The 121,896-nt window shown below is 46.2% G+C and overlaps 3 protein-coding genes across 3 annotated transcripts; 1 reads left to right on the top strand and 2 right to left on the bottom strand.

Moving 5' to 3' along the window:
* Window positions 1-410: 410 nt before the first annotated feature.
* On the bottom strand, window positions 411-26,164 carry UFD1 (ubiquitin recognition factor in ER associated degradation 1). Its single transcript, XM_059139429.1, has 12 exons — window positions 26,007-26,164; window positions 22,289-22,421; window positions 21,888-21,920; window positions 18,887-19,008; window positions 15,576-15,706; window positions 13,146-13,218; window positions 8,350-8,418; window positions 7,449-7,514; window positions 7,161-7,208; window positions 6,322-6,410; window positions 5,137-5,218; window positions 411-534 (listed from the first exon to the last, which is right to left on the bottom strand). Exons 1-12 carry the CDS (start codon window positions 26,007-26,009, stop codon window positions 460-462), a joined length of 924 nt encoding a protein of 307 aa, XP_058995412.1. The 5' UTR covers window positions 26,010-26,164; the 3' UTR covers window positions 411-459.
* Window positions 26,165-26,787: 623 nt separating this feature from the next.
* On the top strand, window positions 26,788-58,585 carry CDC45 (cell division cycle 45). The gene is made up of 19 exons (XM_059139428.1): window positions 26,788-26,938; window positions 27,062-27,121; window positions 27,897-27,989; window positions 29,146-29,283; window positions 30,254-30,400; window positions 36,958-37,013; window positions 38,389-38,437; window positions 39,762-39,823; window positions 41,687-41,737; window positions 43,122-43,241; window positions 44,611-44,742; window positions 44,994-45,092; window positions 45,690-45,851; window positions 50,103-50,241; window positions 50,325-50,408; window positions 51,754-51,872; window positions 54,358-54,434; window positions 56,800-56,866; window positions 58,458-58,585. The coding sequence occupies exons 1-18, from the start codon at window positions 26,888-26,890 to the stop codon at window positions 56,862-56,864; spliced, it is 1,704 nt and encodes a 567-aa protein (XP_058995411.1). The 5' UTR covers window positions 26,788-26,887; the 3' UTR covers window positions 56,865-56,866; window positions 58,458-58,585.
* Window positions 58,586-61,012: 2,427 nt separating this feature from the next.
* On the bottom strand, window positions 61,013-62,609 carry CLDN5 (claudin 5). Its single transcript, XM_059139954.1, has one exon. The coding sequence runs from the start codon at window positions 62,322-62,324 to the stop codon at window positions 61,668-61,670; it is 657 nt and encodes a 218-aa protein (XP_058995937.1). The 5' UTR covers window positions 62,325-62,609; the 3' UTR covers window positions 61,013-61,667.
* Window positions 62,610-121,896: the final 59,287 nt, after the last annotated feature.

Genomic DNA, 121,896 nt, shown 5'->3' with positions numbered 1-121,896 from the left:
CACTATTTATAGAGCCTGTATCTATTTAAGCCACTTTTTTTCTAGGCCAAAGGCAATGCTCTAAGCTATCGACCTGGAAAAACAAGGAATAAGTGAAAAAAAGAGAAACAACACCTCAAGTTAGAGCAGTTCAATCCCCTCCATTGACTTGCATCAGGAATTAGGGAACTCTGCTTTGGCTAAGGCAGTGGGAGCAACCCCTCAAGGGTTGAAAGCAAGAAGGGGCAAGGAGGAGGCTGCCTGCCAGACCTCAGAGTGAGATTTCTCCTTCCCCAAATCATCCACCGAGTCTGACTGTTCCACTTCCAGGTCACACGCAGTAATTCTTAGGTAACTCTAAACAAAACCTAAAGTGACAGAGCATCTTCTGCAACAGTCTCATCCCCATCAGAGCCAGTAACTAAAAGCCATTATGTTGCAATTGATTATTTTATTTTCCAGTCAGCCAAGAGTCCCAACTTATGGCTTTCTTCCCTTTTTACGCAACGACTGTCCTTCTCCAGAGAAAGCGACGAATCTGCCTCCAGCTTCATCCTGAGTGTGAAGATAAAATACTATTTTCAGAAACTCCTTGGAGGCTTAGAATAAACACTTGATTTTGTTGACTCATGTGCCAGCCACCCGTGTCCCTTACTTCCCTGTTATTCATAATACTTTGAATAATGGCTTTGAAATAGAAATCATAATCTACTCAATTAAGAAACGAAACCAGAGAATTATAACTATGCCTCGACCACATCCTTTATTCTCAGGTTGAATGTACATCCTTCTGCAGAAGCACCGCTATTTTCAAGATGTAAAAAATGCAAAACACACCCCCAAAAGAAAAATCATCGATAACTCCACCACTCAAAAATATTTCCGGCCACTTTACTATATATGCTTATGTAAATTATTCCCATACTTCCCCAGTCTCAAGTTGATGAATTTCTTTTCTAGTACACTCTAAAGGCTACAGAGAATTCCATCATCCAGGAGAGGAAGGCTTTCATCATTGGATATTACTTCCAGATTGGGGTATTTTAAATTGCTGTGGTGAGTGCTGCTGCCCCTCGGAACAATTTGTTACTTAAACTGTAACCCCCGGAGGATTTTACTAGTTGCCAAGCGCATTTAGATATGGCCTTAAGAAAAACATATACTGGCAACGGGTCTTTGAGGAGAAGGACGATATACCACCGTGAAGCTGGGCAGCTGGGGATGCCCCGCTCGCTCAGGGCGGAAGGCCACCCCTTCACAGAAGCCGGGTAGCCGGGAATGCCCGGCCCACCCAGGGCAGAACGCCGCCTACTTCAGGAAAGCTGAGCACCCGGGAATGCCCCGTCAGCTCAAGGTGGAACGAAAACCACCTGCTTCCTTTTTCCGTTATCGCTCCTTTCTCTTCCCAGAAGCGCCCGTTGTTAGATGAGTCCTTTGAATGTGCTTGTTTAACTATAAACTTTATCCTCCTCCTTGCTTGCCTGCAAGACTTGACAAACGTTTGACCTTCATCGATCCTTCTGTTGGCTATCGTTTTCTATCCAATAAAAGTGAGACAGTGGAGTTGCTCCTGGTAGCAGTCCTTTTCGACTGTTGTCCCCTGCTCCCAATCTCTTGCAGCTGACTTGTTTGTGCCTAATTCTTCTCCTGTTGCCGACTGGAAGCGGCAGTGAGCAGCTTCATGTGTTTGCACACAACTCTGATTTTTTTCTTGGAAGTGTTATTCTACCATAAAAGGCCTGCACAATTAAATTTTTTCTTTCCTTTTTTTTGGGGGGGGGTGTTGCACGTATTTTTAAGGCTCTCAATAATACAGTCACTAACAGGCCCTCAGAAACATTCTATTAAGCTATTTTCCCACCAACAGCAACAGGGCCTGGTTTTTTGCAACTGAGAATAGCAGGTACCTTTAAGGAGCTTATACTGTTAGTCAGTGAGAGGCATTCTCCATGGAAGGAGAGGATTTTGTACTCCCTGATACACAGCCCTGCACCTGCCCTGTCCCACCCCCACACAGGAGTGCATCGCTGGCAGGGCCTGCACACGGTTTTATGTGGTGGCGACCATGTACATCTGAGTCATAGCTGTGCCATTCATTCTTCCTTTCCTGCAGAGCCTTCTGTTTGTCCCGCTGTCCCTGTGTCTGATTTCTCTCTTCTGCATACATTTCCTCACAGCAGGCATCCTGCTGGTTATGTCTGTTTGGTAAACTGTTTTTTTTTTTTAAGATTTTATCTATTTATTTGACAGAGAGAGAGATCACAAATAGGCAGAGAGAGAAGCAGGCTCCCTGCTGAGCAGAGAGCCCAATGCGGGACTCGATCCCAGGCCCCTGGGATCATGACCTGAGCCGAAGGCAGAGGCTTAACCCACTGAGCCACCCAGGCGCCCCGGTTATGTCTGTTTGAAGGTGTATCTCTGTGGCCATCCTCTTGGTGCTGCAAACAGCTTCACGGCTCCCTGTTTCCTGGATCTAGGTCTTTCTTATTTCTACTTTATGCCCTCATTTTAGTAGGGTACATCCTCCAAACACTTCCTGAGAAAGGGTGCTTCAGGAATATCCTTTTGTGAGATCCTACATGGCTGAAGATTGCTTTTTCTCCTCTCACTTTACCTGACAGGTTGACTGGTGTTACCATGCTAGGGCTGCCGTAACAGAATACCACAGACTGGGCGGCTGAGACAAGAGACATTTAGTTTTTCATAGTTCTGGAGAATGGAAGCCTAAGATCAAGGTGCTGACAGGGCTGGTTTCTTCTGAGGCCTTGCTCTTTGGCTTGCAGATGGCTGCCTTCTTGTGATGTTCTTGCATGGTTTTTCCGTTGTACATCCAACTTTCTTTTTATAGGAAGAGTCAGACTGCGTTAGGGGCCACTCTACTGGCCTCATTTTAACTTAATTGCCTCTGTAAAGGCCTTATCTCCAAATACAGATCACATACTGAGGTGCTGGGGGTCAGAGCTTCAACAAAAGATTTGGGGGAACACAATCCAGCCTGTAAGAGCTGGGTACAGAATGTTTTGGAAAAGTTTCCTCTCAGAATTTTGGAGAAGCTACTCCATTATCTCCTAGCTTCCTGTATCCTGCACTAAAATGATGCTGTTCTTAATCAGTGGTATAACCTCTTTCCTCCTTCTGGAAGCTTTAGATCTTTGCCTTGATAGGGGGCTATTTTCATTCATGGGCTGGACACTCAGAAGGTCCTCCTGGCTGCAAACTAATGCCCTTGCATTGGGAAAAATTATTTTCCTAATGGTTCCTGACCCTTTGGTTTCTCTAATCTCTTTTCAGAACTCTTCAAAAAGTAAAAACTTTCCCGGGGCGCCTGGGTGGCTCATTGGGTTAAAACCTTTGCCTTCAGCTCAGGTCATGATCCCAGGGTCCTGGGATCGAGCCCCGCATCGGGCTCTCTGCCTACGTGTGATCTCTGTCAGTCTAATAAATAAATAAAAAATCTTTAAAATTAAAAAAAAAAATGTTGTGCTTAAAAAAAGAAAGTAAAAACTTTCTGACTGCAGTCTCCACACTGGGGAAGTTGGCTGGGACATTCCTCGGGGGTTGCCAGACTATCCAGAGAAAACTCCTCCAACTGCAATGAGCAACCCTGGTAGCCAGCATGGGAGGCAAGCAAGGGAAGGACACCGAGGGCAACAACAATTCAGAATGCAAACTGTCACTCATTCTTTTAATTCTGTCCTGCTATCCACTGTGTTGATGGCCCCTATCTAGGGACCTACCATAATGCCTCTTCCGGAAGATAAGCCTCCAGCCTTCTCCTGGGGTCAGGCAGGTACAGCCCCACGGTGGGGAGGAGTGCTGCGGTTCTAAGTTCTTTGTGACACACATTCCATCTTTAGCCCCCCATTTCCAGAGGTACCTTTCAGGCTCTACTATCTAAACCAATCGGCCTTTTGGCTTTCTCCACAGGCAGCTCAGGATGCAGCTTCCATGGCTTGTGGTCTGTTATCTCTTTGTCTTTTTGTTCTGGGGCTTTCAAGTTTTGTAGCAGTTGCCTCCTCTTCTCATCAATGTCTTTATTACCTTATTACCTTGTGCCACAGCTTTAGTGGGGGTTCAGGATGGGGTAGATCTAAGTGTGTGCCTTCAATCCCATCATCAGCCGTCCATTCCTTCTGGACTGGACTTCTGGATTAAACAGCTCCAGCTATGCCTGCCAGCCTTGGTCTCCCTTCCCCTCATCTCCCACAGTCAGATCACAAGTCAGCCTGCAGGAAGCCCCTGCTGAGGCCTCTAGGCCTGAGGTAGCAAGCCCCAGCCTGTGGCTGGCAAAGGCCTGGAAAGGCACTCAAGGAGGAATCAGAGGCTGAGGTCTCATTGAGGATCACACTTGCTCCCCTGAGCCTGGACGTTCCCCAATCACCCCCAGGTAGAGGGAAAGAGTTCAGTGGTCAAGAGGCTGGTGAAGGCCCAGCAGGCAGGAGCTAGCCAGTAACTGGTCCTGTTTAGCCGCCCATCCTGAATAGTCTCACAGAACATCTGCCCTCTAGCCTACCCTAGATGCCCAAGAGACTGAGCCTTTGAGAAGAGGAACCAGGAGAGTGGTGGATCTAAAGTGTTGGTGTTCTAGAAATACATAGCACAATGGCCATGGCTGCTGGGTGGTGTGGGGCATCTGCAGTAGGGTGTGTTGGGTTTTCTGAGCTGGTTTCCAACACTCAGAAGAAGTGCCCACAAGTTGGGAACATACCCTTTGCCAACACCTGCCCCAATCTGCAGCCTTCCCTTCTTGTAACAGGGAATTTCTGGGCCAGGGGAGGCCATGTCTGGAGGGTGGTGGCACAGAAGCAGCCATGTAGTGGTCAGGAGCTTGTCTCTGTGGCCTGGGTGCCCTCACCTCCACATACCATGGTGCTGGGGATTAAACAGTTAAGTACAAAGCACCAGCATGGGGCCTGGCACTTGGGTCAGAACTCTGTGAGCTGGTATGACACTGATCAGCACTACCAGGTGTCACCAGAGCTATGGCCTATGCACACCCCTAACACAGCCTTAACAGGACAATCAGGGTACCAGGGAGAGGGGAGCCCAAGGCACGGGGCGGGGGGGGGGGATATGACAGGCCTCATTCAGATTGGGAAGAACTCTCCAGTCATTGCTAACAAACCAAACTGCTCATTACCAGTGAAATAAACTTACCTCTTCAACCTTTTTGACCAGTGGACGTGAATTTCTGATGAAAGTGATCTTACCCAGTTTAAATTCATAATTGGGAATTCCTCTGTGAAGGAGAAGAAGAAAAAAAAATGGAAAAATGTTAGTTGTGGGAGAAAAGAATTAAAGTTCGTTCCTGACCATCGAGAGAAAATCAAGCAGAAAGAGGCAAGTGTCATCCCGGCGACTCACTCTGGGCTATAGCACTGTACCCCTTCTGGGCTTGGCCAGCCCTCTGGTGCTTCCCAGCCTCCTTTCTGAAGTAACCAGAAGGCAACTGGGGCAGAGGCCTGTGGACCTGATGCATGGCCTGCTGTGGAGGCTTGGTGGGCCTTTACCATCTCTGTTCTCTAGTCTCACAGACCCTGCAAGGGCTATATTCTCATTAAACTCTTTATGCTCTCTTAAGAGACTGGGTAAAAACCCACACTTCCAGGGGAGCCTCACTGGCTCAGTGAGTCAGGCATCTGCCTTCAGCTCAGGTCACGATCCCAAAGTCCTGGGATCAAGCCCCATGTTGTGCTTTCTGTTCAGCAGGGAGCCTGCTTCTCCCTCTCCACCTAGCTTGTGTTCTCTCTCTCTCAAAATAAACAAATAAATAATAAAAAAACAAAACAACACACAAAAAAACCACACACCCAGCATTCTCCTTCTGCTCTAATACACGAGGTAGACAGGTGACATATGTCATCCCCACCACCTCCATGACAACCGCCAGAGCAGGAAACCTGCTCTGAGAGTCCCTGAGCCAAATGACAAAAAACACATTAAGGCAGCTCCGGCCTCCTGTTCGAGGGAAGTTGACATAATGGGACTTGATCAATTATTGGAAGTCACAAAACAGGAAAATAGAGAGATGACTAAACAGGAACCAGAAAGACCTGAAACAGCAGGGCAAGCTGATCAGGAACCACTTGGAGGTGGGCGGAGGTTGGACCACAGTGGGAGAGGCTTGGTGGATGAGGCAGGGCACCAATCTCCTCCCCACTGAAACCCCTTGGGGAAACACAGGCTCAGGTGGTCCTCCGGCCCACTGAGGAGAGCAGGCAGGGGCCAGTCGTCCATACCACCAGCCTCCTTGGTCCAGGCTTTGTCTCCGGAGCTTGAATTAGGCAGCCCCAGCCCAGGAACGTGGCACAGAGTCTCCCTAGAGGATGACAAAAAACCCACCTTTTGATGTCTCCAGGCTTGACTGGGGAGGGGCTGGGTTCTACACCTTTCTTCTTCCCATCCAGTCTATTCCCGGAGCCAGAGAAGGCCTAGATGAGGGAGCAGGAGAGTGCGAAAGAGCTGATGAGCACACACACATCCTGTGGCCAGAGATTGCTGCCAGGATGTATGGGGGAGGTGCTGCCCAGAACCCTTAGGGACTGAAGCCCTCACTCCCCAGCTGCTGGAGTACGGTAGGCCAAGAACTTTCCAACAGCCGCTCAGGGGATTGCTGTGAGATGAAAGGAGCCTACTGCTCAAACACAGCCTCCCTACACAGGCAGCCAGTAGCTAAGGACAGGTTGAAGGTTCTGGCCCTAGCCTCTGCAGGACCACCGAGTTCGGTGCCCTAAGGGTGGGCTAAGGCCTCTGTTGCAACAGCTCAGCTCCGCTTTCCAGGCCTGACTCCTCTGCCGCCTCCCAATACCCTGGTGCCAGAGCCCTGGTTATCTCCACCTGCTTCCCAGGGAGGCTGGCTGGCCACAGTGCTGGGAGGTCAGCTGCAACTTCCCTTCAAAGAGTCATGTTCTCAGAGATAAAGCAGAATGTGGTCCCCTCTGGTGAATATAAGAGAAGGGTGTCCTATTTTAACTTTTTGGTAGGTTAGAAATCTTCAAAAAGAAGAAAAATTGGGGCCTGCCTTATAGAATTGTTTGGAGGATTCCAGGACAAAGTGGATGTGAAGGACCACGTCACCGAGAAAGCACCAGATATGTGCGTGCACAAAAACCACATCCCTGCAGAGGAACCCAGATGGCACGGCGGAAGCACAGAAAGTGAAACTGTGGCCTGGTACTCACACGGAAGCCCAGCTCTCCGGCATAGCCGCTGTGGTCAGCTTCGCCCTCCTGATGGGGACAGAAAGACGGGTGATGAGCCTCTCACTGCTACTGCTATCCCTGCACCCCCAACAGCTGGGACATGCTGTCCTCTGGGAGCAGGGCACATGGCCGTGTCAGCATCAGCAGAGGCCAATCACGACGTGTCTGTTGCCACAACATGCGCGGGATGCCCTCCCACAGAAGCCCCATCACTGAAGTGGGCAAACAGTGCCAGGGCTGCGGGGGGACGCCGGACAAACGACTTACAGTAGACTCCTCATGCTGGACTTGTCTTTCTGGCTCCTTATAGCCCAGTGGGGCATCGAAGTCCACCTGTGGTCCCAAAGGGAAGAGTACAATTTTGAGATATGGGGGCACTGAGGCTTTCTTAGCATTTGTGTTTTCACTTGAGACAACCATAGGTTCACATGTGGTAGCAATGCGACAGAAAGCTGCCCCTGTATACTTTGCCCAGATTTCCCCAATGGTAACATTTTATAAAATCACAGAGGATCGCTGCCTGAATGGCAATAGTGGCACTGTCCTGCCCTCCCATTCAGATTTCCCACTTAAGTTCTCACAGTTTTATCACAAGTATAGGTCAGTGTCTCCAATGCCACAGTTGAGACACTGGATCGTTCCGACCTCAAAGGGACCCCTCAAGTTGTCCCATTATAACCACACCTGCCTCTCTCTTGGCCTGCTCCTGATGCCTGGCAACCACCACTATGTCTTCCATTTCTAAAGTCCTGCTGATTTCAAGAACGTAGCTGACAAATGGAACCAGAGAGAATATAACCTCTTGAGATTGTCTTGTCCCCTCCTGCTCGGCAGCGTTCCCTGGAGACCCATTAGCCTACTGTGGGTACCACTAGCTGCTTCCTACACAGAAGCTGAATAAGCTTCCTTGGCTTTCCAAAATATCCACGCTATGGCATGTCTGCAGTGCCACCTTGGGGTGTGGCCACCTCAGAAGTAGCTACAGCTTTGCCACCTCTCTTGGCTGCAGGTAGGTCGCCAGGTGCGCAGCCTCCTCTCAGTGTTCTGGTATCACCTTCTTCTGCCTCTGTCACACACACAGTCCCAGGGGCTGCATGACACCCTGGTGGGGCACTGACTGCCCATATTCCCCTGGCCCAAGCATACTGCAGGCAGCAGAGGTACTCACGTTCATATCACACTCAATGATAGACACGGCCTTGTCAGGCTTCGTCTCCATCACCCGCAGCTCATAGATCTGTGGGCAAAACACAAAAATCAGGTGCGTGGTTTCGTGGGCTGTCCCCACTCATGTTACTGCGGCTCCCTGCCTAGCTCCTGTGGACATGCTGTTCACCTCCCTGACACCCTCCCCCAGCCGCCACCTCTTGCTGTGACGAGGGGGCTGGCTGCCTGCTTGGATGCCTTCCCATCACTCAAAAGAGGCTGTTCCCTATAAGTGGTTCAAATCAGGCAGGGTAGTTATGCATCAAATTGCAAAAGGCACAACCTTTATCCCAGAAAGTTCACGTCTAGGAATTTATTCTGAGTAAGTAATTAGCTAAACATCCCAAGAGAAAATTCTGAGACAGCTCTCTCCATTATGACTAATGAGAGTGCATGCTCAAAATACCTACCGATAAATCAGTTAAATGAGTGTTATTTGTTCATATATAAAGAAATTAAGTCACCAGTGGAATACTATGCAGCCAACAGGAAAAGAAGTTTAAAGACCAGTCACACTGCTGTGTGTCTGAGTCGATCTCAAGTATGTAACAAACATAAAAAAGCCCTGAAGGGCAAGAGTTGAAAGTGGCAGAATCTGCTTTTTCCTGCATTGTTTTTGTTTTTTTAGCTAGGGTATGCCTTGCTTTTCTAAAGAACAGTCTGGAGAGTCCCAGCATTAAAAAAAACCCTAAACATTAATGAAGTGAGAGGGCTTTGTGTCCCCAGCCTGTTTTCTAAAATTTCCTCACGAGGCCCCTGGGTGGTTCAGCCAGTTAAGCATCTGCCTTTGGCTCAGGTCATGATCCTAGGGTCCAGTGACTGAGTCCTGGTCCGGCTCCTTGCTCGGAGGGGGAGACTGCTTCTCCCTCTGCCCCTCCCTTACTGCTTGTGCGTGCTTGATCTCTCTCTGAATAAATAAAACCTTTTTAAAAAATAAAGTGTCCTCATTATTTATTGAAGATAAGCAGCAAGGCATACGTGCCACTGTGTGGATATAACCCGGTTTCTCCACTCAATACCTGGGCTAGGTCCACCGGTTTGGCCATCCCGTCTACACTACCACCAATACTGCCAAGATATCCGTCAACGCTGGGACCACAGGTTCTCATTTTGTTACAGTCGTGCTTTCAAACTGAAGGTCACAGCTGATTAGTGGGCCATAAAGCCAACTGTGTCATAACCAGAGCTGGGAAAGAAAAATCTTGCAAGGAGCACAACAGAAACACTAGACTACGTTGCACGCAGTAAAGAGAAATTCTTGTGACTTTTTTTAGTTTTTTGTGTGGTCATGCTGCCTCTAAAACAGTCATTTTATTATTTATTTATTTATTTTTAAAGATTTTATTTATTTATTTGACAGAGAGAGAGATCATATGTAGGCAGAGAGGCAGGCAGAGAGAGGAGGAAGCAGGCTCCCTGCCAAGCAGAGAGCCCAATGCGGGGGCTCGATCTAAGGACTCTCTAGGATCATAACCTGAGCTGAAGGCAGAGGCTTTAACCCACTGAACCACCCAGGCGCCCTAAAACAGTCACTTGAAAATGTTTTTAAACCTTCAACATGTACAGAGAGTTTCTAGGTATTTTTATTGATTGAATATTCTCTTGGAGTGCAAATAGAGAACACTTTCATTCATCTTTTCCAGTATTTGGGATGTCCTTGTTTCAGGTTCACATGTTAAATATTATTTCTGCTTTATGTGGGATGTTTACCAAATTTACTTCATATTTGCTAGTTTATTTGTTTGCCATTCCTTCTGGCACACTGGTCTTTCCTTCTAGGATACTGCTTACTCCTGAAGCTCATGCTTTTCAAGTTCCACAGGTAAATAAACTCTCTTGGATTTTATTAATCTGAAATTATTTTGATATTGCTTTCATTCTTTAAAGATGAAGATGACTGGTGACAGTTCCTTTCCGTCCTCCTTTGGAGATACAGTCGATCCTTGAACAATGGGTTTGAACTGCACTGGTCCACTTAACCCGGGGAGTTTTCACAGTCCAGTGCCTTAAACCTGTTTTCTCTCACTTGTGACACTTAGTAACATTTTCTTTTCTCTGCTTTACTCTACTACAACAGCCCAGTTTAAGACACACAACCCTACACTACGTGTGTTAATTTGCTGTTCCTGTTTATGGTAAGGCTCCCGGTCTACAGTAGGCTATTAGTAGTGAAGTTTTGGGGAGTGTGAAGTTATACACAGATTTTTCACTGTGCAGGGCTGGGTGGCCTAACCCCATATTCTGCAAGGGTCAACTGTTTTCTGTTATTTTAGGCTATAATAGCTACCATTCTTTTTAAGTACCTTCTCTCTGCCTACCTCTCCATATCCTATTCGGTGTCTGCAACTCACCCTATGGGATGGATATACACTATACTCCCTGTAAATGTGGGGTGAAGGCCAGCTCTAAAGCAATTTCCCTTACTGCCTCTTCACAACAGCGACACTCCTCCGTCCTCTCCTGCTGGCATTTTCACTGAGTACGTGTGACTTTCTCAGGATCCCCAGTACCCTAGTTTCCCCTGCGCTCATGGCTTTGACTCTCTGTGTAGAATTCTAAGGCCCTTCATGAATTCTCTATCAGCTGTTATTTAACTCTTTGACTGTTTTTTCAAATGTGCCTAGTTATTTTTGGTAGTCTTTTGCTGATTGCTAAATTTTATGATTCCATTTACAAAAATTTCTTTGAACATTTTATACGTAATTACTTGATGTTTGCATCTGAAAATGCCAATACTGGGTCGCCTGAGTGGCTCAGTTGGTTAAGCGTCTGCCTTTGGCTCAGGTCATGATCTCAGGGTCCTGGGATCGCGCCCCGTGTCTGGCTTCCCTGCTCAGTGGGTTCTCCCTTTCCCTCTGCCCTTTCTCCCCCTCCCAGTTCATGATCTCCCTCAGATAAATAAAATCTTCCCAAAAAACTACAAAACCCACAAAAGACAACAAAACCCGAAAACGCCGATACTGATTTCGCTAAGGGTCTGTCTGCTTTTCTTGTCTCTGCTTGGGAATCTGGTGGTTTTATTATGAACTCCTGTTTGCTTGCTCCATCTACAGTAATCCTGAGGGTTTAACTAGTATCTGGGTTCCTTCTCCTGGGATGAGGACAACATCCATCTCTGGATCTGTTTAAGCCCCTTAAAGGCCTTACTTTAATGTGAAAGCTTCCAGTTCTGATAGCTCACTGACACACTGGCATGGCCATCTGCACACAGGACAACACTGAGAGAGATTCTTAAAAACCTCCTATGTTCTAAGCAAGACCAAGAAGACAGTCACAATCTAGACTTTATCCTAAAGTAAATTGGGTTTTATCAGAAAGGCCCTTCCCTACTTCCAAAAGTAGAGGTCCAAACAAGCATTTCATTTCTATGCCACTCACCTTCCCTCTTTGTGCAAAAATTTCAGTATTCTCCTTTATCATCAATTCGGATTATAATTAGCATTACTACCTTCATACTAAGAATGTTTACATTAAAGCGGCCCATAATTAATTATGAAAGCTTCAAGTATTCAGTTAAGGTAGAGAGCACCTAAATTGTTCCCCACTAGCTAAAGGGAACAAGATTATTTTTTAGTTTACGAGAAAACATCAAAGTGTGATTCAAAACCCACAAAACTGAAAAATAAGGATTTTCAGCAACGGATGCCTCAAACAGAAGGAAACTGAGAACACTCTGGATCCCTACATTGACATGAAGGGAGCAAGCAGCTGACCACGGGCACCTGTTCTCAGTTGTGAGAGCCTGAGTCCATGACGGGACGGGAGAGTGTGTTAAGGGGCAGGGAGCTGGCCTTGGGCAAAGCCGAGCAGGGGCTGTGCTCTCTCTCCAGCACCAGGAGGTCTGCTCTGGCAGCAACTCCACGAGGGTCACCATCCACTGTCACAGCGGGTGAGGGTGTCCACATGGCTGTGCTCCATGCCTGTGGCAAGATGGGAAAGGGGCAGGCTTGCCAACTATGACAGCTCTCCTCCACCTGTTGCCACAGATAATGGGAAAGTGGATAGCGTCTTGAATTTTGTGTCACTTATACAGGATACAAATGAGAAACGGGAGGACGAGAGACAGCATTTTACTTTATGGCGACATTGTCTAGATCTAGAGAGCTAGGAAGCACTGAATCACAGACGAACATATATGGTATTCAGACCCAAAAGATTCATGTGCCAGGGGAGCTTCCAAGGGAAAACCAGAGCTGAAGAAAACAAGAGGAAGAGGACATGTGGTCCCATGAGAAGGAGAGGTGACCTCAGGCGACACTGTCCGTAGACAGAGCCAGGCTCTGCTTTTCCTGTGCCCCACAGGACTTGGGGCACGTTGTAGGGCCAGCTCCTCAAATCACAAGGATGAGGACCCAGGCTGCTTTGTTTCTGTGTCCCCAGACCAGCAAAGGGATTAGCTCAGATTATGGGTGCAGTGAAGAGCTTCTTAACAGAGACACAATCAACACTGTTGGCATCATGGGATGCAGACATATAACTAATAACGTGAAGCTCAGGCACCTGAAAACGCAATACATCAATTCTCAATCAAATCAATCAAATAGAGCTGATGAATGAATTACTACAGGACTCTAAACATGAACTCATGGGGACTTAAACAAACAAAGAGCAGGCAACCATCATGATAAAAGCCAGGCATACTCTGCTTAAAAAGAACCCCCATTCAAACCCCAGAATGGACACTGTTGGTCCTCACCGGCTGTGACCTCTGCTGACCGGGACTCCAGGCCCTGCTGGCCCCATGGTGGAGACACTCACCTTCTCATTGTAGTTGATGGCAATCACGTCCCCCGTGGTCAGACAGGCAAAGTTTCTCAAGGCGTTCTCTAATCTGTAGACACACACTGTCAAGGTAACATGGCAACACCGGTACCTCAAATCTGAAACAAGTTCCGTGAGAGGTTTAGATAATCACTGTCATTAATTTCTACAACACCGACAGTGGGATATGACTCAGCAATAATTATGGAAGGGTAAGCTCCTAGCACGGATGAATCTCGCAAATGCCACTGAGGGAAAGAACCTGCCACAAAGCGTTCCCTCGAGAAAGGCAGCTCTCTGAGGGCCAGGAGGCAGTGGGAAGTTCCCAGGGCTGGAGGTCGGGTGAGGATGGGCGGGGAAGGGCACAGAGGCCCTCTTGGAAAGATGGAAACGTTCCAGATATACAAGTGTTCCCATTCATCAATCCATCAAACTGTGCATTTTATTCTATGTAAACTATACCTGAACAAGTTGATCTTAAAAGAAAAAAAGAGTGTATGATAAACAGGCCCCCTCAAAAATCAAAAATGTTCTCTGACACTTTTGTTGTTTCTATCTTTTGGGTGGTAACCCAACTTTAGGGGTATGTTTAAAGAGGAAAACTAAAAAAATAATAAAAATTAGGAAGGAAAAAGTAACCTATAAACTTTTTTCTAATAATAATTAATAAAAATGTCTTAGAAACTGAGTAGTCCAAATGCCCAGGCGAGGGAGTAATGCCTATTCACACAGAATATTTTTACCACGTCATCCTCATCAATTCGGAGGATTATTTTAAACAGAATGGTCACACATACACTGTGGCTCCAGAACCCAGCATTGGGACATGGGACAGCATGTGAGGCTTTCAGAGTCTCACAGAGGGTACAAGATTCAGCCTGACTAGAATCCCTATTCTTCCTCTCACCCTGTTTCTTACTCAGACAGCCTTCCAAGATGAGAACAGCTTTGTGTAAAGGGTATTCTGTGCATACTGTCTTTGTCCCCTTGCATAAAATGCCACGCTGTTGGGGTGCCCTGCCCTAACTCCCCTGGTAAGGCGAGAGGCACTGAGCTGTCACAGCCAGCCCTCTGGGCCTCTAGGGGCAGAGCTGTCCTCTGCCTCACAGCTCTGTGTGCCCTCGGCCTCTGGGCTGAGTCTGGCTTTTACTATGAGTGTCTTTATCCTGTCAGCCAGCCTAGGGAGCACCACACTTCCTCTCAGCTGACAATGCGGACACTTTTTCCCTACGGGCTAAAAAAGTTAACCATGAGGCTCTAGAAAGAGCCTCTGAAAACATGGCTCTAGAAAGAGCCTCTGAAAACCATGTGGTAAGTCTATATCAAAACACACATGAAAACCAGAGAAAAACCGTAAGGGGCTGCAGTCACGGAGGCAGACACTTCCGGGCCCTGCCAGGCAGGTGAGTACATCCAAGGTGGAACTCTGAGGGACCCGGGCAAGCAGATCTTGCCACAGGATGTCATCCTGCCTATAAGTCCGGAAGCATTCAACAGTGACTGCCAGTGAGCACAGCTCCCCAGACCCCCACCATGTCCAGGTCCCTGTCATAGGGGACTTGACAGGCTTGTCACAGACACGGTCAGCAGAAGACAACACAGTGCACCCACATCCAGGACATGGCCAGCAGCAGGCTCGCTCCTGGGTTTGGGGTGGTGATGGGGATGTGCAACCGGGGGGAGACGGTGGAAAGAGACTTTTTTTTAAAAACTGTCTACCTATCTGTATTGTTAAATTGTGTTTTTTTTTCCAAGCCTTTTAAAAACAGGCAACGGAGTGACCGCTCTGTAACATGATGTGAATAAGCCAAGGTGGGGCCTCTAAGCCAGAGGTCTAGACCATAGAGGACTCACAGCATGCTCCTTGCCCACACCTGTTACTCCTTTCATTAGCAACATACATATCTGGCTTACATTCAGAGACTATACCAAAAACCACTAAAACCTATAATCTTTTCTTTCTTCTTGCTGACAGAAAATGTACTCTGTCAATGCTCCCCACCGGGTTGGAGTGCAAAGTGCTAACCCTGGGTAAAAGGTAAGGCTGAGAAGTGCTCATGGCTGAGGTGGGGCACCGGGGGCCCACTGGGGTAGGGCCTGGAGGGAGAACAGCCAGTCTCCTTCTACCAGAGCACAGTGAGCTTTGTGCCAGGTACCCTAGTCCACCTGGAGGAAGGGCTCCATTTTGCCCTCAAAGAAGTGTCTGGAAGAGGCCTGCCTGTAGAGCTCCTGGCACAACTGTCCAGGGCAAGGCCAGGGTGGACATGCTAGCCAAATACCCTTCTTCTCAAACCACAACTTCAATCACAAATGAATTTGTGGTCCTCAAAGCCGGCACATGGTCATCAAAAAGCTCGCTGTTTATATATAGACTGCTGACACACCCCTCCTTTGTCCAGAAGAACCCTTCTTATCGCAAAAGGATACACTGCTTTGGGGTTGGTGATGTCCAGGAAGTCAGGGCTCTGAGGCTGGAATTTGGAGTACGTGGCCACTTGAAGGTTGACACTCTCCACCTGAACCAAGCCCCCTTCTTCCAACAGCAAATTCTGCATCATCTGAAGGAAGAAGAAATCTACATGAGGCTCTTGGAAATGGCCAGCATCAGCGCCATCTAACCACACATACAGCAGGCCCAAGTCCGACATTCAGACGGCCTCATTCTTGGGTTGCTGGAAGAGGAGTCTGAGATGAGGACTTGAGGACAGGTAATTTAACCGTAATCTGACATTAGGAAAGAGGACAAAGCAAGCCAGGACACAAGTCAAGGACATGAAAGGAAGGTCTTGGGGTGCTACCAGGAGGCTGCCGCTGGCAGTGTGGGTGTCTCTGCCAGCCTTTGAAAAAAGATGGTCCACTGGAAGGGTCACCTAGAAGGGACAGCTACCAGTGTTAGGTCTCTTACAAGCAAAGTGTTTCCCCATGGAAGCTCACCGCCCCTACTCCTTGAGCTATCCCAGACCCAGCTTACAAGGCCTTGGGGTAAACAGCTGCAATGGAGGCAGGACAGTGATGACATCCAGTGGGCTCACCTCACATGGAATGGCCCCCGAGCTAGGGCACAAGGTAGTGACGAGTCCTCAGAGGCATCTGCTACAGGGGGTCATATAAAACTGACAAGTCAACCCACACCTCTATGTAATTGTCCTGTGTGGTGGATTCTGGCTGAGAAACAAGGTGGAGAGAGAAGAACATAGGCCTGTGAGTACCTGGTGGGCAGGAAATCAAGACACCACAACCAGGCTGACACTTGGGGGGTCAATGAGGGTAGGCCAGAAATGAGAAACCCTGCATGTCTTGGAATGCTTTTTTTGCTTTTCTTATCTTAGAGGGTTTTTTTTCCCCCAAGATTTATTTGAGAGAGAGAGAGAGAGAGATCGCGTTTGCACATATGAGTTTGAGCAGGGGTAAGGGCAAGGGGAAAGGGAGAGAGAATCTCAAGCAGGCTGTGTGTGAGCACAGAGCCTGACGTGGGGCTCAATCCTACAACCCTGAGATCATGACCTGAGCTGAAACCAAGAGTTGACCTCTTAACCGACTAAGTCACCCAGGCACCCCTTAGAGTTTCTTACAGAGAACTTCAAACATATAAAAGCAGAAAATGGGGATGGTGTCTCGCTTGCTCAGTCAGTAGGGCATGAGACTCTCGATCCACGGGTTGTAAGTTCGAGCCCCAAAGTGGGTTGTAGATTAAAAATAAATAAATAAAAGAAAATGCAGAACTGCATGTGCCAGCATCTACACACCCACCCCTGGCTTCAACAGTGATCAGGTCAGTTGACCTTGGTTCCTCAGTCACTGCCCCACTTCCCAGCCCCATCCCACACTGGGCTGCCCTGGAGCTGGTCCTGGGCATCATACCCCTCAAGAACACTTAACCCAGACGGCACTGTCAAACAGCACTGCTGACCACAGAGGCTCCACAGAGGTAGTTAGAGGAGAAGACTCTAAAGGTCCAAGGACAAGATGTACATAAGAGGAAGGAAGGCCAGGGCCAAGGTGGGCAGAGGTCATGAGCAAAGCTGGAGAATGAGTAGGGCCCCGCAGATGAGCCTGCTGAGGTTTCCACAAACTCTCGTTGGAAGGGTGCTCACCAGGCTGGAGAGGCAACAGACCTGGTAACTGGGACATTTGGTGACCTTGGAGAGGGACGTTTTCCTGGGAAGTGCTATAAGGACTGGCAGTCAGTCTGTTGCAGCCCAAGCTCACAGGGAAATCTGCCACTGAAGACAGAGGTTAACCAATGGCTGGAGGAAGGACACAGCCATTGGCAGCTTAAGGAGGAAAGGCAGGAGCCTGGGTGCCCTGCTGGTGGTTGAATCAGCAGGCTCAGACAGGACTTTTGGGGGGGGGGGGGGAGTAGTTGATGGAAGACCCCGACAGCAGGGAGGAGGCTTGCTCCAGGGCTGGCCTGCTCCTTGTGTGCACAAGCCGCTGGAAGGCACTGGTCACCATGGGGCACAGGCAGTATGACAGGCACCTTGCAGTAGGCATCCATCCACACGCTCCCTGTGTCCTGGGCAAGATCTTGGTCTAGGCCAATAGATGAGGGCTCAGGTGCTAGAAGAAAGTCTGTTCCAGGCTGACTTGCCCTCAAGAAACCTGGGAGCTCCAGGTGGGATGGAGGCCACCAAGCAGCTAACAGAAGGCCCCTGTTCACATACCCACTGAAGGTGGAAAGATCCTCAGGCTAGCTCTGATCCCAGCAGTAGCTGGGAAACCCCAGGCCAACCACCCATGCTGGCCAAGAGCTGGAAGACCAGCCCAGATAGAAGCAGGTCCACATTATCTAAAGAAGCCTCCCAGGGGATACAAAATTCCTCAACAAAAGTGATCTGACCAGTTTTCTGATCCAAAACGGTCTGAGAACCTGGACAAGGGGCCACCCAAACGCTATATCTGTATGGTTTTCCCTGGGTTACTGTCTCCTCTTTTACCTCTTCATAAGAGTCACAAAGGGGCTCTGAGGATCGAGAATGACCTGGGGAAGTTGTCAGTGCCCAACACTTCAGCCACCTACAGCACTCTATCTGATGAGTAGGACAAGGCCTCATGCCCATGAGGAGCACCTGTAAACCCACAGAACAATAAGGCAAGGTTTTGAGTGGCAAGTGCTGGGAGAGCAAGTGAACAGGGAAGCAAGTTGAGTCTGGGCTTTGAGGCATGAGTAAGAGCTCCTTGGGGGACTGAGGCTAGGAAAACAACATAGGAGAGGTAAGGCAGCAAGTGAGATGTGAGCGTAGGGTTCCTGGTAGGGAGGGGGCTGGCCAGGCCTGGCACTCAGGAAGAACCCAGGCTCAAGAGAAAGTCTAAAGGCAAAAAAGAGAGGCTTTGTTTCTATGGCAAGGAACTGATGTGCTCTGGAAGGACTCAGTTACAGACAGCATGGAAGCACACGAGCGTGTACATACCCACACGTGACAGAACTGGGGAGAAATTAGTAGAAGTGGGAGCAGATGTATTAAAACGTAGAACTCGGTACTCAGACCACTTCAAAAACACTCCTGCTCTATTATTTTTACAAAAGCCTTACACAGGAAATGGCAGGTAAAGAGCATGGCTGAGGTTTCTGGGCTATCGGCAGATCAACTGTCAAAGAAAAGACCACCCCTCAGCACACAAAGCCTTGCTCTGCATCCCATCCTTGTAGTCCTGACACACACTGGGGGCTGCCCTCCTAAGGGGCCCCAATCCTGAGATAGGCCATAGATTCTCAGAGACCAGCAGGCCCCACTCACCCAGTGCGGGAGGTAGCAGATGCCCTCGTCGGCCACGAACTCCAGCACACCGCAGTGCGTCATGCGGTCGGAGTTCTTGTTGGTCAGTTTGAACAGCATGGGGTAGGTAATGTTGAGTCGGCCTGAAAAGGAGAGAGAGGCTGAGGCACAGCTTCTATGAGGGAGAAGTTCTACTCCCCAAAGGTGCTCCTCTGAAAATCAGCCTCCCTGAATGCCCCTCATGGCTCCACAGGGCCTAGTTGCCCAGAGCAGGCAGACCTACAAGGTGCTCAGGCCCCTGGGTGCCTGCCCACACTCCTCCCATGCACGTCACCTGGCCCAGAGCGCAGGAACGTTTGGTCACCTGGGGAAACAGTACTGGCTTACGCTTGAGGTTTTCAGAAATCCCAACTTTAAAAAGTAATATGGTAACTCGTGTGTTCGTAAATAATTTAATTGCCAATTAATTAATTGTTAATAATTGTCCAACATGTTGGACAAAAACCCCACCTGCAGAGGTTTCTACTTAGAAAGGTGGGTAGGAAAGAAACACGTGCACCAAGATGCTGCAGTGCAGTGGGAAGGGTGGCATGGGGGAGTCAGCACTCCTGCAGTCAGGTCTCCAGGTGAGTCCTGGGCAGACCAGCTGGGGAGGGAAGGCCAGAGAGGAAGCAGCCTGAACAAAGGCATGGAAGAAGGGGAGCCCATGCAGTTTGTGAATGGCTGGCCATCAGGTGAAACTCGGGTGAGTGTGGTCAGGAGGAGAGGGAGGCTGGGCCAGGCACTCGGCTGGGTGGGAGCATTCGTCAAAGTGTGCTCTCAGCAAGGTCATGACACAGTACGTGCCCTTGCTCTAGTGGTCCGGAGACCAGGCTGCACGGACAGCCAGAGGCAGGCAAACCCAAGAGGGCAGGAGGGGGAGGCAGTGTGAAGCAGGACACGCAAAAGAGTCAGGGATCTGGGGATGGGTCTGGCACAGACTGATGCAGTGACAAGTAACAAGTGTTTGCTACATTCCAGACTCTCGCTTACTCTTTCCAGACCAGAGAGGTATGAATGACCGTTACTCCTTTTATCTATGGGGAACTAACATGCCCAGTCAGCAAGAAGCCCAGGAGCAACAGTGCTGGAATTCAACCCAGGCTGCAGGCCCAGGTCTGAGGCTTAACCACCGAAGCTCACTTTAGCCTGTCAGCTTAAGCAGATGTGGCCACAAAAACTCCATTCAGTGGCAGGAGGTATGGCAGACTCCACCTGGGATCTCCCTGAAAATTATGGTGATGCAGATCAAGTAAGAAGCTTGGGCAGGAAGCCAGAGATGGGGGAGAAGAGCCTCCAGAAGTGGCAGCAGTGGGCATGGGTATTCTTGCCCCATCACCAAGGGTGACTTGGAGGCTGGAGTACAGTGGCCAAGGGCCCAGAGGCCAGGGCTTCTGTCCCCAGTGCACCTGTCAGCTGCGGAGTTGTGAAGCAGAACAGTGGTCAGTCAGGGTTGTGAAGCAGATCAGGCTCCAGCCAAGGAGCTAAGATTCTTGTGGTTGGAAGAAACCCCTGTGCTCCTCAGTCTGGTGGTTTTTACACCACATTTTCTGATTTAGAGAAGTGCGTTGGGGCTCCTGAGCCCTCTGCCCATCTCACCTCCTCCAAACTGAGCAGTGACCCTTTTATAAATGAAGACTCTCTGTAAGATTTCGTTTGTACAAAATTTCTTCCATGACTTAAGAGATCCAAACGCTGATCTAAGCCCCCTGTCCCAATCCGAGTCTCTTCTCAGACACCTGTACCAAGGGTCACACCTGGCACTCAGTGCCTGGCTCAGCTCAAATGGAAAAGCAGGCTCTCTGGGGGACCTTGTTTCCATTTCTGTGATGGGGCTATGAACCCCATGGGTCTGTTAACCCCTTGGCTGTGCAGAGGCCAGAATTACAGGCCTCCGCCGGGTGTGGCCACTGCCGCTGCCAGCACTGATTTAGCTCTGCCGGCTAAAGGTGACCTCCAGACTTGACTGGTGTCACATGGGCTTGGGCTATTTACACACCTCCCACTGGGCACCCTCTTGGGAGGAGGAACTCTTGCCATACAGAAGCTTTGACAGGTGGCTGCTGTGTGTCCCTGTTTAAAGATGAGAATACTGAAGTTCAGAGGCCAAGTCACTAGTCTATAGGCCAGGTGCAAAGCCCAAGCTGGAATGCACCAGACCCACACCCCTTCTCAATGGTGCTGCCCACCCCCCACCACTATACCAGACACTGAGTGTGGACCTGCCCTCTGGTGGCCTCCACCGTCTCCTGCCTCAGATAAGAGAAATTCACACCAAAAAACACCAGTGAATCTCAAAAGGAACTGACTGCGCCCATGGCTGGGGGGCTTGAGGTCTCCATGGGTTGTTCTCACAAGATGAAGGGTTGAGGAAAGAGGAAGTATAGCCGCTCTCACACCCATGGGACTTTCTCACTCCTGCTATGAGAGAAAGGACCGGATGAGAGTGGCAGCAGACAAGAGTTCAGTTTTTTATGTTTTCAATGCAGAGGAGCAGACAGGGCTAGGAATTCGGGCCTGGAGCTGGGGGAGAGATGAGAAGTCTGCTGCACAGCACCCTCCTGGGAGCCCACTGCCTCCTTTAGGAAAAAACCTAGTGAACCCAGCCAGTAGCATCAGGATGATGCCTCAGCAGGGTGGAAAAAAAAGCACTGGTGCTCCAACTTTCCTTTAGTCCTGATGGGATCCGAATAAGGTGTATATGTGGGTTGTGGGGGGAGTGGAGTATTTCACAAGAGTAGAACCCCCTTCACAGGGGAGGGACCTAGAACTGAGTACTTGCTGGCCCTTGGACAGCTGGCCACTGCCTTGCCAGGGCATCTGCAGGCCCAGCTCTCAGGTCCAGCGTGCGCCCTCCACGGACAATTCCCAACCAGAAATGATGAAGGTCGCCTATGTCCGGACATACCGAAGAGCATGTGCCAAGTTTCTGATGTACACACTTAAACAACCTCGATTCCCCAGCCATGGAGAAAATACTTACTGAGTTGATCGAGAGCTGAGGGCGGCATAATTACTGTGGAAAGAATATTTTAAAAACATTAAGAAAATAAAATTAAAAAGGCAGAACAAAAGCCAAAATTTAGTTTCTGTCATATCTTTAAAACATACGATATGATACTTGTGAGGTAGCCAGCATTTCATCATGGTCTTTCATGAAGAATTTTACTCGCTGTAATTCAGCTATTGGGGAACCCAATAGCTATTAGCCATAATTAGGACTCTCCCTCCCACCCTAGGCCCCCTTAGCAAGTCTAGGGCAAGTAAGAGTATCGCTGTAACTAGCTTCTGGTTACACATGCAAAACAAGGGCTACTGAAGACTATAAGCACTGCAGGTTGAGGGCAGGAAAGGTTACTATTCAAAATAAAAACGAGCACATACTCTTCCCTCCTTTCTCCACATCTGACCTGTCATTAGGCCCTGCAAGCATGGACACGGAGAAGCAGCGGTACTGTGTGGAGAAGCGGTTCTGAAAGACCCGGGGAATCGGGTGGTCAAACATGTTGAAGGAGAACTACAAGGAAGGAAAGAGACGTTGGAGTTAGAACAGAACAAAGGTACATTTCTTCATGTCGAAAGCCCAAACAAGTCAGGGCAGTTAATACGACCGAATGTTCTAGAAGAACAAGATGCACCAAAATCCTGATGGAGCACAGCAGTCTGCTGGAAGCACTTACTTCCCCGGAAGATGGGAATCTCAGATCTTTCTACACATTCAGCCCTGCCCAATCTCGTCCCTCCCGTCTCGATCCCACTGCTTTTAGAAGGTTCAATCTTATTAAAATATACAATTGGTCACGTCAGGCCTGTCATTAACCTTTCTTAGTCTCTCGCCCCTCACGCAAGGATCCAGGCCAGACCTCACATGTACCTCAGGGACTCGTTACTATGGTCCACAATCTCCTACACCTGCCACACCTGGTTCCTCCAACTGGAACACTTTCCCTCTTCAACAATTAAAAAAAAAAATCTATTTTTTAAAATTTGAGTGCCCACTATCTGCTAGGCTCTAATCTAATCACTAGCAGAACATCAGTCTAGGCTGTTTGCTCATTGACAAAACAGGTACAACATCCACCCTGTAGGAGCTGGCATTTAAGACAAAGGAAACAAGAGTAAATGCCTGCTGTGTCTGGTGCTGATCAATGCTCTGAGGGCAAGACGGGGTAAGGGACAGAGAGCTCCTGGGAATGCTATTTTTTTTTTTTTTAAGATTTTATTTATTTCTTTGAGAGAGTGAGGGAGAGAGCAGAGCACTAGCTGGAGGAAGGAAAGAGGGAGGGAGGAGCAGACTTCCCATGGAGCAGGGAGCCCAACATGGGACTCAGACCTGAAGGTGGATGCTTAACTGAATGAGCCACCCAGGTGCCTGGAAATGCTATTTTAAGTGGGTAGTCAGGAAGGGACTCTGCAGAGACTTGAATGCCAGGAGGGAGCCAGGCAAAAACAAACAAAAACAAAAACAAAAACAGGAAACAGCATTCCAGACAAGAGGAAGAACAGGCATGAGGTGTTTGCACTCCTTCCCCTGGCTTCCATGACCATCCTTTCCTTGCTCCAGGAACCTTCCCTGCTTTGCCCAGGGTTTGGACTGGTGCCCCTTCAAGGTGCTCTCATGTTGTAACACTGTGGTACACCGTCATGTTAATAAGTAAATTCAAGGCATAGCGCCACCAAAAAGGTACTATCCCAGGTCTTAACATGTAGATTAAGGTGAGGCTTAGAAAACGTGTTATACAGCAATCTGGAGTCTTCTCAAAGTATTGCCATTACCATGATGTCCCTCCTCCCAAACCCCACTAATGTAAAATTACACAACAGGGTACATATCCAAAACAACTGAAAGCAGGCTCTTGAAAAGATATTTATCTCATGTTCAAATATTCATAGCAACACTATTACTAATAGCTAAGAGGTGGAAACAATCCAAGTGCCCATCAACAGACGAAAGGCTAAGAAAATGTGGTCTAGGGGCACCTGGACCCTGCCTTTGGCTCAGGTTATGATCTCAGGGTCCTGGGATCGAGTCCTGCATCGAGATCTCTGCTCAGTGGGGAGCCTGCTTCCTCCTCTCTCTCTCTCTCTGCCTACTTGTGATCTCTCTCTGTCAAATAAATAAATTCTTAAAAAAAAAAAAAGTGGTCTACCCACACACAATGGAATATTATTCAGCCTTTAAAAGGGAGGAAAATCTTATCACATATTACAACATGGATGAAACTTGAGGACATTATGCTCAGTGAAAAAAACCAGTCACAAAAAGACAAATACTATTTGATTTCATTTATATGAGATCCCTAGAGTTGTCAAATTTATAGAGACAAAAAGTAAAATGTTGGTTGCCAGGGAACAGGTGAGGGGAAAATGTGGGAATTGTTGTTTAATGGGTACAGAGTTTCGGTTTTACAGGATTAAAAAATTCTGGACATCCAATATACACAACGTGAATATACTTAACATTACAGAATCTATGCTTAAAAATGGTTAAGATGGTAAACTTATGTGTTTTTTACAAGTTTTAAAAAACATCTCATAATGAACAACTATTTCCCTTTTTAAAAAAAATATTTTATTTATTTATTTGAGAGAGATCACAAGTAGTTAGAGAGGCAGGCAGAGAGAGAGGGGGGAAGCAGGCCCCCTGCTGAGCAGGGATTCCCGATGTGGGGCTCGATCCCAGGACCCTGAGATCATGACCTGAGCTGAAGGCAGAGGCTTTAACCCACTAAGCCACCCAGGCACCCCTGAACAACTATTTCTTGACTGGATTCCAATTACACATTAAATAGAGGGAAAGCCATCTACTGATAAGGTCTATTACTAGCAATTCCAAAATTTGCAAGATGAATCTGTGATCTTCCTGAAATACAAACACGGTATGTTCCTGCTTAGAATTTCAAATGGCTCTTCAATCCCTGGGAGCTTTAGCATAGTAGTTTTCAAGGGTTTATCTCTTCTTTTAAGCACAACTCTGTTCCACAGTCTTGGCCAGAAGGGTAACAAATGTGAAGGCAGACCAGACCAGTGGGGGATTCCCGTAGCCTTTCACTACACCACCCCATCTAAGCCATTTTTTCTCTTTGCTTTCATTCCTTCTTAAATTAGAAAAGCCCCACAAAGTATTTAACACCCCTAACAACTTGCCTTCAATCCACCCATGAACCTGACCTTCTGCCTCTCCCTGCTGCTCCCAACCCCAAGTCCTACTTTCCTTTATAATCCCAATACCTAGCATATGGCCTAGACCTCTCAGGTATTCAACGTGTTTAAGTGGATGAACTTGAGAATGGAAGCATGATTCAACAATGACATACTTCGGATAAAACCTAATAACCATTACTTCTTTTTGCTAAAATAAACAAGTGACATTGAGGCAATGCCGTACGATGGCAACAGGACTAATCTTGTGGCCAGACACACTTGGCTTCAAATTTCCACTCCCACTTCCCTGATCTAAACTACTTTTTTAAACCTTGGGTGTTTTCACGGTTAAAATGATGATAATCATCCTTACCTCCAAAGGCACTGTAGAGATTAAATGGGATGAGGAGTAATGAGGGACTGTGGGTGTTAAAAACTGTGTAAAAGAAAGAGCGCCAGCAAAAACTAGCTACTACTGTTATCTTTACTGAATCGCTTAAATAGCCAAAGACGTCATTACAACCGAGGCATGACCCAGAAGTACCGCGCTGGAGGAGAACTGGGGCAAGGGCTGAGTGTTCCCGCCCATGGAAATGGCCCCCAAGCATTCTCCCTGGGGGGGTCCCCCGACTCGGCTCCTCACCCCCAGCAACTTTTCCATTAATTTGGTGTTATGGAAACCTGTTACATGCCTAGCACTTGTGAGACCCATGGGTGGACCCAAACGTAGAAAATTCCTTTTCATCCTAAAAGAGTTTAAGCCCAACTGAGAGGAAATTCGAACTGTGCCCGGGACCAACGAAGATGAGCCAAGGCCGTTCGTGGTCAAGGGTCCGGCTCTTGCCCGGCCGGGGTGACTCGGCATCTCCGCGGCCGTCCTGTCAGCCCTGCCGGACTCTGCCTCGGCCCCTGGCTCCAGTCCAGCCCCAGCTCCCAGCCCCCGCCAGGCCGCGCTCACCATGATGGACAACCCTGCCTCGAAGATGCCGCTTCGCCCAGAGAACGTTATGATGAGAGCCCGCCGACCCTCTCTGCTCGCAGCAGCCGCTGCCGCCGCTTCCGCTCGGACGCCCTGGGAGGCTCACCGGAAGTGCCGGACCTGAGACCTGGGGGGAGATGAGGAGGACAGGGGTCGGCTGCAAATGAAAAGAAGCCGGGCAAAGGCGCTAGGGTCTAAAACTTCTCTGGAGTATATACTAAAATACAAATTCCTATTTTTTGTCGCTCTAAGGTAATTTTTATCATTATTTTAAATTACATTTTAATAGTACTCCCCTCTAGACGAATTTATTGAGGTCCGCTCTCCTTGTCGACTACACTACCCAGAATGCACGTAGACTTCCCGGCTTTTGCTGCAGCCATCTAGGATGCTGGCGGAAGTAAGCTACACATCAGCTTTCGAACTAAGCCGAGAGCTTTTTGAAGTAGTAAACTGACGACTCCGTTCGATGTATAAGTGAATTTATTTTATGGCGAGGTTTCTTTTTCCTGGAGTTCCCAGTGGGAGACAATAAGCTTCTCTTCCCAAACTAAAGATGTCCACCAAGGGTCAGATTTGTGGGTAAATGGGAGTCAGGATTGAAGTGGGCAACCGTGCTTGCGTCCTGCCTGTGGATGACGCTCCTTTAGGAGCCGGCCTGACTTTTCCAGCCTGAATGGCGGAGTGCTAGTGCCCGCCTCCAATATGACCCAATGAGAAAGAGGGAAAGGCAGGGAACTAAGTAGCGATTGGTTGGATCCTGGGCCAATCGGACGAGTCCTGATTTGGCGGGAGTCTTGACCACCCCGGCAACTCTCAGGAGTTTCTGCACTAACTCTTGGTGTCCGGCCGCCGTGGCCATGTTCGTGTCCGATTTCCGCAAGGAGTTCTACGAGGTGGTCCAGAGCCAGGTGACCCCTTTTCTTGAACTTCGTGGCCTTGTCGGGGGGAAGGGATGAGAGGGAGCGGTCGCGGGAGGGCACCAGGGGCCAGTGTTCGGGTCTCTGCGTTCAACTGCGCTCTTCTACCGACAGAGGGTCCTTCTCTTCGTGGCTTCGGACGTGGACGCTTTGTGCGCTTGCAAGATCCTCCAGGTAAGCCTTGCGTACTTTGGAAGGGAAGGGCCAGGGCGAAAGGTGAGGATGCAGGCGGGGCCCCAGGAGGAGTTTGGTGCCGGGTGGGCTGGAAGTCGGGGCTGGAGGTGAGGAGCAGAGTAGGGAACCTCTCTTCACCCCTGCCCCCATGATGAGAGCTCAGGCTACCAGAGGGGCTGCAGCAAAGGAAACCTAGGGAGGGGCACTCCTCGCTGGCAGGAGTATTGCGTGGGTTAGGGAAGGATTCTGCAAAAAGCAGGAATACTAGTTAGTATTTTGCAATAACGTGGGAAAAAAAAATGGTTGCATTGGAGAGACCCTTAGACCCCGCGTGTCTTCGCTAATGTGGGGTTTCAGACCGAGGACTCTGTGATAACTGAGGGCACCGTGGTTTCATACACAATACCAGAAATTCAGATTCCTTCGTCTATTAGGGAAGATCATTGGTTCTGTTTTGTATATGATCCAATGTTTACATGACCTTTGCTCAGGCCCTTGGGTGAGGCACTGCTTCTCAGAAGAGCTGGAAATAAGATCAACTTTCTCCCCCAATGTTTTCCTTTCCTAATTTTCAAAAATTAGGCAAAGTTGATAGAATGATACAGTGAACAGTCAGTCATATCCCCATAACCTAGTTTTCCCCATTAACATTTTACCATTCTTACTTTATCACATGTCATTCATTTCTCAATCCATCTTTTTTTTTTTTTAAGTGGTTTTCAAAGTTAATTGTAGATGTCCTAAATTTGATAGGTTTGAAATTAATATCTCTCAGGCCCTGTTCCAGTGCGATCACGTGCAGTATACCCTGGTTCCAGTTTCTGGGTGGCAAGAACTTGAAACTGGATTTCTTGAGCATAAAGAACAGGTATGGAAGAAGTATTTTGGAATAATTAGTCTTATTTTACTCAGTTGCAATTTCGTACTACATAGCATTCTTTCTATGTCCACAATAGATTGTATGTATATTTAACTATCAGCTATATTAGACAACACGGAAGGAAAAAATGAGCTATACAGGGTGACTTACCCTCAAGTTGTAGAGACAAAATTGACAACCAAAAAAAAAAAAAGATAGTGACGGCAGACACCCTCTGCCTTTGAATTTGTGTTGCAGACATTTTCATTGTAAGCTGCTTAGAGTTTAGCAGTTAGTTTTTGATATGGCCTAGTTAAAATTATGTTCCACTACACCACTAGTTTACATTCTCTCTCCAAGAAGAAGTATCCCAGCTTCCAAATGTTAATCCAGGAATATGTCTTCTCACTTTGCAATTTAAACAGTAGAGGCCAGGACTCCTGGTACCTCTGCATGGGGCTATACTGAAAGATGGAACATTTTAGATCCCACAGGGTAGAGCTGTGGTAGGGAAGAGGATCTTTGGGGTCTGTGGCCACATTTTGGACTGTCTAGCAGAGATAAATCCTTGCCTGGAGCTCCTGTCATCACGGAAGGAGCATACTGGTGCCAACTTGGTGTTTATAAGGAAGGGATTCTCTATAGTGATAGGACGTAATAAGACTTAATTTAATATTATGTGCCCATTGAGTATGGGCTGCCCAAGACTTGCTACAAATTTAGACCTGTGTGACGTTGTTAGTACAGAGAGGCAGCACAGTCCGGTAGGGTGACTGAGATCTGCAGAGGCTCTGTTATGCCTTTAATGTCTTGGTCTGTTGCTCATCAACTTCTTGGTCCTGTGCATCAAACCGGGTCATGCTGAGCCTCCACGTGCTGCTCTGCGAAGCAGAGACAGTCACAGGGCTAGCCATGGGGCCTGTTTCATGGTGTCATCATGGAAATGAAATAGCATGTGGAGTATGTTAAAGCACTAACACAGACCAGCGCTTGCCATTTTTAGTCCAGGACCAGCGCTTGCCATTTTTGGTCTAGGTCCAGGCCTTGACCAGTGCCAGGGGCTTGATGTGTCTCAGAAGAAGGACTTAGGGGCCTAGTAGGCTGAAGTGAAGAACCTCCTCAAGGCACTTACTTCACAACGTCCTCTCCTCTCTCCCCTTTCCAGTTCCATTATTTTATCCTCATAAACTGTGGCGCTAACATAGACCTGTTGGATATCCTCCAGCCTGACGAAGATGCCATATTTTTTGTGTGTGACACCCACAGACCAGTCAACGTTGTGAATGTGTACAATGATGCCCAGGTAACTCGACCTTTGGGGCACATGTCTTCCCTGAGTTCTCCTGTCCATCTTTCTGTACCTCTTATATTATGGACAACATCGCATCTGGTGATCTAAGCAAGGCACGTATCCACCTCTGCTATAGGAGTTGGAACAGCCTGAGGGGCAAGAACCTGGTTTTGCTTTTCTCTGGTGAGAAACATGGCGCCTAAGCCTTGGAGGCGCTCAGAATGTATTTTGGAATTCACTTCACCTTTGAAGTGTAGGGATCAGAAGTCTGCACTGAGCCTGCCCTCCGAGCTCAGGCCCAGCTGACCTCATTGAATAAAAGTATCTAGAGGCATTAGCCCTACAAGTGGGGCTAGCACTTTCTCTGTCCAGCCAAAGGGTGGTGTGAGGACCAGAAGACAATAACGTAAGAGGCCACTATTAGCCTAAAATGGCCATGCTGTGCTTCCTCTTTGAGCCCCAGCAACAAGCATGGAGCCTGGCACAGCGCGGCCACCTAACCATTCTCTGAGTTGACCCTCCCCAATCCCCAGCCTTGTTATCAAACGGTTGGCCCTGAAGTTCTCTCTCAAAGCAAAATCAGCTTGGCCCTGCTTCTAGAGGCAGCAGTTGTATGCACCGAAGTGTCACACATCTTCAGGTTTTCCATCAGAGTCCAAGTTGAAGGATATTCATTTTCTTTGCTTAGTGTGTGGCGTAAGAGGGAGCTTTTTTCTCAGACTTCACTGACTGGGGATAGTTTTAAATCTTTGGAATTTTCTCTTATTGTGTGGTACAACTCCAGTGCCTTGGGGAGCGGAAATGAAAACAGGAAAATGCTTGAGAAGTCGGAAATTCTTCTCTCAAACAGGGAACTCTTTGTACAGAAAACTGAACGAGTCAGCTCATTGGGAAATAAGATTCTCCAGGAGAAAAACATGTGATGGAGAATTTTCTGTCAATGAGAGAGGGGAGCCTTGATTGCTTTTTGTTTTAACCTTAGATCAAACTACTCATTAAACAAGATGATGACCTTGAAGTTCCTGCCTATGATGATATCTTTAGGGATGAAGAAGAGGATGAAGAACATTCAGGAAGTGAAAGTGACAATGGGTCAGAGCCTTCTGAGAAGCGCACACGGTTGGAAGAGGTGAGTTTGGAACTTCCCATAGTTTTGAGGAACTTGTTATTCCCATAGGTCAGAGGTGTAGACTGGAGCCTGTGGGGCCCAAAGTTATCTGGGACTCAGCAGGCATGGGTCTTGACCCTGAGCTCTGCCATCCCCTGTCTATGTGGCCTCAGGCAGGTTACTGAACTTCTCTGACCTTTGACATCCTTGTCCTTACAGTAGAATTTCATCAGATGAGATGAAACTTAGAATGGCTCAGCTCTTCACTTAGAGAACATACTTTTTAAAAAAGTGATACAGAGGGATGGCTTGGTGGCTCAGCCAGTTAAGCGCTCTACTCTTGGTTTTGGCTCAGGTCATGACCTCAGGGTCTTGAGGTCAAGACCCATGTCGGGCTCCACATGCAATGCAGAGTCTGCTCAAGATTCTCTCTCCCTCTCCTTCCACTCTGCTCCTCCCCTTGCTTTCTCTCTCAAATAAAAAATAAAATCTACCAAAAAAGTGATAAAGAAAAACAATAAATAGCATAAACATCAACTCCCTCATTTTCTCAAGACTTGCTCTCTGCAGTCACCATGAGGAACAGCATGGGTCTGTAGCTCTCAGCTAGGTTCAGTCCCCAGTGGTCACTCCAGGGTAAGCCTCTTGCATGCAAAGATAAGAGTAGTTTGAGCCTCGTGACTTTTGGGTCCGGGGTGCTTACCTGATCTGGGGCCTGGCCAACAGAAGTCGCCTACCCAATATGGTGGCTTCTGCTACCTGGGAAATTAAAGATGGCAGGTGATTATTCCTTTAACAGGAATGTTTTCCTTTAACAGCCATGTTTTATTTTATTTTTTTTAAAGATATTATTTACTTATTTATTTATTTTCTTAAAGATTTTATTTATTTATTTGACAGAGAGAGATCACAGTAGACAGAAAGGCAGGCAGGCAGAGAGAGAGAGAGGGAAGCAGGCTCCCTGCTGAGCAGAGAGCCCGATGCGGGACTTGATCCCAGGACCCTGAGATCATGACCTGAGCTGAAGGCAGAGGCTTAACCCACTGAACCACCCAGGTGCCCCAAAGATATTATTTATTTATTTGACAGAGAGAGAGAGAGAGAGATCACAAGTAGGCAGAGCAGCAGGCAGAGTGGGGGCGGGGGAGGGAGGCAGGCTCCCTGCTGAGCCTAGAGCCTGATGTGGGGCTCGATGCCAGGACCTTGAGATCATGACCTGAGCCGAAGGCAGAGGCTTTAACCCACTGAGCCACCCAGGTGCCTTGGGCCATGTTTTATTCTAGTTTTCAAGTGTTATGGAAGAAGCTGAGGCCTTTTGGCTCCCAATCCTTGGCGTGCATGCTGAAACTTGCGTCTGAAATGTTTTGGGCTCTTCCCTTCATCCTTGGCCTGACACTTCCTAATAAGGTGCTTGAGCAGAGCTCTTTTGAGCCATTTTGGGGACATTCAGGACATTCTGTCCATCTAGGGGGCATGTTCTGCAAAGGTAGGAATGTTTTCTCCTTGCCTTCCCCGCCTTTGAGCAGTCCCTTCTATAGAGTCTTAGGTGGTCTGATCAGGGACCTCAGGCACATTCTGATTCTCTTTCCTCTTGATCAACTCTTTTTCTGTTCCACTCTCTGGCCAACTTATGGTCTTCATCTTCTAAGCTTTGATTTCTAAGAGCTCTTCTTTTGTGATCTGATGCTCCTTTATTTATAGCATTCTTTTTTCTGTTAATGAGTTGCTTTCCATCGGGCCCCACTTATCAGTATCTGGTGGGATTGTTCCCTGGGAACATTCACGTTCTGCAGATTAGAATCTTGGAATTCTACATCCTGACTAACAAGTATATCAACACCTAATATGTGCCAGATATCGGTTAGGCTCTAGGGTCCCCGGGGAGAACAAATTCCTGTCTTCACAAAGCTTCCTTTGCAGTGGGGGAGACATATGGAATGTATAAATGAACATAGTTCAAGGATGGTTTCCAGGGGAGAGCTGTGTTGCTTGAGGAAAACTAAAACAAGATAAGGGGCTGGACAGGAAATGGGCAGCTTTCATGAAGGTGGACATGGACACTGGACCTGAATGAGGAAGGAAGGAGCCAGGGAAATCCCTAGGATCTTCCAGCATTCAGTGTAGCATGTCCACAGATACAAGGGCTCTGTGGGGGGGATAGGCAAGCAGAACTGACCAGTGGCTTTGGCGTTAAAGAGAATGTCGATGGTTCCTAATGTCAGAACCCATCAGAACTTCCATTAACTTTCTTAGTGCATCTATTTGGAATCTGAGTTTGTGAATGCTTTCTATGATACTCATAATTATATACATAATTTTCCACTGGCTTTTTTATTTCTTTTAGAAGTTTTATAATTTTAGTGTTTTTTTCATTCTTTATTTAAATTCAATTTAGTGAACATATACTGTATTAGTTTCAGGGGTAGAATTTAGTGATTCATCATTTGCATATAACACCCAGTGTTCATTGCTTCAAGTGCCCTCCTTAATGCCCATCACCCAGTTACCCAGCCCCCACCCACCTCCCCTCCAGCAAACCTCAGTTTATTTCCTAGATATCCTTGTCTCTTATGGTTTGTTTTCCACTCTACTTTCATCTTATTTTATTTTTTCTTTCTTTCTCCTATGTTCATCTGTTTTATTTCTTAAATTCCACATATGAGTGAACTTGTATGGCATTTGTCTTTCACTCATTTCGCTTAGCATTATGCCCTCTAGTTCCATCCATGTCATTGCAAAATGGCAAGATTTCATTTTTGAATAATAATTCCATTGTGTATTTTATATATATATATATATCACATCATCTTTATCCATTTATCTGTTGATGGACATCTGGGCTCTTTGCACATTATGGCTGCTGTAGACATTGGTGCTATAAGCATTGGGGTGCACATGCACCTTTGGATCACTGTGTCTGTATCCTTTGAATAAATACCCAGTAGAGCAGTTCCTAGGTCATAGGGTGGCTCTATTTTTAACTTTTGAGGAACCTCCATACTGTTTTCCAAAGTTTTTGTTTTGATATTTTTCTAATGTGTACAACAGTTAAAAAGATAGTACAATGAATACCCATATACCTTTCATCTGGATTCAGCAATTTTTCACATTTTCCTTTTTTTCCAGTTTGCCACCTTTCTACATATGCTTCCCCCCCCACCCCGGTTCATTTGAGAATGAGTTGTGGACACCATGATGTTCCCTGACAAATACTTCCATATTCATCTCCTAAGAACATTCTCTTCTATAAACACAGTACCATCATCATACATAAGAAATTAGTAATGTCATCTATTCAACCCATATTCCAATTTCTTTAATTGCCCCCAAAGTAGATTTTTTTTAAAAGATTTTATTTATTGATTGATTTGACAGATCACAAGTAGGCAGAGAGACAGGCAGAGAGAGAGGAGGAAGCAGGCTCCCCACCTAGCAGAGAGCCCGATGCGGGACTTGATCCCAGGACCCTGGGATCATGACCTGAGCTGAAGGCAGAGGCTTAACCCACTGAGCCACCCAGGCGCCCCTCCAAAAGTAGATTTTATAGCTGTTTTTGTGTCTGAATCATCCAGCCAGAGTTGACACAGTTGTAACTAACTATTCTCTTTAATCATCTATTAACCTAAACCAGGATCCCATCTCTTTTTTTTTGTTTTATTTTGAATGACATTGGAAACCAGTCCAATTTTCTATATTTATCACTTGTTCATGGAGTATTTTTCTTGCTGCTCTAAATTTGTATTTGCTCTCTTTCAAGTTTAGGCCTACGTACCTGATTTTAATAAAAATTAACACTTTTTTTTAAAGGATTTTTTTTATTTATTTGAGAGAGAGAGAGCAAAGGGAGAGTGAGAGGGGGAAGCAGACTCACAGAGAAGAGAGCCCAGTGTGGGGCTCCATCCCAGGACCCTGAGATCATGACCTGAGCCTAAGGCAGATGCTTAACCAACTGAGCCACCCAGGCGCCAAAACACTTTTGAGAATACTTCAAATGTAATTAAATCCTCATGATTTGTAAATACACTTATATCCAAGATATATTCTCAGAAATATTTTTATTTATAAAGGTGCATACTCAAAGAGATTTAGAGAAAACAGGCTATAAATGTAGAAATCTTAGATTCCTTTACTTCCCTTACTTTCCTCTATTTATAATGTAAGTTTCTAAAAAAAACCAGCCTCTGTGTACATTTAGATCCACATGGGCTGTCCCAGTGGGATAAATTTTGCTTCAACGACAGAGCATGATTATAAAACTCAAGTGGATAAGGGAAGCCTATTGTATTTATCTAGTTTCTACTCAGCATGTTCTTTCTTCCATCCTGACATCCCAGGGTTTTTTCTTTTCTCATTTTCTTCTGTTTATAGAAACGCCCTTAACCATATATTTTTTTCTTTTTTTTTTTAGAGGCAATCTGCTGGCAGTAAATTCTCTTAGTTTTCCTTTTTATGAGACTTTCTTAATTTTTTTCTCTTCGTTCCTGAAAGATATTTTCACTCTGTGTGGGATTCGGGGTTAGCAGTTCTTTTCTGTCAGCACTTGAAAGTTATGCTCCTTCTTCCAGCCTCCGTGGTTTCTGGTGAGAAATCTGCTGCCATTCAAACTGTTTTATCCTATAGGTAAAATGTCACTTTCCTTTTGTTGTTTGTGAGATTTTAAAAAAAAAAAATTGGGGGCTCTAATGGTCAGAAGTTTAATTACAATGGGTCTTGGTGTGGATTTCTTTGGGTTTAACCTATCGGGACTCAGTCAGCTTCTTAAATCTGTAGGTTTATGTCTCTTGCCAAATTTTGAGCCATATTTCTTCATTTTTCAGCCATTATTTCTTCAAGTGGGTTTTCAGCCAATCCTTTTTCTCCTCTCCTTCCAGGACACCAATGACATGAAGGATAGGTCTTTTGTTGTAGGTTCACATGTTAGTGAGGTTCTGTTGGTTTGTTCTTCCAGTCTGTTTTCCTCTCTTGATCAGACGGGATAATTTTTATCATTGTACCTGCTGGTTCTTTCCTCTGTTTCTCCATTCTGCTCTTGTGCCCAACCACTGAGTTTCTATTTCAGTTATTATACTTTGCAGTTATAAATTTCTCTTTGATTCTTCTCTATTTTTCTACTTATTCGCAAAAGCTTCCTGGGTTGGTTTTTTTTTTTTTTTCATGCGTTTCAACTATGTTTCTAATTGCCCATTAAAGAATTTTTGTGGTGGCTGCTTTAAAATCTTTGTCAGATACTTCTAACATCTTTGTCATTTTGGTGTTGGCATTTATGGGTTTCTTTTTTCGTGTGCTCAGTTTGAGATATTCCTGGTTCCTAGTGTGATGAGTGCTTTTCACATGAAACCTGGACATTTTTATATTACATTTTGAGATTCTGGGTCTTATTTAAGCCTTCCATTTTATCTGCTTTCTCTGACATCACACTGGCAAAGCAGGGGGCGGGCAGCATGATCCCTTTATAGCCAGGTGGAGGTAGAATTTCAAGGTTTCCCACTTAACCTCTATTAGCCATGGAGGAGTTGCTCTTTGTTACCACTGGGTAAGGAAGGTCCAGGCTCACTATTTGGCCTCCTCTGATACCACCGCAGTGAGCATGTTGGGAGGTGTTGCAAGTGAAAGGTGGAGGTATTACAGGTGGGAGATGTTTATCAGGGTGGCAGTCTAGGCTCCCACTTGATCTTTGCTGGCTGGATAAGGGTGGGGCCACAGTGTTTTTGGTGTGGTGGCTTGAGTGGGCTGGTTATTATCTCAAAGCTTTCTTTCTTTATAGAGGCTGCTCCTCTGAGTCCTTGGCTTTTGTTGGGACTTTTTCCTCTGTGCCTGTTGGTGTTTCCAGATTGCCGGCTTCTTCAGCTTCAAGTCTAGGATATATAAGCCCATACGAAAACCTGGGGAACTCATCTGTACCTCACTCCTCAGGTCCTAGGACCCCCAGCTTGTTGGCCTTCCTCTCCACCTTTCAGAGTCTTTTGCTTGCTTTCTATGTATATTGACAGGGTTTTCAGATATATTTACATTTCAGATATATAGGGAAAATTAGATGGAAAATTTCCATCTTTCTGGAAGCAGGAGCCTTGGGACCATAGATTTATAAACCTGCCATGCTACCTCATGCCTTTGCTGTAGGAACTGAAGGGGTCATGTCTATCAAATTAGAAGAGTGGCTGGCACATGGAAGGATATAGGAAACATTAGTGCTTATTAATCTGGTGGGGAAGCCAGTATGAACTGGCGATGTACTTATCCTGGATCACACAGTGGTGGGGAGAATTGAAGGCTGGAATGGACCGACGGAGTGTATGGCCAGTGTAGCAGGACCAGGCACTGGAGAAGCATCTGCTCCTGTCCACAATCTGGTATCCTCAGTGCCAGTGGGCCAGAGGAGTCCTGGCTATTCATCTCAGTTTCTCTCTCCTCCAGGACCAGCTTGAACTCAGGACATGGGAATGAATGACCCATGTTTTCCCTCTGGGGGATGGGGGCCCATGCCTGGTGGCTTGTGCCTCATCAGAACCTTCTTGGGCTACAGGGAGAAATTCCTGGCTTCTTTGTTCAGCCCTTTGTTCTCTTTGTCCCCGCATCAGGAGATAGTGGCACGAACCATGAAGAGGAGGCAGCGAAGAGAGTGGGAGGCCCAGAGGTGAGTATACATTTGAAGCAGTATACTGTGCCACGGAACTCGTAATCTCTGTGGAATACTTGTGTTTTCCATGGGGCCTTGATACATTTTATTTTTTTCCCACTTGAGAGCAGTTCATTTAATTTAGAAATTCTGGGTCGGTGGCTCCAGGAGTGAGCATGTGGCCCCTGCATTGGAGAAGAGCTCTGGGTCTCCTCTATATCACCCTGTAGTCTCACGAGTGGCAGGACTGGGCCCAGAGGTCTCTCAGATACATGCTGTTAGGGGCAACAGCCCCTTGTCTTTTATTTTTGTAGTTTTCCAGATGTACTTTTATTTGTTAAGTTCTTTCTAAACGAGATAGATGCTAATTGTGTAAAGGTTTCCATAGAATAAAAGGGTGTGCAAAGGAAACAGAATTATTTCTAATTCCTCTCCATATTATCAATTTTAAAAAGTGAAGGGCTCTAGGGATGCAGGGGCAGCTCAGTCGGTTCAGCAGCCATCTCTTGGTTTCAGCTCAGGTCATGATCTCGCAGTCATGGATCAAGCGCCATATTGGGCTCTGCACTCGGTGTGGAGTCTGCTTCAGATTCTCTCTGCCTCTCCCTCCTGCTCACTCTTTTTCAAATGAATAAATAAAATCTTGGAAAAAAAAAAAAGTGAAATGCTCTAAAAAAACAAACAAACAAACCTGGAAAGGTGTGTATAGCTCGAGGTGACTGTTTAGGCGTGCTGTTGAGCTGAGAATTCTTTGCTAGACCCAATCCTTGATTTGTAAACAAGTATTGTTCTCAGCCACCCCCTCGTGGAAGGACATTGAAAAACCATTGTGGAAAAATCATAAAGAAAGAAGAATGAATAGAATCCTATTCACTGATCGGAAGAGTTTCTGACTTTGGGTCAATCTTCCATACTTGTGCATATTTTATATAATCATAATATGCACACCATTTTGCATTTTTTCACTTAATATAACCAGTTTCGATAGTTCCAAGCAGCTTTTATAACATGCACTGTACTTAACTTGGCCAGTCCCCTTCTTTTTTGAACCGGAGGTTACTTCCAGTATTTTGCCACAACAAGTAGGGAGACAATGAACAGCCTTGGGCACACGGTGCTGTTTGCTTGTTCCTTTGAACTGTTGTGTGAGAGTAATTTCTTAGAAGTGGGATTCTGGGACTAGTCTATGCCATTTTACATTTTTTGTTGCCACAAGCCTTTTCTGTCAACGTCACTCCCTTCCCTGCCCTGTACATGTATACCCTGTGAAAGGGTCCGTAAGTGGCTGACTTAATCAGTGTTTCTCCGAATACTGTCAAGTTTCAGCATTTTCCAAATGTTGGTCTTCCTTGCACTGCTTCCTGCTGAGGGCCTGCATTTTATGTCGTTACAGAAGAGATATCCTCTTTGACTACGAACAGTATGAATATCATGGGACGTCGGTATGTATGGATGGGTGTACTTCAGCATAGAGTTCTGATTCTAGGGCTCAGTGTCCTAAAACATGAGGAATGAGCATAGGCTTTAAAGCCACAAAAGCCTGGTTTGAACCTGGGGCAGCCCCTCTGAGGCTTAAGCTTCTCCATAAAAGGAAGAGTACTGTCTTCATTTCTGAGGCAGTTCTTAGGTTGGTCCTGCACACTAATAGGTGCCCCTAGGACAGCTGCTTTTATTTGTGTTCATCATCAAAAATACAGAACAAGTCTGTTTCAGTCTCTAAGAAGAGAAACCTCGAGAATTTCAGAGGCCTCGAGAATTTCAGAGAATTGCATATTATAGTGTATGTTACGGAACAGAATTTCACATTGAAAACATACTGTGTTGACTCTGGAAGTGTAGAGCAGAGCCCAGGGCTTTAAGGAGCCCTCGAATATAATTTTCCAGTAAAATATCTTGTGTTCAGTTTTAGCATTTGGCCCTGGGACCTTGAACTCTGAACACCATATTTCTAGAATCCCTTTTCCTGTCAAGGTCCCATTGTCCTTTGAAGGATCATCTTTTGTCCTTTTGGCTCTGCCCAAAGACATGGAAAATTCTAAGCAGTGAGTGAGGTGGGTTGGGAGGCAGAGGCCTGGCTCCTTTCACATGTGTAAACCATTCCCTTGGAAATTCTGGTGGGCAGCCCAGTGTCACAGCTAATGGGACTTCAAAGTCTTCTGGTTGGACACTGATGCCTCTTGTTGTCTCCCAACAAAACCCAGACTCTGCTCACAGGGAGCAGATGCTTCTGTCTGCAGACAGCCCTGTTAGAAAGAGCTCCCCACAGAGGTCCTGAGGCACCCTCCCTCTTTAACGTCCAGGTAACGGTAACAAAGGCCCTGCCTCACCCAGCCTTCCTGGTAGAGTGTGTGTGTGTGTGTTTAAGGCCGCCAGCCTTCCGGGAAGAGCATGTGGACATGGGCCTCAACTCATGGAGGCTTCAGTGCTTCCCTGGGTATCCCCAAGGCACCAGTGAGATGCGTAGAGGCCCAGCACGATGCTGTACCCAGATCTTTTCCTTTGCATGACAAAGTGTGCACCACAGGAATGGTGAATTAACAGAGGACCCCCTGTAAGTCACTTGAGTTACTGTCTTCTTCCCTCAGTTTGACCAAGAATCCAATCCACCCATGCTTCCTTCCCTAGCTGGGAAGACCTTCAATCTTCAGGGGCTTGGCTGGGACCCTAGATAGCTCAGGTCTGGCCCAGGTGTGCAGCCCAGCCCCAATGTGTACCCTTCTTTTGAGCACAGCTGCCTTAGATCTCAGCCTTCTTTTTTTCTTGCAGTCAGCCATGGTGATGTTCGACTTGGCGTGGATGATGTCCAAGGACTTGAACGATATGCTGTGGTAGGTAGGCCCCACCAAGATCAGTGCTGTGTGGGGCTTCCTTCTCTCCAAGCAGCTGTCCTCCCACAGTGAGAACAGGGTCTGGAGGAAGACATCTCTGTGGGGTTTCCCACCAGGAATATCAGACACAGCCCCTTTCCGGGAATTTTCATAGACCTGCTTTTCTTCCTGAGACTCTTGCCTGCCTATAAAGTTCTGGGGGAAATGGAGGGGACACTGTTGGATGCAGAGGGTCGAGGGTGGGGCCTGACTATAGCTCTGCCTTTCCCACCCTATCATTCAGCTTTGATGCCTGGTCAATTTGTAACAGAAGGAGCATGGAATTTGAACAAAACAGGCCTTGCTAGACATGTTTGCATCCCTAATGTGCAGTGGAATCCAGCACAGGAATACCCATTAGCCCACCTCTGAGTTTGCGACACAGGCCATAAGCATGAGTGCTCAACACAACTTAGGCTGGTTTAGAAACTAAACCCAGAGTCTGAGCAAAGAAAGTCTGGATCTGGTCTGCTCCACCTCCCTCAGCCCTCTGCTCGGGTCCTGGTTTTCTCCTCCATGAGATGAGGGGGGGAGGCCCTTCCTGGCCCTGAGCCCATAGTGGGGACTATAATGGTCTTTGCTGAATCAGGGTTTTAGGACAGCCAAGGGCTGGGGCAGGACCAAGGCACTGGCCACACTGAAGCCCAGAGTTGCTGTGTCATCACCCTGAGCTGGTGACCAGCTGTAATCCACAGACACTTTGCTCAGTTCTCTTTGCCTCAGGTCCTCGTCCATGGTGTGGCCTGACAATCCCATACCTTGGCACAGGGGCCAGCTTGTAAATCAAGAGATCTTGCAGCAAGGTCAGGTGGGAGCCCTCTACCTTGCCCTGTAGCCACAGTGGGTGACTGCCATGTCAGCACTGTGGAGCCTTTGTTGAGCACCTGCTGTATACTCAGAAGTACCCTTGACAGCCCACTCAGGACAAGCACCCCAGCTGAGCACTGATGTCAGTATGTGGCCCTGTGAAATGCCTTCAGAAAACTCCAGAAACAGCACAAGGACAATGAAATGCATGTGTGGAACGGTTGGAAGGAGGAAGGGTAGATCAGGGAAGACATAGCAGGGTGGCCTTTTTTTGAAGAAGACCTTCTGAAGAGATGCTTGCTGTACTGAGATAGGGTGCTCAAATACCCTGCCCCCAGGTGAACCTTCCAGGGCGTCCTCTGCCTTACCTATACCCAGCATCTCTGGCTATTCTAGGCTCTCACCCCAGAGGAGGGTGTTGAAGGATGCAGCCTGGAAACTGACCGAGGGTACACACCTGAGGTCCTTGTCCCTCTTGCCAGGGGCTGGGCACAACCCTGGGGAGGTCAGGCCAACTGGGTCTCCATGATCATCTCATCCACAAAAGATGAGCTAAGAGACAGGACTTTGGAAGGCTCTTAAGAGGCCTAAATGCTATTGCTCCATGTCCCACCATTTTAAGACAGGGAGACATGGGCGTGTTGAGGGTCTGCTATCCTACAGGGTATATTGCATAGGGGGCGGGTGGCACAAGGGGCTAGGAGGGGGAACCATGCGCCAGGATCCACTAGCACCTGAATGCGGTGTTTGCTGTAGTCCCATTCCAGCAGGATGAGAGTAGAGAGTGGTGGGTCAGCCAGGACACAGAGACAGTGTCAGGCCTGCCATCCTTGCCCTGGGAGATCTTTCTCCTGGGTCCCCAAAGTTCCCACGGCAGTTACACTGGGCCAGGAGCTCTGAGTTGGCCCCATAACCTTTCTACCCTGCAGCGGAGATACTGCCTGTCTGATGGTGGACCCGGGCCAGGCCATGTTGGCAGGACGCTTCTGTGAGCTTTGTTGCCCTTTTCTCTTCCAGGTGGGCCATCGTTGGACTAACAGACCAGTGGGTACAAGACAAGATCACCCAGTAAGGATGTGCTCCCTCAGATTGTCTGAGGTTGGCCTGTGCTGTGGCCTTGGGCCTGGTCTGGTTGCAGCCCCATGTGGCAGTGGAAAGTTGGGTGGCAGAGCCCTATGGAGGAAGGAGTGGGCCTTGGGCCTGGATCCTCCTCACTGAGGAAGGGCTTAGGACTAGGACCTGTGGTGGAGTGGTGTGTGACCTGGTGTGGATGCTGTGTCCACCCTTGGGGAGCCCAGCAGATGGAGCCAGAGGTGAGGGAGGGAGCTCAGTCTCCCTGCTCTCCACATGTCATTGTAGTGGGGAGCTGGGAGGAGGAGGTGAGGGCCCCAAGAATCCTGCCAGGAAGGGTGGATGTGATCTCAAAGACATGGAGAAGGCTGGCAAGGACTGCCAGGAGGACTGGCATGGAGCCGAGTCCTCTTTTGCCTCTCGGTGGGCAAGCTTTGGTGCTCCCCATCCCTCCTGATGGAGAGCTAAAGGGCTACCCCAGAATGTAGACACCAGGGAGGCATGGGGTACTGGCACCCACTCTCATCCCCATTCTGGTGACCATCAAATGGGAGCTCCAAGGGAATCAACAGAGTCCCATACCCTAACCTTGTCCAAGGGCACCCTTGCCTATCAGGTGGCACAGCTTTTGTGCATACTGGACCCCTTATGCATTTTGCAGAGATCCCTGTGCCCCCTTTTCCTGCCTCCCACCCCACTCTGCCCACCAGAGTCCTGCAGTATAGCCCAGGGACCAGGAGGGTTCTGAGTCTCATAAGCCTGGACACCTTGCTGGGCCTTGCTCCCTCTTTTTTGTGTTCAGGATGGCATGGGGCACGTGCACTTCCAGGTACTGTCCCTTACCTGTGGCAGCCCCTCTGGTGAGGCTCTGCTGTCCGTGTCCTGCTCAGTGGCCACCAGCAGAGGGACCTGGACTGGGGTCTGCCCTCCCCTGCTGTGCTCAGGAGCACTTCCTGTGTGGGATCCACACCCTCTGCTGGGATTACTGACACTATGTGTCCGTCCACTTGACTGTGGCTGGTGGATGGGATTGTGGCTTCTCACCGTGCCCACCCTCAGGAGGTCTCAAAAAAGAAAGGGCCGGACAGCCGCCACCCAGAGGAGAGTGGAAGGGGGACAGGGGCCCAGCCAGAGCACACCTCTCCCAGCCTCCTCACAGCCACGGCCGCCAGGCCCTGGTGCTGGAGCCACACTTGGCTTCTCTGCAGTGGTGGCGGAGCTCCATCAGTGCTGGCTGGAACAGCCCGTGTGGTGGGCCAGCGCCTGAGCCTGGGGCGGGGGGGTGCTTCCCGAGGGAAGAAGGAAGAAGGGAAGCCGCGTGGCCTGGCCGTGTGTGAGAGGAAGGCGCCCACCCAGGCGGCTGGCGGGGCTTTCTTTCCAGGATGAAGTACGTGACCGACGTCGGCGTCCTGCAGCGCCACGTGTCCCGGCACAACCACCGGAATGAGGACGAGGAGAACGCCCTTTCTGTGGACTGTACACGGATCTCCTTCGAGTATGAGTATCCTTGCAGCTCAGGCTCGCTCAGCTCCACACCGCTGGTTGTGTCACATCTGTGGGCCCAGCCTGTGGGTGGTGTGGTTGGGGCTGCGGAGTGGCAAGTGTGGATTGTGCTGCCAGGAGAGAGGGGCCCTAGTGTGCTCTCCAGGCCAGGCAGAGCACCAGGGACAGGGGAGAGGACACTGTCCTGGTGCTTCTGGGTAACTTTGGCTCTGAAATGCCAGCCAGTACTGTGTTTGGCAGCATCATCTATTTCTTTAGGGTTTATTGTTGGCCTGGTGTGTGTGGACAGGTGCCTTGCAGGGCCCACCTGTGCAGCATGGGTGGTTTAGCAATAAGCACAGACTCTTGCCAAGCCATACTCCATGGGATGGAGGATAACCTGGACCAGGGCTGTGACCATGCAAAGACCCTGAGGTGAGCCTGAGGAAGGGGCTGGAAAGATGGGTGGGGTCTGAAGGTCAGAGGGCCTAGGGCAGTGGGAGTTTGAGGGGCTTGGGGAGTTCAGTTCTTTGTGCTTCAGAGGTCCCTGGGCTGCTGGTTGTGGAGAGACAGACTGTGGCAGCCACAGGTACAAGGCGTGGCTGGGAGCCTAGCTGCTTCGGTGGTGGGTGATGATGGCAGGAATGATGCTGCCCTGTGCCTACTGCAATGGATGGGGACCAATAAACATGGGTCTAGACAGGTCAAGTAGGAGGTGGACAGAACATGTCTAGGAAGAGGGGCCAGATGTGAGGCAGCAGAGATCCCAGGAAGGGGAGCCACCCAGGACTCGACATATGACGTCTGGGGATCAGGGCCCAGCCATCAGGAGGGGCAGCACAGGGGACAGAGCCCACCACATGCCCACAGAGGCCAGGCCTCTAGGGACATGTGCGTTGGCATACGTCAGAGCGTCAACATGACTGGCATCCTGCTGAGGCCCTTGGAGGAGGGCACGAGAGGTGTACGGGCAGACAGGATCGGCCTTACACACACTCTCACAGCCCCACCAGCAGTAAAGAGCATGTTTAAGAAGAAGGGTGAGAATGGGGGTCCCAGCAGAGAGACAGGTGTGGGGGAGGCCCGAGCTAGGTGTAGCACAGGGAGCAGATGGGATGACAGTCTGGATGCCTTGTGTGGCCACAAGGACTCTCTCTGTCACCACAGGACACAGACTGTCAGAACCCCCATGCTTCAGTTTCCCTGTCAGCTCAAGGGTGGTAATGGTGTGTGCCCACCCCCTTACACACCCTCTGTATGGGTCAGGCTAAGTCAAGAAGTTCAAAGAGCGCCAAGTTGCCCATGTAGCAACAGGCTGTGCGGACGGGCTCTCCCAGGATGGGTGGGGCCATGTGCAGCCAAAGCCACAGCCTCCTTGACTGCCCCAGCCTCCGCCTGGCGCTCTACCAGCACTGGTCCCTTCATGACAGCCTGTGTAACACGTGTTACACCGCAGCCAGGTTCAAGCTCTGGTCTGTGCACGGGCAGAAGCGGCTCCAGGAGTTCCTCGCTGACGTGGGGTGAGTGACCAGCTTGGCCCAGAGGCCCCCTTCCCTCAGCCCCCAAGGGAAAGTTCTCTCCCTTTCATTGTGACCAACATCCAGAGCCTGCCTGTTTCTACCGGAAGCACCTCACCTGGATATCATCCGAATATCATCCCTTGTTTGCACGTTCTGGGACTCCTCACAGGGTGCTTTCTGTCCTCTGATGTCTAGTGATCTCCCGTCTGAAGCCAAGTCACTTATATGACCAATGTTCATCATCTTTCCAGCCTCCCCTTGAAACAGGTGAAGCAGAAGTTCCAATCCATGGACATCTCCTTGAAGGAGAATTTGCGGGAGATGATCGAAGAGTCTGCAAATAAATTTGGGTAAACACATGTTTTTCTGTATTAACTTTCCTTCAGGCTTCAACTATAACCACATTCCTAAGATAATGCAAAAGCACGATGGCCCAATATGAGTGTGACCTGTTTAGCCTTTCCCAGAGTTTTGAGTTCTCTTTGGGTTAAAAGTAGGTCCAGAGCTAGAGAAGTCCAGGTCCTTAAATCCTAGGGCCAAGGTACAGAGCTCTAGTTTGACCTGGTCTAGCCCTCACTGAACACAGGAAATAGCCCTGGGAAGGGCCCACTGGGGCCAAGTTCCGGCAAGCTCTGCCTAGAGAGTTCTGTGGCTACTCCTAGCAACCTTGGATGTAGGAGGGGGCCACACACATCCGGGCTCTGCCCCCCAACCAGTGAAACAGCTTTCGACAAGGCACTCAGCACCCTGGGTTACAGGACTGGGACATCAGGTCTTCTGACCCCCTGCATTCCAGGACCAGAATGGTCTTGCCATGAGCATTAGCAGAGGCCAGGGAGGGCCAGTAGTACATCTGCTGGCCTGGCCTGGCAGTGAGAGCTCACCCACAACTCAGTACTCCCGCACGCACACAGGGATGACAGCCGTGTTGCTTTCTCCCACTGCAGGATGAAGGACATGCGCGTGCAGACTTTCAGCATTCACTTTGGCTTCAAGCATAAGTTCCTGGCCAGTGATGTGGTCTTTGCCACCATGTCGCTGATGGAGAGCCCCGAGAAGGACAGCTCGGGGACAGATAACTTCATCCAGGCTCTGGACAGTCTCTCCAGGTAGTGGGTGTGACTGTGGGGCACTGTCCCCCTCCACTCTCCCTACAGGCCACCTCTAGCCCTCAACCTAACACTCTTCAGGGAGGCAGGTCACAGGGACCCCAGGCTAACACTCTTCAGGGAGGCAGGTCACAGGGACCCCAGGGTGTGGTGGTGACTATGTTCTGCAGAAACTGAATCACAGTCTACCAGAACTAGGAGTGCATGTGATACATTTCCCATCTACAATATGTGTCATTTCCTCTTGAATCCTTTTAATCTCCTTCCTTTTGATTTAAAAAAAAAATTTTGTTTTCACCTTCTTTTCCCTCTTCAGACATTATTTGTGGTATTTATTCAATCTTGTAATTTTTTTTTTTAAGATTTTATTTATTTATTTGACAGACAGAGATCACAAGTAGGCAGAGAAGCAGGCAGAGGGAGAGAAGGGGGAGTAAGCAGGCTCCCTGCTGAGCAGAGAGCCTGATGCGGGGCTCGATCCCAGGACCCTGAGATCATGACCTGAGCCAAAGGCAGAGGCTTAACCCACTGAGCCACCCAGGCACCCCATACTTCACATATTCTAAATACAAATCCCTTTTTGAACCTATGATTTGCAAATAGTTCCTCCCATCCTGTGGGTTATCTTTTCAACTTTGTTGATGCTGTTCTTCGAAGCCCACGCTTTTAATCTTAATCATGTTCAAGTTATGTTTATTCTTTTGTTTCTTATGATTTTGAGGTCATATCTAAGAAACCATTTAAGAGTTTTATAATTTGGGCCTTTACATTAGATATGATTCAGTTGAGGTATATTTTTGTGTCGGGTGCAAGGAACGGATTCAACTTAATTCTTTCGCATGTGGCCATCCAAATTGTTCTAACACCATTTGTTGAAAAGACTTCTTTCCGCCATGGAATCATTTTGGCAACATGTTGAAAATTGTAAGTGTGGGAATTTATTTCCAGACTCTCAATTCTGTGCCATCAATCAGTAAGTATATCTACCCTTGTGGTAATACCACACTGTTTTGATTACTATCACTTTATACTAAGTTTTGATTAATCTGTGTTCCTTGAATTTCCATATGCATTTTAGGATCAGCTTGTTAATTTCTGCAAAGAAGTCAGATTGCATTGAACCTATAGATAAATTTGAGGAGTATTGCTATCTTAACAATATTAAGTCTTCTAGTCCATGAACATGGAATATTTTCCCATTAACTCAGATCCTTGTTAATTTCTCTCAACGATGTTTTGTAGTTTTCAGAGAATGAATTCTTCTTGTACTTCTGTGTTAAATTTATTCTTAAATATTTTATTCTTTTTGATGCTATTGTAAACGAACTTGCTGTCTTAATTTTTGCCTGGTCATTTCTATTACATAGAAATACAGTTGATCTTTGCAGATTGATCTAGTACCCTGCAACGTTATTGAATTTGTGTAATAGCTCTAATGGTGTTTTAGTGTATTCCTTAGGATTTCATATATACAAGATTTTGTTATCTGCACAAAATCTGCACAAAATGGTTTACTTCCTCCTTTCCAATCTAGCTCCTCGAACTTCCATTACTATCCCTGTGCATTTTTATCTATACCTCCTTTTTCTCTTTTTATATTGTCTCTGTCTTACTCAATTTTTATTCCATTCTCAGCACTTTCTCCTCATGTGGAAAGCAGCTCTGACTCCGGAGCTAGCTCACTCTGGCCCCCCTAGTCTCTACCATAGCCCATTGCACTTCACCACAGCTCCTTGCACTCACCTGTTCTTGGACAGGGCAAAACTCTTGCTTTGGCCTGCTATTCCCCAGTTGCCTGGAATTTTCATTATTCTTAGGTCCTGCCACTTCCCTGCTCCCTCCCACACTGACTCCAGCAATACAACAGTCTTGTGGCCAGTTAATGGTCTATTCCCCCTGCTTATATTTATTTTGAGATCTGTAGTGTTCCTTTATTCTCTTGTTTTGTTGTGAGAGTCCTAGATTTTTGGTTTACAGAGTGGTTGCTCTACCTATGTTTATCTAGAAATTTGAGGAAATGCCATAACCATAGTATAAACTGTTACTGTCCTCATCCCAGAGTTGATGGAGCATTTTTAGACATTGTCTACTGACTTCTTGCTATGAGAGGACATTTATTCCTCTTTTGCGCTCCTTTCCCCTCCTGTGGGTACAGTTATGCCACTATTTGTAGCTCCTTTGTAACTGTAACACGCCTACATCTTGTTCTATCACCATTGTCTCTTGTCTCCCTACTTTGTAAGAAGAGGATATTAGCATTCTTACTTTTCTCTTTCCCCATAACTTTCGCTTTGTAAAATTTATACTTTTACATTTTCAGGGTTAATAACACTTAATCTTGGGTTACAGAATAGAATGCAAGTTATCTCACCCTTGGCTATAAGTAGATTCTAGACGATGAAAATCAATAGTATTACTTCATTGTGCTAATAAAATATAACAGAGTCCCTCATGCAGTGATTATAGTACTTTCTGGTACTGCTCTTTGTTTTTCCTGGAGATTTTAATTGCTTTCTTTTCTATATCCCGTTTCCCCCAGCTCTCCTTCCAGGAGATATCCCTGAATCCTTTTTGTCCAGGAAGGCCTGGGGTTCTGTCTTCTGACATCAGCCTGGACCTGCAGCTCTCTAGGCCTGCTGTTTGCTGCCACCACTGTTGGCCCTTGACTGTGCCGTGGGTTAGAGCCAGTGTTTCTTAGGATCCTTATCTTTGGTTTTTTCACTCTTTCATTTGAGAACACAATTCTCAAGTAACTTTTTAAAGACAGCACATGTGCAGTAAGCTTCTAGTTCTTGCATATCTGACAATATCTTCATTCTTCCCTCCTCTGGTACCTGGTGTAGCTTATTTACAATTCAATGCTGAAGGTAATTTCCAGGTAAATGTGAATTCCATTGCTCCCTTCCTTCTAGCAGGAAGTATTGCTAATTGAAATCTGAACCTTCTTGGTTCTTGTTTCTTTGTAAATGCATTCCCATCCCACCAAAAGAAGCTTGAGGGATTTTTTTCTTTTCTTTTCAGTGTTCTGTGATTTCATCATGACATGCCTAAGATGGATCTTGCTTCATGGATCGTACTGGGTTCTCAGGCGAGCCCTTTCCATCCAAAGTCCTGGATCTTTCAGCTTAGGAATGTTTTTGTACTATTTCTTTACTACTCCTCCCACATACATTTAATTCGTTCTTTCCTGGCTTCCTGGAACAATGCTCTGCCTCTCACTTGTGCCTTATGTTTTCCATGTCTGTCTTGTTATCAATGTGAAGGAAGCTTCTTGACTGTATTCTCTAGTCTTTGAGTGAATTTTTAATTTTTTTTGCAGTCATTTTACTTTCCAAAAATACTTCCAGTTTCTGATTGTTCCTTTTTCATGGCATCCTGTTAGTGATTTTTGAATTTATTTGTTGCCCAGTCTCTTTGAAGATATTAATTAGAGTTCATTTTAAGTTTTCTTTTGTTTTCCAAATTATGTGTTTCATCTAGAGTCATTTATTTAGGGCACAGACATTTCTGAAATATCTGTTGGTCCTCACTTTCAAGAGGGTGGGTGTAGAAGCCTGGTGAGGCCCCTGGTCTTTGGCATAGCCTGCTGGCTACAAGGCATTGCTTCATCTTGGTGGGTAGGGTGTCATCATAACACTTTGGGGCTCTTAACTTCTGGATACACTTCTCCACAGAGAGTTCATTTTAATGTATTTAGAGAAGAACCCTCCTTTCTGGGAAAGATAAAAATCCACCCATCAGGTGGTGGGGCACTGGTCCTCCATTTAGCCCTTACCCTAGCCCCACCTCTGTCAAAGTCTTCCGGGCTTTCCAGAACCTCCTGCACAGTGTCTTCCCTCTGTTGGCTTTCGGTTTCCTGTCTTCTGATGCCAAGAACCCCTTCCCACCTTTTATATTGGTCACTGTGGGTTTATACATGTTTTAATCCTTCTTTCCTTCCTTCCTTCCTTCCTTTTTCTTTCTAGAGAGAGAGAGAGAACATGAGTGGGGCTTAGGGGGTGGTTGGGCAGAGGGAGAAGCAGAGAAAATCTTCAGCAGGCTTCATGCCCAGCATGGAGCCCAGTGTGGGGCTCAGTCTCACAACCAAAACCAAGAGTCAGATACTAAACCATCCAGGCACCCCTAATCCTTCCTTTCATATGCTAGGGAAGGCAGGAGGAAAAGAGTGAAACTCATCCCCGCCCACACTCTTAGGAACCAAGTGTTCTGTTTGTGACTCTGTGCCAAAGTTGTGTGTCTGCCCTGTTATAGGAGTAACCTGGACAAGCTCTACCATGGCCTGGAACTTGCCAAGAAGCAGCTGCAAGCCACGCAGCAGACCATTGCCAGCTGCCTTTGCACCAACCTTGTCATCTCCCAGGGGCCTTTCCTCTACTGCTCCCTCATGGAGGTCAGGCTTCCCAAGGACAGATGGGTCCCAGCACATGCCTACCAACAGCTCGCTCTGACTGTCTCTGTGTCCTCCCCGTGCAGGGCACTCCGGACATTGCGCTGTTTTCCAAACCGGCATCCCTGACCCTGCTCAGCAGACACCTGCTCAAGTCCTTCGTGTTTTCGGTGAGGAGCTGGGTGGATGGATGCCAGAAGGTAGAGACTCAGAGCTCTTGACCTCCCCGTCCCCGGGACAAGTACGAAGGGACCTTGCGGAGGGTGTGGGGCTAGGGCTATGTTCAGCTCTGCCAGATCAAGGAAAGATGAAGTTGGCAGTAGCACAGACTCACTTCCCAGCAAAAGTTTGTTTTCTGGCCTGGCTTTCCCTTTTCCATGTGCAGTTCCATCTTCTGTATGGCCTAACATCCTTCCTTTCTTGGCCAGGGACACCCCTCTCCCCCGGCCCAGCTAACATCAGGGCCTCACTCCGCTTCCTGGGTGAGGGTTTATGCTGGGGGCTACTTTAAACAAAATGTTTAATAGGAGGTTGACATCTCCTATGGCTGAACTGACCTCTAAAACAATTAGCTGATGATTATGTGAAGACAATCAAATGATGACAAAAGATGGACTAGGGACAAAACACGAGCTCGAGAGTCTTCTAGGCTCTGTTCAAATCTCAGCCTCCTCCTTTACCAGTTGGGTGACACGAGGTCAATTATTTGATCTCTGAGCCTCAGTTTCCTCATCTGGAAAATGGGCGAATTTTCCCACAGGACGCATCACTTATCAAACTTTTTTTTTTTAAGGTGTTATTTATTTCTTTATTTGAGAGAGAGCATGAGCGGCAGGGAGGAGCTGAGGTAGAAGCAGACTGCATGCTGAGCAGGGAGCCAGACACAGGGCTGATTCCAGGACTCTGCGATCATGACCTGAGCTAAAGGCAGATGCTTAACCCCACCCCACCACCCCTCAGACATTTCTTGAGCAACCCCCACCACCCAGGCTCTGATGTCATAGGATGACCAACTATCCTGCTTCATGCCCTGGGATGCCTCTTCAGTCCTGCACAGACCAGGATAACTGGTCACCTTTGTTGTAGCATGTGGGTGCAGTGGGTACAGCAGTGAAGGAAACACTTGAGTCTCCGTGTCAAGGGAGTATACATGCCGGCAGAGGGGACAAATGAGGAAGGATTTTGTGCAGTGTCAGATGGTGGCACACACCATAGACAAGCTGAAGCAGGATGAGAGGGAGGTTGGTTGGGGAAGGCCTCTGGAGGAGGTGACAACTGGGTCAGGACCTAAAGGAGATGAGGGAGGGAACCGCCAAGGGGTGTTGTCACAGAAGAATGCAGGGAACAGGGTGTCAAAGCCTGGAGGTGGCTGCATGGGAACTTGAGACTCTCTGATGAGAGAAAGCCCCTGGAGGCTTTTGGGGAGCGTGTGGCTGGCACTGTTAGGGCTCCTAGGTGCTGAGTGGAGTGATCGCTCTGTGAGGCCGTGATTAAGGGTGCACTTTGCCTCCACAGACAAAGAACCGGCGTTGCAAGCTGCTGCCCTTGGTGATGGCTGCACCCCTAAGTGTGGAGCAGGGCACTGTGACTGTGGTGGGCATCCCCCCAGAGACCGACGGCTCTGACAGAAAGAAGTGAGCTGGGTTTTGCATCTCTTGGGCATTGGGAGCCCCAGGGGTGTCACTGGCCTGTGGGCTCTGTGGAGTTAGGGGATCTTTGCCCTCAATGCCAAAGTGAGGACAGCCTCTTCCATCATGTGGCAGGACTTGGGGGTTTAGCTATGTGGGCCGCAGAGTTAGCCATTGAACTTCTACCTTACCCCTTGACTGGACTTTGGAATGCTTCTAGTTTGTTCACAGCCTCCCTCCCAGGCAGCGGTGTCTGGCTCCCGGAGGAGATCCAATGTCAGACCACCCCCAGGAGAGGCTACACACCTACAGTGAGGTGTGATTAGGTGTCCCAGCTCTGTGTGGACGTGGGTAGGAACCCCAACCCTCTCTGGTCCTCAACCCTTTTCTCTGAGGAGCAGCTTATACTGAAAATCTGAGAGGTTTCAGGTCACCCACCCCAGAAATTAGGCTACACGGGCAAAGTTCCTCGAGAACAGCTCTGTGCGACGCCTTCAAAACCCTCATGAATGATCATTCACTAAGAGTGTTGTTTGGGCCTCACACTAACCCTTGAGGAGAGCTGGGCAGTGTCTCCCATCCCTAGCCCCACCACCTGGGTGAGTCAGATTCATTGCTCAGTGAATCCCAAATCTAGGCATTTGCTGAACACATTTTTTTAAAAAATTTTTATTTTTTAAAGATTCTATTTATTTATTTGAGACACAGAGTGAGTTAGAGAGAGAGAGAGAGAGACAGTACAAACTGGAGGAGGCACATAGGGAGTGGGAGAAGCAGGCTCCCCGCTGAGCAGGGAGCCTGATGTGGGACTCAATCCCAGGACCCTGGGGTCATGACCTGAGCCGAAGGCAGACACTCAACTGACAGAGGCACCCAGGCATCCCTGCCAAACACATTTAAAAGTTCAGTTATAAGAGCTGGAATATGAGAAACTGTTTAGTGGTGTATGGGGATGTGCACCCCCAGAAGACCTGTCTGCCAGAGTTTGCTACCCCGCTGGAAGCTGAGCTCACTTGTGCCCCCCCGATGGTTTGGGTGGCGGGTAGAGGGTCCAGCTCCAGCCCCAGCAGAAGCTAACACAACAGCTTAGTCACTCAGACCGTGGGGTTGTGGCTGCTTGTCCTCCCTCAGCCTTTTCTTTATTTAGCATCTAGGAAACATTTTGGATTTCCGTCAGTGGTGTAGTTCTGTTTTGTTTTCTCGCCAAGCATCAGCCCTCTGTGCACATTTTTACAAAAGTGATTTCTAACCATAGGAAGCCTGTTAAGTGGATGACAGTTTACATGTCATCGCCTATTGGACGTTCAGGCTGTTTCCGACTTTTTGTTATAGACAACATACCGGTGGGTTTGTGAATGCGTAGGCTCATCTTCTTGCGCTTTTGAGAAGCTTTTCTCACTGTCTTCTCAATGTTTCCCCTACATCTGCTGGCCTAGGTTCTTTGCATCCTTCTGTAGCAAGGTCAGGTTTTCTCCTGCCCCCCTCTTATCCACACCTGGTTTTGACCTACAGGCTGGACCCTGGGGGTTCCCTGGTTTTCCCTGTGGCTCCCTTCATGCTCTGTGGCCTTGTGACTTATCCCAGGGGCTAATGTCACCATCCTTGGGGGTCTTTGTGTCCCTGGCAGAGTCAGTACCCCAGGCCTGGTGCTCCCCAGCACATCCCAAGAGGTGACCTTGGTAAGATACTGACAGCTGGCAGCAAGACACCCCCATCCAGCTCCCTGGAGCGGTGGCTTAGGGAGCCAAGGACCACTCAGTGTCCTGTGCCTCTCAGTTTTCCCAGTTAGCTCTTCCTGGCCTCTGCTGTGGAAGACACTGGTCTTGGATCCGGATCAGCCCTAGCCCTGCTCTTGTGAGCTTTGACCTCCTTCTGTGTCTGCAAAGGCCATTTAGTAGCAAGTTGGGAGAGACAATGGACTTTTTTAAGATAAGTACTTGCATGTTGCTGGGCTGCTTTCCAAAGCCATGCCGTGGGTCTTGGATTCATAGTCACACCAGGCGGAGCTGGCCAGGGGCTCTTGGGCTGGGTTCTCAAGGCAGCCAGCAAGCCCTTCCCCCACGGGCCACCATGGCCACCTGCGTCCTCTATCTAGCCATCGATTTGTTGCTGTACGTGGCTGTGCCAGTCAGTGGTTAGCTCTGCCTGCTGTGCCCAGTCCCATGTGAGAGCTACTGTGGGGACTGTGGGGGCTGGGAGCAAATGCCCCCTCCTCTGCCCATCCTCCCTGACCACAGCCAGCACAAGAGTCCTTTCCCCATGATGCACTTCCTCCATGGCCAGCCCTTACTGCCTGCACAGTCCTGAGCACCCCCTGGGTGGGTGTGTGCTCCTGGCCGGCTCCCTGCCCCACACCTTTGCACTCAGCAGCCCAACAGGCAGAACTGGTGGCCAGGGAGGAGTCTGGGCCAACTTCTGTTGTCTGTCCCAGCAATTTAGGAAGGTTCCTCACAGTGGGAGGGCCCCCAACATCCCTCTTATGTGTCTACAGCTTTTTTGGGCGGGCGTTTGAGAAGGCAGCAGAGAGCACCAACTCCCGGACGCTACACAACCATTTCGACCTCTCAGGTAAGAGTCTAGGGAACTGGGGCCCTTACAAGGTCAGTGCTGGCCTTGAATCAGGGAAGCTGGCATTGACAGAAATACCATGTCAGCACCACTCTCGCTTTCCTGGAGGCAGCCCTGGGCCTGGCTGCTTCAGGCGGCTCAGGGATCTCTGGAATGCACAGGGCCCTGTGCCTCCTCTATGGGCCCTGATGGGCAGCCAGGGGGAACAGGTGTTGTCCATAGAGCCATGGCCTGGTTTTGACCTTATAGTCTAGTCCTTGAGAACACTTCCTGGAGGAGTCTGGAGGACTGTCACTAGAGCCCTCTGGGCCAGCCTCACGCGTCAGGGTCACCATTCCCTCCAAGGATGTGCTGGTCGCCACTGCAGACCAGCAGCTCCTGTCTGTGTGGTCATGAAGGGTCCAGCATCAGGCTGCCATGTGGTCCTGTGTGACCATCTGGGCACTGGCCCTGACCTAATGTTGCATGAGTCCAGGGAATGGAAGAGCCCAGTCCAGGTGGTGGCTGTGCAGGCTGGCCAGTGCTCCCCACGACAACCCCACAGCTTCTCCATAGCCCATTGTGGAACATGGGTTATACGGGGCCACATATGCTTTTTCTTCTAGCTGATAGATATTTTTTAAAAGATTTTATTTATTTGACAGAAAGAGACACAGAGGAGAGGGAACACAAGCAGAGGGAGTGGGAGAGGGAGAGGCAGGCTTCCTGCCCAGCAGAGAGCCCAATGCAGGGCTCTATCCTAGGACCCTGGGATCATGACAGGAGCCCAAGGCAGAGACTTAACGACTTAGCTACCGAGATGCCCCAGCTGATAGATTTTTAAGACCCATCACCACTTTGTATCGGTGTGCTTGGGCTGCCCTAACAACATACCAATAGATTAGGGGGTTTAAACAATAGAAATCTCTTTCTCACCATCTGGAGGCTTGAAGTCCGAGATCAAGGTGTATACAGTGGCTGATTCTTCTGAGGCCTGAGGCCTCTCCTTAGCTTATAGATAGCCATCTTCTGGCTGTGTTTTCCCATGGTTGTCCCTCTGTGTCTGTGTCCTAATCTCTTCTTATAAGAACCCCAGTCAGGGGCGCCTGGGTGGCTCAGTGGGTTAAGCCTCTGCCTTCAGCTCAGGTCATGATCTCAGGGTTCTGGGATTGAGTCCCACAGGGAGCCTGCTTCCTCCTCTCTCTCTCTCTGCCTGCCTCTCTACCTATTTGTGATCTCTGTCCAAAAAAAAAAAAAAAAAAGAACCCCAGTCAGATTGGATTAGGGCACATCCCTATGATTTTGTTTAAAGATCTTCAAAAGCCTCATCTCCAAATCCAGCATGTACTGCCTGAGGTGCTGGGGGTTAGGCCTTCTACACATGAATTTCAGGAGAATATACCTTGGCCCATTATTCCCACCTGTCAGAAAGGACAGTTTCTTACGTCACATCGACCGATCTGTTACAGTGAGCCCCTGGCGTCAGAGACCCCATGTTCACCCCAGCTGCCTCGGCACCTAGAGCTGCTCCTTCATGCCAGGTCCACTCAGGCTGCAGCTTTGTGTTGGGTGGGTTCACCCCTGCGGCAACACCTCCATTCCTACTTCATGCCCGAGATGTGGGAGAAGCTGGTGCTGGCTGATCTGGAGGATGTCCCAGCTTCTCACAGGGAGAATTTGTGGGCTGGCAGTCGCTTGGCTTCCCGTGGGGGAGGAGAGCTGGGGGAGAGGGGACTGCATAGCAGAGGGCAGGCAAGCACCCTCCTGGGTGGGCTGGGCCTAGGTTTGCTGGAGCCATGGCCTGTGACACAAGTGGCTCATAGGACTAGGCTGGCCTGGTTTTGCGCTGTTCGAGAGGGCCCCCAGAAATGGGGGCATTTCGTGTCGTGTTTCCCTTCTACAGAAGAGGATACTGAAGCAGAGAGACTGACCAGAGCAAAGCTGCAGGCTAACCTCCTGCCGGACCTCAGGGCCTCCTGCAACGCACAATGGGGCAGGGAATTGTGTCCAGCAGGGCGGGAAGGCCTGTCTCTGCCTGGACCTGTTCTAAACCATCACATCCCTGTGTCTCCATTGACTGTCACTGCTGGTCCCCTAGCACCCTGGAGGGCCCTCCCCACAGACTATAACCCCAGCCAGCCTCACCAACTGGGCAACCAGCCATTTCTGAGGACTAAATACAGAGGACAGAGAAATACAACCTCTGAACTCAGAATATTCCAGGCCACTAAGGGGCTGAGTACATTTTGGAATGCACCAGAGGGTAGTTCCCATCTTGGATAACCGGAAAGAGGGAGTTAATATACCCTGCCTTGTTTTTCCTACAGTGCCTCACTCTCAGCCCTACTCCTCCCCCTCACGAGCTGTTTTTCTTTCATTACTTCAGTAATTGAACTGAAAGCTGAAGATCGGAGCAAGTTTCTGGATGCACTTGTTTCCCTCCTGTCCTGAGGGTGAGATGTGGGGGAGGGGTGGGATGCTGGAGGGTTCTGGTGGAGGGGAGTCCTGCTGCACAGCTGGCCTTGTTAAAGTGTAAAGAGAGCCCCCCACTCCCTCCTTTTTCCTTCCTCAAGCCAAGGCTTTTTCTTGTGTTTCAGACCCAAGCAGGGTTTCTGAGGAGATAATGGGGGCAACACCTTTTTCCCAAGGATGTCTGTCCCTGGGCTGGTGGCAGTGTCACAATGGGATATTACTAAGGGAGCTAATTTCATTAAGCTCTTTGGACGCCTTCAGCAAGAGCTGGCATTTACCCTCTCCTGACTGCACCATGGTCTGGGCATCAGTGAGGGACATGAAGGCCTCCTGGCACTGCTGGGGGAGAAGGTGACCCTTAGGGGTGGGGAGTCTCCTGGAACTTGATGCCCTTGGCAGCCTTAGATCAGGCCCTGGGCTAGGGCCCACAGAGGCTTCTACCCAGGCTCTTGCATGCTCAACTTGGGTGAAAACAAAGCTATTGGCAGCCACACAGCTGATAACTAGGAAATGTTGTCTCTGTGGGCCTTGCATGAGCGTGATGCTGTCACTAGGCAGTCCATGATGATGTTCCCCAGCCAGGGCTCTTCCCAGTGCCACACATGCCAGCTCTTTCTTGAAGAACTTCTTAGCAAATGGGCCAGGCAACTGCTCCGTCCCTAGGGCCCACTTCTCAGCCCAGGGCCCCCCACACTGCGGATGCCCACACCCAGCCCTACCTCTCCCTGAAGCCCCGGGCTGGACTCACCGCTGAGGCAGATGGGCCTGTCAAGGCCCTAATGTAGAGGGTCCCCTCCTGCTCCCCCACCATCCCCTGTGAGCTGGAAGCTGTGGGGGGCAGATACCCTTCTCCTGCTGGGGCATCATTTGGCTCTGCTCAGGATGGTAGAGGGGACCTCAGGGACCCACAGTCCCTCTTTCAGGGTCTGCAAGGGTGTATAGGGCTTCGGGTAGGGCTTTGGGCTCAGACCCATTGGGTCTTTAGCAAGGTGTGCTGGGTACCTAACTGGGCTCTGGCTGTTTCCTCAACTGAAAGGGGGCCAACACCCCATGGACAATGAGAGCCAAGCCTTAGGATGGGGGCAGGGAATAAGTTTATGACCCACATCAAAGGTTACTGGCAGGGGCTCTCAGGGAGGTGGCTGGTGCCTCTGGCTTCGCCCTTCCCTGTAGGCTGCTTAGTGATGACACCAGCACTGCTATGTGTCCTGTCACCAAGACTGGGTGCAGGATGGGCCAGCCGGGCAGGGGGAGAAGGCTTGTGAGGGCCCCCTGGGGCTGAGGCAGGGTCTGCAAGGATGATAGGGTGGTGAAGGGCCATGAGGCCCTGAGGGTTCTCAAGCACGTGACAGCCTGGACCCAGCTGGAGGGGTGATGTGAGGCCAGTGGGCACCTCTTTGGCTCTAGGGTGGCTCTCCTCCCAGGGTCACCACCTTTCTCACCTGTGAGTGGTGGAAGCTACCCAGAAGCAAGCCCATCAGGACAGAGGGAAGGCCTGGGCCATTTGTTTAATTCATAGGGCCATCAGAATTGTTGAAAATATACTTATTTTTTCTTTTTTTTCTTCTCTAGAGTTTGATCTCTGCAGACACGACTTCCTCCTTATTTATATTAACTGGATTTTATTTAGACTCTAAGTTATGGACATAGTTTTAGATGCAGGGACAGCTGGTTTTTAATGGAATAAAATGTTCATTTTAGTTTTGGTGCCTCAGTCTGGGCTGTGGTCATAGGGCCAGCACTTGTTTTTGTCCTGAGGTTTCTATGGGTACAGAGGAGCCTTTTCCTGTGCCTGGGAGACCTCGAGGCCCAGCAGTAAATCATGGGGGATGGCTTCCAGGCTCCCTGGAAAGCAGCAAATGGAGGCCGGGCAGCTCAACACCGAAGCTCCACACGGTTCCTGCACCAGCCACTACCCAGCCATGCCAGCCGGGGCCTGGCTCTGCCCTCCCACCACCTTTTCCTGTCCTCCTGGCCCTGGCAGCAGCTCAGGCCCACCCTCCTGACTGTGCCTGCTTCCTAGGCCCTACTTCACGGCCATCATCTCACCCTTCCTCATCTCCTGTCCCAGTACCCCACCCCCATAATCCCCACAGGTACATGCCCCCCCCCCAGGCTAATGGGACAGTTGGGCAGATAACAAGTGCAAGGTCCCCACCCTTCCTGACTGAGGGGCCCCGGACAGAGATAGCTTCACCACATCCTGATCATAGAAAGTTCAAACTGGACAGAACCACGGCAGAGTCTTCAGAATAGCAAGAGTTCTTAGGGGAGCTGTGCCATCAGCTGGATCCACTCTCTGACACGTCCCCAGAGCCCCTGCGAGAGTTGAGGGGGTCTGGAGGCAAAGAGGATGCCATTCCTGCCCTTTGGGGAGGAGGGAGCTGTTCACATAAGTGGCAGAGGCCATCTGGCTACTTTGCCAGGGAGAAGGGTGCTGGCGAAGCAGGCAGGCTGGAGCGACATGGCCACCTGGGTGTGGCACCTGGGGCCTTAGGCAGGAGGAGGCAGAATGGTTTGGGTAGGCTTTAAGCTGGTAAAAATCCCAGAAATAGTGGCCTGAGTGGAACTGAGATGACAGATTGGTGGAGACAGGTCACAGGGTGGCCCTTGGGAAGGGGTAGTGGGCACAGAGGGATTGGCTGCACTGGAGACCAGCTCCTCTTGCCTGACCTCTTGCAAATGTAATGTGCTCCTGGCCTTCCTGACATGAGTCAGGCAGCATCAGCTGAACTCCCCAGGCCCTTAAGCTGCCCACCTTGAGCATTTGCATCATTGGGACTGTACAGCTTCCCTTCAGAATCCTGCTGATTCCTGGGGCCTGAAGGAATTGGAGACCTCTGGGCTTGTGTGGGATGCAGCCTTGGGTCTGTGCTCCTGTCCAAACACTAGCCTGGCTGGCCCCAGGGCCTTTGTTCCAGCAGCCCCACCAAGGCCCCAGGATCACACACTTTTGCACTTGAGGACTGTTTGTGGGCCTTGTTGCACAGGCACAAGGGGGGCTGCCATGGGGGGCAGCGGAGGGCCTCTGGGCAATGAGACCCATCCTGCTGCAGCTCATCCCACTGCAAGGAGCTCAGGCTACCAGATAGTTCGGCCTCCCTTGAAGTCCAGCCCCCTGGCTCTGCAGCAACTTCTGGGATTCAGGGCAGCATTTGGGTTCTTCCCCTTCCTCACAGTGGGGAACCTGGCCAGCCCTGGGTGACTCCTTGCCACTGGATTTGACCCAAGCATTTCTGGACAGAGCCCCCAAGGCCAGGTTTGGGGGCAGATGCCAAGCCCTGCTGGCTGGGCTTGGAGCTCCTCCCTACAGGCCCAGGCCAGCACCGGCTCCCTGGGGTCGCCACTCACAGGAGAAAGGTTACACAGGGCACTTCCAGCAGGGGCTGGCACAGAAGAGGTGCTAATGGTCAGCACAAGTCTGGGCTGGCCGCCAGGCCAGCAGAATGAGCACAGGCCCCGCACAGAGCTGTGCTGAGACTGGCAGAAGAGACAGGACCAAGGGGCTGGAACCCTGCCCGGGCACTCTAAGCAACCTGCACAAGTGCCTCTTTCCCATAGCAACATGCTTGCAGTCTTGCCGCTAGCTCCGGTGGAGCCCAACACACATCCTGGATTCGCCCCTGTTCCTGCTGCACTGTTGGCCGGAAGGGCCCAGTCAGTGCTTTACAGCTGTCTGGCCATTTGGTGCGATCCACTGATTGGCAAGCCCTGAGAGGGCAGTGGGAAAACACCCAACCTGTGGGGCATGGAGCCAGCCTCTTAAAACCAGCAGCCTGGCAGCCCACCCTCGACTCTTCCTGCATCCAAAGACCCCACACTGGCTGGAGGGTGGAGAGTGGATTTCCAAGCTGCATCCTCTCCCGGGGTCTGCATCGTCCTCTCCCCAGGCTCTTCTGACTACAGATCTCCCCTTCCTGGGTTGCCGAAGACTGTCGCTGTGTTTCCCACCCAGTAGAAAGGTGCCTGGGTGGCAGGGAGGGATGGGTCAGGCCACGGATCTTCTGGAACACGGGCAGTGCTGGGAGGTCTCAGAAAAGGCCTTTCAGGGAGCAGTTGGTGGGCGGGTGGATGAAGGGAGCTGCTGGGCATGAGTAGTGACTGGAAAGAGAACAGGACACAGGTGGGAGGGTATTCAAACCATTTACTAAGCAAATTCTTACCCTCCCCACAAGCCGCAAAGGAGGGTAGGGCCCAGCTACACACTCAGGATCTGGTGCCCATAAGCATCTCCTGGGGAGCTGCTGGGGTGAGGCAGGGAGGTCCAAGCCAAGTCTTTTAGTCCCCCTGGGTTCAGGCCCCCACTGTTGGGGGAGAGGCGAGTTGTATACATCCCTCCGGCAGCCCAGGCTGGGGTCCCTGCGCTCTCGGTCTGCCCTCCTGGAATCCGCAGGAGCTGCTGGTAAGGATGACGGCATCCAAGACCCTGAGGGTCTGGGAGGGAACTGGCATTTCAGTCCATTGTCCACTCAGCCAAAGGGACCCGCGCCCCACCCACATCGGAGTAAGCTCTGCGCACAGAAAAAGAAACCGAGCAAGTCCTCTCAAGTGTGTGGCTCCTGTTCAGAGCAGGGCGCGGCCCAGGACCCGGCTAGTTGGTATTGGAGAGAACGGGCTGCGGGCGGGAGCAGGGTCTCTGTCGGTCGGTGTGCCACCTCCAGGCGCAGAACCGGCCATTCCGCGGAGACCGCGCGGGGCGGCCTCGCCTCGGATGCCGTCCATGCGGGGCTCCCCTAGCCAGTTGTCCGGCTCGTGCGAGGGGCCCCGCCGAGTCCGGCGCCCTCAGACGTAGTTCTTCTTGTCATAGTCGCCGGTGGCCGTGGGCCGCCGCGACGCGGAGTACTTGACCGGGAAGCTGAAGTCGGGGCGGCCGGCGCAGACCCATGCACCGCAGCACACGAGGCCGCCGCCACACATGAGCAGCGCGGAAGCCGCCCAGCCGATGTACAGCGCCGCGCCCAACTCGTACTTCTGCGACATGGGCACCGCCGGGTCGTAGAACTCGCGGACCACGATGTTGGCGAACCAGCAGAGCGGCACCAGCGCCAGTAGCCCGCAGAGCGCGTAGAGCGCGCCGCCCGTGAGGGCCACCCGCGCCTTGGCCGGCCCGGGGGCCACGCAGGTGGTGCACTGCGCGCCCGCCAGGGTCACGAAGAGCGCGACGAGCGCCAGCAGCACCGCGCCCACGGTGAGTGCCCGCGCCGCCTGCACCTCGGTGTTCAGTGCCAGCACCGAGTCGTACACCTTGCACTGCATGTGCCCGGTGCTCTGCACCACGCACGACATCCACAGCCCCTTCCAGGTGGTCTGCGCCGTCACGATGTTGTGGTCCAGGAAGGCAGTCACCTGCCACATGGGGAGCCCGCACGCCAGGATCAGGCCCACCCAGCCCACCAGGCACAGCACCAGGCCGAGGATCTCCAGCGCCGCCGACCCCATGGCTGGAGGCGAGACGGGCGCCCGACGGCCCCCGGGCCTCCGGGCAGGGCGCGGCGGTTCCTCGGTGGAGCGGCCTGGCGCCCTGAACCGGCTTTGGTGCCTTTGCGCCCGGGCGCTCGGCTCACCGCCTCCTATCCACGATCCGGGAGAGTCTGCCGCACAGCCTCGGATCTGCGGATGCTTGTGGGGGGCTTCCCATTTGAAGGTTCGGGGGCGGACTCTGCCCCGCGGCCCGGCCCCTGGTCCCCGAGCAGCCAATCCGCGCGCCGGCCGTCGGCCCTTAACCAATCACAGGCGCCCCCGGCAGCTAGAGTTAGGGAAACCATTGCCCTCGGGGGGTAACGGAGGGAGCCGGGGCAGCTCCCTGCCCGGCCGCCGCCCGCAATCCCTTCACCCGCTGTTGTCCAGAGCTCGTTCCAGACTGACTTGGGGTTGCTAAGCGCGCGCTCCCCGGGCCACCTTCCTGTGTCCCAACCTCTCCATTTCAGGAGCCTCATGACTGACTGTACCAGCTTCCCCCGCTACCTCCCGGAGTGAGTGAAGGTCTCTACCGCCCAGGCCAGCTCCGCTCTTGCCTGGCCAAGGTCTGCGGGAGGCTCCACCATCACCGTCGCGCAGAGGTTTGCGTGAGGGACTCTTGGGCCCCTTTTCCTGGGTTAGCCTAGCGCAGCTCGGCCTGTTACTACAGGAATCTCGCCCTGGGGTCCAATCCCATCCCTGACCCTTTCACCACGCTCTTACTGCGCGGTTTCCCCTTCAGTCCTGGCATTGTGTCTCGCAGAGACCAAGGGGCCGGCTGTTTGGGTCAGGCTGGAATCTCCAGCCCTAGGTCCTGACCAGCGCTAGTGCCCAGCGGGTCGCCGCCTAGCTGGGGCCTGAGGCCCCAACAGGAAGCAGGTGGAACAGGGATCTTACCACCACCTCCGGAGACCCTCACTCTGCCCCTGCCGCCGGGATTTCCCAGACCTCTCAACCTCTGCACTGGTCGCTCCTCTTCCTGAGATGCTTCCCATCCCCCATCCTTTGAGGCCCAGCTCAGGCGACACCACTTCGGGAAGTCCCCAGTGTTCTCCAGTCACTCTACAAGCAGGCTGTCCTCCTAGGAGCAGCCCGTGGCCCCAGGCTACCCGCGCCCTCAGAGAGGAGAAACCCAAAGGGACACAGAGGTCCTGTGCTCTGCCCTCCCACTGGTGGAGGTGCCCTGGCACCCCAGGCCCCAGGCCACCCTCCGGAAGGCAACTTGGAGTTTCCTGGCCAGGAGGAAGAGCCCCCATCCTCGCTAGAGGCGGGAGGCTCGGGATTTCCGGGCATTCTTCTGCACAATGGCCCAGCCGTTTCTCGAAAGGCCCGCTGGGATGGACATTGGGCCCCCCTGAGACTCAGGTGGGGGCACCAGACCCTGCAGCCCAGAGCCCCATGGGGGCACCAGCCCTGTTCTGGCAGCTCCCTCCCCACTCCCCATCAGCCATTTTGTTTCCAGCAAAGTCTGTACTTGGTCTTGGACTGAGGTGGCTGGAACCCTGGTTCTTTCTTCTGGTCCAGGGTGCTTGGCTCACTCAGCTGGACAGGGCCCTCCACAGAGAAAGCCTGGACATCGAGGTCAGCCACAGCCTAGGAGTTTTGCTAAATCTGGCCCTCTTCCTTCTCCCTCTGCATATAGCTCTGAGATAAGGCCAATACCCTGTTCATCCCCCATGGGGAAGTACCCAAGGCAAGTCTGCAGGTCCGTGAGTGTGAAGGTCAGGGGGGTGTGAAGGTCTGCTTTCCTCACCCTCCAGCCTCCTTGGTCCCTGCATGGGTTACGGCTCTGTGGGCCACTGGCTCTTCCCAGCCATCCCCTCACTGCTTCCCTCCTGCTGCAAACTCCTCGGCCAGTCTCCCTCCACATTCCTGATTTCACCTCCTCCTGTCCTCTCCAGGGAGCTCAGCTGTACCACGCACCCCACCCTCCCAATACTACTCCCTCCTGGCCCAAGTCCAGGGACCTTGCCCAAGGTCTCCATTAAACTCCACACTGCTCTCTTCCTGGGTTGACTCCTATAGCCTCCTCAGGCCAGCTGGGCCCCATCCTTGCCCACTCAGGCTGTTCTCCTCAAGGCAGGGAGGCCATGCTGGCAGGCCCCTCTCCTGAGGCCCTTCTGCCCGAAACCCACATCATGGCTCACATTGCCCATGGACAAAGTGCTGGGTCCTGGGAGCTGCCCAGGGTGATGTCCACCTGCCTGCCTGCCTGTCTGCCTTGGGCCTGACCAGTCCAAGAGCACACTCTCTGTGCTCTATCTAGACTTGCCTTTCTTTGGGCCCTCAGGCTGGTCTGGCTCTCTCTCACCACGGCCTCTTAGGCCTGCAGTGTGTCCCTCAGGTAGAGGCTGCTCTTGTAAGTTGTGCTGCTGAGATCAGTTGCTCTTGGAAGCCTTTCTGCCCTGTCTCCCAGCCTTGCTTCCTGAGGCCCAAGTTGGAAGTGTCCATCCACTTACTAGATTTCCCCATCACTACCCAGGATTGAGCTTCCTTACAGGGGCCCTCTTTATACATCTCTCTCTGGTGAGGGGCTTCCTGTGATTCATGGCGGACCTCTGGCCATGCCACCCCTTCTAGTCAGCTTGGAGCTGCAGCCAGCACAAGGATCTCCCCCTTTGCCTGCCTACCTGCCCCTCCCTCTCCACCACCTTGGGCCTATCCTAGGGCTCACCCCCAGCCTGGCACCCCAGGGTTTGCAGACAGCTTCACAGTATTTTGGGGACTTGATGGAAAGGCCTCCGTTTCCACTTATCCCCATCAGATTTCTGTCCCAACACAATTGTATTGGTTGTGGCCAGGCCTGCCATGGAACCAGAGTCCCCTCAGAGAGGCCCAGCCCAGACCTAGGAAGGGCATGAGATGTGCCTGCCCTCCCTTCTATTCATGGTGGTCTCCTGACCACCTGCATCACCTGAGCTCTGTCTCTGGGTGGAGGACACACTCAGCAAGCTCCTGCCCTCAACCTGTAATTGGGTAGGGCCCTTTCAGGTGTGTCCATGGCCATGGGCTAGAGAGATGGCAGTGTCATGCAGAGGGATAGAGTCCTCTCTAAGGAGTTAAGAGTTCAGCCAAGATCTAGGAAAGAAGTTCCATTCGAGAGTCCAGAGGTGGGAAGGGGCACGGTGATTGGGGGACCCATGAAGCTCCATGAGACAAGGACAAAAAAGTGGGCAAGGGTCTGCCGGTGAGGTCAGAGGGGTTTAGGGCTAGGCAGGGTCATGACTCCTTGATCTCTGGAGAGGGGCTCCCAGGCCAGCAAGCCAGCCAAGGCCACCTGCTCATCTGCCGCTATTGTTCTGCTTTCCCAGGGGAAGTGCAGCAGGATCTCATTAATTGTGTGAGGGAAAAGCCTGAATCAGCAGAAAAGCCAAGTTTATCTTGAGCAGCTGCCGACTGACCCTGTGCCAGGGTGATCCAGTGACCTTCCAAGGACAATCTAAATTTAGGCTCCAGATTCCTGGGGATTGGGGTTAGGGAAGCTCCTAGTAGCCAATTTCAATTCAGAGGAAGTGAAAAACAACGTTCCTTCTATCTTTTGGCTTCAAAACAGTTAAGGATGTTTTCCTCCAGTGGAGCAGAAGTCTGTGGAGTCTCTGATCACACAACTCCCCCACTGGTGCCCTTTCTTGGTAGCTGCCTGGAGGCAGCATGAATCCTCAGATCACTTGGCCCTGCTCTGGGGGCCTAGAAGGGGAACAGGGGCTTGTGATGATGTGCAAAACACCTTTTGACAAACAGCCACAATTCAGACTAGTGAATTGATCTCTCCTTGCCTTAGTTTCTGCATTGGTAACAAAGCCCTCCACAATGGAGGCTGCAAGTTTGGAGTGGGGGCCATCACCCGTCCCTGGCCCTCTGCTACCATTCCTGAGCACACTATGGGGTCCTGAGATGTTCTCTCTGACTCCCTTGACCTTTGCAGCTCATCTGACTTCAATCCTCAGAGCAGGTGCCACTGGTTGTTTGTCCAAATTGGAAGACATTGTGCCTTAAACTTCTCCAGTGGGTAGAGGAGTGAGGGGCATGGAGCTCTGGTTGACAGAGACCTAGGGTCTTGTAGGTCCCTCACACCTTCAAGGACTATAACAGATGGTAGTCTCTGCATAATCCAGGACACCTTTGGGAGTCTGGAGGAGATCAGCCAATGGCAATAGTGTCCTCAGGGGCAAAAAGTGGCCCTCCATCCCACTCCCACTCCTCACCCCTCATATCTGCCTTGGTTCCATGGCCTCTGTGTCTACCTTCTCTCTCTAAACCCCTTCCTTCTCTGATTATTTCCTTCTTTGCATGCTGCACTTTGCAACAATTTTAGATTCTTTCCACTTAAAACCATAAAGTGATTCTAGATTCTCTTTTTTCATTTAGCATCATATTATAAACATGTCTCCTCTTGTTAAAAACACTCTCACGGGGACACCTGGGCAACTCAGTAATTTGAGCCTTTGACTCTTGATCTCAGCTCAGGTTTAGATCTCAAGGTGGTGGGTTTGAGCCCCTCATTGGACTCCATGCTGAGCATGGAGCCTACTTAAACAAAACAAAACACCCTCATAATTACTATTGTTTCTAATTGCCTGGAAGATGGCCTCAGGGGTTGGATGGAGGTAAAATGGAATCTACCTCCACCATTCACAGGGGTGGGATGTGACTAGGGCAATGTATTCTGAGATTCTGTAAAATGGGGATGATAATGGACTTAACACCAAAGGGTTGTCAAGGAACTTAGTAGATAGCATTCTCTGGCTCAAGGTGAATGATGAATTAACATTAATGATGATGATTAATTATAAAACCATCCTTCAAGACATACTTTGATGAAAGATGATTTTTCTGTTATCAATAACACTGCTACCAAAGTAACCCTTGGTATTTTGGATGATTTCCTCAGGAAAAACTCCTTAAAGAATTTCAGCTCACATCCAGAAGGTTATATCACAGAGACTTCTTATCTGAGTATGTGTTTTCATTGCCTGTCGCCAGCATTGGATAGTCACAGTTTTAAAACTATACTTTTTGAGTAGGTAGAAAATAGTATCTTTGACTCTCATTTCTCTGAACAGTAATGTGGTTAAAATTGTTTTCAACTTATATTGTCTAATTTTATTTCCTCTTTGGTGAATTGTCTGTGTACCTGCATAAATATAGAGCATTGATGTTTTTCTCACTTTATATGTTAGAAACATATGGAATGTGGAAAAATTAAAAAAAGAAAAAAAAAGAACAAAGCCTTGGGGAAATGTTATATGATAACTGAAGATTTAACATCCATGTTATTGTAGTCCCAAAAGGAAAAGAAAGAGGGCAGGGATTAAAAAAAGCATTCAAAGAATTAAAAACTGAAAATTTCCTAAATTTAGCAGACAAAGCAAAAACCAAAAATCCTGCAGATTCAAGATGTTGCCTGAATCCCAAATAGGATAAATCCAAAGAAACTGACCCAAGACCCATCATAATTAATTTTCTGAAAACTAAAAAGTCAAAGAAAAATATTGTGAAGCAGAGAAAAAGGACACCTCACCTCTAGGGGAAAAACAAGTCAAATGACAAAATTTCTCATCAGAAGCATGGAAAACAGAGGAAGTAGCACTTCTTTTTTTAAGCGTTGGAAGAAAAAAATGTCAATGCAAAATTCTATATCTGAATAGATCCTTCAAGAATACAAGGAAAATAAATATATTCTCAGATGAGGGAAAACTAAGAAATTTATCACCAGCAGATGTACCCTAAAAGAATGACTAAAGGATGTTCTTTAGGCAGAAAGGAAATGATAAAAGAAGGAGTCTTGAAATAGCAAGAAAGAAGAACATGGTAAACAAAATCCTGATGAATATAACAGATTCCCTCTCCTCTTGAGTTTGCTAAGTGATATTTGATGCTTGAAGCAAAAATTATTGCACTCCCTAAAATGGTTCTCAGTCTATGTAGAGGACATATCTAAGATAATTATACTATAACTGGGGAAGGGTAAAGGGACCTAAAGGGAGGTAGGTTTCTACACTTCATTCTAACTGGTAAATATTGACACCAGTAGACTTTGATGAGTTATGTGTAGTTAATGTAATCCTAGATCAACCATTAAAAAGCTATACAAAAAGATACACTCAAAACTACTAAGGTAATTCAAAATGGAATTCAAAAAGATGTTTAAGTAAACCACAGGAAGGCAGGAAAAAATAAACAGAGAAACAAAGAGAGAGTGCAAACAGGAACAAAAATCAAGTTGCAGACTTAAGCTTTACCATATCAATGATTACATTATTTTAGATGTATATGGTCTAATAACAAACAACAGATAATGGTAGAGTAGACAAAAATATATAACCTAAATATATGATACTTAAAACTAGATCACTTTAAATACAATGCCATGCATACGTTGAAAAAGATGCACTGAGTATTAAGATGTACTAAGTAGAGTGGCTGTATTAGTGTCACATAAAGTAGACTTCCTAGGAAAATTACTAGGAACAGAAGAAAACATTATTTAGTCATAAAAAGGGTCAATCCGTCACGAAGACATAGCAATCACAAATGCATATACACTAAACAAAAGAGCTGGAAAGTAATGTGAAACGATAAAACTGAGTGGAGAATTACACAAATTGACAATTATAGTTGAAGCTTCAATACTCCTCTCTCAACAATTGATAGAACAACTGAACAGAGAATCAGGAAGATAGAAGAACACTCATATAGCACTACTCAACGAAGCAGAATACACATTCTTTTCAAGGCCCAGAGAACCTACTCCAAGACAGACCATATCCTGGGCCATAAAAAAGAAACAAGCAAACAAAAAACCTCAAAATTAAGTGAAAACGAAAGGTGATTCTTTGAAGTTAATAAAATTAACAAAACTTTACTCAAATTGACCTAAAAAGGGGGAGAAGACTCAAATTACTAAAATCAGGAAAGAAAGGTGAGATACCACTAATGAATGACCTTACAGAAATAGAAACTGATTATAAGGGAGCACTATGAACAATTGTCTGCCAACAAAGTAGATAACTAGGTGAAACGGACGATTTCTAGAAACACAAACTACCAAACCTGACTCAAGAAGAAATAGGAAATCTGAATAAATCTGTAACAAGAGGTTGATTTAGTAAAAGACAAACAAACTGAAAACTGCCAACAATGAGAAGTACTGGACCAGATGGACTCACTAGTAAATTCTACCAAATATTTATTTATTTATTTATTTATTTATAAGATTTTATTTATTTATTTAACAGAGAGAGAGATCCCAAGTAGGCAGAGAGGCAAGCAGAGAGAGGGGGACGCAGGCTTCCTGCTGAGCAGAGAGCCTGATGTAGGGCTCAATCCCAGGACCCTGGGATCATGACCTGAGCTGAAGGCAGAGGCTTTAACCCACTGAGCCATCCAGGTGCCTCTCTATCAAATATTTAAAGAACTAACGCCAAACAATCTCTAACTTTGCCAAAAAGCAGAAGAGGTGGGAAAACTTCCTAAGTCACTCTATGAGACCAGCATTGCCCTGCTCCAAAGTCAAAACTAAATCCAGTAACATGTATGTGTGTATATATGTATGTGCACATATATATTATATGTATATATAATATTATATATATTATATGTGTGTGTGTATACACACACAGAAAAAGCTTTTAACAAACTAATATACTTTCTTCATAAAAACATAGCAAGCTAGGAATGAAAGGGCTACTCCTCCCTCTGATAAAGGGCATCTGTGAAAAACCCACAGCTAATATCATATTAATGATGAAAGAATGAATACTTTCCCCTCTGGGATCAGGAATAAAACAGAGATGTTTATCCTCACAACTTCTATTTAATATTGTATGGGAGATTTCAAACTAGGCAATGAGGCAAGTAAAAATTAGAAGGCCAAGACTGGAAAGGAAGAAGTAAAACTATCACTGTTTATAGATGACATGGTATTGTATATAGGAAATCCTAAATAACTCACTAAAAAATTATTAGAATTAACAAACAAGTTTATCAAGGATACAGGGTACAAAATCAAAATACAAAAACAACTGTATTTCTATACACTAACAATGAACAATCTGGAAGTTTAAAAAATGATTCAATTTGCAATGGTGTAGAAAAGAATAAAATACTTAAATAAAATAATTACGAATTTAACAAAAGAAGTGATGAACTTACATTCTGAAAACTACAAACATTGTTGGAAGAAATTAAAGAAGACCTAGATAAAAAGAAAGGTATTTTATGTTCATAGTGACAATACTTACAATTTTAAGATGCCAACACTCCCTAAATTGATCTACAGATTCAACAAAACTCCTATCAACATCCCAGATGGCAGAATTGACCAGCTGGCCCCAAAATTCATAGTGAAATGCAAATCATCCAAAATAGCCAGAATGATCTTGAAAAAAGAACAAAGTTGAAGGACTCCAAACTGATTTCAAAACTTACTACAAAGACAAGACAATGCAAGAACTCTGCTTTCACCACTCTTATTGAATATAGTGCTGGAAGAAAATAGAAGAGATACACATCAGAAAAGAACTAAAATTGTCCCTATCCAATTGCAAGCTAAATAGGTTTTAGGGATGTATTGTACAACACGGTGACTAAGGTTAAGAAGTCTTTTTTTTTGTGTATTTGTAAGTTTCTAAGAGAGAATGTCTTAAAAGTTCTCATCACACACAAAAAAATTGTAACTATGTGAGGCATGGGTGTGTTAAGGCAATTTATTGTGGTAATCATTTTGCAATGTATGTATCAAATCATTATGTTATACACCTTAAAATTCTACATACAGTGTTATATATCAATTATATCTCAATAAAGCTGGGGGAAAACTGTCCCTTTTTGCTCTTGATGTAATTGTCAATATAGTAATTTCATGGAATCTTTTTTATTTATTTAGAACAACAATGAGTGTTTATTAATTCATATAGTTTCTTTGTGTTCAGAATTTGGGGGTAGTTTAGTTGGGTGGGATTTTAAAAATTAATATATAATGTATTATTTGCCCCAGGGGTACAGGTCTGTGAATCATTCAAGCTTACACATTCCACAGCACTTACCATAACCCATACCCTCCCCAATGTCCACAACCCAACCTCCCTCTCCCTACCCTTCCACCCCATAGCAACCCTCGGTTTGTTTCATGACATTAAGAGTCTCTTATGGTTTGACTCCCTTCAGATCCCGTCGTGTCTCATTTTTCCCTTCCCTACCCCCCACGACCCCCTGCCCTGCCTCTCAGATTCCTCATGTCAGAGAGATCATATGATAATTGTCTTTCTCTGATTGACTTATTTTGCTCAGCATAACATCCTCTAGTTCCATCCACATCGTCCCAAATGACAAGATTTCGTTTCTTTTGATGGCTACATAGTATTCCATTGTGTATGTATATGTGTGTGTGTGTATACACACACACACACAAATATATATACCTCAAAATATAATCTCAAAATGAATATGTGTGTGTATGTGTGTATGTATAGACATATATATATATATATACATGTGCATATATATATGTCTCTCTCTCTCTCTCTCTCTCTATATATATATATATATATATATATATATATATATCTCACATCATCTTTATCATGGAATCTTTTTTAAAAGGCCTTAGAACTAATTAATGAATTCAGCAAGATCCAAAGATTTAAGATCAAGGTACAAAAAATCAATTTCCATATCTATATACTAGCAATGAAGCTGTGAAAACCAAAATTAAAAATACAACATCATTTGCTCTCAAAAACAGAATACCTAGATGTAAATCCAATAAAATATGTACAAAAGCTTTATGCTGGAAACTGCAAAGCACAGATGAAAAGAATCAAAGATCTAAATAAATGGAGAGGCATTCTGTGTTCGTAGATGGGAAGGCTCTATGTGGTAAAGATGTTTATAGTGCAATTCCCTTCAAAATCTCAGCAAGATTTCTTATGGCTATAGACAAGATTCTTCTAAAACCTGAAAGGAAAAGAAATTAAAACAGCTTTAAAAATCGGAAAAATAAGAATAAAGTGAGAAGAATCACACTATTTCATTTCAAGGCTTACTATATAGATGTTAATGTATTGCTTATTAGAGGACAGAGACATTGTTCAATGGAACAGAATAGAGAACCCAGAAATAGCCTCACACAAGTACAGTCAACTGATTTTTGACAAGCATGCAAAAGTAATGGCCCAAAAGAATTGAAAGCAGAGCCTTGAACAGATATTTGTACACTAATACTCATAGCAGCATTATTCACAACAGTCAAAAGGTGGAGACAACCCAAATGTCCACTAATCGATGAATGGATAAACAAATGAAAGTCATTTATCCATAAAATGGAGTATTATTTTTAAATAATATAGTATAGTTTTTTAAATGGAAGAAAATTCTGACACATGCCACAACATGGATGGACCTTGAGGTTATTATGCTAAGTGAACTAAGCTAGACACGCAAGGAAGAATATTGTATGATTCCATTAACATGAGGTACCTAGAATAATCAAATTCATAGAGACAAAGTAGAATGGTGGTTGCCATGGGCTGGGGGAGGAGGGAATGGAGAGTTGTGGTTTAATGGGGACAAAGTTTCAGTTTGGAAAGATGAAAAGTTCTGGAGATGGATGGTGGTGATGGTTGTCAAAAATGTGCATGTAGGGCTCCTGCATGGATCAGTTGGTTAAGCGACTGCCTTCAGCCTGGGTCATGATCCTTGAGTCCTGGGATTGAGTCCAACATTGGGGGTCCCTGCTCAGCAGGCAGTCTGCTTCTCCCTCTGACCCTCTTGCCTCTCATGCTCTCTCTCTCTCAAGTAAATAAATAAAATAATAAAAAAAACAATGTGAGTGCACTTAATATCACTGAAATGCAAACACTGTTAAAACAAGAAGTTTTATGTGATATAAGCTTTACCACAATAAAATAAAAAGCAACGCAATGGGGGAAGGATAATCTTTTCAACAATATGCTAAAGCAATTGGATATCAATAGGGTGGAAAAAACCCTTTAATCTAAACCTCACAGTATTAAAAAAATATAAAAATGAATCCTGTTTTAATTGTAAAATGTAAAACTCAAGAACTTTTAGAAGGTAACTCAGGAGAAAGTCTTTGAGACATAGCCATGATACAAAAAACATGCTCATAAATGGAGAAAATGATCAATTAACTTTACCAAAGTTAATTTTTTCTTCATGAGATACTTTTAAAAGAATGAGAAAACAAGCTACATACTGGGAGAAAATATTTGCATTCCACATATTCAACAAAAGACTAATACCCATAACATAGAAGAACTCTAAAAATACAGCATTAAAAAAACAAGCAATCCAATTAGAAATGGGGCAAAACCACGCAGAAACATTTTATCAAAAAGATGGCAAGTGAGCAAATGAAAAGATGTTCAAATCACTATCCACTAGAGAAATTAAAATCAACATTTTAAGGATGGCATGATCATCACATATTTAAGTATGAGATATTATTACATTTATTAAAACAGCCCAAATAAGGACACCTGGATGGCTTAGTCAGTTGAGCGTTTCACTCTTGGTTTCAGCTCAGGTCATGATCTCAGGGTGGTGAGATTGAGCCCCACATTGGACTCCACACTAAGCGGGGAGTCTGCTTGAGATTTTCTCTCTCTCCCTTTCCCTCTTGTCCCTCCCCCCAAAAATGAACAAAAAATCTTAAAAAGAAAGAAAGAAAAGAGCCAAAATAAAAAAATAATGACAACACCAAATGCTAGTGAGGTATGTATCTGAATCTCTGATACATTGCTGATGGGAATGTAAAATGATACAGCTACCCTGGCAAACAGTTTGGCAGTTTCCTAAAACACTAAACACATACTATCATATAGGCCAGCAATTGCACTTCTGGGCATTAATTACAGAGAAATAAAATTTTATGAGTGCATGAAAACCTGTGCATGATTGTTCATAGAAGCTTTGTTTGTAATAGCCCCAAACTGGAAATAACCCAAATGTCCCTTAATAGGTTTGTGATTAAACAAACTGTGGCACATCCATAGTATGGAACGGTACTCAGCAATAAAAAGAGACCAAAAGAACCATTGAAATACAATCCAGTAACTTGGATGGACTTGGATGGATCTCAAGGGTATTAAGTGAAGAAAGCCAACGCCAATTGGCTACATCTCTATGATTCCATTTCTATAAAATGGCAGAATTATGGAGATAGAAACAGATTTGTGTTTCCTAGGGGTTAGGAATTGTGGCAGAGGAAGAAGGTGGATATGGTTATAAAGGGATAGTACAAGGCAGATCTTCGTGGTGGTGGAGTAGTCTATATTTGATTATAGCAGTGGTTACATGAATCTACACGTTTGAGAAATTACATGTGTAGAATTACATATACACATCATGTAAACCTAGTGATATAGAATTAGACACACACATTGTACCAGTGTCAAATTCCTTTAAAAATTATTTATTTATTTATTTGACAAAGAGACAGCAAAAGAGGGAACACAAGCAGGGGGAGTGGGAGAGGTAGAAGCAGGCTCCCCACTGAGCAGGGGACCCCAGTATAGGACTCAATCCCAGGATCCTGGGATCGTGACATGAGCCAAAGGGTAACACTTAGCCACTGAGCCACTCAGGCACCCCTAATGTCAAATTCCTGATTTTGATACTGCATTATAATTATGCAAAATGTAATCACCAAGAATAACTGGGTGAAGGGAACATAGGACGTTTTTATATTATACTTGTAGTTTCTTGTGAATCTGTAATTCGTTCAAAATAAAATTTTTTAAAAAACAAAATGAAGATTTTTTTTTTCAAGCATAGAAGAACTGACAGAATTCATCACCAACAGACCAGCACTACAAAAGATATTAAAGGAAGTCCTTTAGGCACAAAGTAAATGATACCAGATAGGAATGAGAACATACACAGAATAAAGAGCTCCAGAAATGGTAAATATGGGAGTCAATTTAACAAATTTTAAATTATTTTTAAAACCTCTTTTAAAATACTTAATTTTTTAACACAAAATTTATAACAATGTATTGTGAGGATGGACTGGTTAAATGGATGGCAATATTTGCACAAATGCTGAGCACTTATGATGATGATGAGAATGATGATGATTAAAGTATAGTTGACATACAATGTTACATTAGTTTCAGGGGTACTGTGTAGTGATTTGACAAGTCTGTATATCATGCTATGCCCCCACAAGTGTAGCTACCATCTGTCACCATACAAGCTGAATATATTATTGTAAGGTCTATAAAGTATACGTGAAATCATATGCTATTATGTGATAGGTTAAAAATCTCTACTAGAAATAATAAAAGCAACCACTAAAAAAAAAAATGAAACAGACCAAAGAGATATACTTAATAAGCAAAGTAGATAAAATGGAATCTTAAAAGATACTTAACCCAAAAAGACAAAAAAATTAGGAAAAGGAGAACAAGTAAGAGATGAGATGAATTAAAAAAAATAGCAAGCTGATGGATTTCAACCCAACCATCTTAATAATCACATTTAATATTAATGGTCTAGGGGCACCTGGGTGGCTCAGTGGGTTAAGCCGCTGCCTTCGGCTCAGGTCATGATCTCAGGGTCCTGGGATCGAGTCCCACATCGGGCTCTCTGCTCAGCGGGGAGCCTGCTTCCTCCTCTTTCTCTCTCTGCCTGCCTCTATGCCTACTGATCTCTCTCTGTCAAATAAATAAAGTCTTAAAAAAAAAAAAAAAAGAGTCCGATAATATTAATGGTCTAAATATCCCAATTAAAAGACAAAGATTGTCTGATTGGATTTTAAAAGCCACATCCAACTATATGCCTGCCTACAAGAAATTCATTCTAAATAGAAAGATACAAATAGGTCAAAGTACAAGGATGCTTTGGGTCTGAACAAGATGGCATAGACTCATCTCTCCCCACTCCTTTCCACCAAGTACAATGACAAACCGTGGAAATAATTCAAGGGTCAGTCAAAGAAGAGCTCTGAAAGGTGGTAAGAAGAAAGTGAACTGGTTTGGGGCTCCAGAGCTGAAAGACCAACATAATGGTAAGAGACTGTAAGTCTTCCACCCACCAGGAGAAGGTGACACACATCTGGTGTCTCCCAACACCCAACATAGCAACAGAAGACACTCAAGGCCTGCTCACTTCCCTGGAGGTAATGGGAGGCTCTCTGACAACACCTAGCACACTCACTGCACCATCAAAGAGAAGAGGCCATGGGGAGAGCTCTCTTTCTCTGCCAAAAGACACAGGGTACCTGGGGGTCACTGGCAAGAGTGACTCTGCCACAACAAGTGGCCTGGCCTGGGAAGCATCTTTGAGTATGTCTTATAGTGGCACAGGGGAGAAAATCTCTGATTTTGAATTCATTTATTTAAAGCAACACCAAGCCAAAGAAAAAAGTCTTACGCTCCACACACACACCCCCTCCGAATCTCACTGTACAATGATCAGACTTGAGAGAATTTAGGAGGAAGGCTGCCTGGGCTCTGAGAAGGGGTTGTGGGCCCCAGAGTTGGAGTGACCCACACCATATAGGAATGAACTGGAATGGAAGCCAGGGGGAATGTACACGAACAAGGTAACAAGGTAATCAACAGAGCTGATTTTCTTTTCTTTTTTTTTTTTTTTTTAAGACAAGAGTATTTTTTTTTTAAGATTTTATTTATTTATTTGACAGAGAGAGATCACAAGTAGGCAGAGAGGCAGGCAGAGAGAGGAGGAAGCAGGCTCCCTGCTGAGCAGAGAGCCCGATGTGGGACTCGATCCCAGGACCCTGAGATCATGACCTGAGCTGAAGGCAGCGGCTTAACACACTGAGCCACCCAGGCGCCCCTGATTTTATTTTCTTTAATTTTGTCTCTTCTGTTAAATTTTCTAGGATCCATGTGAAATATGTGTACACTGAGGCAATGAATACCAACAAGAGGTGGGGAAGCCCATGGTTAGAGCCCAGGTTCTGTAGCTGGGCTGTCTGCACCTAAATCCTCCCACTAGGTAACTGCATGCTAGGTGGGTGTACCAGTTCACTCAGCTACAAGGTGGAAAGGTAAGGACAGCTTCCTCTTGGGATATGGTAAAGATTAAATCAGCTCATGGATTAAAGTGCTTAGAGCAGTAATGGCCCATAAGAAGTGCCTACATTTTAGGGTTACAATTTTTTTTTCACTAGATTCATTCCTGGATTCTTTATTATTTTTTAAAAGTTTTTAAGGATTTATTTATTTATTTATTTATTTATTTATTTATGTTTGGCAGAGAGAGACATAGTGAGAGAGGGAACACAAGCAGAGGGAAAGGGAGAAGCAGGCTTTCTGCTGAGCAGGGAGCCTAAGGCGGGGCTTCATCCAAGGACCCTGGGATCATGACCTGAGCCAAAGGCAGATGCTTAATGACTGAGCCACCCAGGCACCCCAATATATTTTTTAAAGATTTTATTTATTTATTTGAGAGAGAGAGACAGTGAGAGAAAGCATCAGCGAGGAGAAGGTCAGAGGGAGAAGCAGACTCCCCATGGAGCTGAGAGCCCGACGTGGGACTCGATCCCAGGACTCTGGGATCATGACCTGAGCCGAAGGCAGTGGTCCAACCAACTGAGCCACCCAGGCGTCCCACCCCAATATTTTTACATATTTATTTGAGAGAGAGAGAGAGAGAGCGAGCGAGCATGTGTGAGTGGGAGGAGGAGCAGAGGGACAGGGACAAGCAGACTCTGAGCTGAGCACGGAGCTTGAGCCCACAGCCCTGAGATCATGATCTGAGCCAAAATCAAGAGTTGGATGCTTGGACCAACTGAGCCACCCAGGTACCCTCATTTCTGGATTTTTAAATATTTTTGCCACTATTTTAGATTGTATCTTTTAAAAATTGTATTTTCTAAGAGATTTTTGCCAATATATGGAAATGCAAAAGAATTTTGCCTCTAATCCAACAAACTTATTTAATTCCAACAACTTACTTGCAGATGTTTTTGGGTTTCCATATAATCACATTTGCAAATAAGTTTTTTTTTTGTTTGTTTTGTTTTTGAAAGAGAGAGAGTGTGTGCAGGCAGGATGGGGGAAGGGGCAGAGAGAGAGAGAGAGAATCGTAAGCAGGCTCCATGCTGGGCACAAGACATGGGGCTTGATCTCACAGCCCTGAGATCATGACCTGAACTGACATCACGAGCTGGACACTTAGCCAGCTGAGCCACTCAAGTGCCCCTGTAATTATCTTGGTAAATCCAGTCCCTTTTATTTCTTTATCTTGTTTTACGCCCCTGGTTAAGATGTCCAATAGCTCATCTAGAGAAGTCCTCATTGTGCAGCACCTAGGTGGCTCAGGTTTACCATTAATTTTTTTTCCTTGTCCTATTCTTGCTAAGTTTGTATACTAGGGCTATATTCATCTTATAAAAATGAGTTAAAAACATTTCTTATTTTTCTATTTTCTGAAATAGTTTGTATAAGATTAAAATTATCTGTTTCTTGAAAGTTAGAATTTGCACGTAAAGCTACTGAAACATTTAGGGAAGAGTAGTTTTATTTATTTATTTGTAAAGATTTAATTAATTTATTTGATAAAGAGAGAGACAACAAGAGAGGGAATACAAGCAGGGGGAGCAGGAGACGGAAGAACAGGCTTCCCGACAAGCAGGGAGCCCGATGCAGGGCTCGATCCCAGGACCCCAGGATCATGACCCCAGCCAAAGACAGACGCCTAATGACTGAGCCACAAGGGGTAGTTTTTAAGTTACTGATTACATTTCATTAATTGTAGGACAAATCAGGTTTTTTATTTATTTTGGATTCCATTCTGGAAAGCTATTTTCCAAGAAATTACTCGGTTCATGTTTTCAAATTTGTTTCCATACACTTGACAAATAGCTCCTTATATTTCTGTTTACTTGTTGGAAGCATTTGTGGTTAAGTCTCCCTCTTTTTCTTTCTTCCTTCCTTCCTTTCTTTCTTTTTCTTTCTTCCTTTTTAAAAAAGATTTTATTTATTTATTTGACAGAGAGAGACATTGAGAGAGGGATCATAAGCAGGCGGAGGTGGATAGGGAGAAGCAAGCTTTCCGCTGAGCAGCGAGCCTGATGCAGGGCTTCATCCCAGGACCCTGGGATCATGACCTGAGACAAGGGCCGTTGCTTAACCGACTGAGCCACCCAGGTGCCCCTAAGTCTCCTTTCTTTTCTATTGTGTTTTGTTGTTGTTGCTATTTGTACTTTTTCTTCTTGTTGTTAATATTACCAGAAGCTTGGCTTTATATTTGTATTCCTAACAAATCAACTTTGGGCTTTGCTGTCTTAAATTGCATTTCATCTGATACTGACACAGCTCAAGTTCACCCTTGGCTAGTCTTTGCATGGTGTATCTTTCTCTCCCTTGACCTTCAATATTCTATTTGTTTCAGGAGGATCTCCTATAATTTCAGAAACCTGGATTGTTTTTCGTATAATGTGGCAATCTTTTTCTGTATCTGGAGCATTAGGTCCTTTTACATTTTTTGTGATTACAGGTATATTTAGATTTATTTGTAACAACTTATGTCCACACCCCCCTCTCTACCCCTCCTTTCTGTCTTCTTTTGGATTGTTTTTGTATTTTTCTTATTTTTTTCCCTTGTGCTTGTTTGCAAATTGACCTTCCTTGCCTGTTTCAGAGGTCACCTTCTAAATCAAATAACCTCCAACATTAATATCTCTGTTCTCCTCCCACCAACACCAAAACCTTAGAAGGTTTCAACCCATTTACCTGCTACCAGCTCTCATGCTATTGTCCCTGCTGCCCTGTGATTGTTTCATACACTCAGGACTGGTATGCAGGGTCCACCCGAAGGGCTGGGAGAGGATCCCCCCCACCTCCTCAGACAGTGGCCGCACCCAGCTCACCAGACGGAGAGCCAGAGCAGGAAGCAGCTGTAAACACAGGCTGGGTACCCACGCTGTTCCCAGGAGCTGTCTCTCAGATCCTATCTCGTTACTCCCTTTGCCTTTATCAAGCTCCCAGGACTTGGCATCTAGGCCAGCATTTTGCCCAAACAAGGAGTGAGTCAGAACTGGACATCCAGGGCCAGGCTGACCATGCCAAGGGCATGGGGACACTCTCCCAGCCTGCCGCCTTCCCAGGACTGGAGAGGATATGGTGCCTCCCAGCCTGCCCACTTGCCTGCCTTCCTAAGGAGACTAGCAGGGCCTGGAGCATGCAAACTCATCCCTTATCTGCCCTTGCTTGCCCCCTGGAGACACCCCCTTTCTCTTCACACTCTCACCAAAGAGGTAGAGCTGGAGATTGACCTCGGCTGGGCCTGATCCCTGTAGCACTTGCTGGCTGAACTCAGACTAGGACTTCTCCTGCTCTCATTCCAGATCCCATAGACAGAGTGACAGTGGGTGCAGAAGTGCTAGGCCGAGGAGACCAACCACCTGTCTGAGAGGCTGGGAGGTTGTAGAGAAAAATTGCTCTCTACATGGGTTTAGAGGAATGAGTAGGAGTTCTCCAGGGTGGAGAAGGGAACAGGCTTTCTGAGAAAGGGGAGACCCTGGGACAGAAAAGTGACAAGCACCAGTAGGATGGGCTAGGGGAAACAGTAGTAGGACAATGGAAGAACCAGTGTGCTGGGCTTGGCCTGGGTGGTGCCTGGAAAAGAGCTCAAAGGAGCAAAATCGAGGTTCCACCTTTCCAGAAGCTGCCGTTCTACAGTAGTCACATGGCCACATCTAGATGCCAGGAAAGGTGAAATGTAATCTTTCAGCTGGGTGGACACAAACTCAGCAGGCCTCTTATTTCCAGGGGGCAGGGACTGCCCCCAGTTCATGGTGGGCTCTCAGGGCTCACCAAGCTCAGGACAAGAGTAAGTCAGAGACCCTGGGCTGAGGATGGGGTTCAAGACAGCAGCCAGAACCCACCCACAGACTCCCCTCTCTCCCATTATAGAATATCTCATTGTGCACTACACTAACCATATTGAGGGCTGATAAACAAACCCATGGAAAATAATTTAAAATTCCATCATTGGGGGCTGCCTGGGTGGCTCAGTGGGTTGAGCCTCTGCCTTCGGCTCAGGTCATGATCTCAGGGTCTTGGAATCGAGTCCATGTCAGGCTCTCTGCTAGGCAGGGAGCCTGCTTCCTCCTCCCCCCACCCCTCACTGCTTGCCTCTCTGCCTACTTGTGATCTCTCTCTGTCAAATAAATAAAATCTTAAAAAAATAAAATAATAAAATAAAATAAAATTCCATCATTGGACCAGAAATTTTGAGAGACTTTGAAGAATTTTTGGAAGACAGGAAGGAGATAGGATCAGATGGAGGGATTAACTGCAATGGAGGTAAGTATGAACCCTACGGGCAGACGAGGAGCCATGAGCCAGGAGAGAGGGCTGCAGCTTCCAGGTGTATCCCTGGGAGCCACTTTGTCCTGGAAGGGCCTCCCCAGGTGGGCTGTGGCCTGGGAAGATGTAGGCCTGCACCTGTGCAAACGCCAGCCCACCCTGAGCAGCTGCCAGGAAAACAAACAAACAAACAAATAAACAAAACAAAAAAACAAGTGGGGTCAGTTAAATGTCTCCTGGCCCCCTTGGGGTGTCAGAGAGGAGGTGAAGAAACAGGCGCTCTCACACACTTGATGGGGTTGCGAGCTGGTATAACCACTTCAGAAAAGAGTTTGCTGTTCTCTCAGAAAGTTGACTGAGCATCTCTCCCATTAGCAGAGAAAGAAGTGCTCATGGACACTGGGGTATAAGCACAAGAATGTCCTTAGCAACATTGTTTTTATTAGCCCCACACTGGAGTGTCCCTAGATGTCCATTCACAGGAGGGATAAATATGGTGGCATATGCACTGGGGCGAACAGTATGCAGCCCTGAAAACTTAGCAACACTCAACTTGTGGCAACGGTGGGTAAGAGATAAAAGACCCCCAAACTATAAGTTGTATGATTTGGTAGCAGACTGTATTTTCCAAAGATGCCATAAACGCAGAGCTATCCAAAGACGTTGTTTATATGTTCTGTTCTTTTTAAAATTTAGGTTAATTTTTTAAAATATTGTGGTAAAAAAACCACAAAATTTACCATCTTAAATTTTGGGGTGTGCATTTTAGCAAAGTTAAGTATATTCACCACCATCACCACCATCCATTTCCAGAACTTTTTCATCTTCTCAAACTGAAACTCTATACCTATAAAACATAACTCCCCATTCCCACCCCTCTCTTCTGTCTCTATGAATATGTCTACTCCAGATCCCTCATATACATGGAATCTGACAGTATTTGGCCTTTTGTGACTGGCTTAGTTCATGTAGCATAATGTCTTCAAGGTTCATCCATGCTGTAGCCCATGCCAGAATTTCCTTCCTCTTTACAGATGGATAATATTCCAGTGTATAGAGGGACTCTTTTTTGTTCATCCATTCATCCATCAATGGACACTTGGGTTGCCTCCATCTTTTGGCTATTCAATATACCACTATGCACATGCATGTACATGAACATGATCATCTTGCAGGTTGTTGATTTCCCTCCCCCAAGCCTTGCCATTGTAACATGGGGGTCTGTGTTTCTTCCCCTAGGATCTGGGAGGGGCATAACAAGAATGATGCTGTATGCCTTCCAGGCTAGGTCCTAAAGGGTTATACAGCTCCCTCCCAGTCCCCTTCAGCAGCCCCTTCTTGGAGCCCAGGCACTGTGTAGTGAGCAAGCTTAGATTGGACAAAGAGGCCACGTGTGGATGGTCCAGCCAGCAGCTAGCATTGACTACCAGAGACAGAGCAGAGGAGTTCCAAATGTGCCCCTTGCCCCCATGGCCATATACAAGGCCTTGAGCAGGAATCGCCCACCCTGAGCCCAACCAGCACAAGCTCTTGAGAGAAAATAATAGAATTATCCTTGTTTCAAGTCCCTGAGGTTTGGGGAATTTGCTCTGCAGGAATAGATAACCAGATTTTACTTCTATAAATTTAAAAGCAGGCAGAATTAAACCACATTGTATAGGAATACATATGTGTGTGGTGAAACTATAAGGAACAAAGAAACAGTTACCATGAAAGTGAGGATAGTCTTTACTTCTGGGGAAAGGTGAGTAGAAGGACTTACAGAGATCCTGCGGTGATAGCTAGGGAGTGACTACATGAATGTTCGCTTTCTAATAATAATTTGTGAAGCTGTTTATGTTGAAGGTTATCTTTCACAATAAAAAAGCAAAATTTTTTAAAGAAAGGCAAAAAGAAAGTAAGATTCTCTGGGCTTGGATGATGTGGGGCATAGACCCCTCCAGTAGCCCCCACCACACATCTTACAGAACAGCTTGGCCCTGGACAGGACCCCTGCACCCCACAGCCACCCTCCCACATGGATGCAAGCCCTTGGGAGCAGAAGACCAGCATGATCATGAGGGAAACCCATGCCAGCCACTGCAATGACTGTACGGCCAATCGGGAAGTCTCTGATGGAAGCCAGTTAATGAGAGAACAAAGGCAAACATTGGAAACCTTGACAACATGAAATATGGTAAAGTCACTAATCTACTTGCAATCTCTATGAATTAGTCAGTTATGGACATTTCATGTAAGTGGTATCATTTAATATGTGGCCTTTGGTGTCTGGCTTCTTTCACTTAGCATTGTGTTTTTCTAGGTTCATCCACATTGTAGCCTTTATTTCATCTTCTCAAACTGAAACTCTATATCTATAAAACATGACTCCCCATTCCCGCCCCTCTCTTCTGTCTCTATGAATACGTCTACTCCAGGTCCCTCATATACATGGAGTCTGACAGTATTTGGCCTTTTGTGACTGGCTTAGTTCACGTAGCATACTACGTCAGTACTTTATTTCTTTTTATGGCTGAAAAACAGTCTAACATATGGATATAAAGTTCTTCCTTCTCTGGGGGGATATGTTCCCAGACCCGCTGTGGATGCCTGAAACTGTGGAAAATACAGAATCCTATATATACTATGTTACCTACCTACCTATGATAGAATTTAATTTATAAATTAGGTACAGTGAGAGATTAACAACAGTAACTAAAAATATAACAATTCTAACAATATACTATAATAAAGGTTATGTGAATGTGGTCTCTCTTTCCAAATATTGGACTATGCTCACCCTTTCTCTTCTTGTGATGATGTGAGATGAGAAAATGCCTCTGTGACGAGATGAAGGGAAGTGAATGACGTAGTCGTTGTGATGTAATGTTAGGCTACTACTAACCTTCTGACACTATTGTTTCCAGACTGCACGTGACCATGGTAACTGAAACCACAGATAATGGAGAACTAACTACTATACTGCATTTTTGTTACCCATTCATCCATTGAGGGACATTTGGTTTATTTACACTTCTAAGCTGTTTTTATTTTTATTTTATCTTTTTAAAGATTTTTAAGATTTTATTTATTTATTTGAAGATTTTATTTATTTATTTGACAGACAAAGATCACAAGTAGGCAGAGAGAGAGGAGGAAGCAGTCTCCCCGCTGAGCAGAAAGCCCGATGCGGGGCTCGAACCCAGGACCCTGGGATCATGACCTGAGCCGAAGGCAGAGGCTTAACCCACTGAGCCACCCAGGCACCCCTAAGCTGTTTTTAATAAAACTACTATGAACATTTATGTACAAGTATTTTTGTGTGGACATAGATTTTCATTTCTCTCAAATAACTAGACAAGAAATTGTTGGGCTGTATGGTACTTATATGTTTAACTTTTTAAGGAACTGCTAAACTTCCATAGCAGCTGTACCATTTGGCACTCTCACCAGCTATGTATTCAATTGCTCTACATCCTCACCAACTCTTGTTACTGTCGTTACTTTTTTATTAAACCCAGTCAAGTGTGTGAAGTGGTATCTCATGGCTTTGACTTGCATTTCCCTGATGACTGATGATTTTGAGCATCTTTTCATGTGCTTATTGGCCATATGTATATCTTTTTTGGAGAACTGTCAGTTCAAATCCCTTGCCCATTTAAAATTTGAGTTTTCTTTTTTGTGTGTGTGCTGAATTGTAAGAGTAAATTTATTCTATATACTAAGAGTATATATATCCTATATACTCAATACTTAGCAGATAGAGGATTTAGAAATATTTTTTCCTATTCTGTGAGTTGTCCTTTTACTTTTTTTTTTTGATAATGCTCTTTTTCTTTTAAGATTAGAAAAAAAGTTTTTTTAAGTAATCTCTACACCCAATATAGGGCTCGACCTCATAACCCCGAGATTAAGCATTGCATGCTCCACTGACCGAGATAGTCAGGTGCCTCAGACAATGTCCTTTGGTGCACAAAAGCTTTTAACTTTGGTGAAGTGTAATTTATGTATTTTTTTTCTTTGATTGCTTTGATTGTGTTTTTGGTGTCATATCTAAGAAGCTATTGTCTACCCTAACACACAGATTTTCACCCATGTTTTCATTCAAGGGTTTTTTGTTTTTAGCTTTTACATTAGGTATGTAGTCTATTTTTGGTTAGTTTGCATATATGATATGAGGTGGGGTCCAAGTTCATCCTTTGGTATGTGGATATCCAGTTGTTTCAGCATCACTTGTTAAGAAGTCTCTTCTTTCCCCCATTGCAAGCCTTGTCAAAAACCAATTGACCATAAATATATGAATCTATTTTTGTATTTTCAACTCTGTTCCATTGGTCTATATGTCTAAATGCCAGTACCACACAGCCCTGATTACTGTAGTTTTTTATTAAGTTTTGGAATCACAAAGTGTGAGTCTTCTAACATTGTTCATGATTGTTTTGGCTTTTGTGTATCCCTTGAAATTCTGAATGAATTTTTAGAATCAGCCTTGAAATTCTGAATGAATTTTTAGAATCAGCCTTTTTTTTTTTTTTTTAAGGCAGAGTTTGGATAGGAGTGCACTGAATCTCAAGATCAATTTGGAGAGTACTGCCATCTTGATATGGTCTTCTAGTCTATGAACACAGATCTTTCCATTTTCTTTCAACAACATTTTATACTTTTCGGTGTATAACATTTGCACTTTTTTGGTTGAATTCATTCCTAAGTATTTTTATTCTTTTCAACACTATTGTAAATGGAATTGTTTTCTTTAAAAAAATATTTTATTTATTTATTTGTCAGAGAAAGAGAGAGGGAGAACACAGGCAGGGAGAGCAGCAAGCAGAGGGAGAAGCAGGCTCCCTACTGAGCAAGGAGTCTGATGTGGGTCTCGATCCTAGGACCCTGGGATCATGACCTGAGCCAAAGGTAAATGCTTAACTGACTGAGCCACCCAAGCATCCCTGGAATTGTTATCTTTCTTTTATTTAAATATTCTTTTATTTTTAAATTAACATATGATGTATTATTAGCCCCAGGGGTACAGGTCTGTGGATCGCCAGGTTTACACACTTCACAGCACTCACCATAGCACATACCTTCCCCAATGTTCATAACCCCACCATCCTCTCCCTCCCTCCCTCTCCCCAACAACCCTCAGTTTGTTTTGTGAGATTAAGAGTCTCCTATGGTATATCTCCCTCCCAATCCCATCTTGTTTCATTTATTCTTTTCCTACCCCCCACACCCCCACGTTGCCTCTCAACTTCCTCATATCAGGGAGATTGTATGATAATTGTCTTTCTCTGATTGACTTATTTTGCTAAGCATAATGCCCTTAGTTCCATCTACGTCATCACAAATGGCAAGATTTCATTTCTTTTGATGGCTGCATAGTATCCTGTATATATATATATATATATATATATATATATATATATATATATATATATATATATATCACATCTTCTTTATCCATTCACCTGTTGATGAACATCTAGGTTCTTCCCACAGTTTGGCTATTGTGGACATTGCTGCTATAAACATTCAGGTGCACATGCCCCTTCAGATCACTACATTTGTATCTTTAGGGTAAATACCCAGTAGAGCAATTGCTGGGTCGTAGGGTAGCTCTATTTTCAACTTTTTGAGGAACCTCCATGCTATTTTCCAGAGTGGCTGCACCAGCTTGCATTCCCATCAACAGTGTGGAATTGTTTTCTTAATTTCATTTTCAGATTGCTCATTGCTAGTGTATAAAAGTGTAACTGATTTTGTATATTGATCTTGTATCCTGCAACTTTACAGGAAAAAAATAAATTTTGAAGCTTCTCAGGATGTTCTATATACAAGATAATGTCATCTGTAAATATACTTCTACCTCTTCCTTTCCGATCTGGATGCCTGTATTTCTTTTGCTGTCTAATTGTCCTGCCTACAATCCCCAGTACAGTGTTAAACAGAGGTAGGAGAGTGGGCATCCTTGTCTTACTCCTGATCTTAGGGGGAAAGTGTTTAGTCTTTCACCATTAAATATAATGTTAGCTCTGGATTTTTCATAGATACCCCTTATCAGATTGAGAAGTTTTTCTTCTTGTCCTGGTTTGTTACATGTTTTTGTCATGGAAGGGTTTTGGCTTTGTAAATGTTTTCTCTGTGTCTATTGAGATGATCATGTGTTTTTCCCCCTTGGTATATTGTATTGACTGGTTTTTGTATGTTAAACCAAATTTTAATTGCTGGGATGAATCCCACTTGTTTGTGGTGTGTAATCCATGTTAATATGCTGTTGGATTCAGTTTGCTAGTATTTTGTTGAGGATTTTTGCATCTACATTCATACGAAGTACCAATCTGTATTTTTCTTGTGGTGTCTTTGGTGTCAGGATAACACAATTTCATAGAATGAGTTAGGAAGTGTTTCCTCTTCTATTTTTTGGATTGATGTTAATTTTTCTTTAAACATTTGATAGAATTCATTAGAGGAATCATCTGACCCCGAGCTTTTCTCTGTTAGACATTTCTTGATTACTAACTAAAATTCATCAAATTTGGGAAGAGTTCAGTCTTGATGTTTTAGGAGAATCAGCCTTTTTTCTTTTTGATATATAACACTTTACATTCACTTTACATTTCTAATTTAAGTTTTTTTTCATAGAAGTTTTTTTTTTATTTTTTAAAGATTTTGAGAGAACGTGAGTGTGAGAGAGAACACAAGCAGGGGAAGGGGCAGAGGGAGAAGAAGGTTCCCTGCTTTCTGTTGAGCAGAGAGTCCAATGTGGGGCTCTAATCCCAGGAACCTGGAATCATGAACTGAGCCGAAGACTGATGTCTAACCGACTGAGCCACCAGGTGCCCCTCATTGAAGTATAGTTAACACATGATGTTACATTAGTTCCAGGGGCATAGCATAGTGATTCAACTTCTCTGTATGTTATGCTGTGATTACAAGTGTAGTGACCATCTGTCACCATCAGTCACCAGTACTATTACAACACCATTGACTGTATTCCCTATGCTGTACCTTTCATCCCTGTGACTTATTCATCCCATCCGTCATTTTTCTGGAATAAGTTTTTCCCAGGTTGCTGCAAGTCTTTGGTTAATGTTCTGAAGTTAAAAAAAAAAAAAAAGTTGATCCTGAAATTTTCTGCCCATGTTTTCATTGTTTTATAATGGAGTGGAGTGGAGAGTTCCTTATTTCTCCATTTTTGCAGATGTCACTCCTTAGTTGGGTATCTGATAGACAAAAGCATCCCAATTGATGAGATGTTTTTAGTTATAGAGGTAGGCATTAGAATGATGGTTCTCAAACTGTAATGTACAGAAGAATTAAGTAGAGGTGATGATGATAAAAACGCACATTCCTAGGTCCCATCACACACTCAAATAATTTTCTCCAGGGGCCTGGGAGTTTGCACTTTTGGCAGGCACTCAGTGGACCCTTTGGCAGCACTGGATTTGAAAAATGAAAAGTAATAATAAGCAGAGGTCATTTAAATATGTTCATTTCACTTTTTTTTTCATAGATCACAGCCAAGAGAAACTGTATACAGTTGAGAAATGAAGACATGGGTGTACATGGTAGAGTTAGGGAGGTAACCAAAGTAAGAACTGGAAACAGAAATGCTGAAGGGAGGTGGACTTCAGGGAGGGGACTGGAGTGAGACAGAGCAAGTTTGACTTTTTTCTTTATAGTTTGAACTTTCTTTTTCAAATGCACCTGTGATCTTTATAATAAAACAGATGAAAACAAAAGCTACAGGGAAATCAGTAGAAGGGGGCTACTGGCCAACAACTCAGGGTTGGCTTCTTGATACCCCGGCTGCCCAGTCCTTCCCACCACCTCTTGGCCAGTGGCTGTGGCTGCACTGTGCAGCCTGGCACCTTGATCAGAGTGCCCCAAAGTAGGGCTCCTCTCTTTTAGCGTGGACCATGCCCTCGCTGCTGGTTCTCCAGAAAAGAAGGTGCTGGCAACAGTGTGGCAACAAGTTGAGGAGAAGGCTGTAATCCAAGGAAGCCTGAGTTATGACCTGGAGTCATAGATGCTGCAAAGGGCCAACCCAAGGTCACACTGTGACCCAATCCTTCCCAGAAACAGTAGTCTTTTGGGGCTTAAAAACATAAGCATGAAATCAAAAACAAACTTTGCCTGGAAGCTGCCATGGGCAGTTGGCTTAGCTTACACCATGGGTTTACCAGCCAACTGTTTGAGAGGCCTGGGCAGGGGGCCACCTGACAGGATATGCTGGGGAGCCAAGCAGGGATGGTTGCTTCTGGGGAAGGGATGGGCGATGACAGCCGTTCCCCTGCACAGTGGAGGGATGTGGCTCCCCCAGCGCCCTTGCTCTGCAGGGCTGTTTTCAGGGTGAAGGTTATCTAGACTGTCCAGCCGAAAGCCCTCCGGTCCAAAGCAAATGCCAGAGACTCGCTGTCCTTTCCACGGTGGAGGTATTTCTCCCTTCCCAAACATCCTGTGCTAGCGTGGGAAACACCTCCAAACAGAAACGTCAAAAAGCTTCTCTTTTTGATGGAGTCGGCAGTCCATTCAGGAGCAGAGATGGGGAGGGAAGGATTGATAGAAGGTGTGACTGGGCTCAGAGCCTTCTGAAACCCCTCAGCCAGGGTGATGCTATGCTCTGAGGAGGTAAGCAACAGACTTGAGGATTTAGTGTTTGGGGTTTCCCACAGTGCCATGAGAAGTTAGGCAGAATCCCTGTAGAAGAGAAGCAGCAGAACGTGAGCTAAGCCTAGCAGCCGGGCAAGCTCCGGGTGAAGGAAGGCAGAGGAGCATTCCTACTTTAAGGGGCAGGAAGGTGCAGTGACATAATGTGGCTTCCCACTCAGACCAACATTGACTTTTGCTCTACAGGCCTCTTGAAATGAGCTCAGGGAAGCTGGGGGAACCCTAGATGCATCACCATATATGACCCCACCTAAGAAGTCCCTGACACCTTCCAGTCCACAAGGTAAACACTATTTTTTTTTTAAAGATTTTATTTATTTATTTGTCAGAGAGAGAGAGGAGCGAGAGCGAGCACAGGCAGACAGAGTGGCAGGCAGAGGCAGAGGGAGAAGCAGGCTCCCTGCTGAGCAAGGAGCCTGATGTGGGACTGGATCCCAGGATGCTCGATCCCTGAGCCGAAGGCAGCCGCTTAACCAGCTGAGCCACCCAGGCGTCCCTTTTTTTTTTTTTTTAAAGATTTTATTTATTTATTAACACTATTTTTTTTTTAAAGAATTAAACTCTAAAAAATTTTTTAAAAATTTATTTAGGGCACTTGGGTGACTTAGTCAGTTAAGTGCCTTCAGCTCAGGTCATGGTCCCAGGGTCCTGGGATCAAGTCCCACATTGGGCTCCCTGATCAGCAGGGAGTCAGTCAGCTTCTCCCTCTCCCTCTCCCTCTGCACCTGCCCCGGCTCATGCTCTTTCTCACATTCTCTCTCTCTCTCAAATAAATAAATAAAATCTTGTTTAAAAATTATAGTTTATTTAAGTAATTTCTACACCCAACATGGGGCTTGAACTCTCAAGATCCTGAGGTCAAGAGTTGCATGCTCTTATAACTGAGCCAGCCAGGCACTACACCACCCCTCCACTGTGTGTGTGTGTGTGTGTGTGTGTGTGTGTGTGTGTGTGTGTGTGTGTGTTTAAGGTAGGCTATGTGCCCAGTGTGGATCTTGAATGCATGACTCTGAGATCATGAATCATAAGCTCAGCCGGGTGCCCTGAACACTATGCTTTTTGAAAAGAATTCATGTTTATGTTGGTGTTATTTTTTCTCCTCTCAGTCTTGACTTTGAGGATGGTGAGAACCAGCTCTGGCTCTTCCTCAGTTCTTGGCCAGTTGTGGTTGGCATCTTCTACCTTCTACTTCTTTACCTACCTGCCATATGGACCTACAGGTGTGTCCAGGGTGGCGTCAGCACAATGCCAAAACCCATCTGAGCTGACTGGCTAGTGACTTACTGATGACAATAGCCACCAGCACACTCACCTTGCACTGCTGTGTGCCAGGGACTGTTCCAAGTGATGGATCTACATGTTTCTCTGATTCTGCTCCCAATTTTGACATGTAGGACTTTCCCCACCACTAAGCAATTCTCCTGGATGTCCTACAATTTAACTCAATTCTGACACTATCTACCTGGGGATAGCCTTCCACAGACTGGGGGCTCAGTCCCATAAGACTGCCCTCACCTTAGATGCCAGTCCCAAGTCCAGGTGGTCACCTGTGCTTCTTGACCCACTGGCTATAAATCAGAACTTCCCATGACTCTTATCCTGAGATTTGATAATTTCACTGGAGTGGCTCACTGAACTCAAAGAAACATTATACTTACTAGATTACCAGTTTAATATAAAAGGATATAAATCAGGAACAGCTAGATGGAAGAGATGCACAGAACACAGTCTGGGGGAAGGGTGTGGAGTTTCCATGCCCTCTGAACACACGATGTTCCCCAAATCTCCTTGTGTTCACCAACCCCAAAGCTTATCGAATCCTCTTTCAGGGGTTTTGTGGTAGTTTTATTTCATAGACACAACTGATGAAATCATTGCCTATTGGTGACTGAACTCAGTCTCTAGCCCTGCTACCCTACCCAGAGGGCAGGGGCATGGAGCTGAAATTTCCAAACCTCTAATTACAAGCTTGGTTCCCCTGGCAACCAGCTCCCAACCCTAGGTGCTTCCAAAAGTCAACTCAATAACATAAGAAAAGACACCTTTACTACTCTTCTCATTTATGAAATTCCAAGAGCCTTAGAAGCTCTGTACCAGGAGCAGAACAAATACCAAATAAATATTTATTATCAATCACAATATCACAGACTCTAACCCTTGCGTGCAGCTGTCAGTACACCCACCGAGAGGAAGACACAGTGGCACAGGGACTGGCACAGTCGGGATCTAACCAGGCCATCACTCTTGCTATTCTGCCCCTTCATGAGTCCACGAGAACATGACTGCTCATCTCTATAGCCATGAGGCCCCACAAAACACCAGACACTTAACCCAGTGTTTGCTAAACTGAAGAGTGGAAATGAGTTTCCACAAACCTACATAAAATAGACTGTTACTATAATGGCAAGGGATGTAAGTAAAATTAACAGAAGGATATCAACATATCCTCCAGAGCCACAATAAAACAAATGGTGACAAGTGCTGGAATCCAGGTGACCAGCTACAACCTTCATATCATAAGTGGAGGGTTGCATAAAGATTTGCAAACAGTGTGTACTCTGTAGAGCTGGGAAAATTTTTCACTTTTTCCATTCTAGGTTCATTGGCTGGTCTACTAATTAAGCTGATATAAGACAGATTCACAGAAGAAAAACCAACTTAATTTCATACATACAGGACCTCCAAAAGCATGAGACTCAAGGGCAAGTTGCATGGTTGAGGCTTATTTGCCACCATGAGCTGAAGAATGGGATAGGGGCCTGGCTGCAAAAGAGAGGAGGGTAATTCACAGCACTGTACAAAGAGCAGACATTTGGTAATTAGATGTGTGCCCTGCCAAGCAAATCAATCTTTCAGATAAAAAGTTATCTTTGGTAATAGCTCTATTTCTGGGCCAGGCTCCCATCTAAGTTCTTTTAAGTAATTAAGAGCAAGGTCAAAGTTTTTTTTTGAGTCTGCTAGGTCTTGATTGACTTCAGCTCAAAAGAATCCGCACACCAAAGTGACCCATTTGGGGATGGCATATTCTGTCCCCCCTCAACACTCAAACTTCTGCCCTCTGATGCTACTTCTAGGGGTTCTTGTGATTCCATTGTGCCCCAAACCATCAAGGATGAGCACTCTCATTTAAGGTCAGCTGATTATAACCTTCATTCCATTGCGGAGGCCCTTCATGGTAGTACCAGGAGTACTATTCAATTGTACACCTCAGGGAAGGGAATCTTGTGGGGTCTACCTTCTGAGCTTCTGCCTGCCATGTTAGGTCTTTGGGAAACTGAGCACAAAGACCACACAAAGGAGTGATTGAAACTAACCAATGCAGAGAGAGCTGTCAGCACGAAAGGTGCTGCTGCCCACCCAAAAAAGAAGCCCACCACTGGCCACAATGTCTTTCCTAACAATGAGTCTGGCATGAGTCTTTCCTAATGATGGGAAAGAGCAGGGTATTCTGAGTGGTGGGTGATCTGGAAGTGTGGCAGCGGGGCCTGGCTGCAGCTTCCAACATCACTGCCTTTGTTAAGACAGAGGGAGCTTCATCTGAGCAGTAAGAGAGGAGAAACACGCCTGAAGGGCTGCCTTCTGAAGGTGAGGGAGCAGAAGAGCATCCAAGACAAAGAGGAATGGGGAAGCCATAGAAAATTGAAGGCAAAAGAAAGGGGTGCTCTCAGATTCAAGGTTTTTAGTCTTTACTGTATCAGATTTTGAAGCCTTCATTTTAAAAGTTTTAAATTTCAGGGGGGCGGGGATAAAAAAAAAGTTTTAAATTTCAGAAAATAAATCCATTTTGGCGGTCTGTGTTCTGGGGAATTAATTAGCAAAGGAAGTGGATGCAAAAACATATTTTTATAATTGCTTATTTTTGCTTCTTAAATGCAGTGGGCTCTAAACAAGGCTGGGGTTAGGGGTACTGACCCCCATACAGTTGAAAATCCACATATAATTTTGACTCCCCCTCCAAAACTTAACTACTAACAGCCTACTGTTGACTGGAAGCCTTCCTGAGAACACAGTTGATGGACACATATTGTGTATGTTATACATATGGTATACTGCATTCTTACAGTAAAGTGAGACAAAAGAAATGTTATGAAGAAATTCCTAAGGAAGAGAAAATACATTTACTGCACTGCACTGTAGAAAAATATTTAAATGGACCCACGCAGTTCAAACCTGTGTTGCTCAAAGGTCACCTGTATAACTCAAAGAGCGTCCCTGGGACATTTAGAGTAAACCGTTATGGGTAAGCACACCCAAAGTCATGGCCGACTTTTTCACTGCATTAAAGAAGTGGGATGTGTGCTCATCTGTGGGGTCTCACAGTGGCCTCCAAATAGGAAACCTGGCCACATGGACTTCAGGGAGGCCAAAGACTGACTGGAAAGTGGTCCTTTGGGTGTACAGAAGGAGCCAGCTTCTGTGTTTGGATGGATGGGTATACAGCTTTGATGTACCTTTAGAGTTCTTGCAGGGCCTGGCCTGCTGCTGCTGCTTGGCCCAGAAACACTGACAGGTGCATACTTCTCCAAGCTTGTGTGTGGCCCAGGTGATGGCCCTTTTCTGTCTCCTGGCCACATGGCTTCCCACTAGGAGTCTAGCTCTAAGGGCACCCTCCCATTGCCCTGGGCCCCTACCATTTCTGCATTAATCATATCCTCGTTCAACACCACAGCATCAGCCACACTCTCATCTTGGTTACCTTGCATGTTTCAGAGGCCTCTAGCACCGTAGTTATGAACTTGGGCTCTTGAGTTCAAGAGGCCTAGGTTCAACTCCACCCCCAAGTCTACTATTTACTAACTAAGTACAATCTCTTAACCCTAGTGAGCTTGTCTCCTAACCCATGAAATGGGGATGGCAGTACCCACCTCATAACCTTTAAGGATTTATTTACTTGCAAATATTTACTAAGAACGTTCCAGTGTTCTAGGTACAGGGGATACAGCCGGACAGCCAGTGTGACTGGTCAGCCTGTCTAGGGCCCACTGGTAGCACAGCAGGTCAGACTGTGCTCAGAATCAGGCTCCCAAACTCCTGATTTCTTGAAAAACTCTTCACTTGTAATGTCCAGAACACGGCACTCTCCTGGTTCTTCTCTCCAGCTTGACGTCTCCAATCCCCAGAAGTATCCATTCCCATTCTTGTTCCCAAAGGACTATGATGGTTCTCATGTACCAGTGCTCCCAAGGACAAGGGCTCTTTTACAGACAACATTTGGGAGAGTGCTCCCTGTTATAGCAGTTACATTTTCAGTACCTGCTGATCAAGAAAATACATAATGACGGGGCAACTGGGTGGCTCAGTCGTTGAGCCTCTGCCTTTGGCCCAGGTTGTGGTCCCAGAGTCCTGGGATCAAGCCCTACATCAGGCTCCCTGCTCAGTGGGGAGCCTGCTTCTCCCTCTCCCACTCCTCCTGCTTGTGTTTCCTCTCTCCCTGTGTCTCTCTCTGTCAAGTGAATAAATAAAATCTTAAAAACAAAACAAAACAAAACAAAAAAGAAAATACATAATGACAAAGTAATATTTTAAGTGATTTTGTATTTTATGAGCAGCAATAGCAGCTACATACACTTGAAAAATACCATCAAAAAGAAAACTACAGGCCTAAAATGGAGTCACTTATGCTAGACCATGTCACCAAACCCAGACTTAAATACCTAATCTAATTGCAGTTTCAACTTCCCCCCGAAGAGGACTAGTCTTAGTCTTAACTAGTCTCTTCAGGAATTTTCTGGTCAGTACCAATAAGGAAACCAGTCCCTTGGGCTCTATCCATTCCTCAAAGGAAGATGAGGTTATCCAACTAAGACCCTATTTTCCCTAAAGGAAGGTGACCTCACTCAAAATAATCCTTTTTTCTGTTTATGACTTCCTTGTCCTGACTTTAAAAACCTTTCCCTTTCTGTGGCCCTTTGGAGTCCCTCTACTTGCTAGATTAGATGCTGCTCAATTAATGAATCATTTAATAAAGCCAATTAGATCTTTAAAATCTACTCCAGTGAATCTGGTTTAACAATACAGTTAACATGAGTCACACATCATATGTTCTGTAGGTTTATTAACAACATGTGCAATCAAATGACTGAAATATCTCATCACAGGAGGTATATAAAGTTGCTTTCTTTGGTTGTTGCCTTCAATCAATCCTTGTCAAATTTCCTACATTGCTTCTTAATCATATTTTGGGCAGAAAATATAACTTCCCAATGCCTAGCAATTATTCAAAGTCCAGCCAGTTCAACCTCAAATGCAAGTTAAACCTTTGCCCACCCTCATTGCCAGCTGGGTTTATGGCTTTAGGACCTTAAGAGGAAGGGTGGGATGTGGCTATCTCTTGATTACCCATCCCCCCCACCTTAGGATCTTACTTCTCTGATATTAGGTTATGGAGAATGAAGTAGGGAAAAGAGTAAATATCTATCTACCTAAAGGGCCCACTGGTTATAGTTTCCTCTCTGGCCAACACTAACCGGCCTTTTTTTTTTTTTTTTTTAAATTCAGGTATACTTTGTAACAAAGTCCACCCATTTTAAGTATATAATTCAACGAGTTTTGACAGAAGAAGTCCCATATCCACCACAATTATGATATAGAACATTCCCATCACCCGCAGAGTTCACCTTGTGTTCCTTTGTAGAGAATTCTCACCCGGTTCACAACCCCTAACAGCTGCTCTGCTTTTTGTCACTTTAGTTTTGTCTTTGGAACTTCATTGATAATGAAGGTATGTAGCCTTTTGGTGTCTGGCTTCTTCCACCTAGCCTATCAAATTTCAGAATCATGCATGTTCTTGCATGTATCAGTAGTTCTGTTTTTGAAGAATATCCCATTGTGTGGATCTCTCACAATGCGCTTACGTATTCACTAATTGATTCTAGCTTTTCAGTAGTAATATTGCTTCCGTGAAGAGCTTAGAACAAGTCTAGTTTGGATGTTTTCATCTCTATTGGGTAAAGGAGGGGTAGGAGTTTTGCTGGGTTGAATGGTTAAATGTATGCCAACTTTATAAGAAACCACCAAAATGTTTCCAAACTGATTTTACCATTTTGCACTCTTACCAACAATGTACTAGAATTCTTGTTGCTCAAAAACCTCATCAACACTTGATGTTCCCAGTCATTTTTAATTGTGGGCATTTGAATAGATGTGTAGAGATTTAGTGAGTGGTGTCTCACTGTGCCTTTGTGTTTCCCTAATGATCCTTCATGTGTTTGCCATCTGTACAACTTCTTTGTCGGCCTATCTGTTCTATTTATAGTTTTATTACAAGGTTGAGTGAGTTCTTCATGTCTTCTGTATAGAATCCACTGATTTTTGTTTTGATTTCCTGAGTCTGTAGCTTGCCTTTCGTTTTAATGGGTCTTTTAAAAAATTAATTTTCTTCAGGTTTATTGATGTTTAATTTGCATAAGTAACACTCACCCTTTTTAGGTTAACATTTCTACAAAATCTACCAAGACGATCAAGATACGGAATATTCCCATCACTTTCCCCAAACTCCCCTGTACTCTCTTCCGGTAGGTCTGGTTCTACAGCCCTTTAATAAATTCTGCTTATATGTCCGGTATTGTCTTTACTGTGTGGGATACTCAACACCTCTGGGTCATCTTTGTGCCCTGACTCATAAATTCTAAGGTAACAGGAAAAGGTCCATTAAACATCCTGTTACACACAACTCTAATAAAAAACAGTAATAATAGCACCCACATGCTCATATACTGCTTGCTAGGCACCACTCTCTTTGTCTTTTACGAATTCACTAGATCTTTACAATAAACTACACTGTGAATTCGATCCTTAACCCCCTTTCCCAGCTGAGGAAACCGAGGCACAGAAGAGATAAGGTAGACTGGCCAATCTCTCAGGGCTAGTGAGCCACAGAACTGCAATCAGACTCAGGGAGTCTGGCTCAAATGCACAATGCCAGGCGCCACCTGTGCAGCCTTCCACATCGGAGAGGCAAAGCTGACGTTTCCGCCAGAAGGTACACATCTCAGCTGGTCTCTCTGCTTTGGCGGCGGCGAAGGAGGAGGAGCCCTGAGCAGCGTGACCCCCAGGAGCTCAGCCCACTTCCCGCTCCGCAGCACGCTCACCTCCCGCCCTCTGTCCAGTACCCCAATCCGGCGGGCGCTTACGGCGCCCTCGCCTGCCCCACCCCCGCAGATCCACAGCCTTCCCCTGCCGGGTAGAGGAGGAGAGCACAGCGACCGCGCCGGCCTCTCCCGCCTCCTGGAACCCCGGTGTTTCCCGGACCAGGGGCCAGTTCCCGACGACGTCGGTCGCAAAAGCCAACAGGCCGCCGCCGCAGAGCCCGGGGCTCGTGCCAGAAGGGCGATTGCGCATGCGCAAGGCGTGCGTGGCGGCGCGTGCACGGACGCGCGGCAGGCGACGGGGAGCAGCGCATGCGCGCGGGGCGCGGCCAGAGGCTGGAGGTATCCCCAGATGAGGTGTAGCGCGGTGAGCTCGGCGGGGGTTTGTCCTTGCGGGTGTGGGACAGTAGACAGCAATTTTCCCCCAAGTTCTGGCAGAGACTAGTTCCAGGCAGTCGAGTGTCAGAACCGAACACCGGGCTCCGCGGCGAAGGAACCGCAAAGGGGCGGACTTGAGTCTCCACGAGCGCCAGTGGCCTCCGTGCGGAACATCTAGGGCCCACTCGTAAGCCGCCCGCGGTTTCTCACCGCCCTCCGTCGTTTAACTGTTGGTAAATAAGACTTCTGATCAGAGGGTCTGGGGCCCAGCTCTTCCCGACACCGGCACCGTGGCTTTGGGCCAGGCACGTCATATTCCTGAGCTCTTTATTCCCATTGTTAAAATGAGTAGGGTGCGCCGCTCTTCAACATCGCAAGTTATTAAATTGAAGGAAACGGGACGGCCGCTTGACTGACTCATGCACGCGCTTGCTTTGGATGTCAAACCTGGCCTGGCTCACCTGCAGAGATCCCGTGAGGGATGGAATAACCCGGAATTTGTGGTGACATGAGTAATGTTGAAAATGCAGTAGAAGACAGGGTGGAGGCCTGGTGTGAGTTACGTGTGAGAGGGGGAGAGCCAGAGCAGGTTTCACCCAGGAGGTTACCTCTGAACTGAGCCTTGAAGGATGAGTCGGGTGCTCCTGGCATTGGGGTGGGGGGCGTGCCTGACAGTCTGCATAGGCAGGCTGTTGATGTGTCTAGAGAGTTCTGGGATAGCTGTGAGGTAAGTGCTGAGTTGGTGGGGAGTCAGTAGGTGGGCTGGAAGGGGAGAAGTGGGGAAAACTTGTGGAGGGCCTTTAAAGCCCCTGCAGGCCTGGGGAGGGGGAAGACTACAGAGTCTTTACGCATGGAACTGACATCAGATGTGTGTTTCAGTAAAGTCATTCTGGCAGGAACTAGACAGGAATTGTAATTATACAAAGGGGATGTTGGAGGAAGGAAGTTAATCTCATAGTCCTGGGAGTAATGAGGGCCTGAGCCTGGGAGCGCAGTGGGGATGGAGACAGAAGCAGGATATCAGGGAGATTTTGAAGATAGTAATTGACAGGCTTCAGTGGCTCCGTGTTACAGCCTCCTGTAGGATAACTCCATGGTCTGGAAAACCAGGGAGGAATGAGTCATTAAGATATCTGGGTTTCTGCAGACCTTTTGCCAGGTACTCAGCATCCAAGATTTTTAAAAACCCAAAAAACAAAAAACTGGTCTCTGCCTTCTAGATGCTCGTAGTTGAATAGAGAAGATGGGCATATAACTAACTGACTATATCTTTATCCTTGTGGTGTAGAGCATTACAAGTGTCCCTACCAGAGCCTGGGGTGGGGGTGAGGGCAGGGAGGGCTTCTTCGAGGAGGGAGGACTGCAATTCAGGGAAACAGGAGTTCCTAAGCAGTGTGGACATCCAAGGTACAGAAGATGCATGGGTGGAAAGGCCAGGCCATCTGTGATATGCTTAGAGCATTTTACGCTGGAACATAAAACTAGATAAAATAGTGGATCTAGGTGCTGGAATGTGAAATGGGAAGTAAAGCTTGAGCTTTATTCTCTGTAGACTGGCAAGCCATCACACGGCCTCATGCCGAGGAGGGCTTGTTCAGATTCTCTTGGGATGGCTTGCCCTGGGTGCATTGTGGAGAACAGCTGTAAAGGGAGAAGCTTGTGGGGAGGGGCTGTTGCAGGACGTGCTGATGAGTTAGAGTGGGGGCTGAAGCTGGGCATGGTGGGGCATGCAGGGGGAGAATACTGGTATGGGGCCAGTAGAGTGGGAACTGGAGGTTGGGGGTGGCACATGAAGCCCTGGGAAGGAGGACTAGAGATACCTAATGACTGTTTACTAGATTAGTGGAATGGCAGTTCAGTTAACCTCACTAAGCTTGTCTTCTCATATGCCACATGGGGATGGTAGTACCCACCTCATGATATTGGGGTGATTCACTTGACAGATATTTACTTAGTACTTGCCAGTGTTCTTGTGCCCAGGAAACAGCTGGCCTGCTACAATGTAAAATACACAGGAAATACATACAGATTAAGTTCAAAAGAGAGAGCACACCTAGAGGTGCAGATTTGGTTATGATCCACATTTAGCTCCCAGAAAAGAGGCAGATGAGCCCAGAGTGAACAAGATTCCCCCAGTTGCAGGGCAAGATGGAGGCTGGCCCCCAGGAGAAACTGAGTGCTGGTCTATATCTGAATGGTGTTGGCAAGGCCAACTTTAAAAGGATGGTTTGTGACTGAATGATCTCTGAGCTCTTGCCTTGTGTCCTAACTGCTGGTGATCACCTGTGTGCCTCCATTTCTGTGTGTGGAGGAGCTGACTCTGAGTTTAGCTACATGGAACTAAGATCGTAGAGGTCTCCTGGGAGGACTCTGGGCCTGTGGAGCTCTTCTAGGGGCCTGCCTTTCTCTCAAAATATATTGAGTGTTTTCCAAGGATCATGTATTTGCTAGGTGCTTAGGAGGAGACTATTGACTTTTATCACCACTCTTCAGAGTAGGCTAATTTTTGTTCTGCTTTATAGTTGAGAAAATAAAGGCATAAAGAGATTAGGTAGGCTGTTAGAGGCTACACAGTTATCTGAAGGACTTTTCTTTGACTATCTGAGGTGTGTCCCAGAAGTATTTCAAACCTCTGGTCATGTCAGTATAAGTACACATCAATGTGATGTTGAAAATGGAGTAGCAATAATAATTTTTCCTATGTTAATTTATAAACAAAGTTGGAATTTTTATTTATAATTTTAAACCAAATTTAAAATCTTCAAAGGCTAATAAAATAGTGGTTAGTATTTATTGAGTGCTCATAAACATGGTGCAGTTGACCCTTTAACAATGCAGGGGGTAGGGACACCAACTCCCCCACAGTTGAAGATCTGTGTATAACTTCAGACTCTCCCAAAACATAACCACTAATAGCCTAGTGTTGACTGGAAGCCATACTGACAACATGAATAATTAACACAGGTTTTGTATGTCATATGTATTTATATACTATATTTTTTAAATAAGCTAGCAAAATTAAAATGTTAAGAAAAGCATAAGGAAGGGGTGCCTGGGTTAAGGGTCTGCCTTCAGTTTGGGTCATGATCCCAGAGTCTAAGGATCGAGCCCCACATCAAGCTCCCTGCTTGCCAGGGAATCTGCTTCTCCGTCTTCCCCTGCCCCCGCTGCTCATTCATTCTCTCTCTCTCTATCTCTATCTCCATCTCTCAAATAAATAGACATTTTTTTAAAAGCATAAGAAAGAGAAAATACATTTACAGTACTTTCCTACATTTATTGAAAAAATCCTACATTATACAAAAAATTTATTGTAAATGGACCTATGCAGTTCAAACTTGGGCTGTCCTGGGTCATATGGACATGGATGCTTCATATGTATTTTCTCATGTAATCTTCACAACGTCCTCATGAGCTAATTGGTAATCATTACCACCATTTTTACTGACAGTAAAGTTGGAGTAAGGTTGGAGTGAGGTGGAGTAAAGTTGGAGTAAGGTTGGAACAAGAGGAGCAAGGTTACATTAAGGTTAGAGTGAGGCAGAGTAAGGTGGAGTATGGTTGGAATAAGGTTGGAGTGGGGTTCTTAAGGTTGGGGTGAAGTGAAATAAGGTTGAAGGAAGGTGGAGAGAGGTGGAATAAGGTTGGATTAAGATGGATTAAAGTTGGAGTTGAGGTGGAGTAAAGCAGAGTAAGATTGGAGTGAGGTGGAGTAAGTTTGGAGTGGGGTTGGTAGGAGGTGGAATGAAGATGGAGTGAGGTATAGTAATGTTGGAATGAGATAGGGTAAGGTTGGAGCAAGGTGGAGTAGAGTATACAGTAAGGTTAGAGTAAGGTGGAGTAGGGTATACAGTAAGGTTAGAGAAAGATGGAGTAGGGAATACAGTAGGGTTAGAGAAAGGTAGAGTAGGGTATACAGTAGGGTTAGAGTAAGGTAGAGTAGGGTATATAGTAAGGTTAGAGTAAGGTGGAGTGGGTAGACAGTAAGGCTAGACAGTAAGGCAGAGTAAGGTTGGAGTAAGGTAGAGTAAGTCGGAGCGAGATGGAGCAAGGCTGGAATGAAGTGGAGAAAGGTTACAATAAGGTTGGAATGAGATAGAGTGAGGTGGAGTACAGTTGGAGTAAGGTAGGATAAGGTCGAAGTGAGATGGGATAATAGAGTGAGGTAGGAGGAGGTAGGGTAGCTACCCCAAGGCATTTGGTCAGTGAGAACCAGCTATTGAACTCAGGATGTTGGGCCTAGAACCTCAGCTCTTGACCACTAGGCACATCTCTCCTGATGTGATTTGTCTTTGAGATCTTACCACAAACAGTGGTAATTCAATAGCCAAAAATTTTTTTTTTTTTGCAAGATCTTTGTACACCTTCTTACCCATCTTTGTTGTTCAAGCTGAATAAGGGCAGCTTTTTTCCGCAACTGAAATGGGAGTTTGCTGGAGGACTTGAGGGTGTGCACAAATTGTGCAGCTTTGGGTTTGCTGAAACTGAGGCAGTAAGTAGCATTGGCCTCTGCCCATGGGAGGGAAACACAGCGGAGATGGCCTTACAAGGTGGGCCCCGTGGTCGGCTCAACAAATGGTGTTAGTGTGAAAACTAACAAAGATTTGGTATGTGCATAGAAGATAACTTTCTCAGATTCCATTTTGTTGTTGTTGTTGTTTTCTGAAAAACAAGATCCAGTGACTTGAACACCTCTGAGATTCTTAGCTACCGGCTTAATCTGGGAAGGCTGAGGGCCACCTGCCTTCATTATCCTCTCTGATCCTGTGCCTGTCACTTGCCAGTGTCTGGTCTTCCAGACTCTAAAGTATAATGGTGGCAGAGATGGAGCCCAGGGGCAGCTGGGCACGTGGGGTCTGGGGGCAGCACTCAGACAGAGCAGGGTGTTGAGGGAGTGAAGGGTTGGAGGTCAGCTGGGACAGGGGCTCAGTGGGGTTGGGAGGTGGTGGCAGGGTGGTGGGAGAAGCACAGACGCTGTTAAACTGGGCTTCTTTGTGGTGTTCTGGGTAGTGTCCTGCTCAGTATATCTGGCCAACGGATTCAGTGGGATGCAGCCATGTAATCTGGATTGGTAAGTGGATAAAGTGTTGGTGCTAATACATCTCTTAATTTATTTTTATTTATTTATTTATTTGAAGACTTTATTTGAGAGGGAGAGAATGAGAGAGAGAAAGAGTCTAAGAGGGGGAAAGTCAGAGGGAGAAACAGACTCCCCGGCGAGCAGGGAGCCTGATGTAGGTCTTGATTCTGGGACTCCAAGATCATGACCTGAGCTGAAGGCAGACCCTTAACCAGCTGAGCCACCCAGGTTCACCTTATTTTTATTTTTTTTAAAATATTTTATTTATTTATTTGATGCAGGTAGAGAAAGAGCACTAGCAGGGGGAGCAGCAGGCAGAGGGAGAGGGAGAAGCAAGCTCCCCACTGAGCAGGGAGCCCATGAGGGACTCGCTTCCAGGATCCTGAGATCATGACCCGAGCTGAAGGCAGATGCTTAACCGACTGAGCCACCCAGGCAGCCCACAACTCTGAATTTATTATTGGACTTAAAAAACCACTTCAAACCACTTTCACGTGCCTTTAAATATTGACTATTTTTAAAAATCTTGTTACTACAGCACCTGGGTGGCTCAGTTAAGCTCCTGCCTTCGGCTCAGATCATGATCCTGTGGTCCTGGGATGGAGCCCAGCGGCAGGCCCCGCCCAGTGGAGAGTCTGCATCTCTCTGCCCCTCTGCCCCTCTCCCACTCATGATCTCTCTTAAATAAATAAAATCTTTAAAAAATTTTTTATTATTTAGGTCTCTTTTTCTTTCAAACAATGACATGCCTTTGGCATATGGGATTTTCACCTGAGCTGATGATGATGAAAGTGTGTGCCATGAGCCCGTACTGCCTCCGAAGTGACAGCTGCCAAAACTAACAGCTGTGAAATTATTTGTGACCGTTGAGGATAAACATATTTGTCCCTGTTCATTATATGATCAGTAAGTTCTAGCAGTTCCTATCTGTCAAACCGTGATTTATTCTCCCCAGTGTATTTCTTAGCTTGGAAGTGGACACAGAAACCATGGCATCGTTTGTTTTCTTTGGGATCTGCATTAGGAGTTTGGGCCCCATTATCAGGCAGGCCTTGGCTCCTCATTCTCGGTGAGATTGGACTTTCCTGTTTTTGTCATTCTCAGTTTACTTCGTAGGCATGCTTTGTGTGGGGAAGAAAAATACCCGTGAAGGAAGCTTCTCCGAGAGTGACCAGGTGCACAGTTCAGCCAAGTAGGTGACTCGATGGGACGCGTCTCTTTGTGTTTGTTCGGGCCGGGAAGGGGTGTGACAGCGCACTGGGAGATATTCGGCTCACAGCCAAATAACTTTTCCACCTGAGGTACGAGTCAGCCCTTCCGAGGGGTCCGGCATCTGCTGCTTGAGAAACTGAGCATGTGGGAAGCAAACAGCCCTGTGTGGTGCTCCCTTCATACCTCATGGTGGCTTCTCACCATGTGTGCTCTGAGCAGGTACACGGGGCTGCTCTACATGCGGGAGCATGGGTCAAAGTGTCGATGTTTTGTGAATAGGACAAGAAAAAGGAGCAAAGAAGCAAAAAGGTGCGAGGAGTGGAGAGAGAAGTGGCAGAACGTTGATGGTTAGTGAAACTGGATGGTGGCCACATGGCGATTCCTATACTCTTCTCTTTTGTAGGTATTTGAAAGTTCCAAGCTAAAAAGTTGAAAAACATGTGCAGTATGCAGACATTTGTGTAGATGTTTGGTCTATACAGTACTCATTGCACCCTGGTTTTGGTGCAAATGCTGTGCTGGATGTTTGGATACAGTGAGAATTCTTTGCTTTTGTGGTGCTCAAAGCCTATCGGGGACAGATGTGACTAACAGCACACAAATACTGAATAGCAAACAGAGAGGCATTCTTTGAAGCACAGAGATGGGGGTATTAGGAAAACCTTGAATAGTGGAAACCGCTAAGTGGAGGGAGGATTCCTTCACAAAAGGATCGACCAAACCGAGGTCTGAAGTATGACTAGGAACCAATCAAATGCCAAGGAGAAAGGGAGAAGAAAGTTCTAGAAGGTGGGACTGGCCGGGGATGTGAGGCAAGTCAGGGTGATGGAGCCCAGAGAGAGGGTGTTGTGGCTGGGAGGTGGGCCGGGACATGTTGCTTGGCCTGCTTAAGAAATTGCCTTGGTCCTGGGAGTGATGGATAGCCAGAGAAGAGATGAAGCTCCACAGCTGTGGCTCCACCTCCCCTTCTCAGATGCCATTTTGGCTGCAACACAGAGGGCGAGTGGAAGGCAGGATCTGATGTGCAGGTGAGACACTGAGGCTGTCTATGGTGGAGGCGGAGGTAGGGACAAAAGTGTGTCCTACCAGCTAGAGTCTAAGCTGATGCGGGTCAGGGAGGGGGAGGGTTCGTGTGATGGTGGCAGCCTGTCATGTGCTGAGATGGGACACCAGAAGAGAAGACCTGATGTGAGGAGAAGTCCTGCATTTGGTCTGGTGTCAGTGGAAGGAGATATTGCTAAGGCAGTTGGTCACATGGAGTTGGAATTCAGGGCCCAGATGTGGCAGAGGGAAGAAGCTGGTGACTCCTCACATGTGTGTGGTCCTGGGAGCCAAAGCTGCTTGGGAAGAGGCCCCAGTGGCAGGAAACCAGGACAGGACAGGAGTGGCCATCTGCAGCCCAGCTTGGGTATTTTCCCCTCCTTGCCATGAAAATGTTAAACCACAGGAAGTGCCTCCAGATACATACCCTTACAGACCCTGTACAGTTATACATCGTACATATGTCTGGGCACATATGACTTCCTATTTTACCTATTTACCCATCAGCAGCTTGTTTGCTTTGAAGTTTTTTTTCCTGATTTTTCTGTATTATAGTCTCTTTCTAAAACCCTGTCTTGTAGAAGGCATTGCTGTTAACATATTCTTTCCACTTTTTCTCTTATGCCTGTGTAGTATCTTATTATACAGATGCATCATTATTTATTTAATTGTTCCTCTGTTGAAGAACACTTAGGTTGTCTATAGATTTCCTGCTATTAAAAACAATGCTGCGGGTGCCTGGGTGGCTCAGTGGGTTAAGCCGCTGCCTTCGGCTCAGGTCATGATCTCAGGGTCCTGGGATCGAGCCCCGCATCAGACTCTCTGCTCAGCAGGGAGCCTGCTTCATCCTCTCTCTCTCTGCCTGCTTCTCTGCCTGCTTGTGATCTCTCTCTGTCAAATAAATAAATAAAATCTTTAAAAAAAAAAAAAACGTATCTTTCGCCTATTTTTCTTTGGGGTTACTTTCCTTTTTTTAGTGAGCTGCAACAGTTCTTTATCTTATGTGATACGGATATTAATTCTTAATAGTTTGAGTCTAAGGATGCACCTAACTTAACAGCAGTCTGAGAAATTCCCCTTCTTCTGTGTCCAGTACCCTGGGTCAGCTGTCACGAGGCCCTGCTTGCTCTCCTCTGAAGGTTCATGGACAACTCTGTTCTTGGTCCCTTAAATTTGGGGACCAAGAGGACCTGATGTAATACAGAGCATCCCCTGCAGTGTACCCATGGGATAAGGCAACCTGCTTAGGGGCTCATGCCGAGGATAGAGCCCAGATCTCTGCTTCTACAGCAGCTTTTGGATGATGGGATGGTGGGTATCGGGCCCAGAAGGCCTCCCAGGTCAGACTTCACCTAACTTCGCCTTCATGGGTGAGCATCTCAGGACCCTTCTACATTGCTGTCACAAGCTTCACCTCTGCTTGTGCTGTTGGTTGAGTTTTCCAGGTGGGGAAAAGAGTGACTATCCACATGTCATAAAGGTGTTCAGTTTGAAAATTTAGAACGCGGTTCTCATGAATGCTCCCACGGCTTGGTGCTATGGGCCCCTGGTCAGTTCATTCTGATAAGATGCAGGTTGTGTAGTTTGATTTCAGGAGGGTGTGAGTCATTGCTAGAAGCTTCTTAGTGTGGGGTGTTGTATTTGTTGGTTCCACAGAAGGGAGATCAGGATTCAAGAGATTTTGATTGTGTTTGCTCTCAAGCTTTTCTGGAAGGTTTGACACTCATTTTCATTCACTCACATCTTAGGGTGAATTATTTTATTTCAGGCACTTTCTTCTTAACACCTTGAAGAAACCTATTTAATGTGCTTGGAAGTCCCCAGGCACCTTAGTTTTGGTGATTGGCTTTAGAATGTACTGAGAACCTGGATTCCCTGACATGTCAGGTGAGGTGCTTGGGAAGCCCTGTTGGAAATATGAGCAGGGTCAGACAGATCTGTTGTCCAAGGCCTTTCTCTCCAGTTGTATTCAAGATAAGACATATAAAGATATAACTACAGATCTTTCTGCCTCTGCACACACTACCTTCTGTGGCCTCCTCAGTGATAGTGACCATAGTCTATGTGACCTGCCACTCCTCCATACCTACTGGCCTCTTTATCTCCAGAAAACTAGTGTATTCCTGCCTCGGGGCCTTTGCATGGACTCTCCCTGCTATCTGGAATGGGCCCTGTCCCCCACTCACTTCTCCCTGCTATCTGGAATGGGATAGGACACCCTGTCCCCCACTCACTGCTCCTTTCTCAGTTCCTAGCACAGGGCCTGGTGATCAGTAGGTACATAGTAAGTATCTAGTGGAAGAAGTGAACAGCTCTAGAATGAGTGTGAAAAGTCAGGGCCCCATTGGAAGAGTCCCTGGTCTCACTGGGCCTCAGGTTTCTGTCATCAAGAGGACTATTTGGCTCCTTCATGCATTTGGCTGTTCTGATGTTACTGGAGTCCAAGAGAAATGGGGCCCTGAGAATCAGCCTCTGCCCGCTGGGGCTTCTCAGAGGGTATGAACCTGTGTAGGAGTACCCCAAGGATGGCCTGTGTCATTGCTTTCTTTGGGTTGGTTGCTTGGCATCTATTGGCTACCAGGCTATATATGGAGAGGGCCAGAGCTAGATTTGTCCTGTCTTCTACCTAGAGCTCCAAGGTCCCAGTTGGGTGGAGTCCCTCTTTATCCCTTGGAAAAATAATAAACTGTGGTTAGGATGTAGTTAGTGATTAGTCAGGCCTGTGTAAAGGCAGATGTCCATGTCTCTTAGATGCAAGCCACAGTCTGTTCAGGGCCTGCAGTTTCACCCACCCAGCCCAGGCTGGCCCAGCCATACTGTGGCCTCACAGAACACTTAGCGGATGTGAGGGCGATCTGGCTGCGACATCTGTCACCCCATTGATCGCCAGGGTTGATTCGGCTGATCTGGCTGGCTAGGCGGGTGTCCCCTTCCTCCCTCACCGCTCCATGTGCGTCCCTCCCGAAGCTGCGCGCTCGGTCGAAGAGGACGACCTTCCCCGATAGAGGAGAGGACCGTTCTTCGGTCAAGGGTATACGAGTAGCTGCGCTCCCCTGCTAGAACCTCCAAACAGAACACTTAGCCACCAGGGACCACCCTCACTCATCTCTGCTTTCAACTCTGCCTACATTTTGTGCTCCCCACTACCCACCACCCATAGGACACCTGCTCCCCACTGCTCCTCAGTGACAGAAGAGGACCTGATACAGTGTAGTTTCCCAAGAAATGCACATCAAGTGAACAAATATATAGAGTTCATTTGTAAGACATCTGGCTGAGTTAAACTAGATTAGGATTGAGTCATTTCTGCTGAGATGATCACTCTTTTTAGTTTTTATCTAGAGAGCATTATTAACTTCTGGATATTTAAAAATATTTTGATATTTCCTCCAAGGAGGGAAAAAGAGAGGAAGCTTCTTTTTAAAAACAACTTTGTTACAGAAAAATGTAAATGTGTCCACAGGCAGAATAGCATATTGACTACCCATGACCCAGCCCCAGCCCTAACAGGTCCCAGTTCATACCCATGCTGTTTTATCCAGCCCCCTGTCCTCACCCCTGGATTAATTAGGAACAAACCACAGATATGCCATCCTTAAGTATTTCACTTTGTATCCAAAATGAGGCTTCTAGAAGGAAAGCCTAAGGGAGAGATGAACTGCTAATTCCCATATTCTGCAGGCCCAGTGGGATGGTGCCCAGCTTGCTGTGTGACCCACGCTGAGTGGGTGTGTGTGCTGTTTATATGACATCCAAAAGAGTCAAGCCTGGCTCTAGCCACTGCACAGGTGTCCCCATGGTCATTTCCTTCCTGTGCTGGTCAGGGACACCATCACCAGCTCAGAAACTCTGAGGAGTTATCCTCTTTTCCACTTCCTTTCATGGTTTTGAAACAGAGAGGAAAAGTGGTAGCTTGATCTGATAACTGTTCAATTACTATGAGAGTTGGTGCCACATATTTATAAGAAAGTGTGGTCAAAGTCTTGAATATCATTAATTTGAGGAATGTTAATGTTCTGGTAGGATAGGAAGAAACAGACTTTATTTTTAGGTAGTGTACAACTTGTATTCTGCCACATTGCTAGATGTGGATTCTTACATGAATTATGGAGTGGAATGTAACTCGTATTTCTACACATTGAGTCACTTCAGTGGAATGTCAATAATTGTTCAAAATTGTGCTGAATGGAAGAAAAAATTTGGCTTTAAATATGACATCATTTTTTTCTTTTGGCTTCTGATGCTCAAAATAAAGCATCTCTCAGTCAGCAAAACCTAGATAAAATGTTAGAAAAAAAACAAAACACAATGTTACTCAACAACAAAAAAACAAGCAGCCCAATTGAAAAATAGATAAAGTACTTGGAAAGGCATCCCTCCGAAGAAGACATACAAGTCGCCAATAAGCACATGGAAAATGCTTAATAACATCATTTGTCACTAGGGAAATGCAAATCAAAACTATGATGAGGTATCACCTCACACCCCTTTAGAATGGCTACTGTCATAACCAAGAATAACAAGTGGTCAGAAGATGTGGAGAAATTGGAACCCTTGTGCATTGTTGGTGGAAATGTAATGCGGTGCAGCAGTGGAAAACAGTTTGCAGTTCCTTGAAAATTTAGACATAGGATTACCATATGACCCAACCATTCCACCCTTAGGTATGTACTGAAAAGAATTGAAAGCAGGACTCAAATAGATACTCACACACACGTTAATAGCAGCATCATTTACAATAGCCAAAAGGTGGAAACAACCCAAATATCCATCAGCAGATGAATGGAGAACAAAATGTGGTTTATACATATGATGGAATTCAACCATAAAAAAGGAAGGAAATTCTGACACATGCTGCAACATGGATGAAACTTGAAGGCATTATGCTAAGTGAACTAGAGTAATCAAATTCATAGAGACAGAAGTGGAGTGGTGGTTGCCAGGGGCTGGGGGAAGAGGCGATGGGGCTTTATTGTTTAAAGGGTACAGAGTTTCAGTTTGGGAAGATGAAAATTTCTGGATATGGACGGTGGTGACAGTTGTCCAATAGCAAGAAAATATATATATATATATATATATATATATATATATATATATATATATATATTTAATGCCACTGGACTTTACACTTTAAAAAATACTGACAAAGGTAAAGTGGTGGAGTAAGATCATGCAGATGTGAATTATAGGAATACTGGAGTGGCTATATTAATATCTGACAAAGTAAATTTCAGATCAAGGACCCTTTCTAGGGAAGAGAGATTTCATACTGATAAAGGAATCAACTCACCAAGAAGACATAATTATTCTGTATATACCCAGTACAGAGCTTCAAAATACATGAAGCAAAAACTGACAAAACTAAAAGGATGAGTAGATAAGTACACACTTGTGGTTAGATTTCAACACTTTCAGTAAATGAAAGAACAAGTAAGGAGAAAATCAGTTTAAGGATACAGAATACAGAATACCTGAGTAACCATATCAAATAGTTTGACCTAGGGGCGCCTGGGTGGCTCAGTGGGTTAAGCCGCTGCCTTCGGCTCAGGTCATGATCTCAGGGTCCTGGGATCGAGTCCCGCATCGGGCTCTCTGCTCAGCGGGGAGCCTGCTTCCTTCTCTCTCTCTCTGCCTGCCTCTCAGTGTACTTGTAATTTCTCTCTGTCAAATAAATAAATAAAATCTTTAAAAAAAAAAATAGTTTGACCTAATTGGCATAGTATGTTCTCTGACCACAACAAAAATTAGAGATCAATAACAGAAGGACATCAAACCCTAAATATCTATAAATTAATACATTTTCAAATAACCCATAAGTTAAAGAAGTCACAAAGTAAATTAGAAGATATTTTGAGTTCATTGATGATGAAAATATAAAATTTGTGCAGCAAAAGCAATATTTAGAGGGAAACTTATCTTTAAACTTCTGTATTGCATAGAAAAAAAAGGTCTTTTTTTTTTTAAAGATTTTATTTATTTATTTGACAGACATCACAAGTAGGCAGAGAGGCAGGCAGAGAGAGGAGGGGAAGCAGGCTCTCCATTGAGCAGAGGGCCCAATATGACCTTAGCTGAAGGCAGAGGCTTTAACCCACTGAGCCACCCAGGCACCCCAGAAAGAAAGGTCTTAGGAACCATGATCTAAGCCTCACATTTTAAGAAGCTTAAAAAGAAAGAGAAAGAGCAAATTAAACCCCAAATAGAAGAAAATAGTAAAGAACCAAAATCAATGAAACAAAACAGACAAACAGTAGGTAAAAATCAAGTAAATCAATAGCTGGTTCTTTAAAAGAACAATACAACTGATAAATCTCTAGTTAGGTTGATTAAGAAAAAAGAAACACAAGTTACCAGTATAGGCAATGCCACAGGAAAAAAAAGATTAAAAGGGAAATAGGAGAACATTATAAACAACCTATACAAAAACTTGGATAAAATAAACTACCTTTAAAAAAAAAAAAGATTTTATTTATTTATTTGACAGAGCTCACAAGTAGGCAGAGAGGCAGGTAGAGAAAGAGAGGAGGAAGCAGGCTCCCCACTAGGCTTTTGACACAGGGCTTGATCCCAGGACCCTGGGATCATGACCTGAGCCAAAGGCAGAGGCTTTAACCCACTGAGCCACCCAGGTGCACCAATACTCCAATTACCAAAATGGACTCAAGAGGAAAGAGATAATCTGAGTAGCTCTACATGAACTAAGGAAATTAAATTTGTATTTAAAAAACCTTCCCACAAAGAAAACTCCAAATCCTTGTGGCTTCAATAGTAAATTTTACCCAACATTTATGGAAGAAATAGTGCCAATCTTACACAAAATCTTTGAGAGAACAAAGGAGGAGGGAATATTTCTCAACTCATTCTGTGAAGCCAGTATCACCCTACTGCCAAGAACTGATAAAGATGTTGGAAGAAATCTACAGGCTGGTATCTCTCAGTAAATAGGCATTAAAATTCTTTCAAAATATAAGCCAATTGAAACACATAAAAAAGACAATAAAGCATGGACAAGTAGAGTTTATCCCAGTAATGCAAGACTGACTTAACATTTAAAAATCAATATAATTTACAATATTAACAGACCAAAAAAAAAAAAAAAGTGATCATCTCAATAGTTGGCAAAAAAAAAGAAAAGAAAAGAAAGAGCATTGACAGAACCCAATACCTGTTCATAATTCAAAACAAAACAAAATGTCTCAGCAAACTAAGAAGTGAAGAGAATTTCCATAAACTTATACATGGCAAATGCTAAAAACCTAGAGCTAATATCATAGGACAGAAGGAGTACTTCCTCCTGAAGTCAGTAACAAGACAAGGATGTCTTTTCTTGCTATTTTATTCAACATTTTAATAGCAATCCTAGCCAGCTAAATAAGGCAAGAAAAAGAAAATCATGTAAACTGGAAAGAATTGAAAATATATTCACAGACATGTCCATCTTAAGTAGGACATGATTGGGTACCATGAAAACTCTAGGGACTCTACCAAAAAATCTACTAGAACTAGTAAGTAAATATAGCATAATCACAGGATACAGAATTAACATCTAAGAATCAGTAAGTTTCTTCAAATGCTGACAATAAGCAATTGAAGTTTGAAATTTTAAGAAATGCCATTTACAATACCATCAAAACCCACAAAACATTTAGGGAGAAATATAACAATGTATATAAGAGAGGTACACTACAAATTATGAAACATTGCTGAGAGAAATTTAAAAAGAAATAAATGGAAATATATGCCAAGTTCATGAATCAGAAGACTTAATATTGTTAAATTTCCAAATCCCTCATATTAATCTATAGATTCAATGCAATCCAAAATAAAAATCCCAGCAGCTTTTATAAAGAATGTTAAGTTCATTCTAAAATGTATATGGAGGCATCTGGGTGGCTCAGTGGGTTAAAGCCTCTGCCTTCGGCTCAGGTCAGATCGCAGGGTCCTGGGATTGAGCCCTGCATTGGCCTCTCTGCTCAGTAGGGAGCCTGCTTCCTTCTCTCTCTCTCTGCCTGCCTCTGTGCCTACCTGTGATCTCTCTCTGTCAAATAAATAAATAAAATCTTAAAATGTATATGGAAATGCAAAGAACTGAAGCCAAATTTTTTAAATAGAAGCAATTTTGAAAATTAAAAACAAAGTTGTACAACTTACAATATCTTATTTCAAAACTCACGGCAAAATTATAATCATCAAGGCAGTTGGTACAGCATAAACGTAGACATATACATCAGTGAAACAGAAGAGAGTCCAGAAACAAATGCACAGATATATAGTCAATTGATTTTGACAAAGTTGCCAAGGGAATTCAGTGGGGGAAAGGATAGTTTTTTCCCAACAATTTGTGCTGGAACTGTTGGGTATCCACATGGGAAGAAATGAACCTTGATCCTTATCTGATAAAATATACAAAAATTAACCTGAAATGGATTGTAAACCTAAATGTAAAAGTTAACATTGAAAAACTTGAAGAAGAACACATGGAAGAAGATATTTGCCACCTTGGCAGATTTCTTAGGAAATGAAAAAATGTAAACCATAAAGGAAAAACAAATGATTAGTTAAACTTTATCAAAATGAAAAACTTCTTTAAAAGCACTCCTAAGGAAAAGAAAAAACTGTATATTTGACAAAAGGCTTTTAGGCAGAATACGTAAGGAACTTGCAACACAAAAGTCAGAAAACAAATGAAACTTCATTATGAATTAAAAGATTTGAGCAGATGTTTTACAGAAGATACACCAGTGGCCAATGAGCACATGAAAAGATGTTTAATATCTCTAGTTATAAGAGAAATGCAAACTAAAATGATAATGAGGCAGCACTAGACATCCATGTGAACATTTCTGAGATCACAATATGCTTTGGTGAAAGGCGTGACGGTGGTAATGGGCACCATGTTTCCTTCTGTAGAGATGCGCCACAGAGTTGATGAAATATGGTAGTATACCTACACAAAGCCACCAGCATGGTATTGGCTCCCTACTTCTTTCCAGCACTAGACTCTTCAGTCTAAGGAATACAGTGGTTCATATACCCACAGTAGGAACAGACCTCCTTTTTCTAAAGGGCTCTTTGAGGCAGAGTAGAGGAAAAGGATCTATGGCCTGACTAGTTAGAGAACTTTTCCTGTGACACAATGTTAAAGATGAATTCCTAACTGTTTTCTGCATTCCACCTTTCTTTGTACAAAAACATGGGGGTGCCTGGCTGGCTCAGTGGGTTAAGGCCTCTGCCTTCTGCTCAGGTCATGATCCCAGGGTGCTAGGATTGAGCCCCGCATCGGGCTCTCTGCTCAGCAGGGAACCTGCTTCTCTTCCTCTCTGCCTCTCTGCCTACTTGTGATCTCTGTCTCTGTCAAAATAAATAAATAAATAAATAAATAAATAAATAAAATCTTTAAAAAAAAAAAAAAACCCTGATGTGCAGTATACCCTGTTTTTTTTTTTTTTTAAGATTTTATTTATTTGACAGAGAGATCACAAGTAGGCAGAGCAGCAGACAGAGGGAGAAGGAGAAGCAGGCCCCCCATTGAGCAGACAGCCTGATGAGGGGCTTGATCCCAGTACCCTGGGATCATGACCTGAGCCAAAGGCAGACACATAACTGACTGAATCACCCAGGTGCCCCCCCACCCTGAATTTTCTAAAATAACCACAGTTTATATCAAAAAAAGAATGGAGAAGCAGAATGGCACATAAGGATTGCCACTGTTTTTAAAGGATCTATTTGTCCATGCACTTGTCAATGTCAGCCAGTGCACACAATCTTGTAAAGATCTACAGTTGCCCACTTGAATTTTTCATCATGTGCATCTGTTTCTTTTTTTTTTAAGATTTTTATTTTATTTTATTTATTTGACAGAAAGAGATCACAAGTAGGCAGAGAAGCAGGCAGAGAGAGAGGAAGGGAAGCAGGCTCCCTGCTGAGCAAAGAGCCCGATGCGGGACTCGATCCCAGCACCCTGAGATCATGACCTGAGCCGAAGGCAGCGGCTTAACCCACTGAGCCACCCAGGCGCCCTGTGCATCTGTTTCTTAACAGAAACCAAAATCTATAATTGATAACACTAAAAAAGGTGCCTTTCAGACTGGGAATGGCAAATAAATGACCTGGAAATAATATTAAGAAAACCAAAGGGCTGGGAAGTGCAGTCCTAGACTTCTAGTCTGAGTGATGAAGGGGAGTCTTCCCAGGAATGGCCTCCTGTGCCCCTGAGAGCCAGGGGCAGTGTGTATCCTGGCACTGCCACCAACAGGCTCTTTGGCCCTAGCCAACGCTTTGTGGCTCCCATCCACACTTTCTGAAACACACCCAAGTCAGAGCAAAATTCCAATGTGTTTGAAGATGAGTGTTAAACATAAGAGTGTTCATATAAGCAGAGGCTGTGTGCATCCTAAAGCAAGATGCTCCATTTGTCCCTTTACATTGCTGGCTACAATGCAATAATCCCAGTGTATGGTCACTTGGTAAAATCTAAAATAACCATTATCCAAGAAATGAAATTTTGGTAACTTCAAGAATATGATTGAATTTATTTTAGTGAAGGGGATGTAAGGCAAAGCTCACAGATTTAGAACCACATATATGTGTTTTTTAAACCTTAAACTTATCAAGTAATAGGTTCAGGAAGTAGAAATGCATGTGACTTTAAAGCTTTGTGACTAGTTTAAGTCTATGACCTTCTCTAGGATAATCCCTGTTCCAAAGGAAAAGCATACATTTACCTAAATTTCTGACTTTTAAAACAAGTTCAGATCAGATTTATTGATGTACAATTCACATACAATAAAATGCATTTGTTTTCAATGAACTGGTCATTGTAACCACCAACACCATCAAAATCTGCAACATTCCCGTTACCTTAGAAAGTTTCCCAGTGCCCCAGTGTCCCTCAGCCTCCACATTCACAGCCCCAGGCGAACACTTGTGATCAAATTTGTGACACTGGGCATTAGATTTATCTTTGAGATCTATTTTGTTAATCCCTGTATCTACTGATGGACACTTTAGTTATTTCCACCTTTTGGTTATTGCAAATAATGCTGCTATGAATATTGGGGTACAAGCATTTGTTTGAGTCCTTACTTTAAATTCTTTCGCATGTACACCTAGGAGCAGAATTGCTGGGTCATGTGGTAAATACTGTGTTTGACTTTTTGAGGAACCACCAAGCTATTTTCCACAGCGGTTGAAATATTTTACATTCCCACCAGTAGTCCAGGAGGGTTCCAATCTCTCCAAAATTTCTGATTGGGTGAAAACAATTTCAGTAAACTTAAACACTCTGTGCATCAGTTTCCCCAATTCTAAAACGCAGAAAATGATATTACTCTACTGTGGTTGTGAAATTTAAATGAACAAATGTATGTAAATGACTTAGGTCTTGCAAACATGAGTGCTATAATAAATGCTAGCTGGTATCATCGCCACTGTCACTACTAGTGAGGATCAGACTGCCTGAAATCTGCAAACTTTGAAATCCACACCGCTTCCCTGGGTCTCCTAGGGCAGCAGAGTGGGCCAGGGGCCGGAAGCTGGAGTTGAGTCAGACGAACCCCTGGAGATGTGCACAATGAACAGACCTCATGGAAGGGGCCACGTAGCACAGGGGAGTGGCAGCATATCCCTTCCTTTCATGCAGCAGGAAGGAGAGGCTCACAGAGGCTGAGTGGTCTTGGCTCCTGCCCTTTTCTTTTCACGCATGCTTTAGGAAGCAGAGCAGAATGTAAAGTGTATTGCTTCTCATGCATGTCAGGTGTGTGCAAAGAGCCTGATGGAATTACCTCAATAGCAAGAACAAGCCCAAGATGATGCTGCAGGTGTCCCTGACTGTGACCCAAGCATGGTGTTCACACACCTGGTTTTCCTCAGGATTCTTTCCAGCAATTTGGTGACTGTGGTCACAATATAGGCATATTCTCTCAAGATCTCTTGAACAAGAGAGTGGCCCAGCGTGAATACTCTATATGACTTGGTGCCATCACCCAACTGTTACTGCTAATCCCACAGGCTTGTCTACAGTGAAGATCTGTATCCTTCGAATGGCAAACTTCCAACTCCATAGCAGTGTAAATTTTCACTTTTAAAAAAATTGGCATTTACAAGGAGAAGATATGTGTGATATGTTGTGGGGGGTCTGACCAATACTTCTGCAACCCTTCCCTCCTAATGCATCTGCTATGCATTCATCTCCCCCTGAAGCCATGGGCAACACAGTCTTTGCCCCCACTGGGTACACGGGAAGTCTGCCAAGAAGGGCTTTGCTCTCACCCTTGTGAAGAACGGTGTCACTTCCTGGTTCTTTCCTATTATGATTGTTAAGTTTGAATAGGGATGATGACTAGACATTAGGTAGTTTTTCTAAAACCTTTTTAATAGAGTTTGTTACAACACCTGAGAAGAATGAAAAAAGATTGTGTCACACATATTCCCCCCCCAGCATAGCAAAATAGCTGCCTTCATCTCTCCAGACTTTCTTCTAGTCTTTTCTCTTATTGACCCATATTTTACTTGTTGTAATCACCATGTGTGGAAAATTAAGGTGCTCTCTCCTCAGCTTTGCTCATAAACAAGTGTTTTCATGTCACTTTATTTAATTTTAATAACTGTATGATAATCTGTTGGGTTCGTATATCATTTATTTAGACATGCCTCTACAACTGGCATTCAGTTTTCCTCAGTCTTCCCTGATAACAAATTTTATTTACCTATCCTTTGTTTTATACAGTGTGTAAAAAAATTAGGCTTAAGATTTAAATTGTTAAAACTGTAATAAAATGAGCCCCTAGACTCAGTTGCATTCAAATGACTGACATGATTCTATTGACATCTATTCTGAATAGTGAAAACCACTCACTATTTATTGTGAATAATAACTTACATAATTTATTCTTTGGAGCTTTTATTTTTTAATTTTATTTATTTATTTTTAAAGTAGGTTCCATGCCCACTGTGGAACCCAAGGTGGGGCTGGAACTCATGACCCTGGGATCAAAACCTGAGTGAGCTGAGATCAAGAGTTGGACTCCCAACCAACTGAGCCACCCAGGAGCCCCCTGGAACTTTTCTGAGTAGGTCAGGTCACAGAATTTGAGCCTGGGTGTTGCTACCCTCCTTCATCCCTCTTATATCAGACTTTTAGAGAGCCACCAGCAAAGGATGCCTCCCCAGTGGAGCAGCATTTTGGAAAGACAGCGCCCTTTTAGTGAGAGCCACTCTCAGGACACACGGCTCTCTGGGGCAGTGTCTGCCACAAGGCTGATCAAGCACAGGTGAATGACGGCTGTCCTGTTGGGGGCCATACTGAAGTCAAGTCAACAGGAGGGGGTAACTGCAGTACATGTATTCTGCCACCCAAAGCAACTGGAAACCCTGACAAAATTCATGAATCAGATATTTTCGGACATTGCACAGCAGGTAGCACAGAGCTGTGATCCCTGAGAAAAGAAAACGAAGAAAGGTAAGTGTTAACATTGCCCTGGATTTCTGCCTGGGGCTACTTCATGGACCACAGCTTGGGAAACAAGGACCTCAGTATGTAGTGTCTGGTGGTTTAGCTGCCTTGAAGATCGGAGACGGGAGTGCAGGGACTTAGTTGTGATTTGTTGGACAGAGTCCTGGAGAGAAAGGAATTCTTCAGGGAAGGAGCTCCAGAAATCCTCACAGGGTGCCCTGAGCATTTGTGAGTTACAGAGCCATGGGGGATGCCATGGAGATGGACCAAGAGCAAATGCCAGAGAGCTGTGAAGAGGCTAATCCCAGGAGCTCAGCCACAGTGGACAACTCTCAGTGACCCACAGACACACTGTAGAGATTCCCAAAGGGTTCCACCTTAGTAGTGGGCTACACAAGCCCTAGAGTGAGTGTACATTGAACTTCCCCAACAAAGCTTAAAAATAAGCCTTGAAAGGGTCAGGCTAATAATCTGTAAAGGACTTAAATGCCTGCTTAAAGAGACACAGAAGAGGGATGCCTGGGTGGCTTGGTTAAGCCGCTGCCTTCAGCTCAGGCCATGATCCCAGGGTCCTGGGATGGAGTCCTGCATCAGGCTCCCTGCTCTCCAGGGAGCCTGCTTCTCTCTGCCTCTGCCTGCTTTTGCGTGCTCTCTCTCTGACAAATAAATAAGATCTTAAAAAAGAGAGAGAGAAACAGAAGAAAGGAAAAGTATAGATCAAGGTCCTTTGTGAACACAGATGTGAAATCCTCAATAAGATATTATCAAGTCTTAACTCAGCCATGTATACAAATGATAATACATCACAGTCAGTAAAGTTTATCCCAGGAACAAAAGGTTGGCTCAACATTTGAAAGTCAATCAACATAATTCTTCATATCAACAGACTCAAGAAGGAAAATTTTATGATCATCTCAATCAATCTAGAAACAGCATTTAACAAAATTCAACATCCATTTGTGATTTTATTTTATTTATTTATTTTTAGAGATGTTATTTATTTGACAGAGAGAGATCACAAGTAGGCAGAGAGGCGGACAGAGAGAGACGGAGAAGCAGGCTCCCTGTGGAGCAGAGAGCCCAATGCAGGGCTCGATCTCAGGACCCTGAGATCATGACCTGAGCCCAAGGCGGAGGCTTAACCACTGAGCCACCAAGGCACCCCCCCATTTATGATAAAAAAAAACACACAACAACAACAAAAACAACTCAGCAAACCAGGATTAAAAGAGATATTCCTTAATCTGATAAAAGCATCTAGGAAGCCCCTACAGCTAGCCCCATGTTTAAAGGTGAAAGACTGAATGCTTTTCCTCACGCTCAGGAACAAGGCAAGGATGTCTGACCTCACTGCTTCTATTCACCATTGTACTGCAGGTCCTAGCAAGTGCAAAGGCAAGAAAAATAAATCAAAGGCACAAAGATTGGAAAGGAAGAAATAAAAACATCTTGGCTTGTATATGACATGATTTTCTATGCAGAAAACCCAATGAAATCTATACAAAAGCTAAAACTAACAAGTGAATTTAGCTGTGTACTAGCAAAGAACCATCAAAAGTTGAAATTAGAAATGTTTCAATGTATAATAGCACCAGAAAACATGAAATACTTAGGAAGAAATCCCACAACATAGGTGCAAAAACTTTTTGCTGCAAACTGCAAAATACTGGTGAAAGAAATCAAAGAATTCCTTGAATACATGGAATGATACATTGTGTTCGTGGGTTGGAAAGCTCTGTTCTCCCAAACTGGTATAGAGACTAAACTCAGTCCGAATCAAAATCTTAGCAGGATTTTTTGTAGAAATTAGCAAGCCAATTCTAAAATTCACACTGAAAGACAATGTCAGAGGAGAAGAACAACTCTTTCATGGGTTTGCCTGGGTCTTTACAAGGACACACACCATCTGATCTCGAGACTTACTACAAAAGCTACAGTCATTAAGGCTGGACAGCACTGCACAAGGGATGGGCACACACCAATGGAACAGAAGACAGAGTCCAGAAGTAGCCCAATACAGATGTGGTCAATTGATTTTTGACAAAGCATAAAGTCAGTTCTTTAAAAAGTTCAGTAGCGGAGAATGGATCATTTTGGTTTGAAAGTCCTTGCAGGTCATCTAAAGGGCAGTTAGAAGGATAGATGAAACTCAGGGAGGGCTTCTGGGCTCCGGAGACATAGTTTGGGAGTCCTTGAGTTAGAGGTGGAAGTGAAAGTTTTGGGAAGGCAGGAACTGCCCCAAGTGGGTAGGGAGATGGAGGAGAATGCCGAGGGATAGCTTTTTGAGTCTAGGATAGGACAGCGACAGGACCATGAGACACCCAAGGCAGAGACACACAGGCCTTTATTTAAT

This window comes from Mustela lutreola, chromosome 11 (assembly GCF_030435805.1).
Source record: "Mustela lutreola isolate mMusLut2 chromosome 11, mMusLut2.pri, whole genome shotgun sequence".
NCBI lineage: Eukaryota > Metazoa > Chordata > Mammalia > Carnivora > Mustelidae > Mustela > Mustela lutreola.
The sequence above is the reverse complement of the archived record's forward strand: the minus strand, read 5'-3'. Positions and strand labels throughout refer to the sequence as shown.

Excerpts from the sequence above, each read along its gene's own strand:
- UFD1 (XM_059139429.1), bottom strand. Across the intron at positions 15,707-18,886 it reads TCTGCTACCTCCCGCACTGG|ATGATGCAGAATTTGCTGTT; the intron begins GTGAGTGGGGCC and ends TTCTTCCTTCAG. Across the intron at positions 8,419-13,145 it reads CCATCAACTACAATGAGAAG|ATCTATGAGCTGCGGGTGAT; the intron begins GTGAGTGTCTCC and ends TTTTGCCCACAG.
- CDC45 (XM_059139428.1), top strand. The coding sequence starts at position 26,888 with ATGTTCGTGTCCGATTTCCGCAAGGAGTTCTACGAGGTGGTCCAGAGC. Across the intron at positions 37,014-38,388 it reads AGAGAGTGGGAGGCCCAGAG|AAGAGATATCCTCTTTGACT; the intron begins GTGAGTATACAT and ends ATGTCGTTACAG. Across the intron at positions 43,242-44,610 it reads CGGATCTCCTTCGAGTATGA|CCTCCGCCTGGCGCTCTACC; the intron begins GTATCCTTGCAG and ends TGACTGCCCCAG.
- CLDN5 (XM_059139954.1), bottom strand. The coding sequence starts at position 62,324 with ATGGGGTCGGCGGCGCTGGAGATCCTCGGCCTGGTGCTGTGCCTGGTG.